The 144,179-nt window shown below is 35.1% G+C and overlaps 10 protein-coding genes and 2 non-coding genes across 22 annotated transcripts; 3 read left to right on the forward strand and 9 right to left on the reverse strand.

The window, feature by feature from the left end:
* Window positions 1-13,926: 13,926 nt before the first annotated feature.
* On the reverse strand, window positions 13,927-38,494 carry LOC122295126 (phosphatidylinositol-3-phosphatase myotubularin-1-like). 4 transcript variants are annotated; one of them, XM_043104184.1, is made up of 19 exons: window positions 38,233-38,493; window positions 38,040-38,108; window positions 35,961-36,035; window positions 35,080-35,151; window positions 33,677-33,746; window positions 22,196-22,245; window positions 21,477-21,766; window positions 21,302-21,375; window positions 21,155-21,218; window positions 21,002-21,067; window positions 20,434-20,533; window positions 20,208-20,321; window positions 19,348-19,517; window positions 19,133-19,217; window positions 17,503-17,730; window positions 16,678-16,737; window positions 16,461-16,525; window positions 15,235-15,514; window positions 13,927-15,080 (listed from the first exon to the last, which is right to left on the reverse strand). In XM_043104184.1, exons 1-19 carry the CDS (start codon window positions 38,347-38,349, stop codon window positions 14,559-14,561), a joined length of 2,571 nt encoding a protein of 856 aa, XP_042960118.1. In that variant the 5' UTR covers window positions 38,350-38,493; the 3' UTR covers window positions 13,927-14,558. The 4 variants fall into 4 exon arrangements, with proteins under 4 accessions (XP_042960118.1, XP_042960119.1, XP_042960120.1 ...); XM_043104185.1 differs by lacking the exon at window positions 35,961-36,035 and having other exon boundaries at window positions 38,233-38,494; XM_043104186.1 differs by lacking the exon at window positions 38,233-38,493 and having other exon boundaries at window positions 35,080-35,144; window positions 38,040-38,091.
* A 1,589-nt stretch (window positions 38,495-40,083) lies between these two features.
* On the reverse strand, window positions 40,084-43,280 carry LOC122295127 (protein PSK SIMULATOR 1-like). Of its 3 annotated transcripts, none has more exons than XM_043104188.1 (2): window positions 43,122-43,280; window positions 40,084-42,483 (listed from the first exon to the last, which is right to left on the reverse strand). In XM_043104188.1, the coding sequence occupies exon 2, from the start codon at window positions 42,418-42,420 to the stop codon at window positions 40,612-40,614; it is 1,809 nt and encodes a 602-aa protein (XP_042960122.1). In that variant the 5' UTR covers window positions 42,421-42,483; window positions 43,122-43,280; the 3' UTR covers window positions 40,084-40,611. The 3 variants fall into 3 exon arrangements, with proteins under 3 accessions (XP_042960122.1, XP_042960123.1, XP_042960124.1); XM_043104189.1 differs by having other exon boundaries at window positions 40,084-42,501; window positions 43,122-43,273; XM_043104190.1 differs by having other exon boundaries at window positions 43,126-43,267.
* Window positions 43,281-45,951: 2,671 nt separating this feature from the next.
* On the reverse strand, window positions 45,952-48,969 carry LOC122295105 (GABA transporter 1-like). Its single transcript, XM_043104152.1, has 7 exons — window positions 48,707-48,969; window positions 47,947-48,177; window positions 47,558-47,655; window positions 47,128-47,314; window positions 46,913-47,043; window positions 46,590-46,829; window positions 45,952-46,366 (listed from the first exon to the last, which is right to left on the reverse strand). The coding sequence occupies exons 1-7, from the start codon at window positions 48,822-48,824 to the stop codon at window positions 45,986-45,988; spliced, it is 1,386 nt and encodes a 461-aa protein (XP_042960086.1). The 5' UTR covers window positions 48,825-48,969; the 3' UTR covers window positions 45,952-45,985.
* A 2,693-nt stretch (window positions 48,970-51,662) lies between these two features.
* Window positions 51,663-51,745, reverse strand: TRNAL-UAA. The gene has a single exon. It is a non-coding gene; the product is annotated as a tRNA-Leu (tRNA).
* A 1,705-nt stretch (window positions 51,746-53,450) lies between these two features.
* LOC122294853 lies at window positions 53,451-56,257 on the reverse strand. 3 transcript variants are annotated; one of them, XR_006237762.1, is made up of 6 exons: window positions 55,506-56,257; window positions 55,215-55,336; window positions 55,097-55,137; window positions 54,913-55,011; window positions 54,042-54,380; window positions 53,451-53,798 (listed from the first exon to the last, which is right to left on the reverse strand). XR_006237762.1 is itself a non-coding variant. In XM_043103842.1 (5 exons), exons 1-5 carry the CDS (start codon window positions 56,068-56,070, stop codon window positions 54,224-54,226), a joined length of 984 nt encoding a protein of 327 aa, XP_042959776.1. In that variant the 5' UTR covers window positions 56,071-56,257; the 3' UTR covers window positions 53,938-54,223. The 3 variants fall into 3 exon arrangements, 1 of the variants encoding a protein (XP_042959776.1); XR_006237763.1 differs by having other exon boundaries at window positions 53,451-53,805; XM_043103842.1 differs by lacking the exon at window positions 53,451-53,798 and having other exon boundaries at window positions 53,938-54,380.
* Window positions 56,258-58,972: 2,715 nt separating this feature from the next.
* Window positions 58,973-59,044, reverse strand: TRNAH-GUG. Its single transcript has one exon. It is a non-coding gene; the product is annotated as a tRNA-His (tRNA).
* Window positions 59,045-76,368: 17,324 nt separating this feature from the next.
* Window positions 76,369-87,739, forward strand: LOC122294746 (transcriptional activator DEMETER-like). Of its 2 annotated transcripts, XM_043103679.1 has the most exons (20): window positions 76,369-76,507; window positions 76,967-77,912; window positions 78,640-80,478; window positions 80,574-80,939; window positions 81,475-81,565; window positions 81,672-83,106; window positions 83,284-83,363; window positions 83,519-83,603; window positions 83,686-83,777; window positions 83,850-83,918; window positions 84,039-84,075; window positions 84,180-84,262; window positions 84,510-84,947; window positions 85,303-85,339; window positions 85,441-85,498; window positions 85,739-85,878; window positions 85,990-86,055; window positions 86,204-86,318; window positions 86,405-86,443; window positions 87,335-87,739. In XM_043103679.1, the coding sequence occupies exons 2-20, from the start codon at window positions 77,135-77,137 to the stop codon at window positions 87,448-87,450; spliced, it is 5,964 nt and encodes a 1,987-aa protein (XP_042959613.1). In that variant the 5' UTR covers window positions 76,369-76,507; window positions 76,967-77,134; the 3' UTR covers window positions 87,451-87,739. The 2 variants fall into 2 exon arrangements, with proteins under 2 accessions (XP_042959613.1, XP_042959612.1); XM_043103678.1 differs by having other exon boundaries at window positions 76,372-77,912.
* A 16,436-nt stretch (window positions 87,740-104,175) lies between these two features.
* LOC122294199 (eEF1A lysine and N-terminal methyltransferase) lies at window positions 104,176-106,954 on the forward strand. Its single transcript, XM_043102713.1, has 2 exons — window positions 104,176-106,199; window positions 106,326-106,954. Exon 1 carries the CDS (start codon window positions 104,309-104,311, stop codon window positions 105,713-105,715), a length of 1,407 nt encoding a protein of 468 aa, XP_042958647.1. The 5' UTR covers window positions 104,176-104,308; the 3' UTR covers window positions 105,716-106,199; window positions 106,326-106,954.
* Window positions 106,955-108,462: 1,508 nt separating this feature from the next.
* On the reverse strand, window positions 108,463-109,084 carry LOC122294200. The gene has a single exon (XM_043102714.1). The coding sequence runs from the start codon at window positions 108,995-108,997 to the stop codon at window positions 108,506-108,508; it is 492 nt and encodes a 163-aa protein (XP_042958648.1). The 5' UTR covers window positions 108,998-109,084; the 3' UTR covers window positions 108,463-108,505.
* Window positions 109,085-114,591: 5,507 nt separating this feature from the next.
* Window positions 114,592-118,061, forward strand: LOC122294201 (trihelix transcription factor PTL-like). Of its 3 annotated transcripts, none has more exons than XR_006237561.1 (3): window positions 114,592-115,233; window positions 116,045-117,433; window positions 117,635-118,061. XR_006237561.1 is itself a non-coding variant. In XM_043102715.1 (2 exons), the coding sequence occupies exons 1-2, from the start codon at window positions 114,806-114,808 to the stop codon at window positions 117,366-117,368; spliced, it is 1,752 nt and encodes a 583-aa protein (XP_042958649.1). In that variant the 5' UTR covers window positions 114,592-114,805; the 3' UTR covers window positions 117,369-117,627. The 3 variants fall into 3 exon arrangements, 1 of the variants encoding a protein (XP_042958649.1); XR_006237562.1 differs by having other exon boundaries at window positions 117,643-118,061; XM_043102715.1 differs by lacking the exon at window positions 117,635-118,061 and having other exon boundaries at window positions 116,045-117,627.
* Window positions 118,062-122,075: 4,014 nt separating this feature from the next.
* Window positions 122,076-126,703, reverse strand: LOC122294950 (RING-H2 finger protein ATL38-like). The gene is made up of 3 exons (XM_043103940.1): window positions 126,090-126,703; window positions 124,955-125,052; window positions 122,076-122,774 (listed from the first exon to the last, which is right to left on the reverse strand). Exons 1-3 carry the CDS (start codon window positions 126,246-126,248, stop codon window positions 122,345-122,347), a joined length of 687 nt encoding a protein of 228 aa, XP_042959874.1. The 5' UTR covers window positions 126,249-126,703; the 3' UTR covers window positions 122,076-122,344.
* An 11,246-nt stretch (window positions 126,704-137,949) lies between these two features.
* Window positions 137,950-142,327, reverse strand: LOC122295001. The gene is made up of 3 exons (XM_043104005.1): window positions 142,046-142,327; window positions 138,743-139,784; window positions 137,950-138,655 (listed from the first exon to the last, which is right to left on the reverse strand). Exons 2-3 carry the CDS (start codon window positions 139,178-139,180, stop codon window positions 137,981-137,983), a joined length of 1,113 nt encoding a protein of 370 aa, XP_042959939.1. The 5' UTR covers window positions 139,181-139,784; window positions 142,046-142,327; the 3' UTR covers window positions 137,950-137,980.
* Window positions 142,328-144,179: the final 1,852 nt, after the last annotated feature.

Below are 144,179 nucleotides of genomic sequence, written 5' to 3' on the forward strand. Positions count from 1 at the left end.
GATTAAATCGATGGTTTTTTATAGGAAATATGGCTTGAAATGATTGTTTGTATCTATGAGGTATTGAATATTGGATCTTAAAGGGCGTGATACACAAGTTCAAGACCTTCACCACTTGGATCAACCACATGGGATTATAAGCATAATCTATGGCCTTCATCTTCCTTAATATTTACTCATTCGATTAAAAATTGAAATCATTGTGAATATGTAAACGATTTTTCTGTTTTTTGACAACAATAAAATACAAAATTTAGCCTAAATTAATCTTTAAGAGAAGTATAGAAAAGGATTTATAATTAAATTTCAAAACGGAACCGCCACATGTTTGAGGGAATCCGTTACGTAATTTCACACCGTCACCACCCAAACTGCAACATCGTTTCCCACTGCACAAATCCTAAACATGGGTTCCGACGACAATGACTTCCCTCTGATTGACTCCACCTCTTCCTCCCACCCCCACCACCACGCTCATACGCGCCAAACCCCAACCGACCAAACCTTCATCAACGACAGCAACATCAACCGCCACGACGACGACTACTACCCCCACCACTAAGCCCCCTTTGAAGACGAAGATAAATCTAACTTGAATAAATCCGTACTAGGAGCCCTGACCCCCGCTAAACGAACCATGCCTTACTACCACAAGAACCTTAGATCTGATCCCGTTTTCAACAACAAGATGTTGAAAGCCACCCAAGTGGCCTGCTGCACCGAACGCACATGCACCGTTCGGTGCTTTGTTTTTATTAGGCGCCTCCCATATTTTCAGCAGCAAATTGCTGCACCGAAACTGATCAGCAAATTTTTGAAGAGAACTTTTCCTATAAATAGGAGAGTTCTAATCTGCAGAGAATGCAGTGGGTGAAGAGAGAAAGAGGGACGTGAGAGAGAAATAGAATTTTGTAGAGTGTTTTGTAAATTTCGTACAAATTCTATAAAAAAGACTCCAGTGGACGTAAGCAATTTGTTGAACCACTTTAAAATTATTTTGTGTGATTTTTTGACAGGCTGGAGGCGCAATAATTGGTATCAGAGCTCTAGTTCGAGTTGTCTGAAAATTCAAGTTACTCAAAATCAATTTTTGACAACTCCAGGGTGTTCCTCACGTCGAGACGAATCCGTTGCCACAAACGAAATTGAAAACGGAGGTCGGAGGAGCCCACACGCGCCCTTAGAAGATTGGCGTGTGCATCTGCTGCAACTCATGCGCCCCACGAGCTCCAGAGGAAGAAGATGCATGACGGACATGCGCCCACGCGCCCTACACTGCTTCAGCTCGTGATTGACACGCGCTCCCCACGCACACACAGCTACTGCAGCGCGTGTTGTCCACACGCCCCCAGACGCCCTACCCGGCGCGTACATCCCACGCGCCAGACAAATCAGAACCGTCCGTTTTCCAGATCCATTTTGGTGATCTAAGCCATCTGGAGTCCGATTTCAACGATCAAATAGTGCTTTCCAACTATTTGGATCATTCCAGACTCATCCGTACGGTTAGAATTTTGAAATTTTGAGTGTAAAATTTCTAAATTCAAATGGAAAGATCTGGAAGAGATAGGAGCTCTGAAAATGCCAGTAGCTCCGGGCGTCGATCCACTGTGTCAAATGACAAGTTTGAAGTTGAAAAATTTGATGGAACAAGCAACTTCGGCATGTGGCAATGTGAAGTCATGGACGTTTTGATCCAACAAGAGTTGGATATTGCGTTGGGAGGAAAACCAGATGATATGACTGATCAGGATTGGAAGAAACTTAATACTCAAGCTTGTAGTACAATCTGATTATGCCTTACCAAAGAATAAAAGTATTTTGTCATGAGAGAGACAAATGCTAGGGTACTTTGGCAGAAATTGAAGGATAAGTTCATGAAGAAGAGCATTGAGAATCGTTTGCACTTGAAGAAGAAGCTCTTCAGATTCCAATTTCGTGAATGTATTTCTATGTCTGAACATCTGAATAGTTATAACCAAATTCTTGCTGATTTGTTAAACTTGGATGTTGAAATCGAAGATGAAGATAAAGCTTTACTTTTGTTAAATTCCTTGCCCGATACATATGAGCATTTAATTACTACTCTACTATATGGGAAGGAAAGTATTAGTTTTGACGATGTATCTAGTTCTTTAATTAGCAATGAGTATCGTAGAAAAGATAAGCAGGTACAACAAGATACATCAAGTGAAGCTCTAACAGCAAGAGGGAGACCACAGTCAAGGTATCCCAGAAAGAAGAACGGTTTTCAATCGAAAACCCGAGCCACATCACGTTGTTCATCAGTCGGCAGAAAACTTGCCAGAGATGAATGTTCCTTTTGTCGCAACAAATGACACTGGAAGAAGGATTTTCCCAAGTTGAAGGGACAACAGCAGAATCAACCCTGTACAACCAATGTAGTGGACAGAGATGATGATTCAGATTTTTCCTTAATAAGTTCATCATCCATTTGTCATTCTGATGAATGGACTATGGATTCCAGATGTACCTATCACATGTGTCCCAATCGAGACTGGTTTACTGACTTCACAAAGATCGAGGGTGGAGCAGTACTTATGGGCAATGACAGTGCCTATAAGACTCAGGGAATAGGTAGCATTCGGTTAAAGCTGCACGATGGCAGTGTCAAGACTCTGACAGAAGTTCGGTATGTTCCGGACGTGCGGAAGAATCTCATCTCATTGGGATCTCTGGATTCAAAGGGATTCAGAATCGCCATTGAAGACGGAACTCTCAAAGTACTAATGGGAGTTCAGGTGGCAATGAAGGGCTTGGGGCGAGGAAACTTATACTTCTTGCAAGGAAGTACTGTTGATGGAAGAGTTTCCACAGGCTGTGAGAAGTTAGATGAGACTGATGCCGACACCACCAGTCTTTGTCATATGCGTATGGTACACGCAGGAGAAAAAACTTTGCACACACTGGTGAAGCAAGGCTTACTCAAAGGTGCCAAGACTGGTAAACTATCTTTCTGTGAGCACTGTGTATTGGAGAAGCAGAGACGGATCAAGTTTGGAACCGCAGTACACAATACATAGGGAATACTTGACTATGTGCACTCCGATGTTTTGGGACTTACTCAAAATGTATCTTTGGGAGGTAAGCATTGGTTTGTAACTTTTATTGATGATTATTCTCGTCGTGTGTGGGTGTATACGATGAAGAATAAAGATGAAGTGCTGAAAATCTTCCTTGATTGGAAGAAAATGGTTGAGACTCAGACCGGCAGAAAGATCAAGCGGCTCAGATCTGATAATGGAGGTGAGTACACTTCAGACCCCTTCATGGAAGTATGTCGGAGAGAGGAAATTGTCAGACACTTCACAGTATGAGGTACACCACAGCAGAACGGTGTGGCAGAACGAATGAATCTTACTTTATTAGAGAAAGTGCGATGTATGTAGCTGAATGCTAGACTCAGTAAGAAATTTTGGGCTGAAGCTGTGACATATGCCTGCCACCTCATCAACCGATTACCTGCAGCTGCCAATGACGGAAAGACACCCAATGAAATGTGGAGAGGTAAACATGCTACTGATTATGACTTTTTACACATTTTCGGATGTCCTGTTTACTATCATGCTAAAGAAAGTAAGTTTGATCCTAGAGTCAAGAAAGCAAAATTCTTGGGCTTTAGTATTGGTGTAAAAGAGTATAGACTCTGGTGTATAGAGTCCAAAAAGGTAATCATCAGTAGAGATGTTACATTCAACGAATCTGAGATGCTTAAGTCACATAAGCATAAAGATTCCAGTGAAGGCAGCAATGATGGCGAAACATCAGATGATTCGTAGAATGTGGAGTTTATTACTTCAAAGAAGTTGGGAAAGCATGGACAAGATGAGACTAATAATCCAGTCACAGTACCTCCATGTCAACCCGAATCAATAGCAACCAACAGACCGAGACGAGAGAAACGCGTACCGACACGTTATGCAGACTATGTGACATATGCATTACCAGCTGAAGGGGGTGAGATCCCAACCACTTACAGAGAAGCCGTACAGTCCAGTGAACAAGTTGAATGGACAAAGGCGATGAATGAAGAGATGCAGTCTCTTCACCATAAGCAGACTTGGGAGCTTGTGCCGCTTCCAAAAGGAAAGAAGATAATTGGCTGTAAGTGGATCTTCAATCAGAAAGATGATCAAGCTGCTAAAAATGGAGTGCGATGTAAAGCTAGGTTAGTAGCCAAGGGCTACGCTCAAACATAGGGAATTGACTACAGTGAAGTATTCTCTCCTATTGTGAAGCATTCATCCATTCGAATATTGCTAACTTTGGTTGCATAATATGATCTTGAGTTAGCACAGCTTGATGTAAAGACAGCTTTTTTACATGGTGATCTGGAAAAGGAGATTTATCTGTCTCAACCAGAAGGATTCAAAGAAGCTGGTAAAGAAAATTGGGTATGCAGTCTGAAGAAGTCTCTCTATGGCTTGAAGCAGTCACCTCGGCAATGGTATAAGCAGTTTAACCGCTTTATGATGGATCTGAAATACACTCATTGCCAATACGATCATTGTGTATATTTCAGAAAACTTGAAGATGGATCTTTCATTTATTTGCTTTTATATGTAGATGATATGTTAATTTCATGTAAAAGCGAGGGGGAGATAGATCGCTTAAAAACTCAGTTAAGTAATGAGTTTGAAATGAAAGATCTGGGAGAAGCACGAAGAATACTGGGGATGGAGATCAGCAGAGATGGGGTGAAAGGTACAGTTCACCTTACTCAGAAGCAGTATCTGAAGAGAATACTGCAACGCTTCAACATCGACTCGAAGACGAAGCCAGTGAGTACTCCTATGGTCTCATATTTCAAGTTCAGTGCATTGCAGTCTCCTAAAACCGATGAAGAGCGGGACTACATGAGGAATGTCCCATATGCAAGTGTTGTTGGAAGCTTAATGTATGCCATGGTGTGTACACGACCTGATATCTCCCAGGTCGTTAGCTTAGTTAGTCGCTATATGCATAATCCTGGAAAGGTTCATTGGCATGCGGCTAAGTGGATTCTACGGTATATTGTTGGTACCGTAGATGTTGGTTTGAAGTTTGAAAAGAGTGAAGATAGTCTAGTAACTGGATACGTTGACTCAGACTATGCAGGTGATCTTGACAAACGCCGATCAACAACTGGATATGTGTTCACTATGGCTGGAGGACCAGTTAGTTGGCGATCAACTCTGCAGTCGACACTTGCACTATCATCAACTGAGGCTGAATACATGGCTGTAATAGAAGCCGTGAAAGAAGCCATTTGGTTACAGGGATTGGTAACAGATTTGGGCTTTGAGCAGCAAGAGGTTACCGTTTACTGTGATAGTCAAAGTGCAATCCATTTGGCCAAGAATCAGGTTTATCACTCTCGAACAAAACATATAGATGCCTGATTTCACTTTATACGTGAAATATTAGAAGAAGATGACATCAAACTTCAGAAGATTGGCACTGAAGATAATCTAGCAGATATGTTGACGAAAGTCGTCACAGGGATCAAGTTCCAACATTGTTTGGACTTGATCAGTATTGTACACTGCTGAGCACCGTCGGATGCATTGGAGCGTATTCGATAACAGAAATCTCTCATGTCAAAGAAAGATGTGCATTCATTTGAAAAATGAATCAATTTGCAAGCAGCATGGTATGGCACACTTGGGTGGAGGGGGTGATTGTTGAAAGCCATCCAAGTGGCCTGCTGCACCGAACGCACATGCACCGTTCGGTGCTTTGTTTTTATTAGGCGCCTCCCATATTTTCAGCAGCAAATTGCTGCACCAAAACTGATCAGCAAATTGTTGAAGAGAACTTCTCCTATAAATAGGAGAGTTCTGATCTGCAGAGAATGCAGTGGGTGAAGAGAAAAAGATGGACGTGAGAGAGAAATAGAATTTTGTAGAGTGTTTTGTAAATCTCCTACAAATTCTATAAAAGAGGCTCCAGTGGACGTAAGCAATTTGCTGAACCACTTTAAAATTATTTTGTGTGATTTTTGGACAGGCCGGAGGCGCAACACACAAGAACGAATCTGAGTCCGAAAACGGATTGTACTAGGTCGACTACCAGAAGGACTAGGAGGAATGGGTGGACACAACGATCGCGTGTCTTCTCGACACTTTCACAGAGAAGTAAAACCAACTGAACTGAGGGAATCTCCGGGGAAGGGACTGGGAGGAGGTGGCAGAGAACATAAGCGATCGACGCGGTGGGGAGAGGACGAACGTAACGTACGAGAGCGTTGAGCAGTGCAAGAACAAGATCGACAATCTCAAGAAGAGGTACAAGGTGGAGCAGCAGAGGATCAGGGCTGCTGGCGGCATGGGTACGGGGAACAACCACTGGCCCTGGTTCAAGAAGATCGAGGCCATCGCTGGTAACTCCTCGTTCGCCAAATCCAGTTCGGACGAGGATCGAGCCAGTTTGCCCACGCCTTGCCCATCTAAGAGGTATTACTATAACTGGTGCTGTTGTTTATCTGTGTTAATGTGCTGTGGTCTGATTGAATCAGTCCAGGATATAGTTTCGGGGTTCCATGTTGGATTGTAATTTTTGTGCTTGGATGAGGAAGCAATGTGAGTTATATAGAATAGTAGGCGAATTAAGGAAATGCATATGTGTAACAGCCCGCTAGAAATTCAATTGTGGAATTTTCATTGACTTTAGGAACCTCGTGAAGACTCTATAAGCTTTCACGAATCCACTAATCGCATAAGTTTTAGCCTGTCAACATAGTTAGTGTTATCACTCACTATGATGCCAGAAATGCAATTTTAATTATTTGAGATAGTTAGAAGTGTCAGAATACATTATAGTCTACACCACTAGGCTTAATTGAATATTTAGGATTTTTCAGTACTAAGTTTATTACGTTTATTTTTGGAGTGAATAGTAACCTCGGTAAACAACTAAGCGCAGTGTTTTCAAAATCACAGTATGAAATGTCCAAATTAGGTTAGCGAAATTTTATTTGGACACTTGGCAAGATCTTAACCACACATAATGAATAGTATTAGATACTTGACACAAAGAGAAAGCATTAGATGGAATTGTGAAGGAAATCAATGTGTGAGATCATGACACCTAAGCAAAATACACATTTGAAAAATATCTTAAGAATAGAGATTTAAAATACACATGGAAAGATTTTAGCCACCTTACTCTTCCAAGTCTACTCCACATTTGGAAAATATCTTAAACTGATTTTTGTAGATATTATTGGATAGAATATTTTGAGATAATCTTTTATAGATATTTTGGGTAGGAGAAAACTACACTCAACTCTCAACTCCAGCCTTATCATCTTCCTTATCTCGTCCATAAGCATCTCCAGCCATCACCCATGAACTTATCTTCATTTACACGTTCCTTTAAAAGAATATCAAACACTTTCTCTCAGACAGTTTTTAGGAGTTCTTTTGCACGCTCATTTCGAAGCTTTTGTAAGTGTTTTATCATAAAATCTCCTTCATATAAGTTGTTTCTTTTTTAGTCTAGTTTACATGGATATCTTATTTGCCCCATTTGAAAATCATTTGGTCAGTCAAATATTATATAAACTATAGAAAGGTCATTCTGGGAGATAAACTGGAGAATATGTTATAGTTTGGAGTTTTTGACCAAGCTAATGGATAGATATTGGTCCGAAATTTTTATGGAGTATTTTTAACATGTATATGTGACTATTGGTTGAGTATTTTTGCATGATTAAAGGTTTTGATGAAAAATTTTCTTAGATTTAGAAACTTAGAAACTGGAAGAAGAAAAACAGTTTCTGTTTTAAGAAAGTTTAAGTCTTTGGTGATCTAAACCTATTCCAATGACTTTGATAATTTTATTGGAGGATCCTAAGCATTTTATATACATGTTATATTATTATTTTGAATATATTTGATGTTAGTTTCAAAGATATGAAATTTTATGTAAAGAGATATTCAAATAAGCCAAAGTGTGGATGTTCTTGGCTAAATTTATGTTTTGGTTAATTTTTAACCATGTGATCTTGAATTAGAAGCTTATATATGTTTTAGGACATCTTTTTAAACCATGTGATGGTTTGGTTTAAGATCACATATTTATAAGTCATAGATCAAAAGGTTGATCAAAACAAGTTGGAAACAAAAATCAATAGAAATAGCATATGAGAATTTCGGCTCTATGGAGTTTTAATAGTTGTGATTAGTTTTAAATTTTTCTAAATTGATATATGAATTGAGGATAAAATTTACATGAGGCATGTAAATTTGGTGACTTTTGGAGTTAGTATGTAAAATCCTTAAGTTATGGGTAAAACGGTCATTTTCCTACATGCAGAGAGTAAAATAGAAATTTTACTCTTTAAGTTAGTATTTTCCATATTTCAATTTATTAGTAATTTAGTGCTAACTTTTAGAATCACTAATTACAGTTCCTCGTGATCGCGCTTAAGGTTTTATAAGAAACCCGGAGATCGAGGTAAGTTAGCTTTTAACTTACTAGCAGTCTACTGTGTATGTGTGCTAAGTAAAGGAACTACAGTGTATGTATGTGTGTTATCATATATGTTATGCCATGCCAAATCATTACGTAATTGTCTATTATACAGAATTTATTCTGTCATCAATTTTTATCTGTTACATAATATATTCTGTTATGTATTACTGTACATTACAAATACGTCATGCTAATTATGTCATCTATTACATGTATGTCAAGTCATGTAATATTCACTGTTGCAAGTATGTCATGTTAAATATGTTGTCTATTATATGTTATGGCATGTTACGAAATGTTTCTATCTCAAGTTGGTCATGTATTTCAAGTTATGTTCAAGTCACGTTATGTTACGTCAGGGCTTCAGTCCTTTCGTATTCCAGTCACGTTTCATCTTGATTACTTATGTATGGGGTCACAGCAATTGTGACGCATACACTACGTGAGACACAACAATTGTGACACGTAGAATACATGGGGTTACAACAACTGTGAAGTATGTATTTAAACAGTTAAAGAATAAGTTTCCGTATAATACATGGGGCCACAACAACTGTGGAGTATGTATTTACACGTAGAATACATGGGGCTACAACAACTGTGGAGTATGTATTTTTCATGTTAAGTCAAGCTTGTGTAAAATACATAAGGCCACAACAACTGTGGAGTATGTATTTTTCATGTTAAGTCAAATTTCAAAACAAGTTCATGATAGATAAGTCAAGTTTCAGATCAAGTTCATGTCAAGTCAAGTTCAGTTCATGTTTCAATTTAAGTTATGTCAATTATGTTATGTTGTATGCCAAGTTATGCTTTAATTACTTATGAATTTGATTATGCATTTATACTTTTACTATCATCCATGCATCATTAGCCTGTGTGGAAGTTTTTTTGTTAACTTGCTGAAATTTGTAATCAAATCTCACTGTGGTAGTCCCAACTACCATTCTCCCCGAATGGTAGATCTTGTTACAGGATCTGAAGGAGAATCAGGAGCTGACCAACTAGACACAGTTGACTGAGCGACGATGCAACGTCAATGTTAATATAGTAGTTAACGTAAATTACTACTTGTACGATGGAGTTGCATCTCCAGTACTTTTTGAATCATAATCATTTTGGACTAGTGTTATGATCTTAGTTGTTCAATGAGTCTTTATATATCAAGTATGTTTTAAGCATTTGGGATATTTTCAATTTGGTGCATAGTATTGCTAAAGAAATAATTTATCCGCTGCGAATATTACATAATGTTAGATGCATGTTAAGAACATTGCATCTTATATGTCATGAACGGGGGCAGGTAACCTTGTGTTACATGTCTCGACGCTTCAAATGTCCGTCCAATCCCAAACGAAATTTGGGGGCGTCACAATATGTCTATGGTTTATGCGTGGCATTTGGAGAATCAATGCTTGATGGGGTTGTTTTAACGTTCAGGTTTCCGAGAGGAAGTTTGTGAGGTTAAAGCTAAAGAATTTAAAGTACGTAGCAAGTTTGGGAACTTTTCAATTCTGAAACAATTTTAGGGATATTTCATCCCGAATGTTTTCCTTAATGCAACGGCTGCTGTTCATTGCGATGATTGCAGGTCCTGGGTTTTCAATGGACGAAATTTCATAAATGAGCTTACTAACTTGGGAACAGATGGCTATTAATTCCCAAGTTAGTCAGTTCACAACTTAATATAAAAGACAACACAATTGTCTGATCAAATGTCTGATTTCTTCATGGACAGATATATGCCTAGCAATACTTCATTGGTCAACAACATCAAATCCAAACCGATATCAAATCTAAAATGGCGTAGAGTAGTGTTTAAAATCAGTGGTACTGCACTAGCTGGGAACTAAACATCAAAATGTAAAGAATAAAAAGTAAGTGATTAAATGGGTGAGGTTCAAATGAAATATCAGTGTCGTGCACTCAAAGAACTCACTGTATCAAGCCCTTGACATGCCAAACATTATGCTTTAAAACCACAGTTTTTGAGTCATATGGGTGCGCAGAGTACATCTCCTTTCCCACATATTCAATTGCCACATTATTAGGGCTGTAAATGAACCAGTCTGTTCGATAGCTCGCTCGGTACTCGCTCGGTTAAACTCGAATTGAACTCGACTCGTGAAAAAAAAAAGCTCGTTCATTAAAGCAGATACTCGCTCGATTTGTAAATGATACATACTCGATAAAAGTCGACTCGACTCGACTAAGGCTCGTTTAGGCTCGCTTGTTTATGCTCGAGTCGACTCGTTAGCTCGACTCGATTAAAACTCATTCATATATTAATAAATATATACATACACCTATACATGTATATATGTATTAGCTAATAATATAAACATATCATTTTTATAATTAAATATATAATATGTATTCTAATTACTTATGTCTATATAGTAAATATACTTCATAGGTATATTTTATATTGTATAATAATTAGTTGATAAAATTTAATAATTTCATATACTAGTATGGGGAAACCATATATGAAATAGATATATTCTATCATATTAAGTGTATGTATTAATAATATATGTAGGCATATAATATATTGTTATTTTGGATAAATATCAACTAGTTAGATATTAATTATTTATAAATTTTTTGAAATTTTATAATTTAATAGAGGTTCTACTTGTTATTTGTATAAATTCAATATTAATTCTTATTTATTTATTTATTTAATTTATTAATTATTAAATCTTATTAAAAAAAACAATTCGAGCTCGAGCTCGAGCGCGACTCGACTCGACTCGAATTCATTTGTGGGACGAGCTCGAACTCGAGTTGAGATTTTAACTTATCGAGTCGAGCTCGAACAAAGAATTAAAAAAAACCTCGAGCTCGAGCTCGAGTATTTTGAGTCAAGCTCGAGCCTGGCAAGCCAAAACTCAGCTCGACTCGGCTCGATTACAGTTCTACACATTATGCTCTGATGATAGCTAGATGGCAAGGACCTCCCCACTTGACTTGACAAGCCTCCCCAGCACAGCACGTGAATCACCAACGTTGGCAATGTAGAGGGTGCCACCGCATATTACACCAACCAGGCAGCATTGACCCCAAGGTGCAAGTTTTCTCTCCATGATGTAATTTTTATGTGCAATTGGATATGCTGTGACTTCTGAAACACTCAATGAATTATTTATTTTATCTTGTTCGGAACGGTTTTTGAGTGGAAAATTCAAGCTGAACTGCTTTCTTCCGTCATTAGGTGGCAATGCAGGTTGCTAAGGAAGTAACGTCAGCTTGCCGCCTTTACCGGTGGAGGTGTTTCAAACTTCTCAATTGCTCGCCCCCCCCCCCTCCCCCCCCCCCAAAAAAAAAAAATTTACCAATTTCTCAAGCTTTGTCATTCCTTATATTATCCAAATTGTTTAATAATATACTGGGAGGAAATTGTGACATTGTGCCCTTCTATTATGTCTCAGTTAATGCAGATGCAGTTCTTAAAGGAACCAGTGTGATTGGTGTTTATGACTTCCATTCTGGTGACAACGTTACACTTGATAACGTTTGACGTTATTTCTAGCGGCATAACCTCTATGGACCTGATGGCTCTCACATATTGTGAAGAGAATGGAATTCCTGGTTGGTCTTGTTTCATTGTTCTAAACTGTTGATGCTGTATTTTATCCCTCTTTTTCCTAAAAGGTATACGTACTTTCTCTGTAGTGGTTGTCTTTAATTTGCTGGAGCCCGGGAATATCTCTAGAGCATTATGCGGAGACCAAGTTGGCACTTTGATTGAACAGGCAGGTAGGATTAGTTAGGTCTCATTTGCATACGCAGTTTAGATAATATGAGATGAGATATTTTAAATAATAATAAAAATTTTTGAATTAAAATGAAATAAAATAATTTATAAAAAAATAGATATATTTTGATAGTAAGATGAGATGAAATAATTTTTAATTTTTAAGATTTGAAAAATATACGAGTCTTGCTATTTTATATAGTGCCTATTTATGTATTATTTATGCACTGTTTATGTCAGGTTGACACTATTTATGTACTGTTTTCACTGTTTATTTACTGTTTGTTGAAGTTGATATTTTCAAAACTTAAAAATGAGATATTGTGTTTGAATAGCTGAAATTATTGTACGGGATAACTCCGGATGAAATATTTTCATCATATTGGCTAACCAATCCGGGCCTTAATGTTTTATAAAGCCATGTGTAATCCAAATATTTTAAATTGTAGTGTAAATTACTCTGTAAGTATATATCTTAGCATGATTAGTCCTATATATTGTCTTCTTGGTTTTTCTCATAATAAATCATTAGTTCTTTTTAAGAGATGAATTGGACGTTGTAGAAAACCATCTCCTTTTGTGCTTCGCACAGTATTCAAGATGCTACAATTCTTATCACATGTTTTACTCAACATAAAGTCCAGTTTGTGGGTTTTGGATGTCGGGGAGGGTGGAGCAGCCTGGAGCTTGAATGCTGTTGATGCCAACCTTTTGTTTTCTAATGCATTGTTAGTTTCAAATATTCAATGATAATTATTTATCCTTTCCTGGCTGAAAAACTTGTTTCAATGCTGCCCACCCTCATGTACCGGCCTTGAACACCTGACCTTGATGGGAGCAACATGTGCTTTGTTGTTTGTCTTTCAATTAAGCTGAATTTGAGTTTAACCTTGTGGATTTTGAGCAACTTATGTTCGGTTTGGTCATTGGAATTTTTTAACTCAAATACAAAATTCTCATCTCTTCATTACAATTTTCCTAAATTTTCATATAAAATATAATAAATAATTTAATTTTTTCTTAATTTTTTAAAATCTCAAAATAATAATAATATTAAAATATAATATTTTAATATTTAATTTTAAAACTTAAAATTTTCATATAAAAAATTTTAATAGCTAAGCAGAACTATATTGAGTAGTCTCGTTTATTTACAGTCGCGCGCGTGAGAGAGAGAGAGAGAGAGAGTTGTAACTTTCATCAAGGTGAATTTTTCAGAGTTACATCAGAAAGCCTTCAATTGTGAAATTGACTTGTTCTATTGATATAATGCAGATATACGGCTGGTGTTTCTCTGGGTGGGACATCAGATTTTATTGGGTAAGATTGTGGTACCTGAATCACCGATAGGTCAGACATCAGAATGTTCTTTTTAAGACATCAGATTTTACGTTAACAGATTATAAAATGTGGTAAATCAATTTAAAAAGCATTGCATGAGTATTAAATCCACAAGGCCATGACCACATTGACCCAAATATACAGCGTACTTTGCTTCAGGAGGTCATGACGTTAACCCTCTTAACTCAAGGGCTAATGCTACCATGGAATACTTGGAAAGGGGTAGAAAAACATTCTGCAAATTCCAATCTTAAGCTCCTGCAAAGATGAAATTTCGATGCACTGCAATCCTGTTACTACCATATAGAAGCATCCTAATCAGCAGCAATCTGACAAAGTTCAGGGAATGAAGACCCAATCTGAACATATTACAAATCCAGAGAGACAAAAAGAAGGCGTGCCTCAATTTCTAATGGTTCTATCTTTTGGGAAAACCATAGTACAGGGCTGTCACCAAAAAATACAGCTAGCTGCAATACAATACAGCTTCATTAATAATAAAATTTATTCATTTACACTCCTGGTATATAAAATACTGCTAGTTAAAAAAGAAGGTTCACAACTAATAACTAGTCCAACAGCTTGTACAAGAGCTGCTTATTCAGTAAATAAATGGCAATTCAATTAACTTACCTTCCCAACATCTCGACAAAACCTATGGACCTCCATCCATACCTTAGCTCTCGCATGTACAGTTTCAAGCCAGCCTATTATGTTCCTCCAATACTAAGATGGTTCTCAGCTAAACTCTATACTCGGTACGATGAGTCCCTGGGATCCATCCCCAATGCCCAGGTCCATTTTAATGCATCTCCTTCTCAGTCCATGGTGAGGTAAAAAAAATCGTTTATCTATTCTGACAGCTTTAAATCTAAATCTACTTGAATCCTTGCCCAAAGCGAGAAGTTAATCCAAGTACTGCAACTGAATTGGTACTAGCAAGTTAGCAACCCGTGCTTGGCTCACAAATCTACAGTTTTTACTCGGATTGGAAATAACTATCATAAATGGAAAGCTTATCAAATGCATCAAAATTTGCCTTTAGTCCAACAAACTGGCTGCCCAGCTGTGCACAACCAGCATCTGGCCACCTGCAGACTCCATCTCGAGTGCGTAAAGGGCATAAAGTTTCACACACTTGTCCAATTGGATTTTTAGGAATAACGTCCTCGGCCATTACTGTAATGGAAACACAGAGATCTGATTTCTCATCATGATGTACAGTACCATCGAATTCTCTTTTCAAAGGGGTACTGATGAATTTCTGTGGAGCATCTGCTGGGTTGCCCTCAATGCCAACAGTAAAATCACCAGTGCTTGAGAAGTGTACCTTGCACCCCATAGACTCTACTGCTCGCTTTATGGCCTCACTTTCCTTGCTGGCCCTCTTTGCCAGGTTCATAGTTGAGCTGTTCAGCTGCTTTTCATTTCGTAACTCTGCATTCAATGATTCCATGGCAACTGCAACTTCTTTAGCTTTCCTCTCTGCTACCTCTTTCGCCTGTTCACAAATCCAACAAAGTTTTAATATGGATATCAATATTAGATCAACATAAAAACCCATCCAAAAGAAAATCTCTTTTTTTAATTTTTTTGGGGGGAAGGGAGGGAGAGGGGGGAGATTTAGTAGCCATAGGACATAAGTAATTTATCACCTTCTGCAGCTCAGAAAATTTTATAGCCATCTTTTGACATTGGGATTCAAGCTCCCCAGCTTGGGCTACTGAAGGACAAGCCCAACGAAGATGAAATTGGGGCCACAGAGTTGGGGCTAAGGCTGCTGCACGAGGTAATAGTGGACCATCGTGTTTTGATGGATCATAAAATAGGTTGAAATGCACATGAGAGCTTCCCCCTGAAGCACGCAAATCACCCAAGTATGCCCACAAACATCCACAAGCTTCAGAAACACCACTTTGCTGCCTCTCCTTTTCACTGAAATCAAAATATATAACGAGAAAAATGGTACCTATTAGCTCCTGCAATATTCAGCATCAGAAGACTTTGCTTCATTATTGTGCATTGCACTATATATCTCTTCCTGCCTGATAAAACCTTATATAATTGGATGATCAATCAATCATTGAGATGATTTAGTGCATGTTTGGGTTTGAGTTTGGAGACTTAAAAAGTGCTTTTAATAGCCTGATAAAGTAACTTTTTTCTTTGAAATAAAAATTTTGTATTGTAAGTGCAGAATAATTACAACACCATTGGAAAGGGAGTTGAATGAGTGATCAGTGCACACAAAAATATAAGCAGACGTTAAAAACTAATCAGATTTGGATGTTTAGTAGTTATATGTATATATGATATAATGATATTCCACAATGAGTTTTCAATTACACAATGTGATGGGAAGAGAGGAGATATATCACTCAAGATAGAAATATATATATAAGTGAAGGAAATAGAAATTCCGTAGATGAAATTTAGCCCTGCCCACCAATTTCCGACCTTTCTATTTAGCATTGTTACATCAGTCAAAAATTCCATTCATTTTAAGTTTCCTTTTTCTAATAAAATTTCGATGCATTATCTACAAGTTTCACCACTTTTAGTATGATGCTACATGAAAACTCACAGGAAGCACCAAATGTTGACAAACCATTTTGTGTGTTGGTATGACAATGATTGTGGTAAACCCCTGATGTTTTAGCATTATGAACCAATACAATTGCACCCCAAAAGAGAAATAAAAATGGGTTTCCCCCAGAATCATTAACTATTTATCAGTTGGCATGCCACATCCTGCGTTCAACTACAAAATAGCTAGGCTACATAAAGCAAATGCATGCCAGAGATCACACTTCGAATTTTAATGCATGCTCGAGACCCAAGACTTCAATTTATTGTATTCAGGCCAATGCAAGAAAATTACCTATTACCAAAGAAATTTCCAAAACGACAGGAAAGCATACAGTCCAAGAAATCCACCAGAAAAGCCTAAATCACCAGAAAGTATAAATATCAGCGAGCAATTGTTTTCTGATATAAGTATAAAATAGAAAGGGAAGAAAATAAGATGCTCATCAACACAATTAAGTGATTCGCGAGAACCATGAACTTAGTGTCACATATGGAAGAAGGCCGCTCACCGAGGAGAATTCAAAAGCAAAAGGATAAATCCGCAACAATTGTGAAACACAATCAATCCACTGCAAAATAGACATAAATACAAGATTATTAACTATAACCAAATCATCAAGTAAAAATGGGGGGCCGTGCAACATGTTCTCAGTTTAAATTTGATTCATGCCATGCTTGACATCAACTCTTTACATAATCTCAAGTGGAGAAATCGCACGTACTTCAATGGAACAAGAGAGTTTGACAATGAGCTATAGGAAAGACAAAAATCATAATAACGACCAATTAAAGACACATTGACAACCATTAGTCTGAAAAACTTAAGTTGGCAAGGAGTGCCATTTAAGTGGACCTCACCCTTCGCTCCATTATTATCAGTTTGGCTTGTCTCTTTTGGAAAGTCCAGGCTTGCTCCATTCCTTTGAAAAAGAACAGGGACCCCATTTGCCACTCCTCACATTCTTAGCTCATCTGTGGTCCATCTGAACCTTTTGATCCTGACTCAAGGATCAACAGGTTCTGTTCAGGGCTTGCAGTTCCTTTTGAAACTTATAAATAATTTTGGCCGTGGGAAGATTCTATTGGGGCATGAACAAAGCTTCTTCCCATCGAATAAATATATAAGTTCATTCAAAGAAATAAGAAAGAAAGAAAACATCAAGGCCATGGCCCCCTTTTAGTTTCGCCTAGATCCTTTAGGCTCAGACTGGGCCTGTTAGGGTTCAGTAGCATGTCTAAATCTTGCCCTAGCATTTTGGGTTTGATTATTCTAGTGACTTTGTCTTGTGAAAGGATAAGTTTTGTATCCCTAAATTTAGTATCAAGGTACACACCTGCAAAAAAATGGGAGAACAGTTATTTGAATTCTGTGCATGAGATGAACTTGGAGCTTGAGATGTAAATGATCCTGATGACTGCCGCACAGGAGATGATGATAAACTCCCTGCAGAAGACTGTCTTGATAACTCAAAAGGAGAGCTGCCACTACCAGATACTGTTGGCATTCCTGTTCTTTCCGAAAATGGATGTCCAAATGCCAGCCAGTCTTTCTCAACAAGTGCCTGTATAAAGATAAAAGATCCAAAATTTCAGAATCGGTAAAAATCCAAAGTAACTTAGGCATTCATGCAGGTATCAGCATCAGGCATAGATATTGTCAAATTAAACAATGCAACCCCAAAAGACATAAGTAAAACTTGAAACGCAAGATGCATTTCAGTTCCAAAATATTGCTGAAAATGTAATTAGATGAGGGAAAAAGAATAACAAAATAAAACCTAAAATGTGAGAGTCCTACACAAAACATTGCATGCAAAAATAGGTCTTAAATCAAAATGCCTCTCACAAAAAGATAAAACACAGTCCAAATGAGCTTCTTTCTTTACGATGTATCTCAATCTTTTCTAGCCTTGAAACTAAACTTCAAAAAGAGTGAATTGGTTCCAGTTAGGTATGTAGAAGATGCAAAGCGAATAGCACGAGAACTTGGGAGCGGTAAGCAGTCCTCAAACAACCTACCTTGGTTTGTCATTAAGGCTATATCAGTTTGAGATGTAATTGTGGAAAGAATGGAAGGGATATATGCAGGATTGCGGGAACATCATGTCAGTCTTCTATATGTAGGAAGAGATATTGATAAGAAATTATGTGATGTTATAGGGATGGAGGGAAGTACCACTTGGTGAGTTGGGATAGATCCTGCTACCATAAGTAGTGGCGCTCGGAGATGTTTTTGATATAGCAGATTCATTGTTGTGGATGGGGATGCTTGGCAAGAGTTAAAGCATGGATAGGAGCTCTTGAAACTCCTTTTCCTAAATTGTTTGTCTCTGCAGTGGATAGAGGTGCAACTATAGTGGGGTATGCACATAGGATAAGGGTGAACTTCACTGGTGTCATGAATTTCATTGGCATTGTGGGAGTAAGACCCTGAATTGTTGATCATTTCCATCACTTACTTTATGCATAGAATTAATGAGAGGAGAATAGATTGGGAGAGATAGCATCTAAATCAGAATTTCAATGCCAAATACTCTTCGAAGATTGAAGGCTGATTTTCTATGATGAGCCATTTGGAAGGAAAAGGGTCTGTAAAGAAGTGACTTTTTCACTCGGACAGTGATATAAGATAAAGTCTTCAAGCATGATCACATCAGGAAGTATGAGAAAATAACTCTTTATTGTGTTTCTATTGGCAGACCAAGTGGGGAGACAATTAACCGAGATCACTTTTCAATTGGATAGGGTGGGGGGGGAGGGGGTTAGCTTGTTTCTTTCTCCTGCTTGGATCTTTCTAGATTTCCATAATTTTATATTAGGATTTTTCACTTATTTCTACTCTCTTGTTCTACAGCTACTAGCTTTTGCTTTTTTAACCTTATCAAAATAATAATAATAACAAAATAATAATAATAATAATAATAATAATAATAATAACATAATCCAGAAATTTCCAGTTAGCACCTGAAACCCTGTGAATGTCCGATAGTATGGATCGAGCAGCAGACTAGCAAGTGAAACCAACTGAGTTGTTCTATCCCATCCATCACTAAACAATATGAAAGTGGGTCAACAGAATAGTGTTATAATCCTTTCTGTCCCAAATTTTTGAGCTCAAAATGGTGAGATTATTTATAGAGTTAACAAATAAGACATTTAAATTGTGACAGGACGGTAACCTGCAATGTATAAGAACTGATGCTGATTCCAAAGCAACACGTGCAGCAATCCAAGCCGAACCAGCCAAGACATTCTGAATATGTATTAACCAACCACTGTCACCAAGGCTTGATACTGAAGCAGACATACTGCTAAGGTTACCTCCACCCCAACTCCATCCACCATGTCTCTGTCAACAAACTTAGCATCAGGCAATCTCACCATTGCAAACAAGACACTGTCAACAAATATTGTTATAAATGCAAAGATAATATTAATTACAGTCGAATGAAAATGACTTGTGAGATTATCCTTGCCTCAGAGGTCTTAAAAAGGCTTTAAGAATTTTTCAGGCATCATAAACCCATGCAAATTTGGCTCACACGCATGAATTCATAAGCAAGCTGTGCTTAAGCTTACTGGGCACTATGCATAGAGACAAAAGGAATACTAGACTATCATCCAATACTTTATCCCACTAGATGGTTACAATCCTCATCACTATATCCTTGAGTCAACCGTACTTGCAGAGAGGGAATCAACAGCGGATCATAAAAATACATAAAACTTATTTTCTACCGTCTTTCACTGAAAGGCTATATAGACAACTGTGTTAGTTTTAATGATATATACAACCATGACTTGTTTATACACAATGAATAGGTCCAAGGTGCAAGCTCAAAGGTCAAATTTCAAGCTTTAATCACACCATTGCTTCAATGGTAACATCCATAGACTAACTAGAATAGCTTCCATCAATAAATTTCAATAATACAATTCCATATCTCGTGAAATGGACTTTTCTCCCCATCAAATGAATTAATTATCATAGTCCAGCACTGGTAAAGCAGCCAGATCTACATAAGATTCTGAGACCAACCAGGAATGATGACATTCCATCTGATGAATTGGCGCCATGAGTATCCAAGTAGTCTCTTAGTCGAGCAAGACTATCCCTCATTGTGTGTATGTTGTCTATCCCAAAGAATACTATCTGATAAAAGAAAAAAAAAAAAAGAATAATAAGGAACATGAAACCGTAATGTAATATGAATTCGAAGTTCACCAAGAGATTGATAATCTAACAGCACAAGCCGTCGAGAGACCTCAGACTGAAAATAATTTGATGATGATTCTGAGCCACCTCCCATTGCCCCATTTGCCAAAGCATTTTTCCTAGGTCTTGCATCAGCAATATATAGCTTCCTTGGGGAAAAAATGGAGAGAGAGAGAGAGAGAGACGAAGAAGAAGAAGAAATCAATCAATGTTAACCCATAACAACAGAAGTAAAAAAGCCTTCAAAAAGAAAAATAAATGCCTTATAGAAGAGATTAGCAACACGTAAACTATTATGACTAATACAATACATATAATAATTTGCGTATAAGTACATATCACAGAAAGATGTAATTACAATTTCTTACAAACATGGCCACCTGGAAATAATAAAATAAGACCTGTTTCTTCTCAGCATGAAAATAAATTGTTTCTCAAGCGTAAATACCAAACCCACATATCTTTTTCGCTTCTACACTCACATATACAGATAATGACGCACACGTGTCAGTTTAATATTTAACTGGTACATACAAGCTTCATCATTGAAATTATTTGGTAGAATTTGCATGATATAGAAGAGAGAAAAAGGAAAAGAAGAAATTTTATACACCTACCTCTGTGGCCCACTCACACCAAAGAGTTGAGTGCAAAGACCGCTAACAAGCTTTTCATCAGTGTTGCTGCAGAAAAATGCAGAGAAGTGAATCCATGTAATTTCAACAGATAAGGATAAAAGATCAAACTTAACACTTCAAATCTCCAATTACCTCCTCATATTCATCATGAGACCAACCAAGGGTTGGGATGAACGTGCAAGGACAGCTCCAGTTCCTGCAACTCACCACATATGCAAAAACTTAAGTCATTCATTATAGGCAAGCATTTAAAAAAAAAGGGGGGGGTCTGTTGCATACCTGGATCACACCATGAAACTACAGGCAATCGACATCTTGCCCGAAATGTTGAAGCCTGAATCACCTCTTCATCACTACATCAACAGTCATACAAAATTATTACATGTACAATTCCAGAATCAAAATGTATATCAGCCAAAATAAGATAGTTATAGTACAGATCTCAGCATCTTACCTGATCCCTTTTGGCACAATCAAAGCAAATGGATAACTTTGGCACATTGTATAGTTGGAGTTTAGGCTAGTTATTCTCCACAAGTCATTGTATAATAGGAACGACCCCTTCTCAATCATACTCATTGATGCACGGTAGGATCCTTTTCCAAGAAGCCGGAAATACTCATTTAGTAACCGCACCTTTGGGTTAGTATTGGTGAATTTGGAAGGTCCAGAAGCAAAAGCATAAAGATCCCATAAGCTTGCTGGTTTAGTGCACCTTAATAATGCATCAAATACCGCACGTCTCTGTAAAATTACCAAACCATACAGCATGCAATAAGCAGCTTGTGGAATTGAACAAGAATGATTAATAATATTATTGAAAAAACTTATTTGCAATCCTTTTGACACATCCAACCCACCACTAAAGTGGGTCCCACAATAATGAAAAGGTATTAGTTTGACTTTTTTTATAACTATAATCGGTCCCACAACAAGTGGTGCATTGACACACCAGGCTTGCAAGTAGCAAAACTCAATGCCAAATTGTTGCTTGACACCTTTTCGAAATATTAATCATTTTAAACTCCAAAGTTAAAAACCAATTATTACAATTAAGGGCAAAAAAGAGTGCAATATTGAATATAGTAACAACATAAAGTGCAATTTGTGTTTAATCCTTTGGAACGTTAAACATGGGAAGTGAATACAGTAACAGCTGAAAATGAAATTTACCTGATTCGTTGTGGGGCAGAAACCAAAGACAATAATTCTCATATCTTTGCCTGCAAAAGAATAGAGGAACCATTATTTCTCCTACAATCTCCACAAAGAAGCACCAAGAAAATAACTAGATAACTGGTTATATCATATGGAATACAACACAAACTAGGCCAAAGAATAACATAGCCAACCATCAATATATGTAGACACTATTCCACAACTAACTAGCGATGATGAAAAAGATGATTACCTGGAATAAAATCACTGGAAGAATATATCTTATTTGTGAAATCACTACTTGTTCCAAAAGTTTAAACTGGTGGAAAGATATAGATTTAATTATTTGTATTATATTCGTAACACTCCCCCTCACATGTGGGCTAGACTCCCTCTTAATGGGTGATCCAACACGTAAAATATTTAATTAAATGGGCTAGAGTGTAAAGTCAGGGTTTGAACTCAGGATCTGTGCTCTGATACCATTCGGTTACCATAATCCATAGCCCGGGCCCCCATAAACCATTGGGGAGTGTTTTGGCTAGCGCTTTTTTGGCTAGGCAGTCCGAAGGTATCATCAGCTAGCACACTTGCTTTTGTTAGCTGGGTCCACGGCGGAAAGCCTCACTTCCTGCTTTACATGAGTGAGAGTTCAGGGACAATTTAGATGCTCTGATGGGAAAAGATAGATTTAATTATTTGTATTATATTTTTAACATTATCAAAAAAGAATCTAAACGATATTAAATTGGAGATCTCTTGGAAAAGTAAAGTATTACAATGGGTTAGGAGAGATTTTCGGACTACAAGTTTGTGATTGCAGATTACAAAATGTTTATGTACATTCTTGTTTGGATTTCAAGACGGATGAGGGATCCATTCCTGGAACCTTACTCATGCCTTTCATGAGTGGGAACTTGAGTCAATGAACTCACCTTTTCTTTCACAATGTTCTAATATGCTGAAAAGTGAAGTGGCTATAGGATGTATTAGAAGCTAAAGCATGGGGATCAACTCAGTCTTCATAATTATTATGAGCCATTAAAAGGTCATAACACCATGCAATTTACCTTGGAGGAGTATTTGGGGCAGTAAAGTTCCTAGAAAGGCTACCTTCTTTCCTAAACAACTGCATAGAGAAGAATTCTAATTTGTGATATCATTGTGATGGATTAGTGTTGTATATGCAAATGTAGTGAAAATCTGACGCCCAATTGCTACTTCATTGAACAGTTTCTAAAGACATTTGGTGTTTTCTCTACACAATAATTGGGCTGAACATTACACTCTCCTACTCTCTCCGTACAACTACCGTTTACATGGTCACCCGCAACCTTACCACCAGCGTTCTCGCTGGTGGTGATTAACCTCGTATTTCTCGACGCTCCTCGTCGGGAATCCTTTCCCCTTTTTTTATTCTTAGTTTTAGTCTGGCGAGTTGGTGTATTAGTGATGGGGAGGCACAGACAGGTATACATCAACCAGAAAATTTTTACATTCACGAAGGATGATGGATGGTGGTGGAGTATAACAGAAAGCAGCCATCTTATGATGAATTATATTTCTGTGGACCATGAAGCTTTGTGGTGGCTGTCTTCAACGGTGAAGGACTGCGTGGCTTCACAGGGATCACCGGAGTTCTTAAGAACACGCAAAACAGGTCTCCAAGTATTAGTAGTGCAGAGGGACTGTAACCTTAAAGGGAGCTTCCTCTTCATTTCGGTGCTAGGCAATACGAAGAGAAAAGGTTTGTTAATTGTGCCGGAAGGAAGAAAAGGGGTGGGATGGAGAAACTTTAGAGATACACTAAAAGAGATCATTCCTTCTTCCCCTTTCCCGAAAGAAAGAAATAGCATGGCGTTGGGTGGTGGAGATGGTGGCTCATCCTGGGCTCTCCCTTCCCAGCAAACGGCAAATGAACCTACAGTGAGGTGACCCAAGCTCAGAGAGTTCAGCCTCGAGCCGCATAGCATGAAGGGGTGCTAGGTTCCATTTCGGTGGAAATGCAGAAAGGGGACGAAGATGGTAGAAACTGGTCTAGTGCAAATGAGGAATCAATACTTAAAAAGTGTTGGATTTTATGAAGGAAAGGGTGGGGGCATTATTGGAAGAAATAGATGAGATTAAACGCAGCGTTAAGGGGAAACAAATTATGGGAAATGAAGCGGGCTATAAAGGAAACTTAAATGGGCCAAGCCCCAACAGGAAATGGCCTAAGGTGCAGGCCATGGGTCATGGGCCATGGGCCTAGAGGGAACCCAGGCCTAAAGCTACGGGCCAAGGGCCCGGAGGCAAACCAAGGGAAACCAATTTGGAAAATGCGTAGCCAGACGGTGTGCGGCCCAGCGGGAATTGACCAGGCCCCAACAGTGCTATCGGCACCGTCGGTGATGGCGAAGCCTCCAACGGTGGGGGAAGACCAATCGCCGATGGCAGTGGCCTATTTTTCACCCTCCGTAGAGAAGGTTACAAATGAACTAGGCCTAATCTCTACAGGCAGGGGCCTGACGGGAGTGCAATCCCCACAGACAACGACAACGACGCCACAAAAGGCTTCGGCAGGAAAGGAAAAGGTGCCGGCGATGCCACAGAAGACAGCAACGGTGATATAGGTGTGGGAACCAACTACAGTAGAGAAAAAAAGTGAAAATCTATGCTGCCACACTGTCAGTATTGATTCTACGGGGGTGCCACCTCCACAGAAAGCGATAGTAGTCGCCGGCGACGCTCCTCTAGAGGTGGCTTTGGTTGTCTTTGAAGAGAAAAGTCTGGACCTTACAGCAACAGTAGTTCTGCCCCGAACCTTACAAAGTGTTGGTGACCTGGCTTCTGAAACATTGATGGAAGAGTTAGAGGAGGGGAGATGGGTCAGATGGTGCCGAGGGTTGTGTTTGAGGAGGAGGAGAATGTTGAGGTACAAGTGGAAGTTTATGACGAAGCTAGTATGAAGGAGAAGGGAGAGGAAAAGGGGGAGGCCGAAGGAGAAGAAGATTTGCTCTTATGTGAGCCCTCTAGAGCAACAGAAGAAGGAGAGGGACGCCCAGAAGATGGACCCACACCTTTAAGGAGTATACCTCCCGACACCCCACTAGATTGGATTCTAAAAAAAATGGAGGAGCTTCAAGATTGGATAGGGATATCCTGTAAAGGATATGAAGAACAGTTCAAGGCACTCCTTATTGCCATTGAGACGGGACACCAAAAGGGGGGAACAGGGGTCAAGGAAAATAGGGAGTTAAAGAGGCTAACTTGGTCTCTTAATTATGAAGGCAGAGAGGGGAGCATGAGTCGGGGGCGTCATAGAGGAAGGGCTGGATTAGTTGATTAATGTTGCCTACAATCTTGACATGGAATGTAAGAGGGTTGAATGAGATCAATAAACGCCTTCGAATAAGATCGTTACTTAGGCAATAGAAGGTAGACATCGTATGTTTGCAGGAAACTAACTGAAACAAATCACAAGAAGAACCATTCGGAGTATTTGGGGCTGCCAATATGTAGGTTGGGCATATTTACCTTCGGAGGGGGCGTCGGAAGAGTGGTAGAGAACACTGATGAGTTTGTGGGAGAATATTTTGTGGGTTGCTTGTTTAAAAATTTAGAAGATGGTTTTGAGTGGGCTTTCGCTAGGGTATATGGTCCTAATTTGGAGGGTGAACGGCGGTTACTTTGGGATGAGCTTGCAGGTTTATGTTCATGGTGGGATAGGCCATGGTGTATAGGGGGGACTTTAATGTGACAAGATTTCCAAGTGAAAGGTCGGGAGAGGGTTGGCAAAATCATGCTATGGGGAAATTGTCCGATTTCATTTCAGAGTTGGGACTCATGGACATACCTCTCTTGGGAGGTGGTTATACTTGGTCTAACCACCACACCTGGTCAAGACTAGATAGATTCCTCATATCTCCTTCATGGGAGATACAATATCCAGACTCTTGTCAGAAAAGACTCACTCGGTTGTGCTCGGACCATTTTCCTATTATGTTAGATTGTGGGGGAATACCGGGGGGCAGACGGCCCTTTAGGTTTGAGAATATGTGGTTAAAATCCGAGGGATTTGTGGAACTGGTCAAGCAATGGTGGAGTTTTTATCAAATGCAAGGCACTCCGAGCAAGGTATTGGTGGGAAAGTTCAAGGCCTTAAAGAGGGACTTGAAGATTTGGAATAGACAGGTTTTCGGTAATGTAGAAGCACGGAAGAAATCCTTATTTCAAGAGCTACAAAGTTTGGAGGGTGTGGATGATGAGGAAGGTCGAAAAGGGCAAGTAGTTGCAGAACTAGAAAGGTTGATCTTAATGGAGGAGATTTCTTGGAGGCAAAAGCAGTTCGCTTATGGAGGGAGATAGATCTACAAAGTTTTTTCACCGAGTGGCAAACTCCCATAGAAGGTTTGACACAATCGAGTCCATGAACATCGATGGCGAGGTAGTTTCTGATCAAGCAAAAATCAAAGACTATGTAGCTGGACATTTTGAGCATTTGTTGGAAGAACCGTTCGCATGAAGGCCTACAGTTGATGGGTTAGCTTTTGATGCCATTGATCGTAATAGTATGGCTTGGTTGGAGAGACCATTTGAAGAAGTAGAGGTACACCAAGTCATCAGGAAATTGAACAAAGATAAAACTCCGGGGCTGGGTGGTTTTACTATGGCATTTTTTCAGACTTGTTGGGAGGTGGTAAGAGAGGATATTATCCTGGTTTTCCAGGAGTTCTTTACTTTTGGTAAATTTGAAAAGAGTCTAAATACTACCTTCATTGCACTTATCCCCAAAAATCCAAGGGCAAGAAAAGCACAAGATTTCAGGCCTATTAGTCTCATGGGCAGTGTGTATAAGATTCTTGCAAAAGTCTTGGCCAACAAAATGAGTATGGTATTGGATAAGATTATTTTGAAATCTCAAAATGCATTTGTACGAGAAAGGCAAATACTGGATTCGGTTCTTGTAGCCAATGAATGTTTGGACAGCAGGCTTAAGTCAAAGATCCTGGGTATTTTGTGTAAATTGGATATGGAGAAGGCCTATGATCATGTCAATTGGAACTTTTTGCTCTATCTATTGGGTAGGTGTGGTTTTGGGGAAAAATGGAAAGGATGGATGCGTCATTGTATATCTACAGCTTGGTTTTCAGTTTTGGGAAATGGTGAACCTGTGGGTTTCTTTAATAGCTTGCGGGGGTTACGACTAGGAGATCCACTATCCCCTCTACTATTCGTGATCGTGATAGAGGCTCTGAGTTGGATGGTGTCGACCGCTCTAGTAGGTGGCTTCTTTTTAGGATTCTCAATGGGAAATCTTCATGGGCCCATTACTATTTCTCATCTTTTATTTGCAGATGATACGCTGCTGTTTTGTGATGATAATGTAGTGCATATACAATCCTTGAATACCCTTTTACGATGTTTCGAAGCGGCTTCCAATTTAAAGATAAATCTAGCAAAGACAGAAATGGTGGTGGTGGTGAATGTAAGTTGTTGGAATACATAGTTGTAATTAAATGTATAGTATGAGGGTATAATGGTCACTACACTAGGTATATGTATAGTTGGATATTGATTAATAAAATTACAACACAGAATTCTCTCTCTTGTTTATCGACAACATGGTATCAGAGCAGTGAGTAGTCGGTTGTGGTTGTGCGACGGAGTTAGTGGTGTTTTCCGGCGGGTGCTGGTGATTGTCATTGGTTGTTGGTGGTGCTGTGAAGTTTTGGTTGAAGTTTCGGCCGGCAGCTCCTTTCGAAGTGCTTTTCCGGTGACATAAGGAGTTATCTCCGGTAATGGACACCGGAATCGAGGTCACCGGCATCCTCTGTCCACTCCGGTGAGTTTTCGTCTCCATCAGCTACCGGAAGGACGGTGTATCGCCGGCCGGAGGAAGAGTCCAAGTGTGTTTGGCTGCAAGTTTTTGGCTATTCTTGGTGTGTTCTGTTATCCGATCCGTAGTTGTGCATGCCCCCAATCTGGAATAAGAACCTATTCCTATTTGGAATAACACTTGTTTGGCATCAGGTATACTGTAATCCTGCTTTCCTTATTCCGGGTTAGGAATAACTTATTCGCATTTTTTATTTATTCTTGAATCTAATACGCCCGAATCCGGTACCGGTCGATACAGGCCGGTTCCGACGAAACAAAATCGGTTCAGACTGATACAGGCCGAAACAGACCAAAACAGGGCCGATACAGGCCGGTTCAGACCCGATACAGGCCGGTTCAGGCCCTAAAATTGGCTGTTCTGACTAGTATAGACTGTTTTTGACCCATACAGATCCGAGATTTGGGTTGTTAAGCTGGTTTCTATTTTTCCAGCGTGTATTTGTTCGTTTTTTATCCATATCCTCGTATTTTTCTCCATGGAAGCTAAGTTTGAATCATTATCTATTGCACCAAACGTTAACATGCCTATGACTACGGTGAAATTGAATGGAAAGAACTACATACTATGGTCAAAATCTGTTGAAATGTTCTTGAAAGGTAAGGGTCTTCGTCATACCCACTTGGTTGATTCAATGCCTAATTCAAATAGTTCTACCTTTGCTCAATGGGAGCAAGAAGATGCTCAAATCTGCTCCTTGATATTGACTAGTATTGAGCCTAATATTTGTGCTAGTTTAGTACAGTTTGACACTGCTCAGGAGATATGGAGGCATCTCAAACATATGTACTCGGGTGTTAGAAACACAACTCGTATTTATGAGTTGTGTCAACAATTTTTTGGATTGAAACAGGGTGCTTTGGGCCTAGAAGAGTATTACTCTAAAGTGATGGGTATATGTGAAGAACTCAAAATTTATCAACCTATCACTTTTGATGTTTCAATTATGCTAAAACAACGTGAAGAGTTCAACGTTGTTCGGTTTCTAGTTGGCCTAAAACCTGAGTATGAGTCGGTACGCTATCAAATTCTAGCAAGCCCACAGCTCCCCTCATTTCCTGATGTGTTCTCCCGACTCCAGCGAGCCACACTATCTGGACCTAGATCTCTGTTATCTTCTGACCAGAGTAATGAGAGATCCGCTTTAGTTGCCTCTTATGTTGCTCCTGGTGGGCGTGGAGGCCGAAGTGGTAGAGGTGCATGTGGAGGACGTGATGCCAGAGGTAACCGTACTCGAGGTCGTGAATCTCGTAAGTGCACCCATTGTGGTCGCACTAACCACTCGGTGGACTATTGTTGGGATCTACATGGGAGACCATCTAGGTCCGCTAATCAGGCCATTTGCCAAGACTCTACATCACAGGCAACGAGTTCCAACTTGCCTCCAGAGATGATCAGCTTATCGAAGGATGAGTATGATCAGTTTTTAGTTACACGAGCGGCTTCATCTTCCAGAGCTACTCTTAACCAATCAGGTACAGCATCCACATGTCTTGTCTCGTCTACCCAAAATCCATGGATCATCGATTCAGGAGCTAATGAACATCTAACTGGTTTGTCTCATTCCTTATCTGAGTTAGGTAACATGTCATTTCCCACGAGTGTTACTCTTGCTAATGGTTCTCTTGCTAAAGTTACAGACATTGGATCTACCAAGCTCACTGATTCTATATCCTTGTCATTTGTTCTATATGCTCCCAGTTTGCCCTTTAGCTTGTTGTCCATTAGTAAAATTACTCAAAATCTTCAATGTTCTGTGACCTTTTTTCTTTCTGTATGTATCTTTCAGGATCTCAAGACGGGAAAGAAGATTGGTACGGGGCATGAAACTGGTGGTCTGTATTACCTCGACGTCGAGCAGTCACCCACTCGAGCCCTCACTTCCTCCTCCGCTTTTGAATGGCATTGCCTCCTTAGACACCCATCCCTCTCTCTTCTGAAACGTCAAGTTAGGGATCTTAAAAATGTGTCTCCCTTTTCTTGTGAAGCATGTCAACTTAGTAAACATTATCGTGTGTCTTTTGTACCTCGAGTTGATAATCGAGCATCTTCTTCTTTTGCCTTGGTTCATTATGATATATGGGGATCATTCAACATTGTATCAAACAAGTTTCAATATTTTGTTACATTTGTTGATGACTATTCTCGTATGACATGGTTATTTCTGATGAAAGCAAGATCTAAACTCCTTTCCATATTCAAAGTCTTTCGAAAAGAAATTAAAACTCAGTTTGGACAAAAAGTTCAAGTTTTGCGTTCTGACAATGCTAATGAATATCTAACTATACATATACCTAGAGTAGTGACCATTATACCCTCATACTATACATTTAATTACAACTATGTATTCCAACAATCTCCTCGAGCATTATATGGTTTGAAACAATCTCCTCGAGCATGGTTTGGGAGGTTCTCTGATAGTGTATTGGCATTTGGTCTTCATAGATACCAAATAGACCACTCGGTATTTAATCTGCATAGTGATGCAGGTCATATCTTATTGATTGTATATGTAGATGATATTGTAATTACTGGGAGTGATTCAGCTGGAATCGCCAGGCTGAAACAATTTTTACATTATCAGTTTTAGACAAAAGACTTGGGTAAAACTTAGATACTTTCTCGGAATCAAAGTTAGTAGATCTAAAAAGGGTATCAACCTATCTCAGAGAAAGTATGTGCTTGATCTTTTGGAAGAAACTGGCATGTTGGGTGCACGACCTATTGACACTCCTATAGATCCAAATCGTAAACTCTTGAAAGAGGAAGGTGAGTTGTTTGGAGATCCAGGTCGGTATCAAAGACTTGTTGAAAAATTAAATTATCTGACTATCACTAGACTTGATATTTCTTATGCATTAAGTGTACTGAGCCAATTTCTACAAACGCCTAGAGTCTCACATTGGGATGCTGTAATCCATATTCTTCGGTATCTTAAGCGAGCTCCTGGCCTTGGGTTGTTGTATAGACCAAATGGGCATCTTAGAATTGAAGCTTTTTCAAATGCTGATTGGGCAAGATCTCCTTTTGATAGAAAATCGACTACTGGATATTGTACCTTTGTAGGAGGTAATTTGGTTACATGGAAGAGTAAGAAGCAAACAGTAGTAGCTCGATCTAGTGCAAAGGCCGAATACAGAGCAATGGCTCACATTGCTAGTGAGCTGACATGGTTGCAACACTTTCTTCATGAGATTGGGTTTCCAGCTCCTGTCTTCCTTCAGTTATTTTGTGATAATCAAGCTGCAGTACATATTGCGTCTAATCCTGTATTCCATGAGAGGACTAAACACATTGAGATTGATTGTCACTTCATTCGAGATAAGATATTCAGTGGTGACATTTCTACACCCCTTGTGAAGTCTGCTGATCAACTTGCAGATATATTTACCAAACCACTTTGTCATAGTCGGCTAAAGTTGATTTGTTCCAAACTAGGTTTATATGATATATATGCCCCAGTTTGAGAGGGAGTGTTGGAATACATAGTTGTAATTAAATATATAGTATGAGGGTATAATGGTCACTACTCTAGGTATATGTATAGTTGGATATTCATTTATAAAATTACAACACAGAATTCTCTCTCTCTTGGTTATCGACTACATAAGTAATATTCGGGGGTTGGCCAACATTTTGGGGTGTGGGATGTCCTCATTGCCAATGAAGTATCTTGGCCTCCCTTTGGGGGCATCTTTCAAAACCAAGACAATTTGGGCGGAGGTGCTAGAAAAACTAGAACGCAGGTTGGCTAGGTGGAAAAGATTCTATTTATCCAAGGGGGAAAGGCTCATACTTATTAAAAGCACGTTATCTAACCTTCCCACTTATTTCTTGTCTCTATTCCCCCTTTCAGCTAGTATTGCTTCTAAGATTGAAAAATTACAACATGACTTTTTGTGGAGTGGCATAGGAGATGAGTTTAAATTTCATTTAGTTGGATGGGACAAGGTGTGCACACCTTTACGTGTGGGTGGTTTGGGGGTCCATGATGTGAGGCTTTTTAATCAAGCCTTACTCGAGAAATGGCTGTGGCGTTATAATTATGAGAAGGAAGCACTATGGAAAGGGGTGATTGATGCAAAGTATGGGAGTGCAAGGGTAGGTTGGTACTCTAATGAGGGAAGGGGGGCTTATGGTGTGGGGTTATGGAAGCATATAAGAAAAGGTTGGGGGGTATTTTCTCGCAATACCAGGCTATGTATGGGGAATGGCCAGAGAATTAGCTTTTGGAATGATGTATGGGTGGGTGATACGGCTTTTAAGGTGGCTTACCCTGCTATTTTCAGCATTGCAAGGGAAAAAGATGCAAAGGTCACAGACTTGTGGGGTACTACACATGATGCTCAAGTGTGGAACATAAATCTCACTAGGGAGGCTCATGACTGGGAAGTGAGTATGGTGGTGGAGTTTTTTAACCTACTACATAACATCTCCCCTAATGCTTCAACTGAAGATAAGTCGGTTTGGTGTCCATCTCGGAAAGGGAAATTCCCGGTAAGTTCTTATTATGGGACTATTACAGCCCCACCTTTGCCTAATTTTCCGTGGAAGAGCATATGGAGGAATAAAGCACCTCCTAAGGCGGCATTCTTTGTATAGACAGCAACCCTCGGGAAGATCCTAACCATTGACAATTTAAGAAGACGCGGTCTTATAATGATGGATTGGTGCTGTATGTGCAAAAAGAGTGGGGAAACAGTGGATCATTTACTCCTACATTGTGAATTTGCTAGGGACACTTGGAATCATTTCTTTAGCAGGATGGGGTTAGCATGGACTATGCCGAGAAGGGTAGCTGAGTTATTGGCAAGTTGGAGAGGGATCTCAGGGACAGCACAGATTGCAGCAATATGGAAATTGACCTCCATCTGTATCTTATGGTGCATCTGGAGTGAAAGAAACAACAGGCATTTTCAGGACGAGGAAAGATTTGTAGAAGAATTTAGGGGTTTTTTATGGAAGACTCTGTTTTTGTGGGCCATGGCTTTAGAGTTCAATGGTCTCAGCTTCCATGATTTCCTTGTATCTTTTTCTAGCTCTTAAAGCAGTGTATTCACATGTATACCCCCAGTATACCTGGCTATACTGGCTTACGCCTTCTTTATATTAATACATTTTAATATTACTTATAAAAAAAATTAATAATAATTGTGCTGAATCGTGTGATGTCACAAAAGTGGCTAATCAGTGAAGTTTCAATTGCATAGAGATAGTTCAATCTAGATGGAGTCCCCCTCTTTGTTTTCTGTGAACGGTTTTGACAGAAATGACTGCACCTTCACAGCACTGGGTCATCCATTATTGGGTGAAAGCCTAATTCTGACAATCACCACCATCACTTGCTTGCACCACCACCACCAAGGCAACATCTAGAGCATATCACCTAGAGCAATAACATCCACTGCCAACACATCCAACCACCTATTGTTGAACGTTTAAACATCATCTTGTCAAATGCAATTGCCGTTCAAATTGAATTCAAACTAGCCCTCAAAGAAATAACAACTTCTTGAAACACAGGCTTAAATGATAGATAGAAATCGTAAGGATAATTACAAGATCGGACGTAGAAATGCCAACAAAAATAAAAAGAAGGAAACTATTAGAAAGCATACCTAAAACCTGAAGAAGTCTTTGTGACGGCATCTTGTCGTGTTGACGAGGGGCTGATTGAAGCCTAACAGCCTACATTAACTTAAAAGTATTAAATTAAACATACAACTACCTCAAACTAAAAGAGTCCCAAAGTAAAGGGTGGAACCAACATCCAAAGGTCAAACAATGTGACTAATGCACATCAAATAATCTAAATAAAGGAAAAAAAATAAAACCAAGGGAATTAATGTTGTCGGATAGTTAAGTGTCACATCTCCTGGTAAAACTTTGGGATCAAGATGATGATAGTGAAACAGAAATTTGCATGAAGTTAATAAATGATTACAGCACCTCTCATAATTTCTTATCAAGCCATTCTTTTACTAGGTCTGTAAATTGCATTTCATTCCTGGCCTAGAAGAGAGAGAAAGAGCGAGAGAGAGAGAGAGAGAGAGAGAGAGAGAGAGAGAGAGAGCTAAGCTAACTACAAGTGTAGAAACTAAACCTCAAAAGCCTCAAGATTCATTATAACTTGAAGCAAGACTCAGCTAGACTAATGCATATCAAGCCAAGGTAAAAGTAGCAGACAATAACCACTTATTGGCACAAAGAAGAAATGTGTGGTCTGTGCATAAGCAGAGTTGGCAAAACCAGATAAAAAATGTCATCCCCAACTTCACCCTTGTTTCTTATATCCTACCTCTTCCATTCATGTTATCTTCAATCGCCCAAAACCCCTGGCTTTCCATCTTCAACCTTACCATCAATAGAAAACATTCCTAAATGATGGTAGATCAACTCGATAAACCCAGCTTACAAGAATAAATGCATGGTCTGGGCATAATCTCCCTCCCTCAATACCTTGATGTCATAGCTAGGGTAGTTTGCTGTGGTACGGCCCATGACTTGGCGCAACTCAAGTCCTGCTCTTTTGGCTGAGATTATCTTTGATACCACTTGTAATGACCCAAGAAAAGTGTTTGCCACCTTTGCGCTAAGATTCCAAAAGGACTAATTATTGTTACAATTGGAGCCCCTTGGAATTATTATAAAGTCCAAATACTTCTCTCTCAAGTAATTTGAGATCTCATTCACCATTTTCTCATAGATGTGATGTGCTACATGGAAACTCAAGTTGCATTGTTCAAATCTATGCATTTGAATGTGGCTAAATATACATAATAGCACATCATCTCACCCTTATAAGAAAAATATATCAATAAATAGAATAATCAAAAATGAATCTCCATAAGCTACATTAAAATTTAATCATATCCTTGTATCGAGAAAAAACATCATAATGAAGCTACACATACATATACTCCAAGCTGAACAACTAAGTCAAATTTCCAAGTTAAAGTTACCACAACATGAACACAAACAAAGAAATGCAAAACAAGAAACTAAATAAATGACAACTTGCCATCTTGTTGAACTTCTCTATGGTGGCCAGTGGCACTGTGCCAAGCGCAATGATTTTCCTTGTACCTTCACTCTTACAAAGGAATGCAAGAATATTAGAAAACTACGGAAGTTATGACAAATACTCAAGGTAAGCACCAAACCACAAAAATACAAAGACAGAAGTGTGTGGGTGTAGATACATTCATGCATCCATCAAAGAGCACTCAGAAGCATAAAATCATACACCCACATCAACACATGCGTGCATACATGTACCGGACCACATAACCATTGCCGCATGCATACGAAGATACTTGTATAGAGCATCAATTGAAAATTCTTTTTTCTGTTTTTGATAAGTAAGATAAATCTTTATTGAATTAAGTAATAAGGCGTAGCCCAAGTACACAAGAAGTGTACAAAGATAACACCTATTTACAAGTTAAGAGCTAGAAAATGATACAAGAAAGTCATGAAAGCTGGATCCATTGAATACACCGACAGAAGCCCAAAGAAATAATGTGTGGAAAAAGAAACTTCTAAGCTCATCTAAAGAGTTCCTGATCTTCAAAATCCGACCATTCCTTTTTGGGCCAAATACACCGCATGAGACAAAGGAATCATTCTCCATACAGTAGCATTTTGGGGATTGCCCTAATGGCCCTCCCAGCAAGCAAACAGATCCACCACCCTCCTAAGCATCACCCATACAAATCCGGTCCTGCTAAAGATCTAATCCCATAACACCCTTACAGCCTCACAGTGAAGTAATAAACATCCACAGATTCATATACCAGATTCGAAAAATCAATTTTAAAATGCAATGCACATTGAGGCACTTATATTTTCATCTAAAGAAAATTACATTAACAAGCAGAGAGTATTTAATTCATAACTTACAAGAAAAATAAGACGAAAATTGGTTACTATCAAGGTGCCCACTTCATCAGTATTAACCAAAACGACACCATATTCCTGAAAGCAAAGTACATAATTATTTATACGTTTAGATAGCAAACAACCACAAAACAAGTAGCAAAAAAAGGAACTATTAGTTTCAATTTAAGTACTGAAATACCATTACCCATTACCCTTTTTCAATTATTAGATGTCAAACACATCCATCACAACTTTTGAATTCTTGAAAGATTGACCAGTTTTACGTATTACCATAAACAATCATAGAAAAGGAAGATAAGTCCAGATTTGTCTAGTTTTACCTATCCACATACAAGACCAAAATTTTGCTTATTTTTTATTTTCCACTAAGAAGTCCCACTCTCATAGAACTTTGAACATTCAACAAATTTCTGCATCCGACATATCTTGCAATTGTTTGCATGACTTTTAATTTAGAATTGCTCAAACTTCACCTTCAAATTAATAAAATTTTTATATCTCATTTTTTTATAAGAGTAATTAAATAAAATAACCAATACAACTGCCAATGTTTTATAGCTCAAATGCCACTTCGTCCACTCCATAAGAACAGAGTGGAGGGTGGAAGCATGGGTTCAAGACCTACTGAGTCTGTGTAACTTACCTATAAAAAAAATATATATAAAAATAAAACAATAAAACAACCAAACAAGTCTGCCTAAAGAGAAACCTAATCCATTGTCTACAAGTCGACATGGTAATAGAGACCATCCCAGCTATTGTCTCAATGCTTTCCAGAAGAGTACATACATCCAAGGAACTTAAGAAGCCTTACAGTTACTGGCCATCCTATGAAAATAAACCATAAATATTGATCAAGAATAATAAACCCCCCTACCTAGGGCTATCAATAGAAGCATCAATTCCAGTACCTTATTCTGAGTGGTAAGGCAACAGAAACTTAAGCAATCTACTCAGAATAGACCAGCACTACCCAATTCCTTTAATTTTTATTTTTTTTTAAAGCACACTGATGTATTTAAAAAAAAAAAAAAAAAAAAAAAACAGCAGCAGAGCTGCAGATGTAATATTATATTATCATTGTACATTAACCATTGCCAGCATGGTACATAATGCATCCTACACGAGCATCTTAGTGTCCAGTAATTCAGCGAAAGCACCAAAATCAAAGTACTCATAGCAATAGTGTTTTATGAAATGCAACTAGGTGACTTATTAAGCATAGTAAATACACAATGCCTCTATGGCTTCAGCCAAGAGCCAATCTCTCCTCTTGTGAAACCATTACCAAGCTTGCTCTCTCCCCAATATGCGTACACATCTACAAGTCAAACCCTTACACTATAAACCTCCAATATTTTATATTCTAAATGTTAACAATTACGACCATCTCAAAATTTCCTGAGGAAACAACTTCACTCCATGAGTTGGCAGATTCTCTGATATTAATTAATTCACCACTTTCTAAATCATGGATATCCTGAATTTGCCAATCTTATTTAATTGGGGTTTAGAATTCTGGATATAGATATCCCCCTTAGTAAAAGGATTACAAATTCAAGGATGAGTTGAGTTGATTCATAAATAACTCTTCATAATAATGGACTTTTTTTTTTTTGCACTTTCCGTAGGATTCATTAGGGAGCCAACTGTGCCCCACTGCCTCATTCTTAGTTTCCATTTTTATTTTTAATAACGTATTCATGAGTTTATTTACACATAGCACTTCCTAATACTTGAGTTTTTCTGTTTTTGTATTCACTGCACATAGGATTCATTAAGGAGCAGACTGTAACTCTTTGCCTCATTCTTACTTTCCATTTCTATTTATAAACAATCAATTAATGATCCTAACAACAATTACGAATCATGGTTAAAAAACTAATCAAGAAAACGTAAAAAAGACCAAATCTTGTTAAACAACCCATCAAAAAACAAAATGACCAATTTTGCTTGCCATTGCATCATGGGAATGAAATAAATGACCAATTTTGCTTGCCATTGCATCATGGGAATGAAATAATGGAAATCGTGGAAATAATTAGAGAACTCAGCAGTTCAAGCAATCAGAGGACGCACCTCGACCACGACTTCTTCAGCTTCAAGCAGGAAGTCCAAATTCATATGCAAAACGGACCGCGAAACGGGCTGCGAAAGATATAAATTTAAAAAGAGAAGTAGAAAAGTAGCAAATGAATCAATGATCAACAACAGAAGGCCAATTTGAAAAGAGTAAAAAAGAACAGAAGAAGAAGGGAACAATATTATAAACCTCGATTTTGGTCCATTCAAGGGCGTCCCAGCTAGAGCTGACCTCCAACTTCTCCGACTCGGAGGCGTCTCGAAGCGACGTCGTCCGAGCACTGCTGCGTGGATTTGGCGAGGCCATGCGGCGAACCGACTCTGTACGTTTCCTCAATCCCTTCTGAGAGAGAGAGAGAGAGAGAGAGAGAGAGGTGTTGTGTTGTGTTACCTTACCTACCGTTCAAACTTGAAAGAAGACTTTAGCGGTTGGCACTTGGCAACCGATGTCATCGCATCTACATATCTCTATTATTCCATGTATCCTCTTAGCTTTTGCATTTCTGTACTCTAATTATGTATATTAATCAGTAATCTATACTATAAAACGTACTCTCATTCTAATTTCATCTTATTAAATAAAATGACACATTCAGTACTATTAAATAATAAATAAATATTAAATAAATGATCATTAAATGGATCACATCTTATTTAATGAAATGATAATATAGTGTACGTATAGAATTTTCATAATATATTTATAATTTAGATTCAATAAAAATAAATTAATAAATTGATATGATACGTTAGATTATAAAATTATTTTTATTATAAAATATATTTAATGCATCATATTATAAACTGATGTAATTGATGTGATATTTTATATTATAAAGTTACTTTTATTATAAATAAAATAGATTTAACAAATCATATAATTTCGACATTTTTATAAAATAACTTTAAACCTAATATAAAATATCCCTATTTTAAAATATAATTATAAAAAAAATGTTATATGTATATCTTTATTAAGTATTATTTTAGATATTGATATTATTTATAACTGCCATACTGTTACTTCCCAAAAAAATAAAAAATAAAGATAAGGATCAGCAAAACTACATTCATTCTCATCTTCTTTGATTTTCCCCTTATTTTTCTGTTCGCTTAACTATTTTGGGTATTCATGTGTTAATGTGATTAAGATTACACTCCGAGCTAATTGCAAGATATTTTCCATTATTTTGTGAGATTTTTTTATGGGTAGGAAAAGAAGAAGAAGAGGTATATATTGGCTGAATTGAAATAGTAGCACACCTAGATATTATAGAAGAAAACAAAGTAACAAACACTAGCCTCCAAACTATGGTCGTTGGGAAATTATTGAGCTGGCCCACTCTTGGCTGTTTATGGTGATTGGCAAGTCTTTAGGCTTTCCTTGCAATCCTGCATTAACTCAACAGCATCAATGGACTAAGAGTCCTGATTTGACTCTTTTATGGATTCGGTGAGATTGTAAAAGTTACTTTTATCCTAAAATAAATATAACGAATTACATAAAATTAAAAGTTTGTAATTTTACTTTTGTATAACTCATTTTATGTTTGTAGCATTTCTTTTGTGGTCACGTCTGGATAGGTAATACCAACATCAGATATCTCGTCCCTCTTTTCAATTAGAAACTATTTTCTTGCCCTATAAACACACCCATGAAGGGCAACGAACACAAGAAAGCAGAAGTAATAATCGTTTCTCTTTTGCCTAGTATTTAAGTGGCTAATGCCTAAAACTCCGGACAATAATAATTGCAGCCAAGGTGTTTTTTTTTTTTTATCATGCAATTTGAATCATCTTGTTTTCAAGAGGAAAGATTCCTCACTAATGCCGAACATGAAAATTATGACAAATCATGCATAAAAAGAATCTGTAGGTACGTATTGGCTGTGCTGGACACATTGCAAGCCTGAGTTTCTTATGATACTTAAGACAGCTTGCAACTTTGCAAGAACAATAAATACCTTAAGAGCCTAAGAGAGGATTTGAAAATAGTTTACAATGGTCTTTCTACATAACAGTCATGACAATATAAGATCAGTAAGCCAAAATTAGAATCTGATACTGCATAAATACCTTTCATTTGCTATGTGGGATAAAGACTAAAGCTTACCGTCACTACATCATATACGTATCGCCACTCAAAATGAAACAGTACCAGAAGAGATTTTTCTAAGGAGGACAGCTTTTATATGTACTTGTACAATTACTACAAACAACAGGTACTGCTAATAAATACACCATTCAAGCTTGACCAATAACAAATTGTACTCTACTGGGAAGAGGAGCCAAGTTTAGGCCGACTAGGAATTCTCAAGCTAAAAAGGAAAGAATGTTTGCATGCTCAAACAATACCTTTTACGCACCAAGAATTTCGGTATTGATATATGTATACGGTGGGTGGTGTTTTGTTTTCTCTCTTCTGCACCAAGCACGTGATTAATGTTTTTCAAGAAGAATTGAGAAGCCTAAAGAACCAACGAGTCAGTTCCAGCCGTTTTCCAAGGCCAGTCAGTCGCAAGGGACCTACAGTTGTTTCAGTTGGTAGTTTCCATGAGCTGAAATTATGTCAGTTATCCAAATATTCGCCATTTATTCTACTGCCAGCACACTCCATTAAAGCTTTTGCATTGAGTTCTCTACCAAATCTCCAGACATAATTCAGACCAACAAGAAGCTCAGTGATTGTTGCTTCTGTCTTCTCTTGATTTGCAAAATAAAGGGTTTGCACCAGAACAACATTTGTCCGGGAAATCATGCTCTGCTGCTCGAAACTCCTCTCAGACTGCCATCTTATCATGTTATGAGCAAGTGGTGCCAACCAATCTAATATCCCTGCCATTGCCTCGCTCCACTCTCCTGCAAGAACTGTATCATAAACAGATGAAGCCAGGCTCTTGGTACATGGTTTTAGCTTTTCCCGGAGCGCAGCTCTCACACTCATGGGTAACATATTGTATAAATCATCTCTTGCATCAAGACCAATCAAGTGAGGAGAAGCCACAAGTCTCTCAATTACGATAATGACATTTGCATAGTGCAGCGCTAAAGCAGCAGCACCAAGGGTTTCGGGTGGAGCATCCAACAACTTGCGCTTGGATTTGAATATTGATATATTAGAATGATCAGTTTTTCCCGGAGCAAGAAGGTCCGCATTGACATCTTTGGCTCCATTGAGATTCCTAGAACGAACAACTTCCAGACTTAAATAACAATTGGCAACAGGAGAATTATTTCCAGCCAGCATGCATCCTTTAAAAGGTCCAACTTGGGTAAGTCGGTTGGGTTTCAAAGGTGGCTTTTTCCCATTAATCCCAGGTGACTGGCCATGGTTCTGCCACTTCTTCTGCCTAATTACCTCCGATCCAGAAATTGGTCCAGATTTTGTCATTACCCTTGAAAGAGAGCCTAAAAAGAAGTTGAGATTTTTATTCTTTCCAGAAATAGGGCCTGATTTTGTGGTTGAGCCACCGATAGGACCTGAATAGAAATTGTTAGGATTATTTTTTCTCGAAATTGGTCCTGATTTAGCAGTAAAACCCCCAAGGGGCCCTGAAGCAAATTTATCGAGACCATTCTTGGATGGATAATCCGAAGTTTGCAACAAAGCAGAAACTGAGTGGCTGCGAGGCATATAATCAGAATTCATCTCTCGTGAATCTCTGATATCAGCATCTACCATCTGTTGAATTCCAAAGACATGTTTCATCCTACTCGATATTGTCATCAGAGATCCTGCCAAAAGACGAACTGTGTAATCATAAGACCTGCTCCACAGTGAGATCCGTTGTAGGTTTTTCACCTCCTGCCGCTTACATGAAACCTTTTTTTGATATTCAAGCAAACTTACACCATCATATTCATCATTACCCTTCATTCTCCTCAGAGTCAGTTCTAGATCTGAAAGAATTTCCATCTCCTGATACAAGTTTGCATTGGCTGCAATGAATCTTTCCATCTTCTTGACTTTCTTTTCCATCTTTCTCCAAGTAAATCCCCACCCATATGGGTCAATACCGATTTTGATTGAATCACTAAAAGCATTCTCAAAACTCTTCAAACTAGGATCACTGCACTTTGCCACAAGCCTGCCCACAGATTTTGCCACATGTCCCATATTCTCAAACATCTCTGCACATATCAAAGCAACAATGACATCCTCATTATCCGAGACAAGCTTCTTTATACCAACTGAATTCATGATCTCCTCTCTCAACCTAGCAATTTGCCTGTCACTTAGAGACTGCCATAGATGAATCACCTTGGACATCAAACTTACAACTTCAAATGCTAACACCCCAATCAACACTTTCCCGGGACCGGCTTCATGCTTTCGTGGAATCTTCCACAGACTGCGAAACCACGACTCTGCAACCATCTCTTACCCCAGAAAATCTGATACAATATCTCTATACCAAACTTGCCATCATATATTTCGATCCTACAGTAAATATTGAAACTATAGTAAATGTCAAACAAATCACAACAAACGACTGGTAAAATAAGATATCAACTTCTTGTGCCAAAAACTTAGAAAATCAGATACTCTTTGAAATTATCCTAATTCTTTTAACAAACCCTCGGCTCTAAATGAATGTAGTAGGGCACAAATCGACGGTTCCAGAGTCGGTACAGATATCAAATATAAAACTCGTTGTATTCCAACTCTTTAACTGAATTAAATTAAAGTATTGTTTTTTTTTTTTTTTTTACATGAAGCATGGAATCGAAACTTTTCTTCTTTATTTTTTCCTTCTTTTCTACAATTTTCTCACAATAATATAATATTTAGCGGTAACAAGTTCACCACAATAAATGCCAAAACAAGAAAGCGAAAATGACATGAACCTATAGTTTACAGCCGAATCAAAATCTCAAGTAAAGTTCATCCAGAGATGGAAATTCACAACCCTTTACTCTGCACAAAAATTTTGTGCTTTTACTTCAACCGTAAAGCTGCTTAATCGAACAAATTTACAAACCCAAAATCTAAACCATACTATCTATCAGATTTACATAACACGACGAAGCAAATAAAAAGCAAAATGGTATCAATCAAAAGAAAACAGAAGAACTCACCGACCGCTGACCAAATTCCGAAGCAAAGCTGGGTAAGCCAGAGAGAGCGTTACGGATGTGCACCGGGAACTAGAGGCACGCGGACGAAAGCAAGACTTGTAGAAACTGTAAAAGAAGAGTCAGAACGAGTGAAATTAAAGATAGACAGGTGATTTTTTAGTGCTCGTTTTGCATTTTGGACCCTCCTACGTTTCTTTATATGCCAATTTGTCCCACTTTTTGTTTTTTGTCATCTTTGTATCCTGGTTATTTTTATTTTTTTTCCTTATTGGAAAAAAAATGATTTTTTACTTGAAAAAAATCTTATATTTTTCAATTAAATGCAATTATCGATGATATTTTAGTAAAATACGAATTTATTCACATATTATGTAAAAATGATTTATATTCATTCCTAGACAAAAAACTTATATGATTAAAATGTAAATATCGATCACACAATTATCTATCAAAGTCTTATATTTTATTTAATTCAGAAAAAATTTGGTTATGAAATTAAACTCATGATATCTAAATTTATATTTCATTAAAAGCTACCACTTGATCACTAGGTTGCACTCTATGAAATTATAACAATTTAATTTCTTAAACAAAGCTCACTCTAGTACCTATAATCATATTTGGAAGCATTTTATACACATGAATCAAGAAGACAAAAATAAGGTGTTTAGACAGTGAGTCGAGATGAAAATTAAAAGTTGAATAAAATATTATTAAAATATTATTTTTTAATATTAGTATTATTTTAAAATTTTAAAAAATTAAATTATTTATTATATTTTATATAAAAATTATAATAATGAGATGAGATATATGAGGTGAAATATTTCTTACATCCAAACAGGACCTAAAGGGACTTATTAATGTTTTATTTTCAAATTGTCTTTAATTTCAGCTGTTCAAATCTGTATTTTTTTTTTTTAGATTTGTTTGGTTAAGAATATTAATACGAGTGGAAAGGTTGTCATTAAGAAGAAATTCTTGAATTCGGCAGACACACGTACAAATAGAACCAAATCTAAGGGCACAATTGCAAAACCCCACAAGTAGGGGGACACCCGTCATCATCATTAATGGCAATCACGCGCAAATGCGTCGTTTTACAGATCAGACCTCAAGTCTCAGATAACATCCGAATCGGCCGGACCAAGTGTACGGACGGTCCAACAAGTCGGCCCGGGCCTGTAATATAAATAAAAGTTTATTATTATTTTTTCATTCTTGGCCCGACATTCGAATCGACATCTTCTTCGTAAAGGAGATCCAGACAATTTATAATTTTGAAATTTATTTTTTAAATTAAATTACATTATATAAATATTTTATTTTTTATCTATATAAATATTACCGTACCTATAGTTTTTTTTATAACTTCTTTATAACCTATTTGATAATGAGAAATAATATTTGAAATCGTAAGTATTCGAGTACCACGTAATTATTTAAAAAAATAAATAAATACAAGACTCATGAAAAAATATTAATTTTTTAATAATGAATCACTCTTTTTTAAAATGATTATACGACATTTACACACTTTATAATTATATATAACATTACTCTTTGATAATTAAATAATACTAATCTTAGACTATGCAAGTGTGCACTTTTTTTAAAAAAATAGATCTATTATTTAAAACTAAAAAAAATATTCATATCAATTTTATATTTTTTTATTTTTTTATCATATCTACATATTCTAGAATTGTAAATATTATTTATCTTGATAATTAGTCAATGCAAAATGTCACATTATTAAAAAAAAAAATTGAGAATTGAAAAAGAGTTATAAGTTAATTATTTTTTGAATAAATATTCATTTATATGAATCTAATGATTAATTTGATTCGAGGACAAAACATTGGATTAGTGTGACGCACGTGTTACATAGTTGTTGTTTATTTCTCGAGAAATAATTTATTAATGATCGTTTGATGTATTTTGACCAAACGGTCAGCCTAATTTTGTGGAGCTACCAAGTCCCAAGATACACATCATCCTAGGAATTGTATCTCAGCGTTGCGTGCACGGCTAGCTAGGACAATTAAAGCCATCTTTCGTCAATGGTTGAAATTTAATACCTTTTATTTTTTTCTTTTTTTCCTTTATTTTGACCGGGTCAGTTTGATGCAACCGTGTGCGAGAGAAAGATCAGACGAAAATTCTGTATACAATGATGATATAATTTCTTAATAAAAAATTTTACGTGCAAGTAACTTTTACCCTTTTTTTTATTTATTTTTTTTTTTTTTATGTTTTATTGATATGATTAGTTATATATTAAAAAAATTAATATAATTAATCACATCAATAAAATATATAAAATATGTAAAAATAACTGTATGTAATATTATTTAAAATTAAAATATAATTTTTATTTTAAAATTTAAAAATATTGTATTATATTTTGTATTTTGTTTGAAAGTTTTAAAAAATTATAATGATTAAATGAAAAAATTATAAAATTAAAAAGTGTTCGTGTGATGTTTGGAAAAAGAATTATGAGAAGAATTGAGATTAGATGAGATCATTTTATTTTCTAAAATAGCCGTAATTTTTTAAGAAACGACACAATTATTTTAATAAAAAAATTATTTCTTTTAAATTTATGTAAATTATGTATTATTTTAATGAATTTAAAATAAATAACAATAATGATTTATTGAAGAACTGTGTAAAAATTATATAAAAAAGTTATACAACTACATAAATTTCTTGGTATTAAGATATAAATTAAATAATAAAATTTAGATATTTCTATTAGTTTTAAACTTCTTAGATAATTGATAATTTCATATGGTATCAAAATAGAGATCTCAATTCTTCAGGGTTCTAGCATTTGTTCTACTTCATATACTCAATAATCATATGTTAGCAAACAAACGATATTCTTTGGCATCAAGAACTGTTTGTCGAACTGATGCTATTGCACCTATTGCAGATAACACTCCTGAAACTACCGCTATCAATGTGTTCCCCCAGAAAACCAGGCCTCGCTTTGAGGGCTTGAAAGTCACATTGTATACAACCATTGGGAAAATAAAATCCAGAGGAATGAATCCAAATGCCCCCATAATAGCCATGATGTCTCCGAAGAAAGGCAGCATTGCCGCAAAAGCTGTTGCTACGATCACTGATAAGGACCGGAGAATAATCCTTGGCACAACGTTACGAATGGAGAATTGGTCCATTTTCGGGTCTGCAAACTTTTTCTCAAGTACTTCATTTGTTGGTTGCAAGTAAACCTGTAGGGTAACCAATGTATAATAGGATATGAGAAATGATATTTGAAGTCATAGAGTATAGAGCAGTGAGTGTGCAAGTGTCTAGCATATAGGACCCGACCCACATGAAAAAACCATTCTTCTTATAAAGGACCTACTCTTTTTCAAAATGAGTACACAATGCTCGCAAAACTTTATATTTTCGGTAATTGTTAGATTAAAATAGACTTGAGTTTAGACTTACCACCGTGACGGCTGCTGTTTGCAGAAGAGTGAAAACATTGATGATCAAGAGAAACCAAGTTGGCAGCAAAGGCTTTTCCTTGCCCATTAAATTTGAAATAATTGTACTACTCTCCAGAGCGTGATTGCCGAATGCCCAATACCCAGAGATTGCAACGCTGAAAAAAGTCGAGGCTATAACAGCGTAACAAACGCATAAACCTTTGAACATCTTCCCCTGCACTGGAGGAGCTATAGTTGCCTGCACATGGAAGAAATCCAGTGAATATTGCTATTTGACTAAAATATGGACAAGAATGAAAGCACTGGCTCAACCATATATACCTGTATTTCAGGGATAATTCCACAGGCATATGTGGTAGCAATGATTGAGACAGCATTAACTGCCCCAAAAACACGATTTTCTGCAGAGCCATTCACAGAATAGTCCCTGGTATCACCATTCTTGGAGTATCCTGGAAAAGAAGCGTTTGTATGTATGTGACATAGATACCTGCATAGAAATGCTTTTCATAATTTCATGGATTTTACAGTCCTACCGATGTATACAGAACCGACTGTAACGCCAGCGCTGTAAGCAAGACAAAGGGTAAGGGAGACAAGATTGATATGCCTCAGGGAGTGGAAGGATGGAATTTGGGCCAAGATCAGCAGCAAGACTCCAAAAATGATGATAAATTGGTAAAGTTTCATTGTCCCGTTTGGAACTGAGAGCAAGTAAATGAACTGACAAAATGAAAAATTAACCAATTAGTAGTGAACTGTGGAATCTATTCTTTGAAAGCTTCACTGTGATGCATCTTTTTTGTAGCGAAGATCATAGTCCAAAAGGAGTATTTTGATTAGATGTTCATTTCCTCCCTGTTTCTTATTGATCCATCCAGGGGGCTGTTATTTTCCAAAACAAGTTTGAAAGATTATTGTCACAATGGATTGGAAAGATCTCAAATTACTTAGAACACAACTAACCTTGAGGCTCTGTCCTCCTAGAAGAGCACCAGCAATAACTGCGGCATAGCATATCCCAATTTGAAGTGGGCCTACCGCATATTTGCCCCATCTCGGTCCTGCCAATGAATTTACCTCGGACATGTTATCATTCAGTTGCAGAAGTGCTGTTCATTTGGCCTACTTTCATCCCATTAAAAGGGGAACAAGAAGAAGAAGAAAGAGGAAGGCATCATCCCAATTCCCCATTAAAGAATCAATTCTGTTTCAAATCAAATATCTCTTGCCTGAGACCTCAAGGGTTCACTTTTTTCTTAATTCCTTTGATTAATATCTCAGAACATGAAAATAGTTAGTACAAAATTTATGATAAAAAAGAAATGGAATGAGTGAAGGGATGGATTACTCACCTAGAATATCTCTAGCCACATCCCGAAACCGAAGCTGGCGCTGACCGAGTTGTGCATGGTGATCCAAAACCATAGATAGAAGATTATAGGAATAGAAAGTCACCAAACCTAGAAGGATGAGGCACAGAACTCCTGCAACCCAGCCTAACAAGGCCAGCGCATAGGGAAGACTCAGAAGCGATGGAGCCACAATGGATGTGGACAAATGATATCCACAGTGCAGCCATGAGCCTGAAAATACCTCAAAACATCTGAGAGAGAGAGAGAGAGGCAGAATGTACAACTAAACACCAACAATATCTTGAACATTAATTACAACATGAAGCTAGAAATTAAGCATTCCTTTGCTCCATGCCAGAATCAACCAGAAGATCAGCTCACTGATTCTACCCTTTGATACTCAATTCAAGCAGTCAAGAACTTGTTTAGCATGATTATGTATGCCAGCTCTTTCTTTCCATAATGTACATAAAGTGGTTCTTTTGCTGTAATCTCTCGTAAATATTGTACTCTAACTGTACATTTTTCCATTCTTCTATCTTTCTTACAATCATATTACTTAGCTAAAAGAAAGAGGAAAAGTTGCCCTCAGTTATTTGTCCACTAATACAACATGAAAATATATATCCTCGGGTAGGAAGTTTTCCTACAGTGTTGGTGAAGTACCGCTACAGCATCTCATGAAATGATGGGACCAGAAACATATTGATGGGAATTGAAACTGAAATATTTAAAGGGGAAAAAAAAAATTTCTAATTACCTCTGGATTTGAGGACGAACAAAGCTCCAGCATCGAGCTGTTTTGGAGGGTCAAGAACTTCACTTTCCTTGACAACTGTGGTTGCCTTAACGGTGGAGTTTGGACTCAAAGCTGCCATGATCACTTTCCTTTCCTCTCCCACAGCAAGCGAGGTGATTGAAAACAATAATGGCCGAATATTTGATGGATCCTATCTCCCCTCGACCTCTTTTCAGTGCTCGTACAGTCACTGGTTGTTCTAACTTCCAAGCCCCTATATACACAGTGAAGATTCCCAGTAACCATAGATATTAAAAAAATAAAATAAAATAAAATCCGTCTGCTGAATATGAGAAATATTTTTTGCAGCCGGTAAATACAGTCAGCGTGTAATTGTAGAGAAAAAAATAAATTAATACGAAATTTACATAAAAAAAATTATTTTTATAATTTTTTTTATTCACGTAAGTCTCCTAAATATAAAATAATTTTTTTGTAATTTTTTTTTATTTACCTCGACTGTAAATCAACTACATTTATCAACTCTATCTAGCAAAGCCCGTTGAAATATATGGCCATTGCATAGACAATTGGGTCATTGACATCCACGTTCTTAAATCTGGGAAGGATACGGACAAAGCATGATAGCAACTTCGACAGCTGTAGACTATTACAGTCAAATATTGATTGATTTGGCAGCCTTAATGGTAAATAAGTTCAAATATTATATAAAACCCTCACCCAAGGATAAAAAAAAAAAAAAAATACAAGAGAACAGAAGAGAAGAAAAGAGAGAATGAGAGATACATGAAGACAGAAAAAGAAAAGAAAAGAAGACAGAGATATGGACAATGCAAGAAAGCAGCTTCGACCTGCGAGACAAATAGATTCAATATGGACTTGGGCTGATTTTATTGTTTATATTTTGCAAGATTAATGGTCCCTCGTTATTTTAATTTTTATCATTTTATGATATAATATTAAATAATTAAATATTATTTATTATATTTTATTTATTAATCTATTATCTAATATTATATCATGAAATAATAAAAAATTAATAAAAAAATAGATGATAAATAATTTTTTTTCATTTTACAATTATTGTGAAATTTTTTCAATTAGCCCAAATAATCTTTATTCAAGCCTTTTAACATTATTTTAGAGGTCGTTATAATGAATTTTTTTTAGTAAGTTGGTGGATAAAACACATTTAACAAGTTATTTATATGATATAATTTAATTTAAAAAATAAATTTTAAAAGTGAATTTAATCTTACAAATTAAATTTTACCATTTCAATGGTATAAATGGTGTGCTCCACGTATATGACGAGTAGTATGCTCGAAAAGTAACCACTCATACCAAAAACTTTCATTTCAAAACTAGAATTATGGGGCATCTTATATAATGTCCCAAATTAGTAAAATCAATGCCATTATCAAATTAAAGACAGGAGAGTGATGTAAGAACTATGTGGTCTCCCATGGTGTGAAGATTTAGTAGTGGAGAGGGTGTTGTTTTAAATAAGAGAAATAATATTTACAATCATGATTGTGTAAGGGTGTCATGTAATCATGTTGAAAAAAGTGAATAAATATGAAACTTGTATGAAAAAAAATTAATTTTTTAATAGATAGACCTTACTCTTTTTTAAAATAACTGTACGACGCTGGCATAATTCACGATTGTATATAATATTATTTAACAAATAGACACGACCAATATAAGTAGTCAAGATGGTTTGCCTTGGGGTGGTAAGACTGAGCTGCCTACAAATGGGCAACCCTAATACAATACAATACATACCCAATACAGGTGAGTTGTTAAATCCCATTTTAATTTGTCACTTAGTTTAGCCAGTTTTTCTGTTAATTAGTTAGTCAACATGATTTGTTTTTAATATATTATATATTTGTCACATTTGTCTTTTATTGTGTCGTTTTTCCGGCAACAGTTGTCTTGGTTCCTCAAATGGAAGATACTCTCTAGACAAAACTAGGAGACAAAGCTCCCAGAAACCATGCTTCAGGGTTGGAGAAAGGTATTATATTATTCCTTGTGTTTAGAATCCAAGTTAACAATAGTCACATGCATCTGATACCATGTCAAATAATCTTCACCATAAGCATGGTATAATTTACCTAGACATGATAAGCCAACATTTTATTCTTACAGCTCCTGAGAAAACTAACAATATGAAATTTCTATCTGTACCTTGAATCTTGATTGCACATAAACAGGTTGCATTTGCCAGAACATGGCGTCAGGGCCGGGGACGGGATCAGGGTCGGGGCCTATCTCTTCTTCTGTGGGTGCTATGATGTTGCCTTTAGAGGGAAAAACCACTACTTCATATACTTCTTTCACCAATCCATTGCCTTCTTTATCGCAGGGGTTGGTTATGTTGACACCTTTGTCTCCAACTATGGACCCATTTAGATATCAAGATGATTTCATCTCTTTTTAACATCTAAACACTACAAATACAAAAACAAATTTCAATTTCAAATATTCAATGTTTTATCTAATAATTAATTAATCATTACAACTTTTCTAAACTTCTAAACATAGCATAAAAAGTAATTCAAACTTTTTCAAATCCTAAAATAAAAATTATATTCTAATAATATTTTAACTGTATAATATTTTTTCCTCTCATTTATCAAAATTTTCATAAAACATCATAACTCAAACTATTTCACTAATATTCATAAACCATTTTATTACTATTTACAAATTTCTTATTTTTTCTCATTATCCGAACGAGACTTAGTGTAACATTGATTGACAAAGAATAATCTCATAAGATTGATTATGCATACATTCTAGATAGGGTAATTGCTTATTACTTGTAATAGTAGGTAGAGAATTTGTTCGGGATGAAGACTATGAAGTTGGGATTTAAAAAATCATAATGTCATAATCCCTACCTAGTATATATTTGAGTTTTAAGAGAGACGCATGAGAACAAAAATGCTGGCTATGGGGTTCGAACCCATGCGCACTTGTGTGCAGAAGATCTTAAGTCTTCCCCCTTAACCTCTCGGGCAAACCAGCTACATTCTTCTAGAAAATTAAGATTTGTAATATAACTCAATGTTTGTATATAAATGGATTGTGATAACCTATACTAGAAAGAAGTGTATTTAATTATTGTGCTTTTGCTTTAGTAAAGAATTACTTGATTTAGCCACACAAAATTATATTCATAAGCCAATGTGTCATATACACATTGCATTTTACTGATATGATAATATTTAATTTATAAAAAAAATTATAAATTTGAATCTGGTAAATCAAAGTATATTGAATGGTGTATTCTCTACACTAACTTATAATCAGAATTGTTCATGTTGATTCATGCCACTCTGGCATATGTTAAAGTTCTTTATAGACAGTAATTTTCCATTTAATTAGTAGTTGGGCCATGCTTGATTTTTGTTACTCCAAAATGCAAATGTCCATAAGATGTGTTGTTCTATGATGCCACGACACCTACCTCTACAACCTTAAGTTATTAGCCATTCTATCGCATATGTTACTTTCATGCATGTGAATGATGTCTCTTTGTTCTAGATCCTACATAATTTTTCATTAAAATTCCATAATATAGAATTAATGCCGGAAAACTTTATATATATATATATATATATATAAAGGATAGATATAGCTTTTTTGTTATTATTTTGTTTTAAATAGAAATATTTTTTTGTAAAATACTGATTTTTCCATAATTATTTTACAAGTTAGTTTATAAAAATACCTTCTATTTAAACCAAGGATAATCCTTTCAGATAAGCAAAAATTATTTGAGTAATGATACACGTATGATTTTTATTATAATTTTGTATATAATTATATTTTAAAACAAATAATTTTTTATAAAATAATATTACTTTTATAAATAATTTTAAACAATTATATTCTATATTTAAAATATAATTACATAAAAATTATAAAAAAATATTGTGTATTCATTATTTTCTATTTCAGAAAACCGTGCAAGAAACCGCCGCTCAAGAAATTGGGAGCCACTCTCTATTTTAATGTCCTTTGTCTTTTGTTATAAAAAGGTTATCTCCATACATTGTAACAACACATACACAAAAGTATATCAATAAAGAGAATGAAATTCTGATACGGCAAGATTTTTTATAATTTTATGACTCATGTTTTAAAAAATAGCACAAATGTATGTAAATTTTGTTATATTATATGTTGTCCACTATGAACTTCAACACTTAAACTCGCTTGAATTTAAAGAATATTTCATCTCATCATTATAATTATAATTTTTTTCTTTTAAAGATCTTTGCTATTTTTTCTTTGAGTTTATAGGCTAAGATCTTTATAAGGAATGATGATAATGTAGTGAATCTATTTCTATCGTAGTTTCATGCTTTCTAGTATGTAGTAAGTATTTCCTTCGTATACTTCTTATATACTTTGACTATGTCTATGCTTAGTATTAAAATTCTTATTAACTATAAAAAAAAAAATTATTACAATTTTTTTAAATTTTTATATAAAATATAATTAACAATTTAACTTTTTCAAATATCAAAATAATAATAATAATATTAAAAAATAATATTTTAATAATATTTTATTCAACTTTTTATTTTTATTTAAAACTATCTCATCTTATCTTTGAATTCAAAGAGCAAAACTTACAAACCGTGTCTATATCTATTAGATTATAAAAAATATTTGAGTAAGCAAATTAGACAAAAAAATCTTTGTAAATGGTACACCCTAGAGGTAGACTTGAACCTTTTTCTTTTCTTCAACATGAGCTTAGAAAATTCAATCCGGAACTAGCACTATATACATGACAAATAATATATACACGTATGGGGCAAAAGTAGAAAGTACGAACTCAAAATCAGCACCACAACATAAGAAACTTCTGGGTGGCTAAAGGGTCCAAAGAATTCAAAAGTGATGATTACGAAAGGCATTGTGACTTTCCAACGCTGATTTCAATTTCAAAGAATAATATGGGGTTGAAAGTACTGCACGCCATTGAAAGAAAGAAAGATGTGTGATTTCCTTCAAGACACGTGTATAAAGCAGACTTGGCCAAGCAGCTTCATCGTCAACAATTCGCCTGCCCACTCAAATATTTACAAGACGGAGATAACTCAAGTAAGATATTTTGATATTTTTTCACCTACTGCCACAGAACTGGATTGCAAAGACAAAGTATAAAGGACCCAAGAAGCATAGGAAGAACAAAAGAAACCCAGTTTTCATGAACAGAAAAGGATCATCAGCACCAGGATTAACATCATCAATTTGATATGTATAATGGGGTTTGAATTTCCCAAGGAAAAAACAAAGTATGTAGTACCTACAAAATTGAACAAGCCCTAAAGCAATAGTTAGCTTATTGCAGGGCATTATATAACTTTGATGCGGTATTTTGACCGTCTGAAAGACTTCCTCCTGGGAAAAGTAAGCTCTTTCTAAGATGCTTTCGCTTTATTCGAAAAACTTCTAAAAAACATACTCAACTTCTTGATGTTTAGCTCTTTATTCTGAGAAGGACTCCAATAGATCGTAGTGACCATACCCATGAAACAGCACATTGATGGGGTTCTCTTCCTCCTTTCGATACTCTTCACCATACTTTGCTATGTTTACCAAACGACCCGAGCTTCTACTTTTCATGAAGACTGATATTGGTGTCCTGAAGTGAAAATAGAGTGAATCAGATGCAGGGCTTGATATAAGTAGATTGATAAGATCACTTGAACGTGGAATATGAAGTTGAAGCTCTGTTTTAATGATGGTGCACTTGTTGAGACAAAGAGACTCCATCTTGTTCACATAATATCAAGTTGTGCATCCTTCTATTCTATGAACTCTTAATCCAACAATTGTTACATATAATCATAAATAAATTGAATGGCTTAAAATGGAGATGATAGCAATTCAACTGTCCCAAGGGTTATGTAACAGTGCATTTGTTTTGGGGAGAGGGGGGGATCGCCACAATGATGAACATTTTGTGTTTGAAATGAACTGTGAAAAAATGGAACCACAACCATCAAAATTAGGAGTCAGGCAGCTGAATTGTTTTGCAAACAACGAATTATTAGACTACATGCAAGTGAATCTTAGATACTAGTAGGAAGATTGCTTGAACTACCAATGAAGTTGGCCACAGGAGAGTCTCAAAACACTTCTGGCCAAAAAATAAAAAACATTCAAAAACTCACTTCAAAACATGAGAAGCCATCAGCAATTCAGGTTCTCCACCCCATACATAAGGTTGTTGAATTCTCTCCACATACGCATCAAAATCTCCTTCAATGAACCTAAAAATATCACCCAAAGAAAATTAATCACAAGTTGGCACAAGAACCAATTAAAGGAATATTCAGAAATTATCCCATAGATTACCATTCTGTTTCCTTCCGCCTCTTTAAAAGTTCATCTACAACCTACAAAACCATAACGGGTTAGATGTAATGGTGGGCAATTCATGTTCAGCGAACAAAAGGGTTCTTCTCAGTCATACTTGAGCTCTTAATTCATCAGCAAGTTCTCTCTGACGATTCTCATCGGGAGCTTCTTCCCCACTCCTCGAGCAAGCCCCATGTGCTAATGCTCTAAATAGACATCGACCATCCGCCAGCACCCCTGTAATGATATCATCAACATGAATTTAACAAGCACCAGGAAATTATTAATGCAGTTTCAAAGATTCCATGGAATTTCATGCTTTCTTTTTTCACTTGAAAAAAAAAAAACCAATAATGATAGAGCATTTAAGCAAATATAAAGGTAGATAGTCTGGAATGCAAGTGACCTGTGACCCTGTAATCAGCAGAGCCCTCATTATTCTTGCTGGTGTTCGAATAATTTACATCCAAACCGTCGATTTCATCGTTTTTGTTATCGTTCGAGTCAATGGAATCGCAAGCTTCGATTTTCGTATCCACAACGATAGCCTCGGGACTGTCATCGACCGCAAAATCCAGCGGCGCAAGGCAGGCGCAGACGCCGAAAAGTAGCCAAGCCGAGTCAGGCCGGTGAAGCCAGCGGGCGGGGCGTGCGTCCCAGGCGACGTTCCACGACCCCTCCCCCCTCCGCTCACGCCGGAGCATCGCCTTACGACGGAGCAGGAGATCGCTCGGATGCCTGGCGGCTCCGCACGGCATGATCGCGTGCCATATGGAGGCCGCACCGCCACCGAAGGAGCCATCGAGCCGACAAGCACTGGAGTGGTGGCGCCGAGGCTTCAGGTCGCCATTGAAGCCGGGGCTCTGGCGTAGCCCGGTGATATGATGGTGAGCCGCTGAACCGTGGACGAAGGAGGAGGACAGGGAATTAAGGATCCAAGGCTTGGGACGAACGCACAGTACACCAAGCATCACAGAAAAGGAAAAGAGTAGAAGTTTGAAGCTATCCTGCGCTTGACACGACGTATCCCCGCTTAACCTACGCACCCATCCTCTCTCCCAAATTACAACCGCATATATATAGCTCGCTCGAGTCTTCTCCAAGGTGCAGAGATATGTTTCGTGGTAGCTGAGATTTTACTGTGAAGGAGGAGCAAAGCATTTTAGGAATAAAAACGTTATTGCTCGTCTTATATTTTTGTAAAATATATCTTTAAATTATTAAATTTACTAAATATAAATATCACATTAAAGAAATAACAAAATATAAAATAAAAATTAATGGTACCATTTTGGAATCACGAAAACGAACCATTCCTACCAATAATAATAATGTAGTAAATATACAATAAATACATTTTAATTAAGAGTGTCAAATCGTATTAATGGATTATGTTTATATCATATCAAAGCACTACATAAGTCAACCATAACTCGACCAGTTAAGTTTATCGTGTTAAAATCTCAAATTCTAACGCAAACCATTAACCTAACGGGTTATGTCATGTTAACCCGTTTTGACCCATTAATGAATATTACGAAATAAGTTAAACAGGATACAATACGACTCGTTTCAAATTGTTTATGTAAATAGGTTGAATAGGTCCAAAATTAACCAGTTTAATCTAATTAAATTTAACATAATTTTATATAAATGTTAAAATCATAATATCTATAAAAATTATAAAACTAACTACAAGTCTAAAATTACAATCCAAATAATAAAAATATCGAAATTGAAATTCTAACAATTTTACTTTTAGGTATAAGGGTATAATTGTAATTTTAACTTTCTTAACGTATCATAACAGATTGATCCGTTATGAACCCGTTAAGCAATCGTGTCTTAACAAGTTAAGCCGTTTTAAGCCGAACTCGTTAAGACTAAATCTTAACCTACTATTATCGTGTCGTGTTCATATTGAATTAACGGGTTGTGTAATATATTAACACTTCTAATTTTAATACTGTATAAAATAATTTATTAAGTCTTAAAATATATAAATTCGACAAACTATTTAAAAAAAATTAGATAAATTTAAAGCTAACATATCTTTTTAATGACGGGATTTTTTTTTATTTATAAAAACAACAAATATTTAAATGAAAATTTGAATATTTCATACAAATTATATCCATTATTATAAGTTTTGCATAATATAGTTATCTCTCTGAAATTATTTTTGAACATACTACTATAATATATGACCACATTTTTTTTCTTTTTTATTCATTTAAATATGTAATATTTTAGTTAATTTGTTGTTGGCCCTTTTAAGGAGTATATGCTATATTCTATTAGAGGATTCGAGATATTGGTATGTGGTGGAGACCGCTTGGAGTGTTAGACGATAATAGGCTTGTGGGTACGGCACATTTGAGTTGAGAAACGAGGTTAAAATCGTAAGAGCGGTGAAAACTTGTGTTGAGAAAATTGAGATTGATTCCCGATGGTAGGTGGGATTCACGACGTGCTTGTTTAATTAAAGGAAAATGTTCGGTCACGTGTTTAGTAAAACAAAAGACTTTTTTGGTTGGAGCCTGCCACGACAGATGACACCGAAATCCTCTGCCGATCAGTTGCAATTTTATTATTTTTTTACTTTTTCTTTTACTATTTTTTAAAACTATTTAAATATTTTTTAAAAATTAAAAAAAAATCACATATTCATTTAAAAATATTTACTTAATCACTAAATAAAAAATAAAATAAAATAAATTTTCGGTAAAAATTTTCTGTGAGAATAGTATTCCCCTTTTTGGATTTATTTTTTTAAAAAAATAAAAAAAATATCAGTGATAATAATTAGATGAGATGATGAGATTTACATTTTCCTTTAAAGAAATTTGATATAAAAAAATCTTATGTATATTCATTTATTTAATTAATATGTAATTTATTATTTTATTTAAATAATAAGATAGAAGAATAAAGATGAGAAATCATATATTAATTAAATAAAGTTACGTAGTTTAACACTTCTATGTAAAAAATTTCTTTTATTTGAGTTTGATATCTCTCTCTCTCTCTCTCTCCATGGACCCCTTCATATTATAACTATGGTAGGTGGAGAGGCTCGGTTTGGATTGAGAGAAGCTCTCATCTAATCATACATTATCATTCTAATTTTTACAAATTTTTACATAAAATATAATAAACAATTTAATTTTTTTAAAATTTTAAAATAATAATAATAGTAAAAAAATAATATTTTATTCAATTTTCACCTTAACTCATTTTATCTCGACTCGTTATCCAAACCTAACCTAAATTATAGTTCAATTGATCTTGAAGAAGCATTAGAAAATGCGCCGTACACGAAGGGACTCGAAAGTGGCAAAGAAGAGTTTGAGAAGAAAGAAATATGAATAGAAAAGGACAGAATAAAACTGAAATTTGGCTGATACTCGTTCAAAGTTTGGTCTAACTAGAATTAGATAGACAATACTGAATAGAGACCACAATCTTGCTAACATCCCTTGTTACATTCATTTTGATACAATATATTAGATTATAAAATTATTTTTATTATAAAATAAATATAATAAATTATATAAAAATATTTCAATTTATTTTTATGTAATCTCTTTATATTATTTGCGGTAATAAATCTGTTTGTAATGTTGAAATGTTCAATCAACTATTTAATGGGTTTTGCTGTTTGGGCCGAGGCCCGAGAGGGCTCTAGGCTAGAGGTTTACTTTTCCACTGGCATATTAGGTTTGGGCCTGCATTCTCGTGAATATTCTCCCATGTTGTTGTCCTTTTTTGGAACCTGTCCGAACCTTTCTACGATTTGAGCAAGAAAAACTGGATGCCGGCCCAAAAGTACAATAGGTAGGAAAAAAAAATAAAGAAAAATAGAACAAAATGTGTGGCTGCTGGGATTCGAGCCCAGGTCTCCACGGCCACAACGTGGAATTCTTACCACTAAACTACAGCCACTTCGTGATTTTTATTGGTGCAGTGTTTATATTTAAAAGTAATCTCTGTAAGAAACAACATATATTCTTCAACCACAAATGAATTATACAAAATCAATCATACAAATTAACGTGACTTCATTTAATTCATTTGATTATAAAATTATTTTTATTATAAAATAAATTTAATAGATCAAATAAAATTACATCAATTTGTGAAATTTCTTTGCTCTTGACATCTTCTTATTCTTCGTCCCCAATTAGTAACTAAAATTGGTACAAGACAAAAACTAATACAATAACAAATAATGCTATTATGTTTCTTAATTTATGCTAATTACTTTGTCTTCCTGACATGGCATCACATTAATGAGTAATGTTATTATATACTTTCAAACTTATATCACTCATTTTGTCAATTTGACGTGGCACCGCATTGTAAATGCATACCACGTCAATAGGGGCAAGGTAAATAGTATAAATTAGAAAACTTAGTAGCATTTCTCTACAATAATTACAATAGCCAGCAATGAGCCAGGGATCAACAAATTCTCTCAAAGATTTATTCAAACTTGAAGATTTTAAATGAGGGAGCTCATAGTCATAGACACACGAATTACGATTTAATATTTAGTACTATCCGAAAAAATCATACTGTACATGCCCTGGCTCGTCTACTTCGGCTGTAATTTGTAAACTTGAGGGTCGCCTTAAGATAGTTGGGCCATATTTAATGAAACAATATGTTAATAGAGACTTTAGTCCTAAGCCGGCCTGTAACTAAGGCAGGCTAGGAGATGATACGAAATAAGAATTTTGTGAATAGTAATATAATAATTTGAGTTGAGTAATTTTTAAATTTAGAAAAACGAGAGAGAAAAAGTTGAATAAAAAATGTTATAAAGTTAAAATATTGTAAGAATATAATTTTATAATATAATTTTTGTTTAGTAATTTGAGAATGTTGTAATTGTTTTTAATTTTTTATTTGAAAGTTTGAAAAATTTATAATGATTAGTTTAAAATTTTATATTTGAATTATATTTTAAAATAAAATAAAATAAAATAAAATGAGATCAGATGAGAATTTTATCTCATATGAAGCCCAAACCTACTAAGTCCATCCAATGTCTCAAATGATATGGGAATTGAAAGGTTTCTTCAAAGCATTATGTTTTGGTCTTGGGGCCCAAACCTTACAGCAGTAAGAATGCATGTATTCATGTTTCTGCTAATTGCAATAAAAGCATATATAGTTGAACATACAAAAATGGGTATACGACACGAAAGCACGTGATATTTATACCCACAAAGTATCTCATTTTTCGATGGGCATCATTGACGATTTTCTTCTCTCCATTGCTTTTAGGGTTTGTAAAAGGATGCAGACCACCTCGTGAGAATCAAATCTATGCTTTTGGGATGGGTGGATGGTGGAATATCTGAGATGCATGCACTGTGCTGGTTGGGTGCTAAGTTTCTAGGGGATTTGGATTTCCTACAATTTTTAGTTGAACTCTTAAGTTCTAAAGTGGAAATGAAATACACACATAAAATAAGTTTTGTAGCATTTAATAGTTGTTCAAGTGAATTTCTTGATGAATATGATTAAAAGTTTAATAAATATTGTAAAAGTCGATCGGTTTATGTGTCTATCTCTTTCCTATTTAAAAGATCTAAATTCATGCTTGAAAATCCATGCACATATATATATATATATATATATATATATATATATATATATATAAATATGAAAAGAAAAGTTAAAGACTAACCCTTTGTTTAAATATTTCTCCATGAGACATAGATGTAAGGACATTGGCAGTAGCTCACCCAACTCCATAAAAAAGTGAGGTTTCTTATGCGCGGCTTTTGTCTTCCCACGTTCTAATATTAAGTATACGTACATGGATTAGAGGTCCCCCATAGATTGAGAAAGAGTAGTGCAAAGAAAAGGACCGTTCCCTTCTTTGTCGACACATGATGTACGTTTAAGAACATCGGTTATAGCTCCCGCATAGTCCTCTAATTCTGTGTGTTTATGTGTAACCACGTCGCTCGCTCTTTAATTGTCCTTTCTTGTGGGCATGATGATCACGAGTACTCTGCTGCAATTCAATGAAAGCTAGGTTTCCAATCGATGCTTTTGTGAATGCGTTTCTTTGCATTTTCTTATGAGATAAACAAATAAATACTACTTATCATCTCTTTTACCACATACCAACGTAAGATTTATCATTTTTGTCATTCTATTTGTATTTTCTTAGATAACATAGAAAATAATAAATAGAATTTTTCAAAAAGGTTACAGGGATGGCAAAGAAATAGTTAGGGTATACACCCACTCACCCTCCAAGAGTCCCAATACTTAGGGCAACGTCGATCTTACACAACTCGTCTAATATTTGTGTTCTATATTAGTGTGAAGATATACTGATCTTTCGAGAAATGGTGTTCCTCGTCTTAATTCTTGTCATCTTTAATCATATATATTAGTGTGAGATATTTTAAGAAGTTGTTTGTACAAGACATGCAAAATCATTTAAATTACTCCATCTTTTCTCCCTTGTCATCCTTTCCTTGTCCCACAGTTTCTCTTTCTTTTCTAACAAATCTGACGCAAATTAGAGGGCGTGGTTCTTTCCCTTTTCACAAGTTTCGTGTTTCTAATTCTCTAAATCCGCACGAAATATATATGATCATGCATGGCAATTTAATGGGGAACCTCAAGTATTTTCTTCGGTTTTTAACAAATCTTGTAATTCACTTTCTAGGGAATATAACATTGGTGTAAATTATCGAGTCATTATATTTCTTCCGAAACCGACAAAGTACATATATACGTAGAGCTAGCTCACTCAGAAAACCAACAAATTGCCTCATGTGTGTGGATTTGTAGTTGAGCCTATATATATATATATATATATATATATATATATATATATAAATATATCAAAGGGCACTTTTGGAGTTTCATATATATATATATATATAGAGTAATGTTACATACATTCGTAAAGTGTGCAAATAACGTACAGTCATTTTGAAAAAGAATGAGATTCATTATTAAAAAATTAATTTATTTTCATATGAATCTTATATTTATTTATTTTTTTTTAAATGATTGTACAATATTTATGCATGCACAAATATTCCGCGATATTTGTTGCGATCTAGACATTGTATCATCAAGAAGATTAAATATCATGAGTACAGTCTTACAGATAGAGTTCTATCAATCTTACATGGTAGCTAGTCTCAACTTTATTTTAAAAAATAAAAATCACCAGAGTTGCACACTCTAAATTTATATAAATAATTTTACTTATATATTGATATTCATGGTCATAAGTCACTGTTTTATAAGTTTTTTGTTTTTTGTTTTGTATTTTTTCCATTAGATCAGTCATTCGTTTGCAATATATATATATATATATATATAAGTGCTACAACTATAATAAGATTTTACAAAAGTAAACATACAAACTGATATAGCTTTATATGATAATTAAATTTACTTTATAATAAAAATAATTTTACAATCTAACATACGAAATCAAACCACGTCAATTTATATATTTACTTTTATAAAATATTTGTGTATAAAGTATTTTTATTAAGTGGGATAATTTTGTAACTCTAAGCCTATGTTTGGATATTAAGGTAATCTTAGATGATCTATGAATAGTAGTAAAAAGTAATGAATAGTAATAAAAAATTAATAAATAGTTTGTAAATAATAGTGAGGTAATTTTAAATGATTTGAGAGCATCTCAGAGCATTGACATTGGTATCTGCATATGCAAATGCAAAGACATAATTGTATTATGACCCATAATTTGACTACAATGGATTATGCATCTCTATAATTTTATATACCTATAAATAGTATTTCTATAAGTTTGGAGATCTATATATTCACTCTAAAAATGTCATTTTACTAATTATTTCTCTCTTATCCGACTCTCTCTCTATCTCGACACTAACGGGATTCATTTTCCCGAGACCTCTCTCTTCTCTCTCACATAGTTCCTTTTCTCCCTCCCTCCCTCGACTCGAACAGAGTCTCAACGGAAGAAAAAACCCACATAGCTCTCTCTCATGATGGCTCTGGACTCTTCTCGTCACGGTTAGGTATGATTTTCTCCCTCTATTCTCTATTTCTTCATTCCCTCTCTGGTTGAGTGAACATTTTCTATTTCTCCCTCCCAAAATTCTTAACCATGGAGTTTTTTTCCAGGGATTTAGTCTCCCACGAGGACTGTGCACTTCCTCCATTGCCACTAGCTTAGAAATCACCACTGCCACTACACCATTTTGTGTTTTTTGTATCAATTGCCTAGGGTAAATTAAACATTGATCTCTCTATTTTGCCTAGAGATTTTTATTATATAGAGTTCAATTTTCTAATTTTTGTTTGGATGCTTTGTTTATTCTAGATTAGGGTTTTGATTTCTGAACTGAGTTTAGGGATGAATTTAGGGTTTCAATTTTCTGGTTTTTGCAAATGGGTCCTTTGATTTTTGTAAACATGTAGGAGCATAACATAATATTTTATTGCTTGGTCTTTTGATTTTGCTTAATCTAGATTACTTTTCAATTTTCTGTTCTTGGTTTTAAATTAGGGTTTTGATTATACTACTATTATGTATTTGTACTATGATGTTTAGATTAATAAGTATAATTAAATTCTAACTTGTCAGAAATAATCAAAGATCATATAGCTATTTTGACCACTCTTGGTGTGTTTGTGCACCTATATAAATATCTTTAACTTACTTATGGGACTCTCTGGAAATCATGTATGGCTATAATTTCATATGAAGGTCTTAAAAGAGAAATTTGGTACACTTGTAGTCATCTAATTAGTATGTGGTTCCTTTAGAAATGTTTAGTGTATCATCACAATGCTTAAGATCACAATGTTTGGCTTGTTTTAATTGGCTTGGAGTTGCTATTAGGAAACTGCTTTTAATCTTAAGGTTTTTCAATTGCTGTTTTGAAGATATTTGATTGTAATTTGCTAATCCTTTGTTATAAAATGCTTTTTTAATTGCTAATATGACTATGAGTACATTCTTGATACTGTTGAAGGATGAACACGCTGTCCTTCAATACAATGGTACTATTTAACATATTGTTTTATTAACATTTTGTCCTTCAATACTTTGTTAAAAGATGAACACTTTAATTGATGAGAATCTATTTTTCATCAGACTGTTGGAAAGTGGTGATCGTGATATTAACAACCCCTTATGGATACTGCAAATGTTAATGTCTAAGTGACACAACCCCAACGGAAAAAAGGGCACCTAAATAAAAACCCCAGTGAGGTGTATCATTTACTGTAGTGGATGATACTCTTTTCATTTCAGTTTGACCTAATATTAGTATAGACTTTATATGGTGGACTGAACAAATTGCCACACAATTGTGGAGTAAAATTTATTATTACAACTCCATCTATAAAAAACCTAGCGGTTAAGAATGGTCTGTACCCTTTTTGACCGATCAATGGTCAACCATTTAAAAATACATCAATAACTTTTGTGGTTTCATGGCTCAAGTTGAAGGAATACATTCAAGTGGTGTGATTGAGCTAGATAAGGTATAATGATCTTTTCAATATTTGATTCTTCTAATTATTAAGTATTTGTAATGACAGAGTATATTGATTGTTCCACTATTTTGTAAATTGATAAGGGAAAAATTTTGTGCTGAGAGACTCAAAAAATAAACTTCAACATGGATCATTGTTAGAATCTTTTGAGACACTAACTGAAATGACAAGCATACATGGAACTCATAAGAAGAAAAAATAATGTCTCACGTTCAGATATTACTCTAAACTCAATACAATTAGGAAAAGACATGAAAAATGTGCATATAGATTGTGAAAAACCTACGAGCAAGAAGGTAGGAAAAAAAGGAGAGAGAAACAAATAAAAGGTAAGGAAAGACAATATAAAAGGTAAGGAAAGACAATTCTTAAAAGAAGGAAAGACAATATAAAAGGTAAGGAAAGACAATTCTTAAAAGAGATAATTTTGTATACACATTTAGAGAAACCAAAGCTTATCTCACTAACTAAATATAGCCAGACAACCTTTTTATAAGATATTATTGTTTAAATTTTATTTGACTTTAATAAATTTTAATATAAAATATTTAATAGACCTTTAAATAATAATTATATAATAGTTGTGTAAGTATCATTTCTCGTTATTTTGAAAGTGACGTGTTCATATTATGTCTGAGTCATGCATAATAATAAAGCTTGCGTCCCTCGATTCATGCTAATTATACTCCTCAACCAATCAAATCAGTTGGACACAAAAATTCATGCAAATGAGTGGGCTCAAAATTAATTAATGAGAAATACTCGGATCATGAAATGATTATATAAAAGGAATCATATATATATTAATTATTAATATATTTTAATGTAGTTTATTAAATTATTAATCCATTATTTTTTAAAAATAGATTTAATCAATTATATAAAATTACGTTAATTTTTATAATTATTTTTATATAATTTTTTTTTATAACTATAGCACTCATCTTAATTAATATATTACTCCAAAGCCGACTGCACTAAACAACACGTTTCTACTTTTTGTTACATCAAAAAAAATTTATTTATCTATTTGATTTTGTGCCAAAAAAAAAAAAATTTAAGAAAACTGTTTTAGTTATAGAGAAATTTGATAAAAATAAATTTATAAATTAACGTAACTTAATGTAATAGATCATATTGTAAATTTGTTTTACTGTAAAGTAGAGGATGATAAGTAGAATTTTTTTATTAAATGTACTCAAAGTGCAATAATTACAAAAAAAAAATTCAATAAAATCACAAGGTGGCATTGTCTCATATGATATATTAAATCTATTTTACAATAAAAATAATTTTACAATCTGACGTATCACGTCAATTTGTAAGAATATTTTAATAAGAATATCTTTTTAATTAAAACATTTTTCTAAATATATTAAAGTATAGACATTTTAGGCTACATTTGGATATTAAATTGAGTTGAGTTCTTTATGAATAGTAGTGAGTTGAGAAGGTAGAGTAAGTTTTGTGAGTTCCACGTAAGATGAGTTTAGATGTATTTGGATATTAAGATAAATTTAGAAATATTTATAAGAAGTTAAAAAATGTTGTGTATCCCATATATAAAGAAATGTTTGGTTGAAAATGGTTGTGAATACCACATATAAATAGATTTTAAGTTGAGATGAGTTTAGTAATTTGAGAGTTGAGTATTTAGATGTTAGACTCAATTTAAAATTAGACTGATTTAAGTTGATCTCAGTTGAGTCTAACAACCAAACGAAACCTTAGTGTGTCATTTTTATTTTTATTTCAATTTAGAAAAAAGAAACGATTGTAAGGATGCTTTTGCATTTTGGACTCTTTGCGATAGATCAGAATCAAGTAATTATTTCTTACAGTCATAGTGTGACACTTTATATTAAAATTCCTATTAATAAAAAATTATTAGATATTTTTAGGATACAAATAACGTGATAATGATCTTATTTTATCAAAATATGTAATGAAATTAAAATTGTTTATGTAAGTATCAATTTTAATTGATATGATATATTATAATAGAATAGAAATACTGTATATCTGTATATTTTGAGAGTATATTGGTTGTGCATGGCATTGGATGTTTGCAGGTTGGGACCTTGTTAGGTAAGGAATTGTTGGTGAGGGGCAGGGCAGATTGTCAAGGAGTACACAGGCTTCCTAACAATAAGGACCGCATAATTATCTTCACCTTCAACGATGGGGTTTCTAAGTTTCCAACTTCCTATTACCAAACTATCCTCCTTTTGAGGGTTATGGGTTAAATTACCATTTATTCTTTACAAAAATAATATTTACGATCTTGAATGTATAAGTATTGCACAATTAATTTGAAAAAAATAAATAAATATGGGATTCCATGAAAAGAAATTAATTTTTTAACAGTGAAATTCTCTCTTTTTTCAAAACGGCTGCACGACGCTTATACATTTCATGATTGTATATAACATTACTCTATATTTTATAACTTAAAATAATTGGTTATATTCCTCTTTAATAAGTTGTTCAAACACAAAATATTTAATTATATAGTCCAAAGTATGTAATTACAGTTTAAATTTAGGATGTTTGCTCTTTTTCTGTATCAAATCATCACTTATCCCAATAGTTTAAATTAACAAAAATGTTTTGCACGGGATTTTTCACGGCCTTCACACCGAACAAGGCAAAAAAAAGTTTTTAAAAAATCCATATGTTTTTATCACCTCTATTAAATTAATAAAGAGAAGTAAATTTAATCATATAATTTATATTTTAACACTTATGACAGGTTTGAGGCATGGGATGAGACACAAAATTCTCATCTAATTTCATTTTATCTCATCTCATCTTATTCCCAAACATAATTCAAATATAAAATTTTCAAACTATTCATTACAACTTTTTCAAACTTTCAGATAAAAAATAATTCCAACATTTTTAAATTTCCAAACAAAAATAATATTATAAAACTATAATCTTATAATATTTTAATTTTATAATAATTTTTATTCAATTTTTTCTCTTTCATTCCTCAAAACTCAAAAAATATTCAACTCAAACTATTTCACTATAATTCACAAACTATCTTACTACTATTTACAAAATTTTCATTTCATCTGACTTTTCAAACCTGTCCTTATTAGTTATTATATTGGAGTGGACAACATCTCCGCCAAGTTCTTCAAATCAATCTTATATTCTTTTTCCACTTTCTCTCTCTCTCTTTCTCACACTTATCATTCTTTCTCCCACTTTACCTTCTCTTTTTTGTTCTTATATTTCCTTTTTTGGAAGATTAGTGTGTTGATTAAAAGACATGAAAGGTCTTGCATCCGCTCATGTTGTTTGTGACAAATTTGGACCAATGGTGCATGTTTTGCTTTGGGAAAAATATCAATATGCGCATGGTGTGATTAATTGTTTCTGGCTCGCTATAATGACAAATGGGTGTACGTCAAAAGGACCATCCACTCAGAAGGTTTAAGAAAAATGTTTAATGAAAATTAATGCACGAAAAATAATTAAGTAGGAAGAATAACATCAAATCACCTAAGATATTGATTGGTATGTTTTCCCTAACGCTTCACTCCTCCATGATTAGGTTCAATTTCCCAAGGATCTCCTGATATATGACAGAAGATGATAAATCTTAAATTCGAAGAGAGACATACACACATTAAATATGAGTCATCCATGAATTATTGATCATTTCCAAAATATTACCATATTTTCCTTAACGAGTGGTATTTCTCATTAAGAAGAGTTGAGAAGATGGAATTTTCATAAACAACTTGATTCACTTCACTAAAATACATCTAAAAAGGGTATAAAATCATTCCCAACCTAACATTAATTTTTTTTTTTCCCTTCTTCAAACAAGAAGATTGATCATTTTGACTATTTAGAAAGTCAATAAAATACTTAAATTTTGTGATAAATATTTATAAAGATATTAAATAAAGATAACAAAATAAATTAGTTCCTTACTTTTATCCAATAAATTATTAGGAATTATTTTCAATAGAATCTAATGCAATCACGGTTCCAATGCCTCCTCTATTAAGACTCCAATAATATAATCTTTTTCTTTAAAAAAAATACATTTTATTCCGTCAAGTTATCCAACGATCTAACTATCAATTGACCACTAAAATCTCCTAATTTGCAATTTGTTCCTCCTTGAAGACTAGATTGTTAACATTATATAGTATTACTTATTCTTTATATCGCGACAATAACAATTTAGGCTCTGTTTAGATTCGGATATTATCTCATCTCATCATTACAATTTTTTCAAATTTTTATATAAAATATAATAAATAATTCAAAATTTTTTAATCCCAAAATATTAAAAAAATCAAATTTTATTTTACTTCCGTTTTCTATCTAAAACCATCTCATCTCATCTCTGAATCTACACAAGCCCTAATGAAAAGATAAATCACATATTATATTTATAATTGAGGGTTAAGTAATGGCTTTATAGTTTAGTAACAAAATTATTGTTTTTGGGATGAATTTTTATTTATTTAAATATTATTAGAAGTCAAGTTCTTCTTGTTTATCATAATTATTTCTTGTCATAACGCGCGAAATTTACATGTCAACTAATCGTGGAGAATAGTATACCCATTAAAATATAAGCAACATGACCCAATTCAAATTATTGGATTCATTACCTTTTTGTTTATAATATTTTATTTATATATATATATTTTAATACTCAATCTCTTATGATATTTTTTTATTTATTATATTAAATTGAGAAGAAAAATCTAAGCCAGCCGCCCTCAACACACACGGATTTGCCGTCCCTAGCTACCACTTAAAAAAAGATACATTTGGGGTAAAGAAAGTTTTAAAAAAAGGTTAGAAAAGTAGTGGAGAATAAATACAAATGATTGGGATTGGAAATTTCAAAGAGGATTGTTGGGTCTAGTCACTCTATCCATCAATCAATCCAAGATACAATGCTTACATTTGGCATCTACCTTTTCTGAATAGTTTCATGTTTTAAGTTGCTTTTCATGCCGTACATTTTTTTTAAAGTACTTTTTAAAACATTTATTGTGAACATGATAGTGACAGGTGCTCGTGTCTTTAATACTTTTAATTTTATTTATAATTATAGGTATTGTACATGACTTTCAAAATAATTAGAAGGTTCTATAATATTTTTAAGAATAATTTTTAATAATTGTTATTGACGCTTTAAAGGAATTTTGTCATCAACAATAATGGTAGGATTCTCTTCCATAGCATGTAGCAAAACTCATTCATGTGTCACAAAATATTTTCTACTACTCATGCATGGTTGAAGGGATCTCTTTAATCTCCTCACTATCATATTATGCTTGATGATTCAAGCCTTTCTCAATCGTGTTTCAAAGTGGTCAAATATAAATAGGAAGATATTCTACTACCCTCTTGCATCCTGACTAGGATTGCTATCCACATCCTTGGACAGGTGGTCGCTGGCCCTTCCCTACCCCTATTTGGATGTTGGGAGACGGATTGACCTTGCAAACAGGCCGAAATCTTCCAAACAACCCAGATTTCTCACCAAACCCATAAATTTATCGCTAAAATTCACAAATCTATCATCCAACAAAAGAGATACAAACGCTAATCCAAAAAAATATCATCTTAAAAAGAGGTCACAATGATGCTAACAGCAAGACCATGACATGGCCATAGGTCTCTTCACAAACTCACGACTATTATTAGGCTTAGATCCACAACCACGCCGTGGCCCTGACCGTGTGGCCTGTGGGTGTCTCACAACCTTCAAGAAGAAAGATTGGAGGGGGATAAGAGAAGAGGAAAAAGAAAATGAGGAAGAGGAGAAGATGGCTTTTGCCTATTGTGAGGTTGGTGTGGCAATGAAGGAAGAGGTGAAGAGCAGAATAAGAGAGAATGGGAGATAAAACCCAAACGATGGAGGGAGAGAGAGAAGAGAAGAGAGAAAGTGATTTAGGGTTTTGTGATTTTCCTTAATTGTATACTACTCAAGTAAAACTCAAAAATGACTTTATTTTATTAAAAAAAATTGTTTTTATATATGTAAGGGTCAGGCCAAACAGGGAAAACCGCAAGCAAGCTTGGGCTAGCCCGAGCCTCGTCCACCTACAACCCTAGGCATTAAGCCTGCAACTCAACCAATCTGGTCTGTGTTTGGGCCCGACCCTGCTTGACCCGACTCCCAGGATACCAAAAACCAACTCGGCCCGACTGAAGTCGGGTCAACTAGGGGTGTAAACTGATGCGTCGACGTCGGTTTCGGCGCCAAACGGAAACTCCACTGACGTGGAAAAACATTGCTTACAACCGACCGAAATCGATCGACTGGAGGAGAGAGAACCGATTCCATCGGTCTCGACTAGCGTCGATGCGGTCTTCGATCTACCGTCGACGTTGTCTGGGACGAAGGAGTAGCGTCTGCGACTTTGCTATGGGAGTGCGACGAAGCTCTGGTAGACAAAACCCTAGAACTTGACGAAGAAGACGATGAAGAAGGAAGGGGGACGAGTTGGTTTAATGCCATTTTGGAACGGTGCCATTTGGCTTAAGCCAAATGGTGTCGTTCCACTAAATTTTGTTCCCATCCAAGGGTATTAAACGACGACATTTCACTTTAATGAGTGAAATGACGTCGTTTCTTTATAGGTAGAAAAAAAAAAAAGGTTACCGCTGACATCGGTCGGTTCATCGATTTTCCCTAGGGTCAAACCGCAAACCGAACCGGCCGACGTCGGTTCCTATATATTTAACTCGACCACCAACTGGTTCTTCACCGATTCCGGCCTCCTGCGGTCGGTCTCCGTCGATTTAGGTAGGTTTATCAGTTTGGTGTACAGCCCTAGGGTCAACCTAATTTCACTTAGAGTAACAAAATAGCTATAGAACTCGCCGAATCATAGAGGCCCCGTCTTAGCCCTATTCTTTTGGAACCCAAGGCCTGCAATCAACATTGACAAGAGGAGCCATGAAGCCACCCCTCCTCCCTTCCATTTCTCTTTGTTTATCCCTAATAAGCAAACATGGCAGAGAACAAGCCTGCAGAGATCACAGACTTACAAATCATGATCTCAAACAAAGGATGATAGCAAGAAACAATTAGCTCCGAAGAGAAGCTCCACCAATGATAGACATAAAAAAGTGGATGGTCGTGGGAGAAGAATAAGGATGCCAACTCTATGCGCAGTAGGGGTTTTCTAGTTGGCAAAAGAGTTGGGAAAAAGTGGATGATAACATGAGTTGCATGAATCCAAAAACACGAACTTGCATGGGAAATAGAACAATCGATGGTGAGGACACGAGTGAGGCCACCGACATAGCGAAGGTTGCCATTGGTAGAGCGAGGGAGGATCTTTCCGCCATAGCTACATATAAACTTGATAGTCTCTGATTTCGGTTTCCAAATATTCTCTTTTAATGGATTCAAGGAACAGGTTGAACAACCGATATGGGAAGAAATACCCACGACAATAAGGGTGGCAAAAAGACCATAACTCGTGATGACGACGGGGTCAAGAGGTGGATAGAAATTTGGGAAAAACTCGATTGATGCCCACAAAATTTCTAAATTTTCCTCCATTTTAGCTTATGTTTCTTCTCCCAAAGATAGTTTCTCCATTTTCATGCACGTCTGTAGCCAACAACCTTTGCACAATTCGAGGAACGAAGAGAAATAAACAAGTTAGGGTTTTCATTTGTAGAGTAAAGCATGGGCATAAGTTTTAAGAGGCGGGTTGGCCATGTTTAGCGGGTTGTACGGGTCGAACCCAAGCACTAGCCACAACTGCCTTTTTTCAATTCGGGTCAAGTTAGGTCACTTGCTTTCCTACACAAGGCTACTAGGCATGCTAGTATCCATCCGCATACAATTTGTTTGTAAACAGGGGCCTTTGCCTTGGTTAGGAAGGTGTTGGCAGATGGGCTAGATGCGGTGACTCACTGCCCAACTCTTAATTCTGACAATGACTAGTAAGTTAAGGAGATCTCCCTTCCTTTGCACGATGAGGGATGGAAGATCTCCACTTATGCACCCTTTGTATAAATGGGAGCTCTCCCTCTTAGAAATTTTGTGGATGAATAAAAAGTTAAATGCCAAACAAAGCTTTGTAATCAAAAAGTAACATCGGAGAGAGAAGTATTTTGTTTTTTTGTTCATCTTACCTTAGGTACATAGCCTTTTTTTTAAAATAAAAAATTGCCATAATGAGTGATTGAACCAATCACAATCTAATGAAGGAGCCGTCCTACACGGCTATACCTATACATTCTCCTAATGTTCCAGCAACAAGAGGGAAAGGTTAACTCAACAGTATCTATCATTCTTAAATTTTTCTGGTCTGTGAAAGGTTGTGGTTTCGCTGACAATCCAGCCTTCCCAATGGTCGATCCACGCGCTTTTGTATTTGTTTTGCACGAGGAAAATCTGGCGTAACGACAAGTCGTTGTAGTAGCTATATATTTTCCTAACGTTCCAACAACGAAAGGAAAAGGTTAATTCAACAGTATCATTCTCAATATTTTTGTTCTGTTTAAAGTTTGCGGTTTCATTGACAATTCAGCCTTCCCACTTGATGATCCACGCGCTTTTGTATTTGTTTTGCATGAAGAAAATCTGTCGTGACGACAAGTCGTTTTAATAAGTGACTCAGACCGTTGATCATCTGGTGTTTCTAGTATTTGATGGTGGACTTTGACTAGTCACATATGAAGAAACTAAAAATAAGCAATTATTTTTTTTATTACAATATTTAATAGAACTCAGCTATATATTTAAAAATCACATAAATTTTTTTTCTTTTAAAAAAAAAAAAGATAAATGGAAACATCCGACAGCCTCTTTCCTAGACCCCTCTTTCCCTTTGAATCCAAAAGGTAAGGAGATTCCTCGTATGTGGTGTCATAATTGTAATTATATCATAAAATAATTGTCAAAGTGAAAAATAATAATATATTAATACAGTTGATCTTTTAAATATATACGACTCATATCCAATATACATTTTAATTCGGTTCTACTGATCAATATTTCACTTTAAGTATTGGGACGGAGTATTTTGATGTGTTCCGGTGTATCGTTTTTTAATTAAGTATATATATTATATGTATATATAAATTGATAATTAATAAAATAAATATACGTATATGTAAGTATGTATGTGTGTATATATATATTTATATATATATATATATATATATATATATAGAAGAATTGACAATTTATAAAAATGCATATACGTTGAAGCATTAGAAAAAATGTAGAGATATTGATGTTACAAGATAACATTAAAAAAATCATAAGCTTGAATTGGGACAAAAAGATCATAGAAGAAAAATAAAAGAGAAGGAAATTATAAACTTGCTATTAAAACGGCATGAAATGAAATAAAATTTGAAATATAAATTTTGGTCGGAATGGTTAAAATTGACTAAAATGTCTTGAATAAATCAGAACGTACCAAAATTTAAAATAAAATAAATATAATATATCAGATATTATATTAAAATTTTAAATTTAAAATAAAACGACTAAACAGAACGGTATTCAAAACTATGATCATGCAACCCCATGCAGGGAGACAAAAACCACGTAAGTTAATTTCATGCGCACGAAGAGAAATATACCCTAAAGAATTATTATTTTTTGTTTTGCTCACATTTGTCATTGGTGGGTCCCCTATCAGTATTGGGAAAGAATAAGTTCGAAATGTCTGCATGTTTTTTTTTTTTTTTATTTGTTGGTCGCATCACGTGTTTAGGTCATGTAAAGATGGCTCCACTCACTCTTTTTTACGTGCTGACGAATTATATTCGTGTAAGTATTTTATTATTTTTTAAAAATTTAATATTAAATTTTAAAATTTTTATCATTTAAATAATTACCACGTGTATATATAATTATGTACGTAAAATTATAAATATATATAATATTTTCTATAATAAATATGCAAAGGCAAAAACAAGAGATGTTAATGTTATTTGCATCAATTTATTTATGGGGCACCTCCTTTTAAGGTTTTTTTTTTTTTTTTTAAGAAATTCCAAATTAACAGAACATAGCTGAATGAAAACTTGGTAGATTAATGAGAGGAATGGTATGTCAGTTAAATGCAGCACATTGATTCATCAGATCTCAAATTTACTCATTTTATATAGGGAAAAGATTTACTCAAATTTACTTTTTAAAACTATTACCACAAGTGACAAAGATGCACAAGTTTCAATAAAATCATAATTAGTCAGCTGAATCTTACACTATTGTCTGTCCATCATGATAGAATTATTAGATAAGTAATGCAATCCCCACATTAAAATTAAAATTAGATAAGTAAAATTTTGTTTTATATTTATTATTTAAAAAAAAAAAATGTAGCGTTTGTGTATTCTATGACTGTAAAGATTCTTTTATTTTATTAAATATCTGTGGTCACCTACATAACATATTAAATATGAAAATATTGAGTATATACATATATTGTGAGAATATCTATGGTTAACATATGTTTTGACTAAAATTATATAAATATTCTTAATTTTGGTAAAATAATTCAAATGGTGCCTTTAGATTCAAATGAGAGAAGGGGGCAGATACCATTAGGCTGAAAAGTTTCACATGATACAAACACATGCAATTCAAGTCCTCTAGCACTTATGCTAAGCTAAAACACCTGTAACAAACACTAGTGCATAATCTGCTTTTATTAAGCCTCCTCAATTGTAACCTATTTTTTCAGAAGTTTTTCTTTGTACCTTTTGATCCAAATCTCTTCACTTGAGTGGAGGGAGGAAAGGTGTGTGAGCCTTTTTCTTCCTTCTCCATCACGCCTATCTTGTTTATGGAACTCATTTTTTTGTTTTTAGTTATGATGAAAGTCACTCTATCGCATTTGTAACGCTTTCAACTTAAAGACGCACTCTGGAATCATAGATCGCTAATCTACAAAACCAGACAACTAGTGACGACCCCAATGACCCATGATAACAAGCGTTGGAGCTTCAGATGTTGCCCAAGTCACACATGAGTCTTACAAGCAGCCGTGTTGCCATGCTTAAGTTACCGACACACACTACTCAATTCAATTTTCTTGCCTTAGATATCTGAGATCAACCATCTAGACTCCTCTCCTATCAACACGTGTGTCACACGCGTTAGTACCAACACTCGCTCAATCCCTAATGCCACCAAGCGTCAGATATGCATGATTCTACCTATTTAACTATCTTATCACTTTCCTTCAAAGTTAGACTCGATGCATTCCTCTATTTACAGCAAAAAACGTAGATCTGCTCAACAAAATCTCTAAAATAATTTGTAAAAGCGTGCTCATTTTTGCAACGATATCCCATCATTATAGGTAACTCAAAAGAGTCCATTATTTTCTAGATTGTTGAATTAATTGCCTTCATAGCAATCCTTTCCTTTACTTGATCAGACAAGTAAACACAGGATTGGAACATTGTCTATATTTTCTATTTTGATTATATAATAATCTTGATTAAGTTCTTGTTCTAGCCTTTCACCTCCACTTGCGTGAATATTGCTTGGAAATCATGAAATGTGGCAGATTTAGTAACGAGGTTAGTAAAAGAAAGGTAATCTCTGAGTTTTTTGTGTTTTTAATTTTTGTGAGTATGGTAATTTCTAAATATTATTGTGAAAGACGTTGATTAAGATGGTGTGCCCAGCTTATAAAAACAAGACGTGCCCAAACTGGTGACTTTCTTAATATATATAGAATGGTCCATGGCTGTTGGCGTTTCTTTCCTACCCTTCTCCTCTCTACAGTTTCTCTTTCCTGGTTTAACCCTGGAGACTGACGGCATATCTTCCGGCATTGACTTTCCCACTCCGGCGATCTGACTCACCGTCAGATCTGTGAGCTCAATGTATTTTTTTTTTCTTACCATTTTTATTTTTCAGATTTTAATTCATTCAGGTTTATCAAACCCCATTAAAGTTGTTACACTCCTTCCGTATAGCGAAAAGATTCCCTATAGAATTTGTCAATTTTTCGGCCCAAAATCTTAGCCATTTAAAACGGATTAAATCGGCCAATTCACTTCTCGCTCTTTTATCTCTCAGATGCAAGATAGTTGCTACTGTTTTGATTTTGTTTCCTTAAGTTTCTCATGCTTCCTTCAATGCTTTCCCTCGAGTAAAAGATAAAGCTGGCTTTTCCTGTTGAAAACTATCTGGGAAATGATTTTCCTTCATTTATATAACAAAGAAAAAAAAGATGTTTTTTTTGTGGGTTGTTTTCTTTCTTTAACCTCCCGTAGTCTTGATAAATGCCAATGTTTGGTGAAGGTTGTATGAGGGAGAAATGTGTTTGGGTGTTTTGGCAGGGTGGGTTCAGGCAAATGGGTTAAAAGTAAAGAAGGGCTTTCAGAAGCCTCTCCTATTTGTCTGTTAGCTGATAAATCCAGCTGCTACAAGAAAATCGAGAGGGTTGAAGCTCTGGGATTATTTGGGTGGAAGAATTGTCTTGTAATTGCTGGGTGAGTGAGAAAGAAATGATTAACTTCGGAGGGGGAGTTTCAATTCCACAGGATAAAGAGTTTCAAATCATGGGTTCTTGGATGCCCGTCACACCAGAGAAGCCAGTTCCGACAAGATCTAATCCGATCCCGGTCGACTGCCATGGAAACCAACTGGGGAGAGGAAATTGGCAGGAACTGAATGGATTCTCAAATGGGTATGCAGAAGAGATGCCAAATTGCAATGGGTTGAGGCTAAATTCGAACCCAATCGGACAAATGGTCCAGAATGGAGGGTTCAATGGCTATGACGAGGGAGGTTTGGCCGAGAGAAACAGGACGATGATCAATCACATTGCAGGCTCCTACACACAGACCTTCCATAATAACGACAGCTCCGGTTGTAAAAGGGATCCATTGGCAAAACTGCTGCTGATGCAGAATGCGGCTTTCATTGCCTCTGCAAACAGGAATCCGAACAGAAGCTTGAGCATGGCAGCAAATAGACCTCTAATTCCGGATTCGCATTCTCAGTCTCAGCCTCAGTCTCTGTCTCAGCCTCAAGTTGATTGTAATCAGAAAGGTTCCATCTTGGGTAACATGCGTAACATGTGGTTCGAAAACCAGAATCACATGTCTGGTTCTAACCCGTTGAGCAATTTTGGAACTCTGTTTCAGGATATTCATTCTGAAGTTGACAACAATCAAGGAGATTCAGATTTTGCAAGTTGGTTTTATGGCAACCAAAATCACTTCTCAGGTTCGAACTCATTAAACGACAGCGATATCACATCCCAGATATCCAACTCCAAGCGTAAGTGATCTACTGTCTTTTTTTTTTCTCAAAAAAAAAAAAAAAAAACAAAAAAACAAAATTAATGCCAATTCATGCAACTAGGAATGCCTACTAATTATTCAAAGAGGATCATCGTTATGATTTTTCCCATGTTTTATTATTATTTTCTTGCTCATTTCCCGTCAATGAAACATGTAATTGCCACCATGTGAATGAAACATTCGAAATAGATTATTGATTCTTCATGAAAATCACATATGCCCCATGGAAATTGGATCGTTTGCACAAAAAATATTTTAGCATTTGCCCTCTTTTCATAAGATTTAAGGGGGGGTGTGAAATTGTAATACCCCTTGGCCATCAAGAGAGGCTTGAAGCACTTGAAAGAAACAAAATTTTACATTTCCAGTGTCATGAAAAATGAACAAAAATTAGCTGTTGTTGTAATCAAACAGCAATTAGGAAACCGTGGAGTGTTTTAATACTTAAAAGAGGAAAAACGCAGAAGCCAAAGGAGCTCTTGCAAATAGAATTTTAGTACCACATTATGTATGTGATTGTCAAACAGCTATTAGACAGGCATATGTTATTTTAATCTTGCCAATCATGTTCTTTCTAATATGCTAGAAAGGCTGACATGAAATTCCATTTCTTTGGAGCTGTGAATTTATTTTCATTGTCAAATTTTCTTTCATCTTTTACAAGAAAATGAATGAAGACAATGAAAACTGTTTTTCCCTACCAGATGGATTCTCTACGCCTTACTGGCAACAATGTGACCTAAACTACCCACCGGCAGAAATAGATGCTTCCTCAAGTGTGACCAACACCCTCCAGTTTGCACCAATAACACCGGATCAGGTCAATAAGTTGGAGAACAACCAACTTCCTGCAACATTGCAAACAAGAAATGAAAGCTCAAGTGGGGCAAAAGAAAATGATACTTCACCCGCATCATTCGGAAATAAGGCACCTCAGCAACATGGTGAAGAACTCTTACAAAGCATAGTGGACTCCTCTTCTGCTGCCATTTGTACACCATACAAGGAAAATAAAGATTCTGAGAGTGGAATGAATCCAGGCATTGATCTGAACAAGACACCCGAGCAGAAACCACCCAGACGAAGAAAACACAGGCCCAAGGTAATCAGGGAAGGCAAGCCCAAAAGGAGTCCAAAGCCTACTGCTCCAAAGAATACTAAGGAGACCCCAACAGGAAAGAGGAAGTATGTACGCAAGAATGTTCAAAAAGTATCAGCACCTGAACTGGCAGATGCTACAAGGAAGGTGGCAAATCTTAATGGTGGAACTGCTGCAAAATCCTGTAGGAGAGCTCTAAATTTCGACTTGGAAAAGACCGTAGATGAAAGCCAGATCAAAGTAGTTGGTCAGCAGGAGTTGCAGCAAAGGAATGAAAGGACCTTTCATTTGAGTTCAGATCCTCAAGCCACAGAATTGTGCCCTGGAACATACAGTGTGCCTGGAACAAAGTCAGCTGTGCAGGTCGACCAATGGAAAACGGTAGGATACCAGCAACATGGGATGATGAGTAATCTAACCCTTTCCACTTTTCAATTACAAACTGACCGCGGACCACTGCAAAAAAAGCAAGCAGCTGCAGCCTCAATAGTTCCAGCAAAAGACCTGCCAATAGAAGATTCACATCTGATTCGAAGAAATGCAGATGGCGGATTCACTGATCCTTGCCAGAACAGCAGCAGAAATAGATGCACTCCCATATGGCAAATTCATGCGGAAGGAATAGACAAAAGTGTCTTTCAAGAAAAAGTTCATCATGAAAGAATTGAGAAAGAGATGTCTCAAAGTACTCACCAATCAGTTCCTAAGTCTCCATCCAATTCCAGTGCAATGAGAGGATCCAAGAGAGAACATTTTCGTACCATCGAGCAGACGAATTCCAATATCCAAAATCCAGTGATTTCATCATTGTACCAACAGATCCAAGTGGATGAATACCACAGAAATGTCCAGGTTCTGGGCGCAGGTCTTTCAGAAACCTGCAAAAAGAAGAAAATCAAGAGTGGACTCCATACAAACACCCATGGAATGCCTTGTGTTACAGAAGTTGAAGCAGGTTGGGGAAATGATGAAACAAAAAAGATGAGTGATAACAGTGCAAATGAATTTGCACCAACAGCGAACAATGAAATATTGAACTCTTACTTTGAAACTCGTATAATCACAGAGAGGCAAGGTGAGGTCAACAATTTTACTGCTGAGAGGTGCAATCACTCAACAACAGCCAAAAAGTATTTGATGATGCAACGTATTTCTTCCGGGCTGCATTCAAATGCAGAACGAACGGAAGAGACCAACAGATTAACTTCAGCCCAAAGCTTTCCCTCCTTAGCTGCAACTGAGGATTGTCACTTGCTCCGACCATCTCCTCCCAAACAAACTCACGAATTGGAGAACCAGGCACAAACTTCCCATGTTCAAACATTAGCAACTAAGCAGACCTTGGGATGTACACCATCAAGATTAGTTTCAGCTCGAAGAAATAAAGTCCTGAAAAACCAGGATGCCTCTCAAGATTATCAGAAATCCTCACCAAAACCACGAGGTACTTTCCATATCAGATAACTTTTAGAAAATGCAAACTCACAGAATATCTAGTATGTTATACTCACTATGTTGATAGCAATCAACTTGATGTAGGTCGTCCACCAGCAAAACGGATATATCCCATTACCATAGATGAGATCATATATCGATTGATGAGTCTTAATCTCAATGCGGGGAGCAATGAATTAGCAAGGGATGAGAAAAATGCACTTGTTATCTATAAAGGAGATGGTACACTTGTTCCATATGCAGGGTTTGAGTTTTTGAAAAAACGAAAACCACGGCCTAAGGTAGACCTTGACCCAGAAACAAATAGAATATGGAATCTTTTGATGGGTAAGGAAGCAAACAAAGACTTTGAAGGAACTGACACAGAAAAGGAGAAGTGGTGGGAAGAGGAAAGGAAAGTTTTTCGTGGTCGAACCGATTCATTTATTGCAAGAATGCACCTTATCCAAGGTAGAGTCCCTTATAGTTTTAGCCTCTCACATTCAGATCATTATTAAGTATTCTGTTATTTATCAAGATACTTGGATCTACATTTATTTAAAGTATTCCTTTTGAATTTGCCATTATGGCATGCTCTTAAAATTATTTAATTTGACAGCTATCAAACTAGAATCAAACCAGAGAAAGGGGTGAAGAGAGATGCAAACACAAACACAGTATTAAGGAACTAGTGGGTCATATTGACACAAGTTCAGAGAGATCAATATGAAGAAAAATATAATACCGTGGGACAATTGAAATTGAAACAAGCCATCAGTCAATTGCATGACATGCTAGTCTGAGTCTTTTAGCATTAATTTTCTGGATAAAATATCTTACCCAACGACAAGTCTGCAAGCTGACAAATATTTGTAGGTGTTATGTAGAATATGCAAACAGAAAATCAGGGAAGAAAGTGTACATTGCATGGAAAACCAACTAGTCACATACAAAGTTAATTAACTTGTTCCATATTAACTATACATACAAATTACACTCTTCATAGGTGATAGACGCTTCTCACGGTGGAAAGGATCTGTTGTTGACTCGGTGATAGGAGTCTTCCTTACCCAAAATGTCTCGGACCATCTTTCAAGGTAATTCATAATTTTTCACAGAATTCTATGCCCACATTGAACATAAGTAAAAACTTGGAAGTTCAAATAATAATATTTATCATTTTTTTTTTTAATTTCTTTGCAGCTCTGCCTTCATGTCTTTGGCAGCACGATTTCCTCTCAAATCAACAAGCAACTGCAATGCATGTGACAACACTGGAACAAGCATACTGTTTAAAGAGTCAGAAGTCAGCATAGTAAATCCGAATGACACCATCGGATGGCATGGAAAGGGTTCAAGCCAGCCCATCTTCAATATTAGCTCCATGGCACCCCTTGGATCAGCAGAGTATCAGAGGGGCAGTGAAACTACAAGAACAGAAAGGAGCATAGTGCAGGGACACAGCCAGAGTATAGAAGAAGAAGTCATATCATCACAAGAATCTTTTGATTCTTTAATTATTCAAGGCACTGGAGGACCGAGATCGAGCTCAGGCTCCAATTCAGAAGAGGAAGATCTTATAACCGGCTGCAGACCTATTGAGGTTCACTTTCCAACTTTAACAAATCTTCTACAGATGGAGAAAACCACATTCCAGGAATTTTACAGCCAAAATAGTTCGATTATGGATGAGGGATCCAGGCATGTGCACAAGCAATCTGAATATATTGCTCACGCCCACAAAAAGTCAAGATTAGATAGAGCGGATGATGCCAATGGTCCTGCATTTAGTTATCCAATCAATCCTGACAATCCACAAAGCCAAGTACGAGTGGCTCCTTCAAGTGACTACCATTTGCATGTGACCCTAGACTCAACAGTACCTGAAGTAGAAAATTTTGAAGCATTAAGTGACGAAAGCATATCCCCTTTGTCTTCAATTGATTTTGGATTCACCAAGACAAAAGATGCAAATAGGAAGGGCTTCAGGACCAAAAGATGGGAAGGAAGTGAAGGTAAAAGCAGAGTACAGCAGAACGGACTACTGCACCCTCAAGAAACACAAAGAATGGGGCCACATGTACCATCAAGCAACCACTCAGTACACCAGGAAATCATTTCTCAACGAGGACCACATGTTGTGTATAATCAACCATCCTACCGCAATCATCAACAGGATGTGAACAAATCCCTCCAATTGCAAAGCCCATATATTGCAGAACCTGCTGAAGCGCTGGCTAACAGAGAGAATGATGCCATGCAGCAAACATCAAGTGCACGTAAACTTGCAGAAAATTCTGGAGAGAGAATCTCAGTAGAAAATGAGCAAATACACTTCGAAAATAGATTTCTCAATCCAAATTCAAATAAGCAAGTCGATCCCTCTGATCAGGCAAATAGCAAGACAACTTCAAAAATCTCAAAACTGAAAAAAGGAAAGACAGATAAAGAGAAGAATAGTGCAGTTGACTGGGATAGTTTAAGAAAGCAAGTGCAGGCCAATGGTTTGAATGGAGAAAGAAGCAAAGATGCACAGGACTCGCTTGACTATGAAGCAGTAAGGCTTGCACATGTTGATGAGATTTCTAACGCCATTAGAGAACGGGGGATGAATAACATGCTAGCAGAACGAATCAAGGTATATTTACTAGACTACAAAAGCCTTCACATTTGCAACTACTAACTTCAAATTTGCAACTACCACCTTCAAATGGCTCCACAAATGAATCGTCATTCAACACAAAAGTATTCTTCACCAAATTCTTTTTATATAAAAATAACATAGAAAAGTGGCCATGGTTTCATAATGTTACAGGAATTTCTGAACCGTCTGGTTAGAGAACATGGAAGCATCGATCTGGAATGGTTAAGAAATGTTCCCCCTGATAAAGCAAAGTAAGCAATTCCATAAACATGTTACTGAAATTGTCAAACGACTGCCACTAGGCCATAATAATGTACTGCATCTATATTGTAAATGAAAATGGCCCAGATTAATGTCAAAATGCCGAACTGCATCTATATCCTTGAAAAATGTCATTTTGCTGCAGGGATTATCTGTTAAGCGTTCGTGGACTTGGGTTGAAAAGTGTGGAGTGTGTGCGGCTGCTAACACTCCATCATCTAGCTTTTCCAGTAAGAAACTACTTCCTTGACAGATTATAAGGGGCGAAGAAAACCAGATAATCAAATATATTACCTCTTTTTTTTTGTAAAGGTTGATACAAATGTTGGAAGAATAGCAGTTCGTCTTGGATGGGTCCCTCTCCAACCCTTGCCTGAGTCACTTCAGTTACACCTCCTAGAATTGTAAGTACATACTCCAACTAATGAATGCTAATCTTTTCAATGATAAACAATGCTAATCAAAATCCTATACAGATACCCAGTGCTGGAATCAATACAAAAATATCTTTGGCCAAGATTATGCAAACTCGATCAACGAACACTGTAACCCCAGAGCACTTTCTCATTAAATATTTTATTGAACAGTATTTTTTCATACAAAAAATTAGGATAAACAAATAACTAAGTAAAGCTATTACTGACAATAAAGTATTGCTACCACAGGTACGAGCTGCACTACCAATTGATCACATTTGGCAAGGTTCGTAGCAACAAAGATTTACATATGCTGCTTTATTCAGCAGAATATAGTTCATTAGCATATTAAGAGAGACAAATTTTCCACATGCTTCAATATCTATGCAGGTTTTCTGCACAAAAAGTAAACCAAACTGCAATGCATGTCCAATGAGAGGAGAGTGCAGACACTTTGCAAGTGCTTTTGCAAGGTTTGCATTCTAATTTGTCTTGTTGCTATGTCTACCTCTGTCATTGCCAAGGCATAAAAGCATGAGAAACAATTTAAATGATCACTTGTTTCAAAAAATCAATTCTTAAACTGTCCAATTCGTCTTCCCATAAACGGGAGGCATATATCCTCAAGTTATTTCTTCTCAAAACCTACAGCTTATCTTACCCTATGCATGAGTTCAATATTCTCTGGACGAAACTCACCTAAAACCGTATTTGCTGCAGCGCGAGGCTTGCGCTGCCAGGTCCAGAAGAAAAGGGCATTGTGAGCTCTACTATTCCCATTGCACATGAAGTAAACCCAGCCATAGTTATCAACCCAATGCCACTACCTCCACTTGAGAACAACTCACTTAAAGAAACAGCTTATATAAGTCGCAACTGTGAACCAATCATTGAAGAACCAGCAACCCCAGAACATGAATGTACAGAGATCTCGGAAAGCGACATTGAGGACTCTTTATATGAGGATCCTGATGAGATTCCTATCATCAAACTCAACATTGAAGAGTTTACCGTGAATCTTCAGAATTACATGCAAGAGAAGATGGAACTCCAAGAAGCTGACATGTCCAAGGCTTTGGTTGCCTTAAAACCAGAAGCTGCTTCTATCCCTACACCCAAACTGAAGAATGTTAGTCGGCTACGAACAGAGCACCAAGTGTAAGTAGACATCCCCTCAAAATCTAAAATCAAAGTATCTGCAAAGTACCACTGCAGCTAAACTGGGCTTGCGCTAGAGTGGGTATGGTTTATATAAGCAGAAATATTTTCTGACTAGACCAAATAATAGTCCAATATAGCATAAATTATCTTCCATCCTGAAACAAAACTCATTGAACTTTCTAATATTCTAATCATTCAATATTGCTTGCAGAAAATTGTAGCTTCTGATCAAATATTAAAAAACTCTAGCCCTAACCGGATAGACTGTTGATGTTTCAAATAAAGAAAAAGTAACAAACAAATACAACTCTGCTTGATGCGCTCTGACAGCTTCCATCCTGAAATGATGCAGGTATGAACTTCCAGATTCACATCCGCTCTTGGAAGGGGTTAGTAAATTTTGACACTGAATTATAAAGTGGCCTTTAACTAGGAAACTGTAATTAATCATTACCTTACTAATTTTTTTTACGGATAAAAAAAATTACAGATGGACAGCCGAGAAACAGATGATCCAAGCCCATACCTTCTTGCCATATGGACACCAGGTAAGAAATAAACATAAGATAGCTTGAGCTGCTATACTTGTACATAGAAAAATCAAGATATCTTCTCGTGATCACTCGGTGCAATTTATATGCATATAAGTATTAACACATCAACATAGCCAGAATTTGAGACAAAGTGCAGGGTGGTCCAGGGTATTCAATATTCCCACAACAGTTTAGGAGAAATAGTTTTACAAGTTTGACATCTGATTACAATCATATTTACAAAACTTGTTCCAGGTGAAACTGCAAATTCAATCCAACCACCAGAGGTGAGCTGTGGATCACAAGAAGCTAACAAACTGTGCAATGAGAAGACATGCTACTCGTGCAATAGTGTCCGTGAAGCCAATGCACAAACAGTCAGAGGAACACTACTGGTGAGTGAATTATTCAATGATACAATAATTATCAAAAAAAAAAAAAAAAAATATTCAATGATACAAAGAAAACACTCTTTTAGTTGCTAACAGTTACCTCACAAAATACAGATACCCTGTAGAACAGCGATGAGAGGGAGTTTTCCTCTTAATGGTACATACTTTCAAGTTAACGAGGTAAGTTTATCATAGCTATATGCTTATTCTCTTAATTTGGGAGTCCAAAGTGGATACAAGAACTACCAGGATGGCATTCCAATTCATGTAAGTGAATACTTAGAGCCACTGATTCCATTATTGTCAAACGAATAATACCATTTTGCAGGTATTTGCGGATCATGAATCTAGCCTGAACCCAATTGATGTACCAAGATCGTGGATATGGAATCTACGAAGACGGACTGTATACTTTGGAACCTCTGTATCGACAATCTTCAAAGGTGAGAGAATTATAAACAAGCATTTACTGCATAGCTGTCCCAATTTAATTAAAAAGGAAGCTAACGGAGAAAAACCTGTCTATCAGGCCTAACGACAGAGGGAATTCAATTCTGCTTTTGGAGAGGTATGGAATATTAACTTCAATTATCTGGCTTACTCTATCTGATTGGTAGGGGACATCTATGTCAGGTGCACTTTACTAGAAAGAAGAAGGAACAATACATAGCCACATTTTTAACTTCAAAATGAATGGGGTTAGATTTTCTCAAAGCATGAATTTTAGAGAACTGGATCATTTGAAGTCCCATAAGTTACATATAACATTTTGTAAGCTTGTAGATCTGTAGGCATTTGCATTCGTATGTGTGTGCTTGCATGTCCATGTGCACAGACGAGATATTTTACTGCTAAATTAAACATCTGATAACAACGCAATATATAGTGGTATTTCCACAGCACTATACGTAGATTGCTATTAAAGTTTGATGACAAAACATACTGGGCATGCATAAACTTACATCACATATGTGAGACATGAGGACATGCGCTTGAAATTTAGACTCATTCAGCATGCCAGTTTACCAATATTATGCATATCCACACTGTGATAAATCAAACCTAACATAAAGGAATAAGAGAGAACATTAACCACCCAATGGAAGCCAAATGTGTCTAATACAAGATTTGAAGGTAAGATCCCAAACTTTACCAATGCTAAAATGTATAATTAGACTTTTCTGTTTGCAACATATGGTAATGCTTTGCCCAGTTGATTTCTAAATTATCATTAAAAACATGAAATAATCTGAACCACATTTCTTATTATCAATCATTGAGTGCTTCTAATTTACTAAACATAACTTTGCAAACTCTAAAGGAACAAATTTATGTATGATTTCTCTACAATAAATGTGTGCAGTTGCTTAGTGGCTAACAACCGCACCCCAAAATATCTTTATAATATACCAATATTTTAAAATGCCATGCTCGCTAACATGTATTTATTTATTTGCAGGATTTGTCTGTGTGAGGGGATTCGACCAGAAAACACGAGCACCCCGACCTTTAATGGCCAGGTTGCACTTCCCTGCAAGTAAGTTGGTAAAGTCAAAATCTGAAAACAAAAAATAAGCAGGATATGTTGCAGAGATGATTACTAGCAGAAGTTACAAAACCAGTCTGCTGGTACTAAACAAAAATGTTGCTGACCACCCAGTGAGATGGAAGATCATTTACTAACATGTTGTAGGTTCAATTATAATTCTTCTAACATGGTACGCATTCACCACCTGTTATCGGAGGAATAGAAATTCCCAAAGTTGAAATGTGAGATCCTATGGCGAGAGGAATGTAGTTTGTAAACAAATGAAATTATGATCATTATTTAATTCTTGCTCGTAAAAGAGCCATTCTTCAAAAACTGGCCAGCGCCACTCCAGAGAGATAAACGTTATGTAACGCTCCACTTTTCGTAATCAATAAAATGATACATCACTGGATGTACAAATGGACATATAAAGCATGTATTGCAACACAACAAATGAATCAAATAAAAGGTATTTCAGCGAATTCTCAAGCCCACTTTGAAGAGGCCACCGAAGATGACGATAATCATTTAGTAAACATACGCACATCAGCGTGAATGGAAGCCGGGGGGATACTAACCTTTTTAGCCTAATAAAAGAAGTGGTACAACCCTACGTGAAAGGTATTCCAGTGACTCAACATACCCTACTCACATGTGATGATCGATACAAAGTTAATGGCATTATCAATCTCAAAATCTGTAGAGATTGTTTCCACGGAATTTGAACCTAGAGATAGTTTGCATTCACAGCTAAATCTCTCAGTCCGATAGTCCTTAAAATTGTTTGCACTCAAAAAAATTGAGCCTTAGACTTAGTGAGCGTACCGTATACCTAAAAATCTGTAGATATATCTGTGCATCATCCTTTCCATAGTGTTAAAGACGAATATTTGAAAAGGATGAAGAAGTCAAAAGTATCTAAAGCCTTCCTATTAAAATCCTGCTCGTATTTAGCATCCATTTCTTGAATGCAAGTACCCAAATTATCCACCGAAAGAAAAAAGTAAAAATTATGATAAAAATTAATCACATTTGTATCTAAATAGAACTTGATCGCAATGTACTCTCGTAGTAGGTTACTGATTATGTAATTAACACCACACAAACATACAAAATCACGCCATGAGAAGTCAAAAAGAAGCATAGTCCATGATACTCTGTTTGGTTGTTAAGAAAAAGCGGGAAACTAGATAGTACCATTACCTTTAAAACTCAGATTCTTTTCGTCATTTTGGGGCCAAATAAGATTGATCCTCTAGTCAAACAGGTCAAGCACGAAGCAAGAGCATCTAGTCGAAGTTTCCTAACTCTATAGCGATTTTTTTTTCTCATGATTTGCAAACTTTTGGCGAAAATGACGCCAGACGCGAATTCGTAATTACCTTTGCTGTTCTATTTTACTTCGTTTTCTGAGCAACCAAGCGACGATAAAGCAAACGCAATGAAAAGAAACAAAATCAGCATCGTGAAAACACCTACGCTAGGTCTTGAGAATTCGACTTCGGATCAAAGCCTGAAACTATAAATTAAAAAAAAAAAAAAAAAAAAAAAAAAAAAAAAAAAACGTACCTGTTTGCTTACATTTGGATTGCAGATGAAGCGAAGCCTGTTCTCGGATCTGCAAAAAGTACAAAAAATCTGACGCCGGGACAGAATAAGAATTATCGACGGCTGAGCAACTTAACTCCATGGCTCTCGATCCAGCCACCTTCGAAACCTTAATTCCATCTCGCTTCCTCGCTTTCACCTTCCCCCACCCCTCACAGCCTGACTCCCTCCTTTGAATGGCTGTCCTAGACGCACCGATCCAATCTGAATCGAGAATCTGCATCTTTTTATTTGCGCTGATCTGATTTTTCGAAGTAGTCCAGTGCTATTAACGAGCTCGGCATCATCAAACTCGGATCGCCCTGCATCAGAATCGTTGTTTTTATATCTAAGAAGAAGCAGATTGCCGACGAGAGAAAGTGTGATGGTGCGCGTCTCGGCGATTTTACATACTTCTATAGAGGTTTGCAGTTTGGCGCCTCTTCCTCTTCCCTCCACATTGAATTTTTTGCTTTGTTGACTGGGTAGTGCACGGAATTTTGGTGAAACTCTTCCTTGTATTGACGCGTGGGAGGTTGGGAGAATAGCATATAAAAACTTTAACAGTGTTTAAAAGGAAAATTCTATATACCATACTAACATCCCACAATTATATTATTAAATAAGATGTGACACATTTACCATAATTAGATGATTATTTATCATATATTTCTTTATAATCTAATAATAATAAATATGCCACATCCTATTAAATAAAATAAAATAAAATAAGAATACGGTATATATCATTATTCATATATATAAAGTTTTAAGGTTATCCTTTTAATTATTTCATTTATAAAAAAAAGTCAACGAGAAAAATAAACTTATAAATAGCAAAATCAAGTAAAGTTACGTAAGAATAAAAACATTAGAAGACAATGGCAGGAAAGGTGCTAAAACCCATTGGAGTATTTATAAATTAAAAAAGTGTAATTAATGGTAAAATCATATAAAATCTTTCAAGTTTTAATCAAAGAATTATAAATTTAAAAATTTTCAAGAGCATAAGAGTATTCTCTATAAATTTAAAATCTATTTTTATGTAAAATTTGATGAAAAGTAGCCCAAAAGTGCATCCAACAGATGATTTATTTCATGTCTATTTTCAATTTTCCTACAATGTTGCTGCTACATGTAGCGTGGATTGTGCACAAATGTAAATATTTATTTTATTTATTTTTCTCTTTTCTTGTACTTTTTCTCACATAATAATTTCTCTTGAATTTTGCTACTCATCGTCTTCGCATACCATATATTACATTTTTTTTTTCTTACCAAATGTGTAGTATATGAATGATGAGTAAAAGAATTCTATTAGTTTAAGAAAAATAAAATCAAAAAATAATAATATATATTTTTAAATATAGTGTGTGGTGTATAGAAATTTGAGTAGCAAATGTCTTATTATTAAGTTTAGAAAAATGCTAAATGCACCCAGTTGGGGAAACTAATGCGTAATTGCATCCTACATGGCTTAATGAAATGGTGATTTTTCATCTAGTATGAAATTATAAGTTTTACATAGCCCCAGCTCACCTCCCCTCCACTTTGCCAATTCTCATTCTCTTCTTCCATGATTCTTTCATTTCCCATTCTCTTTCGTCTGGTTTCCTTCTCCCCTGCTCCTTCTCCTTCTTCACATCGCCTCAACCCCTCTCCTTCTCCTCTCCTATGATCTTCAAAAGATCTGGTTCCGTGCTCGATCAATAGCTTCATCTTCTTATCCTTTAGCGACGCTCAATTTGCTTCCTTCCTCCATCGCAAGATCTAGTTCCATGCTCCATCAATAGCTTTGCCTTCTCATCCTTCAGCCACAAACTCGATCTACTTCCTTCCTCCATGATATATCTCCTATAGTTCTTCCAGGTACAACCAGTATTGCAAATCAATTTTGCACCAAAAGATGATATGGAAAGGGGCATTTGTGTAATTGTAAAAAAAATGATTTCTTGGGAGTTGTGAATAAAAACTCAAGTGCCATTTTCTTGTTTGTCTTCAAGCTTGGCATTCTCTTGTTTCTTCATTTTCTTCAATTCCTCTGCCGCTCTCAGATGTTGTAGTTTGAATAAACCATAATAAGATCAAATAAGAAGCCACAAAGAAGTTTTAGAATGTTGTCTCATAGGATCATATATTCGTTTATTACGCGGCCCCAAAAAAATAGATAAAAAGATTGCGACAAACTAGAGAGAAAAAAAAGGCTATGGACAACCTCTAGATAACCATGCCGCAGCCTCGTGTCCTATGTGGCATAAAAATAATATGGCGTTGTTTTCTCTTTTGTTCAAATTCCCTCTCTATTCTCTTATTCTTGTGATTTCGTGCTTCCCTCACACCTCTCTCTCCCTTTCGATTTCTCTCCTCGTTCTCATCCCTCTCTAGACCTCGAGAAGTAGAAACCCTAACCCTCTTTGATTTTCCCTCCTCGTTCTCATCGCTTTCTGGACCTCGAGAAGTAGAAACCCTAACCCTCTTCGATTTCCCTCAGACTTCTCTCTCTGATTCTCGTGACTTCGATTTCCCTCAAGCCTCTCTCTCTCCTTCGATTTCCTTTTGATTTTGGTGTCCCTTTATGTTCTCTCTTGTCCACGAAATCTACGAAGCCCCTGTCTTCATCTCTCTTCTTCATGAAACGAGCAAAGCTCCATCCATGTCGTTCTCTCTCTCCCCCAAACCTCCATCCCAGTCATCTTCACCCCCCGAACCAGAGCCAACAAGGCCACGAACCCGCAGTTACCCATTTCCCACACAAACCCCTTCCCACAAAACCCTAAAACCCTAACCCTAATCTACCCAAAGAGTGTCTTCTTCTCAAGCTCGGATCTTGTTCCCTGCTCCACAACCCGGTGGTCACTTCTCTCTGCTAAAAAACCTAGGTCTTTTTTGGATTATTGCTTTTAGTTTTATGAAACAAATTTGTGTTTGTGATTCTTGAAGTGTTGATCAGTTGGATTTTTAGTTTATGAAACACGTGTAATTTTGTTGTGTAAGATATGTTGGAAAGGATTTGGTCTTTTTTGGATTGTTGATTTTAGTATTATGAAACAAATTTGTGCTTGTAATTTTTGAAGTGTTGATCAGTTGGATTTTTAGTTTATGAAACACATGTAATTTCATTACTTAAGATCTGTTGGAAATGATTACTCGGGGACTTTATTATATTTTTTTTATATTGTCATCTTGCATAAATGTATTTTTCCCATTGTCATCATGGCATTTGAAGCTACTTCATCTTTTCCTTTTAGTACTTTCATGCAATCCCATTTAGACACAATCTTTATTCATTGTCTGAGTTGAGCTTAGTATATTGTCATGTGAATTTAGTTGATGTGGATCAATTACATGTTGGGACAAGTTGGTTGGTGCATATTGGGACAAGTTGGCTTTCCTAATCATTCGTTCGTTTGGATTTTTATTGGGACAAGTTGGTTGGTGCATATTCTTTTTGTACTCCCTATTCTCAAGATTATCAATTTCTATAATGGAATGTAGCATTCTCTGTTCATGAAAAATAATGATTGATATTTCAATTCTCAGATAACGACATAATTAGAAAACGTTTTCAAATATATCACTTTATCATCATTACTAATATATTAAGAATATTGGAAAATATATGTACTGGATCCTTTAAAATATATTTCAACTGAAAATATATATGTTGCATTCTAGTGTAGTGCTATCAAAATTTGTAGTGAGTTGAGATGCAAAATAACTTCTTTGTTAATTCAAACTTGCTGCTATTTAATTTTATTACATCATTATTCAACTGTTTTTATAGGAGTTCACCTTAGAATGTCATCATCATCATTTTCATTATTATCTTCTTCATCTTTTGCCAAACATACTTTGAGTCAACTATTGTGCTTCTGCGAGCTCAAAACCACACTGAAATAGTCAACTACTGCAAAAAATCCTAGACGACCCTTTTTAGGGTATTCAAAGTACAACACCCAAGTAACTACATTATTTGTTGTCAAAAATGTATTTATATATATAATGATTAATATGATGTACATTTCTAACATATGCATTGATATGGGCAGGGCTTACCATACTGTAAGTTTTTCAAATGGGTAGATAGTAATGAAGTGACTGATATATAACTTTGAGAAAAGATGAATGAACTGTTCAAGAAAGAGAAAGGGGTCAAGAAGATACTCGAGCTTCTCAAAAAGAGGGTGTCGAAGCTACATAAGATAGTGGATCAGATTGAGAGGGAACAAATGGTGCTATCCAATAAAAGCGATGAGGTTATGTAAAAGGAGTTGGTGCTTAACGTACAAGAAGCTCAACTCGGGCGTTTAGGCAAGATATTTCAGATTTATTGTTGTTTTGCATTTGTACATGCGTTTTACGTACTGTTACATAAGTAATTTTGGATTATTGTTAGTAGTAGGTAAATTGTTGAGGTAATCTGTTAGTAGTACTGTTATATAAGTAATCTGTGTTTAGGCATTGGACTTGTACATTTGTATTAGCCATTGAATAGTTTGAACTTATTGTGGAAAATTGTGGAGTTTGAAGTTATTGTGGAAAATTGAACAGTTTGAAGTTATTGTAGAAAAGAGGTTCCTGGAAAATTGTGAAAAATTGTTGTACATTTATATAAAAGGAGTTGTTGTTTGCAGTAGGTAAATTGTGGAGAAAAAATTTCAAATGTTAGGCCATGAGATTTGTTGCAAAATTCACAACAAATGTGTCTCCAAATGAACACCAAAGGTTTTAGATGGCACATCTCTTACCAAATATTTCAGAAACCTATTTTTTCTTAAAACAAAAATACTCTTTTTAGACACCTAAATGAATTGAAACCAGGTCTTAATACAACCTGAGAACCAAAAATAAGAGATATGATTGCACTTTATCTGATTTAGTTCCAACTACGCCTCGCATAGACTTCCTAACATGATCTGATCCAGAAATTGATGTTGAGTTCTCCTAGCAAAAAAAAAACATGTACTTTGAAGCTGCACCCAATTTTTGTGCCTCCGCCTAAAGAATTCCTGATGCTGCTCTTGTTAATTTCAACCAATGCAAAAAAATTACTAGTTCACATTCAACCAACTAAAAATACATTAAATCAAGCAAAATTAAATCTGGATTGTATCAACCTGGAGAAATACATTAAATCCACTAAAAAATTACTCTTTTACATTTAAGCTGGAAAAATACATTAGAGGCACTAAATAATTACTGTATTACATTCAACCTGGAAAAATACATTAAATCCAAAAAATGCATTAAATCCATCCATATCAATCAAGCGATTGTGATTCATCCAACTCAAAGTGTATCTGTAAAGAATAAAACCCAATTATTAACATGGTGTCAATAAATACATTAAAATCTCAAGAAAACATTAAATCCACTTGCAATTTCTTGACTCTGAATCACTATTTCTCGGACCTGGGATTCTGTAATTTCAAAAGCTGCACTTCCCGGCACACCCTAGTGATAAATACTTTTCACATAAACACACAACTAAATCGAAAGTCAAATATAAATACATACATATTAATATACATGCACGTGTTCAACATTGTGCATATCCATGTAAGGATTGCCAAATAAATTCCTACGAAGGTTCACGACCGGTGTATCTTCTCCTCTCGCTTTAAATCGAGTAACAAGTAAGAGCACATTAAACCATGCTTGTAGGGAAGCAAATATAAATAAAAATGCCAGGCTACGAATCTGCACCTCTTTTCGTTTCCCATTTGCTGGAGCTTTTTTCATCTTCGCCTTAACTTTCTGCATATCTATCTCCATCCTGGATGCTCTCCGCAAAGATGGAAGTTTGCCTTTCCCTCGCACAACATGTGGACTGCGTACTTGCCTAGAACCTCATATCATAGTTGTGTCATTTACTGTGCAACCAATATTAGAACATGTTTGGGTCATCGATGGGGGTTCTTGGTTGGCATTATACAACTCAATCATTACATATAACTTTTTTTTGCATCCTCAATATGCTCTTTCGAACTCGTTGCATGAGTAATCATCTGATAACATATATTTAAAAGATTTGAATATTTATTAGAATCTGTCTGTTGTCCCCCTGCATCATAGTTAATGTGGATTAACGTGTATTGCCCTTTAATATCCTTCCTCCATCGATCTAAAATATATTTATCTGACAAAATTTTAATCTTGTTATATTTGAATACGGCAAAAATGTGCCGACACAATATCCCTCTCATATCAAATAATCCACAAGAACACTTTGTAATTGCATCTACCTCAGTAAAGTCCACATAATGTGTAACCGACTCAGTGAAGTCTTCCAAACGAACTTCATCCTAAACCAGATAGGTCTTTACTACACCATCACTCTTATGTAACTTTGGATTCATATCGATCATGCCGGTCACTTGCTATTGAACTTTCTTGAATTTAGTATTCGTGTACAGTTCTTGGAACCTCTTTTCAATCGGAGATCTCGAGATGTAAAGAATTGTGACACTAAATGAATGAAAGTCCGCTGCATTTTTATTCTCAATTTTTTTTCAATGTGTTATCAAACTGGTTGACAAACTCTTTTAAGTTTGTCTTAGCATGAACATAACAGTAAAAAAATGCATTCATGCTCTCGCTCCGTTACATTGTACTCACTCCAGACCAAAAAAGCTCTTTTAAAAATGCTAGTACCCAATGCTCACGGTCAACCTATAGGCTTTGCAACCATACATTCTCATGAAAGTTGTAAGTGGTAATTAATTGATTCTAATATTTCTCAAACTTTTCAATACATTGGGTGTCATACACACATTTCATCAATGTATTCTTCATCCTAGCTTTGTATGAACCATATGAGCCAATCGTCTCAGGGACTTTTTTTAGTATATGCCACAGGCAAAATCTATGTCTAATTTATAGGAAAACAATAGTAATTACATTTTTCATCGCTCTATCCTAATCAGTGATAACAACTTTCAAAGCTATACCATCAATACACTGCAACCAGGTCTGGAATAACCATACAAAAGTCTCTGTATCCTCACTGGAAATCAAGTCTGCTTCCAACAAAATTGACTGCCCATGGTGGTTTACACCTACAAATGGTGCAAATGGCATCTCATATCTATTCGTCAGGTAAGTGATGTTGAATGTGACCACATCTCCGAAATATAGATAGGCTGCTCTACTACGGGGTTTATCCAGAAGACATTCTTTAACCTCATGTCATCATCTAAATCCATCAATGCAGAGAACCCAAGATTTTTGTACTGCATTCATAAAAAATACTCTCTAAGTGCTCCAGCACTACTTGCGCCAAGTCAGAGATATCTTGCCTTGTCGATGTAATTGTGACAATCATTTTTAAAAAATGGAAGGTTCTTGAATCCACCTGCGCTAACAATAAGAGATCCAAAGCTCTTATTCATTCGGATGCCAGCCGCGTCATTTGTATCTAGGATCTTTTTTATTGAGTCACTCACTTCTCTATTACATCTAAAAAAGTTGGATTTCTTTGGACTGAGGTCGTGGTTATGAATATTATGTACTGTAGTCAAGCGAAGCTTTCCATCACATCTTAAGGCATTATTCTTTGCCTTACATTTTGTCTTTCCTATCGAACATGGGTTGGCAACATTAAAAGTTCTATTCTGGGCCTTTCCACCCCGGGCACAAGAAGAGTGACATATCGAACAGCTTCATCTTCTCCCTTCTCAGTCCTTTTTGTCATAATCCCAAAGCTGCATTTCTTATCATATTGCTTATAATAACTCATTAAATCTTCAAAGGAATTAAACTCCGTCTCCGACTTTGGCTCCTCAACCATATCATCATCATCCATTACCACATTTTGAGATGTCCCAGCACTGCCATCCTTGGTTTCCCATGGATTTGGTCTATCCTCAGTACTTTCTTCAACTCTAAGAGACGTACATGACACTTCAGTTTCTCCACCACCGAGTCTATTATCCTCTGAACCTTTGTAGTTGCTTGTAGCGAAGCTTGTACTGATGTGAGGAGTCAGAGGTTCAATGCCATGCTGAAATGGGTATTGATTGCCAACTAGAAATGACAAAAAACCCGATGACCATGCATGCACTGGTCCATAGTAACCTGGCATGTAATTTGGAATGTTTGGACTAGTTGATGGTATGCCCTAACATGTTATTAGATAACTCATTATCGATGTATTTTGAAAAATAAATATCAACTCAACAAATTCTAATGTTATTGATATATACCGCAGATGGAGTGTTTGAGCTGCCTGGTGTTAGCGTAGATGATTGTTCTTTCCCATTTCTTATGCTAAAAAGAAGACAAATGCATTGTCAATATATCTCTTACGATAGAATAAAACTATCATGTTATTCGTATTCAAATATAAAGTAATTATTTTTTATTTCTATTCATTTACTAGCCAACTACTTAACTTAACCCATTACTATATTGACAATTTCTAAAAAACACAAACCAATTAGTTACACCAAAGGTTTTCAAAACCCAAGTTTGAAACTCCTTTACAATCTCAAAATTAACATCCAACAACTTTGAGTCATCATCAACTATTAATAGCATGCTAACCAAACATAAACCCAATACCAAACTTTGAGTTTCTGGCTTTGTTTGATATAATCTAGAGCAGTTCTAGCCTATTGGATCTAAATAGAACATTTAGTTTTACTAAGTTTACAGTCCTCTTAACTGTGCATGTTTCTAGCTGCATTTGAAGCTGTTGAGTTGAGAAACATTTTATGAGAACGAGGATTGAAACATCGGGCATGAACCACCGAGGTGAATGCACTAGCTGTTTGGATCATGAATTATGATGAAGGCATAGGCTGCCAAAATTAGCAAGGAGGGTGATAATTCTTTTTGTATATGAATCTGAGGTTGATATGGGAGTTCTTCTCTACGCAATTATCAGATGCAACAGTATTTGCATTTTAGTCTTGTGGTGATACTTTTGAAAATCACCCTCAAATGCATTTTTGGATACCCTTTTGCATTGTTATTATATAGGTGAAGGTGTTATTTTGTAACAAATACTGAAAAAAAAAAAAAAAAAAAATCTTCCTTTGTTTTTTCTTTTTAGTTTTGTAGAGCTTCTCTTCAATTTTCATATAATTGATTCTTCATTTCGAGCAAAGAATTAGAGAATATCTCTGTTTGGACGATGCACAAAACAATCAAACAAAGTAAGAAGGTGGTCATACAATTGACCATGATAAGAACTTGTTGATTCAAGAGGTGGAAATTTTAAGGAAGCTACAGTTGGCTGTTGGCAGCAAAAATCAACTACTTTAGAAGTTACAACTTTGAGTTTTCATTAGACAATTTTGAGATGTAAAAACTTGATAAAAGGAATCACGTTAGAATGAAAGAAAAAATGTAAGAATGGTTTGGTTTATAAAGATATCTTATAAACCAAATTAACATTCAACAACTTTGAGTCATCATCAACTATTAATAGCCTGCTAACCAAACATACACCCAATACCAACACACAAACCAACCATTTATTTCTAGAAAAAACACTTCCAACACAAGCTAACATGTTCTACATCTAAGTACTAAAAATAAGAATGGAGCTTTTGCACTTACCAAAGCTTGAAAGTTGGGATAGACACTCACCACTCTCTCTCACTTTCACTAAAAATTTTTGTAACTTCACTTTTGGTTGTGCGCAAGCGATTGAATGTCTTTGCGTGAAGAAGAGGGAGAGCAGGTGAAGTGTGGGTTTCAGTGAAAATAAGGGAATTAGAGAAAAAAAGTACTTGATAAATAAGGGAACTAGTGTCTGTAAATCCACTAACTCAAGTTTCTCAATACCAAATACATTAAATCCACCAATTGAACTAAACCTTAAAGTGAAGATACTTTCGGTGTGCTAAATAATTTGGAAAACTCTTACTTCACCTAATAACTCACTCACGAAGCCACGACTCACTGATCTAGAAGCTGGGATGGCGACTGGAAGGAACGGCGATGACCAAAAACACGCACGATGGGTTCAAATCTTCCTCTTTTGCTTTAGATCTCCCTCTATGGCTTCTTTTTCACAACATAGATTCCTCTTCAAAACCAAATATTTTGAAATTGTGCTTTCCCTCTTTCTTTTTATTTTTATTTTTTAATAATATGGCTGACGCGGCTGTAGAAGAACTGAAAAAAAGAGAGTACAATTTATGTTCTCAAACCTCTGTGATTATTCCTTTAGGATGTCTAAAAAAGACGTGGAAATTCACTGGGCAACCTAGTGGAAACAACATAGTTCCACGCCATCTAAATAAGTAAATATAATCATATTTCAAATAATTTTCCAAGTCAAATACTAATTAGCAAACCACTGTTGCAGACACTTAAAGGACTTAGAACTTCTGATCTGGGTATTGATATAGAAATGCAAGAATCCCAACGACCAAATGACCCATAAAAATTAGTTCCTACATATATTTATAAAAAAGAACGTTAAAAAAACTAATAATAGAATTCCAAAATGTAGAAAATGTTAAAAAAACACTAATAATAGAATTCCAAGATGCAGAAAATGTTACAAATCACCAAACAAATGCATGTTTTCACTTTTCAGTACCTTATAAGCAAACCATTTCATAGTCTTTTCTTCTAGGCGGCGTGAGAGATGTGATGTTTTCTTGAATCCAATTATTCGATTCACCATTGAAAGCTAACTTTCTGGAGAAATATGTAGAATTTGGATATGAGGGATTTGGGCTGTTGTTTCTTTGGAGTAATTGGGGTTCCGTATTTGGAGTTCAATCTGAGGATCATTAGAAAGATAGAGCATTGATGGAACTCTCATGTGGGTAAGATACTTGTTGCTTTGAGTTTGAAACGGAACTTATTGGCCTTTGCATGATTGCAAAATTTCCATGGCCACTGCCGCTACGTTTCTTCAGATCATCTAGATATTATTTGTGGAAAAAATCTAGTTGTAAGCACAACTGCGCATTAATATGTGTACAAATCTAATTTGATTGGTCAAAAAGTAAATTTTATTGAAAACAGTGTCAATTAAAATTTTGAATATAAAGGAATCAGTATTAATACGCAGATTAGTACGTAACTTTACTTGTACATAACAAAACTCTTATTTGTGTGATTCTTCAGTTCAATGAAACGTTGGGTTCATTTAATAAAACAAAATGAATCGTTTTAATTAATGTCCAGATGGACGTTTGGTGCGTGGTTGGTCCCCACAGGCCACACTACACCTGCCTGTATTCAGAGTTTTCCTTTTAACAATAACAAATAGCTCTAAGACTCGGAGGTTTATCACAAATCTACCAAATGTGCATGTAGAAGGTGTATGCCAAATCAAGTCTTAGATCTACCAAATGTGGATGCCAAAAATAGATCTAAGAATCAAAGGTTTATCACAGATCTAGTGTAGCAACTCAGCATTCAGCGAGCTATGGAAGATAGTATGATGACACCCATGAAGATGAATGTGCAGTTCTGATTTCTCTTTCTTTTCAACCATGGAAGATGAAGATGAAGAAGCTACCAAATGTGCCGTTGCGTTTCTTTCCTCTTTCAACTAGTTCTGAATCTGGTTTTCTTTTCAGTTATATAAGATGCAAACGAAGAAGCTTAACATCCACGAACGTTTCTTTTCTCTTTCATCTTCTAATATATTTAGGTTTTCTTTTTAATTTCATCTGGTTTCATCTTTTTTTTTTTTTTACTCGACTGAAGCGGCCTTCCCCATTCTCCCAGGGTTTTGCCACTCGGTTGCCTGTAGCAGAAGTGTTAGGCTTATATTTTTACGAACTTGTTACGTACAAATGAACTTGCATACAAATCTACGTATTAATGTTGATGATTTTATATTCAAAATTTAAATTGGTACAATTTTTAATAAAGTTTACTTTCTAATCAAAATAAGTGCACGTATTGATACGCAAAATTGCTTACAACTACATTTTTTCAAAATATATTATCTAGGGATGTTCATCCAGGCCGGAAAAAATCCGGCCTGGACCGAAATCTGGTATAACCGAATTTTGGTTCCGGTTTAAAAGCCCAGGTCAAATCCGGGCCGATATCCAGATTTAAAAAATCGGATTAATCCGGTTCGGGTATTAGATTTTAAATCCGGGATCCGGGTTTAAAACCCAGTACCCAGATTTTATAAACTAAAAAAAAAAAAACCCCTAATTCTACCCGCCACCCCCCCAAGACCCATTTTAGATCTCTCTCTCTCTCTCTGCAAAGTGCTTCGCCTCTCTCTCTCTCTCTCTCTCTCTCTCTCTCTCTCTCTCTCTCTCTCTCTCTCTCTCTCTCTCTCTCATCCCTTCAAGCGTTTTCATTTTTTCTGGAACCCGACGCGCGACTTACCGATCATCTCCTTTTGTCCTCAATCCATCGTCTCGCAGATGACCTTTCGGTAAATCTCTCTCCCGATCTGTGAACAATGAATGTAAATGTGGTAGATCTAGTGATTTGGTGAACTGGGTCTCTCTGTGCTTGGATAGAACTGGATCTTTCGGCTTTGAAGCATTTTTTTAGGGTTTTTTTTTCTTTTATTATTTTGTAAATTGAGGAGTATTTGGGTATATATTTGGGAATATATACGACAATCTTGTCGTTATTTTTCACTACTGATCTGCCTAGATCTTGGGTTCCTTTAGTCAAATATCATGCCCCGAAGATCATTTTTGAGTTATGACTTTTGCTGGCTGGTTGGCCAGTTGTGACTATTTATTTTAGGCCAAAGGGGAAGGGCTCGGCCCCTCTTCTTCAAATGGGATAGCACAAGTCAGTTCTGTATCAACATAAATGGGTAGTTTCTTATACCATAACACAGTTGCATTATTCTCAATCTTCGTTACCCTCTATCTTCTCTATCTACTACAGAAATATATATATACACATAATACAACGGGAAAATAGTGGATATGGTTGGGGAATTTTAGTGGACAACCACAACTTTAGCTCTTGTCCCCTTCCTTCAAAAGGTTTTCTCAAAAGTTGAGATTGAGAGTATTATACACTCTCTTTGAAAACCCAAGTGAGGTGTAGTTGACATCTATGCTTAATTCTACCTACTTTCCAATAATATTATAAAATATAGAGTAGTTTAATGTGGGTGTTCCTTGCGTATACCATGTAGGTAGCACCCTTCTGCTGGTAAATTTATTGATTTAAACTTATACATTTTTGGCGCAGGGTTCGATTGTTGGGGCCACATCCTACAGAAAAGGCATATATATAGGAGTTTCAGGAGTGTCCAAATTGGAATATTGTGCTTCTTTATAATAATAATGTGTAGACCATTTACTTTGAGAGATTAAGCTCTTTAAGATTTGGGGAAATTCCTTTACTCGCAAGTCTATATTTCAACACATCACTTACCCATTACATGAATTAAGATTTAAATTTGACATGTACCAATCCTTCTTGTCAAAGCAGAGAAGTCCCTCATCCTATCACTTAGTTTTTCATTTTTTTCATTTGTAAGTCTTATCCTAACACATACAATAATTTAGAAAAAGTTTCTGGATCAGGATCTCCTTAGAATTATGAAAGTGAAGTCAGAGATTTATTTGTTTATCCTATTCTTAAACTTACTATGAGTGCTTACCCTGTTCTTCAACTTACTCTTATGCTTAATTGTCCAACCTTTTATCCTGATCAATAATGGTAGCCACTATTCTAGAGTGCTATTGTGTATTTAATTCTCTAATATCAACACAACTGTTGACCACAAATATGCTTTAGAATTTCTTTCTTGGCAGCTGGATGAGATTTGTTCAAGAAATCACCTTCAACAATCATGGGAATATACTAGGAATTCAATGTGGCGGTTGTCTTCAATTTGGGTGGCTACAGAGAATAGACTAGAAGTTGTTATTTGGAGTGATTAAACCACTGATGGAGGACTATGTTATTTATATGTAACTCATATCTTGTAATTTTGTAATGTAATGTATATAATACAAAATAATATAATATGTGGAGTGTGCATTGTGTGTTGCATGCATATCATGATCAATATTGGATTTTTTTATTTTTTATTTTTTGCGCATACATATTTAATTAAAAAGGTAACTAGTTGTTTCTAGATTTATATGTTTTTTACATGAAATTTTGGTTTTCATTTTTAGTATATTTGTATTATTATAAACAATCTTCAATGTATTAGTATTATGGGTTTCAAGATGACTTCTAGAAAAAAAATTTTAATAAAATATATAGGCTTTGTAAGAAAACAATTTAGTAGAATATAGGCTTCTACATTAAAAAAAAAAAGGTTTTTCACTATTATCCTTTTCTTACAAAAATTTAATAATATAACCTTTGTTTAAAAAAAAAAAAAAGGGTGAAACCTAGAATCCGGATTTTTGGATTGTAAAAACCCGTATATATCTGGGTTCCGGCCCAAGTTACAATTCGGGTGTGTCCGGACTGAAATCCCTACCAGGTTTGAGATCCAGGTTTCAATTTGGGTATATCCGAACATCCAGTCCGAAATCCGAATAAACAGTCCTATAATAAAAAGGAAAAGTATTTGGAGCAGCCACTGTTTGGGAGCAGCCCCTGCACACCTTAGGTGTCATAGTGTAAAATGACCAAAAACACCCCCACAACAAAACCTCTCCCTCTCTCTACCCCGTGTGTTGCCCAAGCCCCCCTGCCCCTGCCCCTCCTCTACCCCCACCCCCACCACTCGGCGTCGGCTTCCTCTCCCCCACCCCAACCCGGTGTTGGCATCCTCTCCCTCACCCCCACCCGGCGTCGGCATCCTCTCCCCCACCCCCACCCGGCGTCCATCTAGGCCAAATGAGAGATGCGATGGAGAGACCCATTTCGGGTTGTGAGATGCGATGGAGAGGGAGAAGAGGGTTACTGTGACTTGGTTTCGACGGTGGGGGTTGTTGGGAGGTCGTGGGGCTCGGTGGTGGTGGCTGGGCTGGCGTACGGCGGCGGCATGGTGGCTAAATTCATGTAAGACCCATTTCGGAAGAGGAGAGGGAGGGGTTGCGCGTGGGGGCTGCCGTGGATGGTCGAAGGTGATTGGAGGGTCGTCGGTGTGAGGGAGAGCCAGTGAGGTGGTCGGTGGCGCTGCAGATGTCGCACGGTAGACTTGGGTGAGTTGAGAGAGGGAATCAGATAGGGAGAAGGATAAACGATGTCGGCTATATTTAAAATATATATATATATATATATATATATATATATATATATATTTTGAAGGTAAGGTGTGTAAGTGTGCAGCTCCTACCGATGCTTGTTCCGTAGAACAACTCTAATAAAAATTAGCCCTTTTCCATTCCGTTCTGACGTGCGGCGTGCCTTCGAAACATCTGATCGGAAGCAAGGACGAACTCCATGGCTCTCGATCCAGCCACTTTCGAAACCTTAACTCCATCTCGCTTCATCGCCTTCACCTTCCCCCACCCCTCACAGCCTGACTCCCTCCTCCGAGTGGCTGTCCTAGACGCACCAATCCAACCCGCCGATGCACCCCGAGTCGCCGCCATGTTCGTCCCCGAGCACCGCGAATCTGACTGGATCTTCTCCACAGAGTCCGGTCACCTCCAGCTACTCCTTGGCTCTTCCGGAATTTCCCGCTTAATCCTCATCGGAAACTGGCCCATCAACGGTCATTGTTCGCCGATTATTTACCACCGTGCGATCAATCACGATTCCAACGGCCTCGAGGTGAGCTTGAAACCTCTTTTGCTCGCGTTGTCTCCTAAATCTTTGTTTGAAAATGGGATTCCTGAGATTCCCATTTTGAGCTATGAAGATAACGTGATTTGTCGCGTGGTAGTGGAACGTTGTGTTGGGTCTTTTGCTGGAGAAATGTTGGTCGAGGATGTGGAAATTGAGAGTGGTAGTGACGTGGGCGAGTGTGTAAAGAGGGAATTTCGGAGACGATTGAGGTTCAAAAGGATGCCGAATTTGGTTCAAACGGAGATACGTCTTGTTCCCTGGGCGGGTACTGATTCAGGTCGTTTGGGGATTGGGGAGGTTGAGTTCAGGCCTGATATTGAGGTTTTGGTGCATCCTTACCTGGCTCCAATGGTGGCGAGCATTTCCTTGATCAGTTCTTGTATTGAGGAACGGAATCAAAATGGGTTTAGGCCGAAAGCTTTGTGCGTTGGTGTGGGCGGTGGGGCTCTGCTTGCTTTCCTCAAAACTCAATTGGGTTTTGATGTCGTCGGGGTGGAGGCTGATGCAGAGGTTTTGAGGGTTGCACGGCAGTATTTTGGTTTGGATGATACCGAGTCTATCCAGCTTATTGTTGGAGATGCAACAAATGTTATGGAGAAGATTGCATATAATGCAAACGGGCACAATTTGGGTTATCTTGGCGTTCATGAGGCTGAGAATGGTAGTTATTTGCGGGATGGCAATGATCTCAACAACAAATTCGATATCATTATGGTTGATTTGGATTCTAGTGATGCTAACGATGGTACAATATCTCCACCTTTGGAATTTGTTCAGAATCATGCTCTTTTGGCTGCTAAAATGCTTCTCTGTGATTTTGGGATTCTCGCCATAAATGTCATTGCTCCAAGTCGGTCATTCTATGAGAAGTTGATAGATGAATTTCGTGAGGTTTTTCACGAGCTGTACGAAATAGACGTAGGAAATGAAGAGAATTTTGTTCTAGTTGCCACAAAGTCACCTACCATCTCTTGCATTAGCAATTGTGAGAATTCATTTCTCAACAGACTGCGGTTGGTTACCTTGGGAGCATACATGGATTCCATAAGGAAGATTTGAGGCCCAAAGGTCTAAGGAAGTTGAAGAATATAATTATCAGAGATCATAAGTCAAAGCATGTTCCGAAGAATGGTTTTGGGAGAGAATGATTCCAAAGCATGTTTCAAAGCATGAGTTCAAAGGGATTTCAACTCGAGGCAAAAGCTTAAAATCAGTGAAGAGCTCATACCCTCCTGATGGGAACCAGCTCGGTTTGAAGGGGAGGATGAAGAACTATAATCTCCAGGCTATAGTTTTATGCCTTGCAAATCCTAAGGGGATTTGATGACAAATTTCAAATCAGGCATTTGCCCCCTAACGTTGATTTACCACGTTAGTAAGCCTTCGTAGGACTGGTGGAATGATAATGAGTATATACAATAAAACCAAAAGGGAAGAAAAGATAGAAAGTTTTAGAATTCTGGTTTTTGATTGAATGAATATAATGTAGAACCACAAAGGCAACTGCTATGTGGGGGCCAAATGATCTTCCAATGTTTTTCAGGTAACTGAAGTTCCTTACATCTCATTTTGAGTTTTTCATGTTGAAAAGATTGAGTTTTTGAAAATTGAGTGGGACTCATGTCTCTGGAACCCTGGTCCTATAATGATTTTCTTGATGGTACTGCAGTGAGCCTTGGAAAGTTGGAAACGCCCCTCATTCTTGCAAGCCATGAAATTTTTGCAGCAGTACCTCATTAATTCCAAACCTCAGCGAGTTTGTGGACGCATTCCATGATTTATCTAAAGGGGTTGCCATCCTTTTGATGCTGTGAATTATAGTAGCCAGAGTTCTCATTGTGAATCATTCAGAGCTCGTGCCCTTAGAAGCTCTGAGAGGAAAATATATTATAGATCTACTACTGATGTTGCTCTGGATTCCATAACGACAATGTCTACTTCAAAAAGGAGAAAAACAATCCTGCTTTCTACCTTGCATGTATTGGTTACCCTCAGGTGATTTACACATGATACTCCATGAGACAGATGGTCAACCTCGGCAAATGCAATTAGACACTTAAGAATGTTCATTCAGGAGATCTAGACTCCCACCCATGGCTCTGATAAAATGTGTTCTTTACCTCTATGACTGAGTTCTGTAGTTTCTGGTGCAAGTAAAACCTAGCTCTGCTCATGGTTTTGAACAAGATTGTTGGAAACATCGGACTGCCACAACAGTTTCCAACATTTATGTCCACTTCTGTTGTCAAATTTTAATGCTTAAAAATCTCATTTGCCATGCGTCGTACTTTACTATCCCTTTGATTTTTAAATCTTTTGCTGACTCATTAGATTTTTAAACCTTATGAAACTGTTGATTTTTTGAGACGGGAGTAATTTGTACAGGAGAAACTATTGAATTTCACCTGTAGTTTGAATCTATACAGAGCTGGTAAGTTTGGGTGTCAGTAATCTGAACAGGCTTCTGAAATCAGATTCCTTTTTTGAAACCGTACTTCTTCATCTTCATGATTATAGCCATCCACTTCCATCATCCTAGAAATTTACCCTCGGGAAATAATTGAAGAGAATGCAGAAGGCATTAAATGAAAAGACAAGAGACAGCTGAACTGACCTTCCTTCCGAACACTGCCCTTTGTCTCTGTTTGGTGGGAACAGACCTCTATTATATTGCAAGAGGCAAACACACGTATATTGGAAGAAAAATTCTTCTTATCATCCTCACACTTCACACACTATATTTATTTTAATTTATTTTATTTTTTTTATAATAAATATATAGTGTGTAAATGATAAATAGAATAATTTAATTAGTTTAATAAGAATAAAATGAAATAAAAAATAAAAAAATAAAAAATATTATTTTAATATATAAAATGTGTGGTGTGGGATGATGTGTAACATTTCCCTATTTGGAATAATGACCATATGTATGAATAAATTATTTGTATATTTTTAAGTATGTAATTTTCGGACCTTTTTTTTAAAAAATTAGCAAATCTATGACTCATTTTAAATGGTGGGCCTTATTATTTTTCAAAACAACTATTAAAATTAGTGTTTTGCTATATACAGTCGGCGTGCAGTCGGCTGTACAGAATGAATAAAAAAAAATTATAAAAAAATTATTTTATATTCAGGGAGACCTACATGAATAAAAAAAATTATAAAAAGTATTTTTTTTTCATATAGGTCCCGTATTAATTCACTTTTTTCTCCACGACTGCACGCCGATTGCATTTCCCGATTTCAAAAAATATTTCTCTTAAAATTATTCCTCTTAACCCTCTGGACATTCGACCAATGCGATAGTGCCTCTTAATTTACTTCTATTTTTCCGTTTGGATAGTGGAGTATTCTTAAAATGTTTTGACAACATTTAACTGCTATTTATTATTTTATTATTATTTTTTTATTCATTTTCATCGCTATTTATAAAATATTTGAGATCATGAAATTATTTAAACGCAGCTGCATCTTTTTTTTCTTTTCTTTTCTTTTTGATATAATTAGAGAGAATGAATTTCAACTTTTGAACCCAAGATCTCTATTTGGAGGCTCGGGATTTATGTCAATGGAGCCTTTGGCAATGCAAGAGATTACTTGGACGTAATTTAATTAAATTTTTTTTTTTTTTGAAACTTATGAGAAAAGTATTAAAAATGGAAATTATATAAGATGTTTTGGTGATTGATCATAATGTTTTGGCGTCAAAAGTTTTAATTGGATGGGAAGTTTTTATTCCCAGTTATAATAAAAAAAACACTACGATTGGGAATTAAATCAAATTAACATACACGAGAGAAAGTAGAAAGTAGAGAGAATTATAATTCCCCAACCAAAAACGACTCACAGAAGGGCAATAAGAATGAAAAGGAGAAGAGCAGCAATGAAGGAGTACTTGAGAGCAGCCAGAAGAATAGCCAAAGAGATAAAGAAGAGTTGCCAAAGCACTTGAACACTTGCCCACGCGAGCAGACCCGTCAATGCTAATGCCAAGAGGTTATCTGGATCTGGGTTTAGCAGATCACCCCACTTGATATCGAATATGGGCCGTTGATCTTTCCCCAAATTATCGCCGCCGCCGCCGGACCCAATTTGTTGCTCTTGTTTTTCTTCACTTTCCTTGGGATCTTTGTTCAACAACCCATTGTTGTTCTCTGCAAACAATATTGGGAATCTTGGGAGTTTTCTAGAGATTCGGGATTGGATTCTGGGAAGCAAGGAGATGAAGCTGAGATTGTTTTGTGAGGAAAGTCGGAGGGGTCTGAGAGTTGAGCGAATTGGAGGCGCTGGGTATATCAATGGCGGTGGGTGTGAGGTAGAGGTTGGGCCTAACATGTCGAGGAAATGGATGGTGTCAAAACTTTCGAAATGGGGCAGAACGCGAACCTCTACTATTGGAGGCAAATTTACATATTTGCCTACGATTCACAATTTAGTTGGCAAGTTATTAAATTTGTACAATTATTTAAAAAGTAATGCTAAGGATGACATTCTCATCTTTCATTCAACTATGTAAGATGATAATAATGTATAGAATTTTTTTTATTTAAAATATATCATATTCACAAATAGACTATTGCTACTAGGCCAGGAAGCTTACCGCTCAAATATTATTTTTAATGAATAGATCTGATCACAATTTCGAATATAAAATTGATAAGAATCAAATAAGAAATGATATTCTTAATCATAGAATTATAGTGAAATATATGATCAATTTTTTTTAATTCATTAATTTAATTTCATCTATTGGTTAAAGGAAAGTTACATAAAAACTCTCAATTTTTTTTTTTTTTTAAAATATCATTAACAATTCTAGTAGGTTGAACACCCTTTTTAAGGAAGCTACCGATCATCGCCTTGGTAAGCTATAATCTTACCAACTAGCTAATCAGACGTGAGCCCATCCTCAAACGAATTCCTCCTTTTGCTCCTCAGCCTAGGGTATTAGCAATTGTTTCCAATTATCATTCCTGCCCCAAGGGCAAGTTCTAATTATTGGGCCAAGCTGGATTTGAACCAGCATAGACATATTGTCAATGAATTTATAATTTACCCTTTTGACCTGGGACCACCATGTTGTGTCATATAATTTATTTAAAAAATAATATTTAAAATAAAAATTGTGTCTAAAAATACAAAAATGTGAAAACTAAAATCCTAAGTTTCCTTACTACTTTTGTGTTTGTTTTTTTTAATAAACTAGGTGGCATCATATGGTGGTGCGACGCCGAATGTCATTTGAACACTTCAAACGTCAAGTAGTATTATTATAAAAAATTTAATTAGAAAATTTCATTTAAAATAAAAAGTAATATTATTTTTTCAAAATAATTAAGAGACAAATTGCTTATTGCTAATCATGGTAATCAAAATATTAGAGACCATAAGATTAAGAAAATTTTTTCAAACTAAATGAATAGGGATTGTTTTTTTTTATTAGAAGGGAGTGAGAAATTGTTCAATAGGAAAGAGACAACATGTTAACAATTTTTACCACTAGAATAAATATTAATTTTATGGGTAGATAACCAATGATTTTTAAATAATAGGGGAGAGAAATTTCCAACTGTCATGGTGTCATAGATGTACTATTCCACTCATTACAGCCTTTTAGTCCTCCAACAAATGGATTTCTGTCAGGCCCATATGGGCTTCATTCCCTCTCTGTAAAGTTGGTGGCCCAGTCCTTTTTCTAAATAACTACTGAGGTCCTTTTTTTTTAAATAAAAATCACCGACATCGTTGAATCGTTCCCCAGCCAATAGAAGTTGCATGGAGTAAATTGTGTTCGTAAATGTAATAGATTTTTATTAAAATCAGTGCTTTATTTTTTTTACTCATTTTTTTTGGGTAAGCAAATGTGAGATAAAATTAAAAAAAAAAAAAAAGATAATAACTGCGTATAGTTGTGGAGTGCATAAGCATCATACAGTTATTTTTAAAAAAAGTGAAATTTATTATTAAAAAATTAATTTTTTTAATATAAACATCACATTTATTTATTTTTTAAAATAATTATATGATATTTATACAGTCACGATTATAATTATCATTTCTTATTAAAAAATACCGTTAAAAAATGTTTAACTCTCCATTGAAAATAATTTTTGTTTATAAAATATCCAAAAATTTGAAACGTGACATTTTCTAGAGGTATGAACTTCCCACGCATGCATACCAATTGTCAAAGGGGTAAAAAAAGATTAAAAAAAATAAATAAATAAAAAAGGCTTTACAGTAGTACTAATTTCATTACTGTCGGCAAAGGAATGTACAAAGTCCTGCATATAGGTTCAAATTCAAAGAATGTTAGCAAATGAGACTGACAATTTCAAATAGATTATTCATTCGGAAAATTATAAGGGACCGGGAGACAATTTTGTCAAAAAACAATGCCTTTTTCAACAGAAGATTATGGAATCATGGCTTCAAAAGAAATCCTAATAGCTTTCTCTCTTTCACTGTTTGTCAATTAAGAAAAGTGAAATGATTACTATAAATAATAATCTTAAATAAAATTATAAAAATAAATTTATATAATTAAATATATATAATATATTATATTATAAAATAGATATAACGTATTGAAACCATATCAATTTATAAATTTATTTTTATAAAATTTATAATAGAATGTATATAAAACTTCTTTCATATGAAATTAAATCAATTTATATCTTTTACCGACATAAAATCATCTTCGTATTTCAAATTTCTCAACCCATATGGTCCATGATCTCCGATCAGGGTCCCGAACTCCATCAAGCCGTCCGTACAAAAAGAAAAGAGATTGAAAAGAAAGGGCGTTGTGATATACAGCTGGTGTCAAAGGGTCCACTCTTTCCCTTTTAGGCAAAGACAAAGCCTCACAACCTTTCTTCCATAGTTTTGTCTTCGATTCCCCACTGTCTCATCATTTCAGCCCTTTTCGTTTTTCCAGTTTTTAAGAAACATACAACAATAATTTGTTTGTAATAGCTCGAGGAAAATGTCACGATCCTCTAAATTATTTTATAATCTACAATCATATTAATCACCACAAAATACGTAGGTTTAATTGGTTGTTTTAGTTAGGGTTGGGTTGGGTAGGGTAGGGCGATGGATGGAGACCCGTGAGTGGGCTGAGATGCAACGTCAGGTAGATAGATTGGGGGAGCAACGTCTGATGTAAGTAATCAGAACTGAGTTTGTCTCAGCTGCGGGGGGGAAGAGTCGATCGATGGGACTGAGATTCTTTCCCTTCAATCTTGCCGGGATGGGTGCATGCATGGGGATTTAATTAATTATATGTTCATCTGCACAAGAAATAATGTACATACGTACCTACACACATGCATGCAGGGACCACGCTGATCTCAGCTTTCTGATGATCTGCAGGAAGCTAGCTAGCTTGCTGCATGGCTTTTGAGAGCATCAGTTAATTTGTTTTCAACCTTCAACTGTAGTGTGTGTGTATATATATATATATATTATATGAGAAAAAGTTCTTATAAGCCTCTCGTGATAATTGGCAGATGCATGGATACATACGAGGTCGTGAGTTTCAATTTTATGGACGACAACGTACGTTATACGTAATGATCTTGGATGAAAATGTTGTCTCGATTCTAGCATTATTCATATGAGAAGTAATAGGTATAAAAAGAGATTATATAAAAATAAATTTATAAACTAATTATATAATTTTATATAATTTATTGAATTTATTTTATAATAAAAATAATTTTATAATCGAACGTATTACATCATGTCACATTATTTTATAAATTTACTTTTATATAGTCTCTTTATAGTTAAATATTTCTCTATTCATATATATTTCAAAAGAGAAAAACTATTGCTAATTAATTATCTTTCTTCCTTTAAAAAAATATCTACAAATGAATCACTAACAAGTTTAGAGAAAAAGGGTTACTACATTAATATTCAATTAATTAAACAAAGTGTGTGTATATATATACAGTGATATTTAATTACACAAGGTTTGGTTTAATAATCCCTTTAATTTATAGTGATCTTTAAAGGCTCACTAAAGTAGTGGGACATGAGTGAAAATTAGACCTTTTTCCTTATCCCTCCATTTAAGAATAGGGAACTCATAATCACAAGTCAATATGCTTTAACTTGTCTTGCTCATATTGTCAACTTATGGATAATTGCACTACTTTACCAACCTAGCTCTAGACCTAATTGTACTTATTTATTTTTAATTCATGAATTTAATATGCATACATACATACATATATATATATATATATATATATATATATATATATATATATATATATATATGACCAGATGACAAGAGGATTAGATAATTGAAATTTAGAATATAGTGAATTCTAAAATATTATGAATGATATCTTCAATTCATTTACCCATTTTACCATTATTTAATTGATGATATTATTATATTTTTAAATCTATTGATGAACATTGAAAATATTTATCTTTGTTTCTAGATATCATTAGAAAAAATAGTCTTGTCGTTTCTCCCAATAAGATTAAATTATTCCAAACCTATATATATATATGTGTGTGTGTGTGTCGTGGTAGTGTGCCGCCCAACTTTGACCCCTGGGCATGACCAATAATACAAATTTCATTTTCTATTTTTTTCTTCTTTTGTTTTTTACATTTTCTTAACAATTTAAATATTAAAAAAATGCACCAATGCACTAAAAGTTAATTTCTTAACTATTAAGTAAAAAAAAATTAAATTAAATATATGAATAATCAAAATAAATAGACAAACTCATAAGACATCCTAGCATTTTCTTATATATACACACACATGAGAGGATAGTAAATCCTGATTATAATCATTAATGCACCATTTTAGAAAGTAACATTTTATAATTTGGACATTTTCAATCTAAGTTGGCTAATGATTAAAACTTTAATTACATGGATGATGACTACATTATTTCAACCATATGTATCACAATCGAATAAAATACGTACGATCGAGCCTCTTCCAATGAAAAAAAAAAAAATATTACCTTGTAAATATTCTCATATAATTCATAATAGATATTAATATATTATTAGGAGACGAGCCATTGCTAGTGGCCTAGTACGCAGATAGTTGATAATTGCCGGTCAAATCATCCACAGTCCACGCGTCATCTAAAGAAAGCTGAAATGGGATCAATATCGTCATCCTCGTATATGTATATTAATACATATATATGATCGAATTACTTTATATGTGTAGACATTTTATTAAATAAAAAAATTATTTTAAGAGAGATATTTTTATAATTTTAAAAAATTTTAAAGATAAAATTGACTAAATTTCTATTGTAATCTCCAAATGAATACTGTACGTAACATTGCTCTTATCTATATGTGTTTAGTAGGAAATCTACTTCAACCTATCTCAAGTCATTTATTGATGAAATTCATTAGGTAACTATTATAAAAAGTTAAATTTACCTCAATTACTTCATATATTCAAACACAAATCTAAATATATTTATATTCAAATACATCTAATTAATAAAATCTATAAAACATTATTATTCACAAATAAACTCAAATCATTAAAATTACCTCATCATACAAACGAAGTCTTTTTTTTTTTTTGAAAAGAACAAACGAAGTCTTAAGTCTGTCTTAGATCAATCTTACACAATGGAAAGAGAGGACTGCATATTGTGTGTATATGTGTGTGTATATATATATATATATATTATGAATTTTAGATGTGTCTACTCATATTTTTTTCTTAATAATTAAATAAATGAATATTAATAAATTTTTATTTTTTTAATAATTAATAATTTTTAAAAAATATTTAAAAAAACCATTTACACTTATATATATATATATATATATTTTTTAGAGAATATGCATATATATTTAATGGCACCCTAGCATTGTCTTATATCATGTATGTTTGCCTGTATTTTGCCTTTTTTTTTTTTTTGGCACAACAGATACGCAGAGCTGGGGAATGAGTTTGTGGTACATACAGTGATTAATTAGTGACGAAAGAGAGATGAATGAAGCGGTAGACTCGGATCCTGTCCCCCCGCCCCTCCACCCAAGAAAAAGCTCGCCTTTGTGCAGCGTAGGACTGGACTGGACTCAGAGAACTCTCTCTCTCTCTCTCTCTCAAACCCAAGAAAATTAGAAATGGATGACCAGTATCATGGCCTGCTTGATTTCCGGCATTTCATGGCCGGAAGAAATCGTTTTCCCGCCGTTACACAACCAACCGGCGAGCCATTCTTTCTCCAGAAGAATGTGGCGCCGACACAACTCCAGTACGAGGCCATCATGGTTGGTACTGAGGCTTTCCCTCGTGGGCTGGTTGGGTTTAGTCACGATTCCATGACTAGTACTACTGTCTCTCCCACAACAGCCTCCACTGCCAGTTTAGCTGCTACACTATCTGGTTCAGTACAGATGGAGAGTTCTGGATGGATGGGATCATATGATGCTGGAAATAGTACTAGATGGCCAAGGCAAGAAACTCTCACCCTTCTTGAAATCAGATCTCGTCTTGATTCCAAGTTCAAAGAGACTAATCAGAAAGGACCATTGTGGGATGAAGTTTCTAGGTATATTTCCTCAAACTGCACCATAAATAATTCATTTTCCCCCTTTCTTTCCTTATTTTTTCTTCTCAGTTTGATTTATGCGTCACTTTTTTTTTCTTTTTCTTTTTTTCTCCTCGATCGAACTGGGTACTGAAGCTTGATTAAGAAACCCTATCTACTTTTCGTGACAGTGAAGATAACTGCTTTTCCCCTTTATCGACATGATCTTTCTGTTCCTTGGTCTATGATCTTGCAAAAAGGTGACAAGCTTTGGAACCGATTATTGTATCGATTCTATAGTTTTGTACCTGAAAATGACAGTAACTGAGAGATCATTCGAGCGTTCTTTTTCTCTTTAACTTTTCTGGTTTTGTTCAAGCAATTCGGCCGCCGACTCATGGTATGCCCAAGTCATACTCGTGCTAGCCCAACAATCTCTCTCTCTCTCTCTCTCTCTCTCTCTCTCTCTCTCTCAGCGCCCATTTTCCCTTCATTTGTTAGTGCAGGAACCTCTTTGCTCAATTAGGGCAATGGAATTAATCTACGTAATCTGAAAGAAACATAATATATTAAGATTTAGAGGAATGTTTTGATTATTTTAATGCTACTCGATTATTGACTAAGTAATTCTCTTCTCTAAAAAAAAATAATGCTCAATGAGGAAACGTGGGCAAACCTATTATAAAACAATAAGATGTTAGTTTGTTTTTGGATGAGTTAATAATTTTATTCATGGTATCTTAATTCTTCAGGGAAAAAGAAAAAAAAAAGGAAAAAACATCATGCGTTAAAATCTTCCCCATATTCGTTGTGGTGTTTTGTTTTGTTGCAGGCTAATGGCTGAGGAAGGATACCTGCAGAGAAGTGGGAAGAAATGTAAAGAGAAATTCGAGAACTTGTACAAGTACTATAAGAAAACTAAGGAAGGTAAAGCTGGAAGGCAAGGTGGGAAGCATTACAGGTTCTTCCGGCAGCTAGAAGCAATATATGGAGAAGGAAGCAAGTGCAATAATCATGCCTCAATTTCAGATCATACCCATCTTGCTAGGAATAGCAGCCTGCCTTGTCATGATCAGAACCCAAATAACGTAACCAACCGAGAAATTCTTCAGAACCAAATGCTATGCAAGAGCCTTAGTTTCTCTAACTCGTCTGAATTCGAGACTTCATCCTCAGAAAATAATGATGATGATCTTTCCGCCATTGCATTCATGATGAATCAGTCCAAGGAGGAGAAGAAAGTGATAAATGAGAGACAAGGTTTCACAAGGAACAAGAGGAGCTGGAAAGCAAAGCTTGAGGAGTTTGTGGACGCACAAATGAGGAAGATGATGGATGCACAAGAGGCTTGGATGGTCAGGATGTTGGAGAATATAGAGCGTAGAGAGCAGGAGAGTTTGTCTAAAGAGGAAGAATGGAGAAAGCAGGAGGCAATCCAGTTTGATCAGGAAGTACATGATATCTGTACACAGAATAGAGCGTGGATTGAAGCTCGAGATGCAGCAATAATGGAAGCTTTAAAGAAATGCATAGGAAAAGAACTCCAAGTATCGCTATCGGCTGACTTAATGGCGGATGTAGAAACTCAAAGTCACAAGGAAACCCAGGATGAAAGAAGGAAGGAAATTCCCTTTAGAACTGTAAACAATAGCAGATGGACTGAAATGGAAGTTTCAAGTTTAATACAGCTGAGAACAAGTCTGGAACTGAGATTCCAAGAGGGTGGCAGGTATTTGGAGGAAAGTCTTTGGGAGGAGATAGCAGCAAGAATGGGTTCCTTAGACTTTGACCGAAGTGCTGTCGACTGTAAAGAAAAATGGGAAAACATCAGCATCTTTTATAACAAGACGATGGACTACTGTAACGAGAAGCGTGAAGATCATCAGGATTTAAATTGGAGAACCAGAGCTGGAGGTTATTTTGATCAGCAGCAACCTAGTTCATTTCTTGACCAAGAAACTTGCAGACAAAGGCCGCCTGAGAGCATGGGAGTACTTCAACTGATGAACGAGTCCGGTACTGATCTTCCAGCTTCAAGTTCTTCCAGTGTAGGGCCCGATGTCCATCCTCACGGCTTTTACCATGGAGGAGAAAAAGTGTGGCAGAAATATGGTGTAAGAAGCATTAATAGCAAGGGGAAAAGGCAGCAAGTTTAGCTCAAGCAAGAAAGAACTAATTCAGCTCTTCTCAAAAGTACACCTCGTTGTAACTTTTTCAGAAGGTAAAGATCAATTATATGTGGAATTCTGTGGTTTGACAGATAGGAATTTGCTTTCCATTTAGTGAAAGTTTTGTGAATTTGGAACTAATACCTGATTGTCTGATTGCTTTCAACTTCCTTTCCATTATTTGGAAGGGATAAGTTTAATTAAACCTTTTACAATTATTCTAATGAATTTCAATTTTAACTTTGAATATTTAGTCTTATAGGTATTAAGTTGTTAAACCTTTTGGGTAAGCAAGAAGACACGAGTTTGGAGTTTCAGCTTTCTTAGTCATTACAAATGGTATCAGAGCCAATTTCAACTAGACTTGCAACCAGCCATGTCACCTATGATATTATTTGGCCCGGCGAGGACATCGGGATTTAAAATGGGAGATTGTAATACTCTGAAAATGTAATTGTCCACGAGAATGTCGTGAGTGAGATCTCCTAATATTATTTGGGATATTGGAGAATTACTTTTAAGTCTTTATAATGATTTCAGGAGACTCTAATTGTGACATTTTTTATGCTTTCTGGAATATTTGAGTATAAACATATATATGTGTGTGTGTGGGGTTGACATTGGATGTGTATAAACTGGCTAATGTGTATCATATAATAGGAGTTTGAAATGTTGTTTTTATCCCAAGTGTTTTATTTACATGTGTGACTAAAAAAAGAATGAATATCAGCAATTCTTAGAGGAGTTGTGCACCTATTTAATCACTAAAAGTGGAGCTTCATTTCAAGTTCTTGTTATTCCTCCCTTATTTTTTTGTTTGTATTTCTCTGATATCTTTTGTTTGAATTATCACGATGATCATCGATCTCCTCCAAATCTTCCTCGTTTAAATATGATAACAGCCCTTCGATATTGGTTGGCTTATCATATTCGAATAACTTTATGGATTTAGCCCATTTTCTGAAAGATAAAAAGAAAAAAAAAATAATACTAGATATAACTATGGAGTATGCAAACGTTGTTAAGTCATTTTAGAAAAAATAAACAGTGCCAAAATGAGGAGGATGAAAAAATAAATAAAACTAAGGTTTGAGGGTTAGAATTATAATTTTAAAATAAGACTATTAGTATGGAAGATGCGTGAGTATAAAATAGATAGATCTTATTTAAAATTTATCTAATTCGTTTCACTTAAAATTTTAAAAGAATTCACCCGTCCCATTTAAATTAATGGACGAATTCCCAACCGTTACCTAAGAGACGGGTGAAAATTCGAACAAGTTGGGTATAAGTGTTACTAAAGTTATGTTTGAAACTTTATTTGATTGGTTTGAATAATATTATACATCATACTATTATCTTACTTTCTTCTATTATATAAAATGTAATATATTTATCATTATTAATAGATAATAATAAATTATTTAATAAAAAATTATCTAATAATAACAAATATTTTAAAATGAGATGATGATGTAATATTAGAATTTTTCTTTTCTGTTACATCTTTTCTGCTGCTTCTCGTGCTTCAAGACTTCTCTCATCAAGTGAGCTCGTCCTGCGTACGAACATTACTATGACGTCTTGGGAAGGTGCTTGTTTCTCTGTGCAAAAAGGGAATATGTATTATATATATAATTAATTAATGCTCGAAAATATATTTAAATAACAGTGAAATTATTTATAAATGATAATAAAATTATTTGAACTAAAATATGATATTAAATTAAAAAAATAAAATACCATAAAATTGAAATATTGTTAATAATTTCATATTATTTTTTCACGACTAACTTTAGTAGGTCAGTTTGACGTGGCCATCACATTAATCAAAATCAATGGCCAATCACATGCATATCGATTTTTATTTCAATGGTTTTGGATCATTATAAGAATTATTAACACATTTATAAAGAAATTTTATAAAAATAAATTTATAAATTAATATAATTTCATATGATATGTTAAATATACTTCATAAAAAAATTATTTTAAAATCTAACATACTACATCGAGTCACGTTAATTTATTACTTTACTTTTGTAGAATTTCTTTATAATGATTAAAACATTTCTTCTCCTAATATATAGGGATGGCAATTCGTGAACTTAATACTATAGGTAGTTAAACTCAACAAAATCTTTATTCCTTAGGTACGATAACTTTAATGTCTCTATTTAATATGAGTTTATCTTAAAATGGGATTCGATAACTTTGGGCGTTTTACACCCCTCTAATGGGAGGGTGCCATGTCATGATTTCATGATACTTACCGTGGGTTGCCTCACACTCCATTCCTCCCTCTCTCTCTTTGACTTTGTTCTCTTCCTCACTTCACTCTCTCTTCCTCAGTTCATTCCTTCATCTCAAACCCTAGATTCATCTATTTGTTTCTCATCGTCGATTCCTCTATCCTACTGCATAGTCGTATTTTTTTCTACGCAACCAAACCACTCTTTGAGCTCTGTATAGACTTTGATTCTTCATATATTCATTTTGAGTTTTACTATGTATAAGTGAACTTGTGTATCAATACTAATAGCTTCATATTCAAAATTTAAATTGATACTGTTTTTAATAAAACCTATGTTCTGACCAATTACATTGGATGGATATATATTGGTGCGCATAATTGCTTACAACTAAATTTTTCCATACGCTTAAAGCGTATCAAATATTGCTCATTCCGATTTTATGTGCATGAAGAATAAGGTACAAGATCGAAGACATTAGTGTTTGAAAATAAAATCAAAGTTTGCTATTGTTGCCAGCTTACACAGTTAAGAATTTATTATCAAGTCAGTGATCCATTTATCCTATAAAAAAAAAAAGTAGGTTTGGAGTCTCTGTCTTCAACTTTAAAACCTGATTTCCTCAAGGGTTTTTGTTTTTTTGAATTCTGTTCGTTGAGATATTTTCCTCTATTTTTCTATGTTTTCCTCTTAAATTCTTTGCCCATGGCACCTCCCAACATCTCGTTAATTCAATCTCTAGCGTTCAAATTGGAGAAATAATTCATGACCTTGTCTAATAGCAAGTTTTGTATCAAAGGTGTGCCTTTGCTCACTGATATATGTTCCTAATAATGTCTCTTTTAGTCCTGATTGAGTGAATATCGGCAGAACGAGAGAGAGTTTCTGGGAAGGCCACGACACTACGGAGAGAGAGAGAGAGAGCGAACTGAGTGAAATTATGGGATAAGTTTATGTGTTTTCCTTATACTGTAAATTCACTACACTGGACACGTGTTACCCTCTAATTTGAGGGTGGAAATCCTCCAAAGACACCTCATCCGGTCTGGAGGGGCTCCCATCTGTTCAAAACTAATCAATTAACAACTTGTACTAGACAGTCATGTGTAGCAATTAATCGTACCGTTATGAGTGAATACTATTGATGAGTAATACTAAATGCGTATCTAACCGAGTTGTGGATTAAGAGTGTTGCTACTAATCAAATACTGTTCATCCTACATCACACAATACAGTTGATGTTTTTTTAATATTGTTTAATTTTTTAATGATTCTATACATGTTGTCTCGCAGCAACAGACTATCCCAACTAGTTCCCATTAATGTTTCCATGATCTCTTGTTCTTTCTGGCTTCTTTTGCCCTCGAAAATCTTGAAGATATTAGAGTTTTGACAATGTTCTTGGTTTGAATTTAAATGTCTGGATCTTCACGCTGGTGCGGTGAAAATACTGTGGGTTTAATTGGGAGTTTGGAAGCTTTGGTGCTTTTGTAGTGATAATTAGGTTTCACTATTCGTGAATTCAGAGAGAGAAGTCACGAGCAGAGGATAAACTAAATGAGGAGAAGATGTTTGGGACCGGTTCAAGTGTTTTTATTTTGAAAAATTCTAAACATAAGTCCATACATCACACACTATATATTTTTTTAATTTTTTTCTTTGATCAAATGTTTGGTACATGAAATAATGAATAGAAAAATTGAATTAGTTTAAAAAGAATAAATCTAAAAAAAATTTTAAAAAATAAAAAAAGTGAAGTGTATGGTGTATGAGACCTATGAGTAGCAATACTCTTTTATTTTGCTTTCGTGAACCCGGATTGCCTAATCAGGTGTGTGGTGTAGAATATTTGAATGTGCTGAAGAGTAGATTTTTTCCTATAACTAAAATCAAGTATGCATTTGCAAACTGGACGCAGGAGATTTGAGTACAACAACCAACAATGGAGTCTCTTCTTTTTGGGTTATTCCTATCAATGAAAGACGTGTTTTGATCATTATCAATAATAAAAAGCAAATCTCAGGCCGATTCACGAGCTTTCGGTGATATTTTAAGCTGTCAAGAGTGGTTGGACCACCCATGTGAGCTATCCAGCAACAAGAGCCCATGATAGAGATGGCAATGCTAACTTGCATAATTATTTCCATACTCAATGCCAACATGAGAGAGAGAGAGATGGGTTCTCTCGGAAGAGAAGAGCCGTGATGGTCCCCCTGGGACCGCCCGGATCCCACGAGTGAATAGAAAGTTAGATCTATATTAGATCTCATCTGAATCATCCCGTCTATCATTCTTAGCAGAAGTCTGGTTTCAAACCCCAATTCGAACAGGAGAAATACACCATGCTAATGTGCATTAGATGATCAACATCTCAAGGTCAGGCGTTGATGAGCACATTGAACTATCCATGTGGTTGAGAGCCCTCACAGCCCAAGCACAACGATGCAATTATCAAGGGTGCGATTCACATTAACCTATCCATTCTAGTTATACAACCGAACTTACAAAACTGCCATTGCTAGCCACTGTCAAAGGGAGAAGTGAGAAAGGAGAAGCAAATCATCTTTGCAATATACACATTAAGCCACGAGAAAATAATCTACTTATTACAGTTCCAGTGGATTCAATTCCGATTATTTGGGCATTTTCTGAATCTCTGAATAATTCGTCCTGCTAATGAGTGCAGCTTAGATTCCCAGAAATAGACACAGTTTAGTGATTTGATGGGCTTTCGACATGCTTGGTTTTTGAGTCTTTCATTGCCTGATTATCATCGCTGAACGGGGAGACATGCACCCCAGCTTCTGCACTAACAACCTCCGGCGTACAATGATCCTCTTGAATGGGGTCCATCCCATGGTTGCCATGGGTGCTCAGTGGAAATCTGTTACCACTCGCCATACAGTGATATGAATCAGAGTTCAAGGACTCCACACTGTAAGGAGATCGAAAAACTGAACTGAACAAGGGTTGCATTATGCGTTTTCTCTCAGGAAACTCACGCAATGATATCCGACAAACAGGACAGGTTGAATGTTGCTGTAGCCATATGTCTATGCAAGTCACATGGAAGGAGTGCCCACAGTAGGGAAGGATCCGCAAAATATCTTCACCACGGAATTCTGCAAGGCAAACTGTGCATCTGCCACATTTTCGGATTTCATTAGGATATATTACAGGAAATCAGAGGAAAAGATAAAAATGCATGACCATGGTGACAGGAAAACTAACTCCAAAAGCGTTCACTCCTACAACTTTTTCTCTTTCTTTTTCTTTCTTTCTTTTTTTATTTTGGATAGGTATAACACTCCTACAATTAAGCAGCTTATGAGAACATCGCAACAAATGTCTTCGTGAAAATTACCAAAAAATTCACCTTCAACCATTTTCCATTTTGTTAATTTAAAACTGAGAGAGAAAAGAAAGAACAGAACAATTACAAAGGAAAAAAAAAAAATAGGAAAATTTAAAAAATAACTGGTTACAATAGTACTATGAGATCTTTCATAACCAGTTGATGAGTTCACAAAGGGATTGCCTTCAGACCAAGAAAGGGTTTCAAGGTTGGACTGACAAGAGGAAAAACAAGATAAAGAGGGTCTTCACAGAAAGCCATGTTCCTAATAGCTAATCTCATCTGGTAGTTCTTAAGCTTCCCCATTCAGGCAAACAGGCTATTGAACGTGAATAAAGTTCAAGGAGCACAGTTCTCTAACATTCGTCTTTGCAACTTGGATTTCACGTTCACTGTAGGTCCAGATTTATTGAATCAAAACTAGAAGCAGACCCCTGATGCTCTGATATACCATAGAATATTTGACGACCAATACCAATTAATAATAGCAATGGGATATACTCTGACCATCGATGACCAGAAGACATTTTTTATCAATAAAATAGCACAAAAGATAGGAGAGGAAGAGTTGAAGTATTGATCTACATGGTTAAATTATCTATAGTGCTCCACCAGCATACAGTGATGTAGCTTTCGATAATGTCATATAGATCCCAATCATGGTGATAAAAACAAAGATGCCTAAACAGTCTCCATCAATGCTACTAACTCTCATCTTTATGAGCTAAAAGGAGAATTTCCATAGACCCCCCCTTAAAAAATGATACACTTTCACACAAAAATTCCATCCATATCTTACTCGCCTAACCTAACCATTCATTCAAACACTCATCATTGAATATCCAGTGACCCTCCACACCGAGGAAATAGGATCCCAATTTTTTTTTTTTTTTGATAAGTGGGAAATAGGATCCCAAATGAAACAGAATATTTTCCGTATACAAAAAAAAAAAAAAAAAGATCGGTTATCAATATAAAGAAACTCAATGAAGCCAACAAATCATTATGAGAACAGACTTGTATACAGAAACTCAATGAAATCAACAAATTGTTGTAACTTGTAAGAACAGAACCACAAGTCCGAATCATCAACTTTTGCAAAAGGTCTCTTATTCGTAACCCAAGGGAAATTCCTTACATTTGACAGCTTCACTACATCCACAAGTTGATACAAAATGATCGTGCAAATGTCATTAAACCAAAACCAGTATACTTTTTATTATTTTATTTTTTATTTTTTTATTTATCAAAAGCCAGTGACAAAAAATGCACGCAAGGGACAGTTCTTGCAATTGGAATAGCCATCCTCCTGTAAAATGTGTGGTTTTTATCAAATCAAATTCTTTCAAAAATAGATATGTAATTAATTTTACACCAAAAACCAATATATACACATCCATTCACCCTCATATTACATGCACTTTACTGCAACAACTGCTTGTCATTTTCCTCAATTTAGTATCATCTTCTAAATCATACTTCTAATTGATTGCTCTGTCCCCTATCTCTGAGACTTCATCTCACCTTCCATCTCCTTAATTTACAATATTGATAAAATAATGCACTTTTGAAGCCACCCTAGCTTACAAGAAACTTTTTTTTTTTTTTTTTTTTCCCATGAGCATTTTCCAACATTTGGCAAATAGCTACAAATTAATACTGACATATGCATACGATCGGCAAAGACTATTATCTCAGCAGTAACCCACTCAAACTCCACATGACTCTCCATAAAGCAACATTGAACCAGAAAAGCTAATAATGCCTACACTACGTTGTCTATTGTTCACACTCAAAGTGTTATGTGCTTTGAAGTAGGAACAATAGCAAAAAATTCATAGACTCTGCAAGTCTTAGGCACGCAAACATCATATTGAATGCAGAATAATGACCTATTTAGAATGGGATTTAAGAAAAAACAAAAAACCAGTACAAGAAGGAATTCAACAATGAGATAAAGAGCATACTGAGCATCTTCTGCAACGGAGAGAAATTCATCACTATATTTCTTTGTAGGAAAATTCGCTACAACTACAGGTTCAAGACCATGTAAGCCTCGCTCTAGCTGTACCATGGGAAAAAAATTAAAAATGGTAAGTGCGTGGACAAAGCAGAGCATCATGTTGAACATAATTGCACTGCTATAAATGAAATGAATCGTACAAGACACAAACTGCAGTTGCGATTGATTTATCTAAAATAAAGAAACTCTTTTATTTTTCTCTTTTGTATAAGTCACATATAGAAACTCAATAATCCAAACCTTCTCGTTTGGTTATACAGTTAAAATGAGATAAAAGTTGAAAGTTGAATAAAATATTATTATAATATAATTTTTTATATTATTTTTGTTTTAGAATTTGAAAAAGTTGAATTGTTGATTATATTTTGTGTTGGAGCTTGAAAAAATTGTAATGATTATATAAGATGATAAGATCTCATCTAATAAACCAAACCATAAAATTTTCAAAATTTGCCGAGTTTGTATAAAGTGGGGTAGTCACGACTGTCAATGAAGGTTGTGTTTAATTGTACAACCAAATTGAACTCATCTCAATTCATCTTAAACTAATCATTGATGGAACCACTACTTTTTATAACTTCCTATAAAAAATTTAAACTCATCTCAACATACTTCATACATGTTAACCTAAAAACTTAAACTCATCACAACCTAAGAAAGTTAATCCCATCTCAATGGACCAACAAAATACTACCATTCATAACTCAATGAACTTGTCTTAACATCCAAACGAAGCCTAAACACACAAATATGAGACATGTATGAATTCAAAACACCAAGAGATCAAAGGATATAAGATTGACTACGAAATTTCTATGAAGTCTAAAGAAAACTAGACCCAGAACCCCGGTGGTTCCGGGGAAACCACATCAACCGTCTCTCAAAGTACAGAAGCAAATGATAGGAGAGGAAATGTATAATAGATTATAGATTTTTCTTAAACTAATTGATTTGGATTTCACCAACATGGGAAATATGCCTAATAAGCTCCTAACTTGTGCAACCAAAGAAAGCCGAAATTTTTAATTCACAAAATCTACATATACATATAAACAAACAAGACAAAAGAGATGACTTACAATACTGAGATCGGATCTGGAAGCGATAAGAAAGGAGCGCCTGGAAACATTCAAGTGAATCCGAGCGCAAACAAGGCGCGTGCACACAAACACGATGAACATGGTGCTCACCGCGAACCCAATCACCGTCATCACCAAATTTATCCCCGAAGATATCATATTTTCGCCAAGAAAGAAAAAAAAATCAAATCTTCAAACTAATTTTCACAATTACAGAGCTATCACGATCTCAATTCTCTTCCACATAGAGAAATGTAATTCCAGTCTAAGAAAGACTAGAAGGAGTACAGAATTTCGCACCGTGACGATGGAGCTTCTGTCACACACAAACCCAGATCAGGCTTCTACAAAGCACCATCGCTGACCAACAATGACCAATCAGAGCTATCATTGGTCAAAATTTTCTATTGAAGCTTGTATTTGGGAAGGAAGGCTAAGGAAGTGACTGTTTCATTGTGGCAGAGAGTATAGAAACCAAGGAGAAGATGGAAACCTCGGTGGGACTGGGCAGAGCCAGTGAGTATGGAAGCCCATATGGAGGACTTTGCGAGCGGGAGAGACGCAGAGAAAGAGAGAGAGACTTCAACCAGATCCAAATCCACTGTAATATAGAAAGGACAAAACATTTGTTTATATAGTTATTTAATTTATTTTATGATTTTCCTGGTTAATCACACCTTTTTGCACATTACTTTTTCTAAGGAGCTAGTTCACAACTTCACATTTGTAGTGTACTTTCTCAATAAACCAAAAAAAAAAAAAAACTAGTTTAAAATAAGTTTTTTATAAATTATTTGATTATATTGAAAGCTTTCCACACCATTTGAAATTTTGAAAAGATGATAATAAAAAAAATGATAAATAAATTTTTTGATCAAATTTAAAACGACATGGAGCGAATAAAATTATAGTGTTTTCAAGCAAAACAAACTCAAACTAAAAAGTGATAAAATAAAATAAAAGGGTCAAAGGAGGAGTTTTCGGATCAAAATTCCTCTGATATCTATAATGGAAGAGATAGAAATGAAGAGTAAATTATCAATAATTGAGAAATTTGCACAATTGGCTATAAATATACCTTTATCCATCCTCTCAATTTTTATTTTTATTTTCATAATTCTTATTTCAATCCATCCATCTATTTTCAGTTCTTCTCATGTTATTTGTTTATGATAGGTTAACATTTTCAAGAACAAATACTTATAGACTAAATTAAGGCCAAAATAAAGCTATATACACAAGAAGTTCAATATTTATGTAACAAAAATTATATGTGTAATTACTTTTATATATTATTTATGTCATTTATTAATGTGATTGGTTGTATTATTTTTTTAATATAAATAATTATTTTAACTAATTATATCAATAAAATATGTAAAAAATATATAAAAATAACTATACGTAATAAAACTCGTAATTTCATATAAAAGTAAAGGCATCAAAATAGGAAACTCAATCATCCTGAATCACTACTTAGTACTATATTTCCTTTTCAAGCCCAACAATGTTTCAACATTTTTAGGGCTGCAAATCTGCATGGAGCTCTCCTACATATTTATGAGTGGGAAAAAGTGAGTTTTGAATGATGGAAAAAAGTGAGTGACATTTGAGATGGAAGCTGGTAACTTAAGAAAGCCCTGTGTCATTCTCCCAACACACGGGAAAGAGTCCAAAAGCCAAAAATACAAGAGACAAATTATATTGATGATAAATGATATTTGTAATCGTAATTAACAAATATTATGTAGTTTTTTTAAAAAAAATAAATTAATATAAGATTTGCATGAAAAGAAATTAATTTTTTAATTGTAAACTTTACTCTTTTTTAAAATGATTGCGCGATATTTACATACTTTACGATTATATATAATATTACTCAATAATTAATTTACTGCCTTATGCATGCTGAGTGTTACAAACATTATCTTATTAAAAAAATGTTAGAAACATTAGCCACAGCTTTAATACTATATAAAAGTATTAGTAGTGGATTCAACAATGTTATATTTGGATAAAAATTTAACTAGATTGTATAAAAATCTTATGTAGTGAACTCAACAAAACTACAGTATTTTTAATTTTTATCAATTTTATTGGTCAAATTTGTTGAGTCCAAAATATTATTTTGACATAAATAATTCCCTCTTCCTCGCGCTATTTGTTTCACTCGTTCCACTTGAAGGTTTTCTTTGATATCTAAAAGGTTTTGCTACTGAATTTGGGATGAAATAGGTCTCGTCGAGTCCCTCTAGTTTCTTCGGTAAGCGTTAATGAGACTTGATCATCACTGTGTGATTAGAAATAGATTTTTCTTCTTTTTTCCTCTTTTATTTATTTATTTTTTCTTGTTGGGTTTGTGCCGGAAGATTTAGAAAATGATTTGATTATGGTATCCTACTCACTGCGATAACGAATAAATATTAATGTATACTTTTTTAATAATGAATAAATATTCAAATTATAATTAGAATTAAAATAAATAAAAATGTCAAAATCAATATTTTAATAAAATAATGATATATTTGATGAGTCTATTATTTGGTATAGTTGAAAAGCGGCCAGCTAAATTTGTAAAAGGAGTGCTACAAGCATTCACACTTATCTAATCAAATTTTAGTCAAACTTTATTGAGTCTACCACTAGTGTTCTAATGGTAAGATGAGTGTTATAAGCATTTACAACTTTACACGTACTTATATGTATTGAGTGGCAACCCTATTTTATCAATGTTTTTTTCCTTAATTTCAATCTCGAATTTCAAAATTTTCACCATTTTAATAGTTGACACATCAGCACGCATGGCTAGCTATGTGCATAAAATTTTAAGTATTTATAGCATTTTCTTAATAGTAAACACTTGCCTTTTTATTTAATTTTTAAAGTCATTTATGCTCCAAATACATGACTAAGAAATACTACATATTCTTGCAAAATAAACAGCAATACAAAATGAGTTTTGCTATATAAGTAAAGTCGTATACTAATCTGCATATCAATATTGATTTTTTCATACTTAAAATTTAAATTAATATTATTTTTAATAAAATTTATTTTTTTATTAATCATAATAAATTAATATATATATTAATACATAATTATACTTACAATTAAATTTTTTTCATACCAAATAAATATAGACTTAAAAGAGAGAGAGAGAGAGAAAAAATCTATAACCAAAAGAGATGCATTAATATTTATGTGGTCGAAGTGAATTAATAGGTATATAGCAAGATCAAAGTCAATCATCCGCATGAAGTACAATGCGCCCTTTTCTAGCCTCAAAATCTATCATAATTATTAAGGCTGCAGATGGAGATTGAGGTCCCCCTCCTTCATGATTTTAATTAGTTTTGTCAATTTTATCAGGGCGATAGATAAGTGTGGATGCGACGTGTGATAATTAAAGTGGGTTTGAGTGCTAGAAAAAAAGTGAGTGGCCATGGCGTTTGAGATGGAAGCGAATTATCCATAACTACGTCATTCCCCAACAAAGAGGAAAAGGCCCAAAATCCTTAAACAACAAAAAATTTGTACTTTTTAATAATAATAATAATAATAATAATAATAATTAATTTGCTGCTTTTTACATTGTGAGTGATAGAAGCATTAGCCTCTACTTGATACTATATAATATCAAAGTTTTTTCACAAGATCGATCAAGTACCATATATATATTGTGATATCTATATAAAAATATTAATGATAAATAGTATATAGGATTTCACGTTACATTTTGAGAAGCATTAGCCACTACTTGATAATAAATAATACCAACGTTTTTCACATGATCCATCAAGTACTATATACACATATATATATTGTAATCTCCGATAAGATTAATGGTGACTATTAGAACGTTACGAATAGTATCAGAACTTATTTTAACTAGAAATATGAGATTTGAGCCGTGTCAATTATGAAAGACAGGCTTGACTAGGACGTTGAAAATTTAAGAGGAAAAATTAGGATACCTCTTATGATAAGGATAATAATAGATGGTATATGAGATTCTACATTATTTAAAAATGAGAAGTTATTACTCTTTATAAGGTTTTAATATGGTTCTAATTGTATCATTGACTAATTCTTTTAAAATATAAGTTATATGATTTGGGTATTCCATTAGAGCATTATATATATATAATGTATGTTTTGAGTTTAGTAATACCAATCACTTATAAGTTGTGTAAATCATTATATATATTACAGTTGAGTTTTGGTACTCATCATTTTACACATCAAATTTATTTTAATTTTTTTATTTTTAAACTAATTAAATTATTTTACTTATCATTTATATACCACACATTACATTTTATATATATATATATATATATATAAAGCCAACCATAGGTACCGATGATTTTTTGTATTAACTAAGTGACACACTTTCATATCAGTAACGTGTTGGGAGGGTTTAATAAAAAGATTTACAAATAAATTTCTTTGAAATCAATTGGCAATTAAATCAAATCATTAATCGAGCAATGTACCCCAACAACTTAATTAATCAATTATTTAAATTCACCATTTATAATTAATGTCAACTTCGTTAGGTTCCCTTTCCCTCTCATTGATCCGATAGCAGCGCACTTTTACAAGGGATATATTGGGTTGCAAGTGGAGGTTAAATGGCATAGACATCCTTAAAGTTCCCATTATTCTTCTTGCATTGGCTTCTTTTCATGATAATTATAAATTAATTATATATATATGAATACAATTAAATTTTATATGTACTTTGACCCAAAAAGAAGCCAGCCAGCCAGGGTTTGTTAGTAGTCTACCATATACTAATGCTAATGGGTGAGGACGTCACCATCCAATTCAACATGTACTGCGCGCTTATGACAAATTACCCAAAAGTTTGTAAAAGTACTTAAAAATGTTACCACCTAGCTACATCATTTGATGCTTTTACATTAAAGAAATCTAAAGTCACAATCGGAGATCCTGACTGAAGATTCTGATAGTGGTATTTTATTTTATTTTTTAGTAATTAAGATAATTTTTTTTAATAATGTTATGATTTTTTTTTTTTAAATATATAATTTTTTTTTGCACTGTAGGATCCCAACGTGTGGCTGTTGAGCTCCTCTCTACATTATCATTAACTTCAACTTTAGTAGTATGCCTTATCCAGTACGAACGTATCCATACCAGCTTGTTCGGGATCATGAACACCGCCTGCATCTAGATCAGACTGCTGCATGCAGCATGCGAGCGTGCGCGTGCGTACCTTGAAGCGTACTTGGAGCTAGTCTTGATCGATGCGCGCATGGCATGCAGTCCTTGATCTCCTCCTCCCTTGTTATACAGACGTACGTAGGGTACTGTTCGTGGCGACCCAACGCTAGCTCAGAGCTCTTAACTTGCATGCATGGCTTCGAGCTGCTCGTCACCCTCTAATCTCTTTATTATACAGTTATTTATATATATATATTTTATCAATATAATTAACTGTATTAATTTTTTAATATATAATTAATCATATTAATAACATGTAAAAAAAATTACTTAAAATATTATAAATAAAATTTTTATTAAATAACTGATCTGTCATAGTAGTACTTTTTTTTTTAATTCGAGATCCTGTCATAGTAGCACCTCCATGCACGATTACCATCACCTTTCTCCTAAAATAGGACATGGCAGACATAATAATAAGGATAGTGATATTCTTACTACGGCCTACTACCATCCCTTTTCTACACATGCGCACACGTGGCTTTATTTCTCATATAGTGGAACAGAGACCTAAACTGACCAGAGTTCTCAATGGCTGGCTGTTTGAAAATGGAACAGCTTCATCACCTAGAGTTTCTTTAACTTCATGATCTAAGCTTTTCTTTCGTTAAATGTCAGCAACAGCTGTCCAACACTTTGTTGATCTCATGGAGAATCTTAAACTCATTTTCAGACATCTGGCCTGATACAAGTGGGGGCATGGAATTGAAGCTGAACCAACATATCTAAACAGATTTGCGCATTAAGTCTAATGAAAAATTGCATGGAATTGAAGCTGAACCAACATATCCAAACAGATTTGCGCATTAAGTCTAATGAAAAATTGAATGGTAATGTCAACGTGTGTTTCGAATGATTTTGGGTCGAGCTTTTAGTAACTCGAATATCCAATTTGGGTCTTGTGAATACAAAAAAAATATCGTGTGATCGGAGAGATGCCAAAATTAGTAACATCTATTATGTTTGAATAATAAAGTGATCTTAGATATTCTGTACATAATAATAAAAAAAATTAAATAGTAATTAACAGTAATACAAAATAATAAAAATTAATAATAAAATAATAAATAGTAATGAAAATACTTCACTACCCAAATCTAACCGAGTTTTGTGCTAAAGAATAGAGAGTTTAAAGAGTCTTCTTCATACTTGAGACTTGCATTTTATACTAAATTCTCAGGAGTCAATTGCCCATGCCTTGTGTCATGTGATGTGTCAACTCAACAGTTCTTTCAGTCAGATTTTTTTAATGTGGCTTGGCTCACTGTCTCATTTATCTTGTGGGTGTACACTATCAGACTCTTTCTTCCCTATCATTCAAGGATCAAGGGCTCCCCACGTTTTTTGCCCATTTGCTTGTTCAATGCTATCTAGACCAGGTGTTGTAAAGGAATGTCGGGGTGAGGTATTCTCTCCTTTTGTGTATTTTGGGGGGCTTTCCTGATTAATTATGGCCATGGGTTGAGCTCTGATGGGCTGAGAGGTCACCCAGCTGGACCAGGCTCCCATCATTTGGGCTCGACTTTTGGACTTTTGGCCCATGGGGGAAAATTCCCTTATGGGCAACTTAAGTAAAGAAAAAGGAACCAAACTCCCATGAATGCTTTTTGCAATTTTCACCAACACCATCAAAATCAAATATATCTTAGAGTAAAAAGTGCTATTCAGATCGTACTGAAACAGATGCGATAACTCATAGTTTTCTTAATAACTACTAGAATCATATTGGAAATATTAAATTAAATTCTCCTCATCACTTACTATTTTTAAGTGCAAAATGACAAATTCTACAAAAGATGCTGCTCGGATCTTAAGATACACAGTCTCAAGTTAGTTTAGAGTTCTTAATTTTATCGTGCCACCAATTTTCCTACTTCAACCTCTCTGTCTTGGGTAGCCACCATTTAACGGTGGTTAGCCATTGCAAGAGGCGAGCAACAAAGGAGGTTTTTGAGAGAGAGAGAGAGAGAGTAGACCGATACCCTTTCTGGCACCATTTGGGTGGCTTTTGATCTAAGGGGAGGGCTTTTATTGGAGGAAAGAGCGGTTTGGTCAAGCTGAGCTTCTGAGAGGGAGACATGAATTTGGGCGAGTGAATGAGAGACTTCTCGCAAAAGCCTCTAATAGTTTTTGGATCTCGGGTAGATGAAATGCAGAAGGGAGGGGGCAGAAGTAGGGTTGAAAACGGTCTGATCCGGTCGAGTTCGGTTAGGTTCGATTCGGTCCATTATTTTTTCCGGACCGATCCATTTGGTCCAATCCTGTTATGTCGGTCCAATCTAATTATTATTATTTTTATTATTTTTTCAAATAAATCAATTAAAAGTTTTATTTAAATTACTAAATTATAATTAAGTGAATTATTAATGTAGATTAAATAACTAACTCATTAAAAAAAATATTTTATATGGTCAATGATATATATTATAAATTATATATACATACATAATACATATTATAAATTATAAATTGTATTTATATATAAATTATAATATATATACTATATACATATATACATAATGGGGAATTGGTATTAGGTTAGTTTTAATTTATAATTTACCAATTGCTTTATATTTACTTACAACTTAAGTATTTTACAAAAAAAATTATCTAATAACTTTAATTAGATATAGATGTAGATGTTAGTAATTAATTAATGGTGAATTGGTTATAAGTTAATTGATAATATACACTCCTTAATTAATAGAATATTATTTTGTAATTACATATTTGAAATTTTATATTATAAATGGGAATATGTTAGATAAAAATTATATAATTAATTATATAATTATTATATAAAATAATATATATATAAAATAAAAAATATATATTTTTTGAATTCGGTTGGGCTGGTCCAATTTGGTTCGAGGAATTGTGGACCAGACCAAACTAGTTCTGTCTGAGGAATCGTGGACCGAAACCAAACCTCATGTTTCTCAATCCGGTCCGGTCCGGGGTTTCTCCAATCCAGCCCGACCGTTTTATAACCCTGAGCAGAAGGTAGAGGAGGAGAAAAATAAATAAATAAAGCTACATGGACACTTGAGTAGTAAAAGAGTAGTAGTGGATAGCAAGTATATGAGTACTCTAATAATAATAATAATAAATAAAATAGAATAAAATAAAAATAGACTATTCATTTAAAATTTACAAACATATAATATATATATTTTTTAAATAAAAATAGTATCAGTTTAAAAAATGTTATTCAATATGATTCATTATTATGAAAAATAATATGAATTTTGAAACGATATCCTATAATAATAAAATATTATTCTTTAAATTTAAAGATAATATTTTCATTTTTGAACTTAAATATAATATTATTATTCTTTTCAAATTTAAAATTGCAATATCGATCTTAGAAAATAAAAGTATGTTTTTACCAAAATAATTTTTTTAAAGTATAAAGAGTGTTATTAATTATTTTAATAATAATTTAAAAAAACATTAGATTAATGGGTGTCCCTCCAAGTCGGATGCGGTGTAATTGGAGAATTTTCACCCTTCAATAAGAGGGTGACACGTAGCAGTTGTAGTAAATTTACAATAGATGCAACATACAAAAACACATCTAAAAAATATCTCACAGTTCCATTCTCTCTTTCCCCAGTACTCTCTCTCTGTCTCACTCTCTCGACAGTTGACACAATGCCCTTGCCCAATCACAAATACGGATAAATGATTCCGCTAGGAACGAAGGAATTAATCAAACAAAGCAAGCTCTTGACCCACTGATTTTCGAAAACCTTGGAGTAACATCAAAATCAAGATCGCTATCTCGTAGGCTTACTGAGGAAAACACTTTTCTCAAAGAAGTATTTCCAAGGAAAAATCTTCCCGGACAAACAGAAAGGAAGAACAAACTATAAGATAGAAAATAAATTTGAGAAAAGTCCCTAATATGAAATTTTGATAAAAATGACTAAACAACCTCCAAAATATAAGCAAATGCATTCAAACCCTAAATCTAGAAAATTACATATAAAAAATCCAAAGAAAATCGGAAAAAGACATTTAAAAAAAGAAAACAAAAAACCTTCTAAAGAGTTCAAGGCCTGCTGAGAGCATTTGAGGTTGGGGATAAAAGAAGAGGAAGAAGAAGCAGTAGCAATCATCGTTGTGTTGTACCTTTTTTTTTTCTCTTTCTTGGAAGTTATAAGAGAGTGTGAAGTGGAAGAGCATCCCATCTGGTTTTCCATTCCCATCTCTATAATTTAACTCAAAATCACATTTCTTTAAATTTATCCCTAAATTTTATTTATCTTCTAAAAACCTTCTACATCCCATTCCTCATCTCTATCTCTATTCTATTAAATAATATTTCTCTTTTCTTTTTTTATTACTTTATTCACTCTCTTCCATTTACAATCCTAACTACTAACTCTTTTGTCTTATTATCTTTTTTTCAAATATCACTTTCTACTAAATATTTATATGATTTTGACTACCCAATACAGTATTTTTTCAAATCATTAATCGTATTATAAAAATAGTAAATTTTATTAATAAATTAATACATTTTCTAACGTGATGGAAATTTTATTTAGAAGAGTACTCTTTATCAATTAAAGATTAATGAGGATCCGTAGTCACGTATTGATGTTTTATTTTTTTAAATTGGTTGTAACGGTAATATTACCTGTCCTTTCTCCAACGGTCATATTTTTTGTCATTTTTACAACGGTAACATTTTTTGTCATTTTTTCAACGGTAATATTTTTTTTCTTTTCTCTAACGGTAACTTTTTTTGTCTTCTCTCAAACGGTAACATTTTTTATTTGTAGTGTAACGGTAACTTTTTCCTCTATAAATTAACATATTGCTAACATTCACATTCTCACAAACTCAAGTCTCATTTCCTTTATAGAGCAGAGATTCTATTCTATCCTTTCATCTCCCACTCCCTTCATCAAATGGCTCGTACATTCTTTCGCAAATTATTGACATACGTATCCTCTGAAGATGATAGCGATGTTCATACTGAGGAGGTCGATGGACAGTCATCGAGGCAGCGTGACAATAGGCACCCACGTAAGTTTATTCGGCGTGATCATGCCCAGGGGCACGAGCGCCTATTTCGTGATTATTTTGCAGAAAGTCCAATATATCCCTCGAATCTATTTCGAATGAGATTTCGAATGAGCCGTCCCCTATTTCTTCGTATTCTAAATGAGGTAGAGTCTTACGAGCCGTATTTCGTCCAGAGAAGAGATAATCCTGGAAGACTCGGTTTATCTTCTATGCAAAAAATAACCGCAGCACTTAGAATGCTGGCGTATGGGGTTACTGGAGATTTTATGGATGAATACATACGTATCGGTGAAAGCATCGCAATGGAGAGCCTAGAAAGATTCTCTGAGACAATAGTAAATGTTTTTTCAGATGAATATTTGCGGTCTCCAAATGCTAATGATATAGCCCGATTGCTGTTGGTTGGTGAACAACGAGGATTCCCAGGAATGCTCGGAAGCATTGATTGCATGCATTGAAAGTGTAAAAATTGTCCAGCAGCCTGGAAAGGTATGTACTCTGGCCACATCCATGAACCAATTATTATTTTAGAAGCAGTTGCTTCATATGATCTTTGGATATGGCATGCATTTTTCGGTATGTCCGGTTCACATAACGATATTAATGTACTAGAAAGATCTTTTATTTTTAAGGAACTTACTCAAGGGCGTGCTCCTGTTGTCAATTACACTATCAATGGCAACGACTACACTATGGGGTATTACCTTGCGGATGGTATTTATCCCAAGTGGCGAACTTTTGTGAAGACGATTCCATCACCACGAGGGAATAAGAAGAAAAATTTTGTGAAAGCACAAGAATCCGCAAGAAAAGATGTCGAGCGTGCATTCGGGGTACTTCAACAACGATTTGCTATCATTCGTGGACCTTCCCGAATGTTCAAAGTGAAGGACCTAACAAATATTATGAAAGCATGTGTTATTTTACATAATATGATCATTGAAGACGAACGTGATGATAGTGAGAGTCTGAACATTGAGTATGATCAACTTGATGATGATCTCCCAGAATTGTCACGCAATCATACAATTGAGCTTACGGACTTCATCCAGTGTCATCATCATATTAGAGATAGCTCGGCACATCATCAGCTCCAAGAAGATCTAATTGAACATCAATGGTTATTATATTCCCAACATTAGCCCTGTTGCATTCAAACTATGACCTCTTTTCCTTCGTGTTCTTTACTTTTATTGTTTGAGTTGATATGGCATGCATTTGTATTTCCTTCATGTTATTTAAGATTTATGTTTAACTTAATTTGCTTTGAGTTTGTATTTCCTTCGTGTTATTTACTTTTATATTTGAATTGATTTGCTTTGCATTTGTATTTCTTTCGTGTCATTGGTAACTATGTTAATGGTAAAACCCTTTTAGTAATGCCTTTCCTTCAGTATAAGCTTTGCAATCTATATGATGATGAAAACAAAATTTTTAATAAAAATTAAAATTATTATAACATATTACTTGCACAAGCATATTGAGGCTACAATACTAAAATTGTTAAAAAATACAATCAAATGCTTTTTATACATTTATCATTGTTCAAAACAAAAAATAAGATGGCCAACTGAAAATGGTAATATTAAAAAACAAGAAGTTCAATCTTGAGAAGTACTGCGTCTCGCCATGATTTCTCTCTGGAGTTGCTGGAAATATAACCGCTGCATTTCAGGCATGCCACTCACGTCCATCATCATAATGCGCTGATCACTTTCTTTCGTGGCGAGCTCCACTTTCTGCGCCTCCAACCTTAACCTCTCGTCCTCTTGACGAATTTTGGCGAGCTCCTTTTCCTTCTCAATTACCATCTTCTCGGCCTCCAACCTCAGTTGTTCATCCTCAAGGCGTATTTTTTTTTCCTCTTTTTCCTTGTCATACTCCATCTTCTCGGCCTTCATTCGATAAAACTCTTTCTCCTGAACGCGTGACTCCTCCAAAAGAGTATATTTCAATTTCCTGAGTTGGAAATTTTCCTCTGCTTGCTTGCTTTGGGCCTTTCGTTTGCCTTTCTCAGCTTTCCTTCCAATTGGTCGGTCCAACTCGATAACTTCATTCTCCATGACTTCATCCGCCTCCATATCAAAAGCTGAATCAATTGTAGCGCTAGAATATCGAGTTGGGATTGGGGATAGAGACATCGTCTTTCTTCGTTTTGGATCCTCCTTTGTGGCGCGCCAAATCCACTTAGGTTGGTCCTTCAACAGGTGCCAACAATGCTCAAATTGGAAGGAGCATTTTTCTAGCGCTTGGTACATAACCTTGGCCTTGTCGAACTTGCATGGAAAAAAAAAAACTAATGTTAAACCAATATAGAAGATAAGAAATTTTAGAGTAAAACAAGAAGGATTTCGAATTTTTACCTTGTCTTGGTCGGTCATGCCACTCTGATTTAACCCTTCAACTTGGGCTAGTTTCGCACAAAATTTGTTTGTGGCCTTTTGGATAACCGACCACCGATGAATTAGAGATTTTATTGTCCGCTCATTTGTAGTTTCTTTAAATTGCTGGAAGTACTCAAAAATTTTTTCCCATAGTTGGGAGTGTTTTTGATCTGTTCCCTGAACGGCATCAAGGCTACAATTTAGCCAAGCGGAGACAAGTAACTTGTCTTCTTCGGGGGTGAAATTCGCACCCCTGACTGATTTCCTAACGCCGATGGGCTCGTTAGGAGGTAGGGTTGGAGAGTCATCAAGGGTCAACGGAGAAGTTCCACTTTGCCCACCATAAGTGGAGTCGAGTTGAGGATCTTGACTAAGGAGGTTGGTGAAGTACATACTAGTCAAGTCTTGTGAATCCATCTCTAAAAAAACATTTAGAGATTAGAAAAGATATTTGAATTGATGTATGGTTTTTCTCAGGGCTCAGGAACCGAATGACAATACAAAAGATAAGATTGCCACCCTCTCATGGCTGCAACAACCGGTTGCCAGTACTTCATGGCCGTCCGGGTTACCTAGCCATTGAGGAGATGGCAATCAAAATCCCGTATCCCCACATGCGGTTATCATCATCACAGCCGAGGGGGTTGAGTTTATACATTTATTTCTCTATCAGAACATAATACAAAACACCAACCAAACAACATGCAAATCACGAAAATTTATACAAGAGCATCCCCATCCGATATACATTATTAATATAACATATATTAATAAGAGAAAGGGCTCAGAATGGTGTAAATATGCTCAGCATGCGTAAGTAAGGTGGCGAACATTGAATGGCTGCAAAACCCCGCTCGAACCCCGATTGCCTTTTGTGGAAAGTACCATAAACTGCAATATGGTCATCCGATTGAGGATTACCCCGCCATATCGATGGGTCCCCTAGTACACTAGTGAAATACCAGCACTATAACCATCATCATAGCCTATTAACAGCTCCCCTCCCGACATATATGAATAACTGCAAAGAATCCAAAAAGATTGCAAATATTCAAGCAAACTACAAGGAAACTGTCACAGCCACAATACTATGGAACAACAAGATTGAGTATGATCATAAGAATAAGCAAGAGCTCTAGCTATAGGATCTACACGGTGCAAAACAAAAATTGATGCATGATTTTCTCAAGTGTGTCATCAAGCAGCTTAAAAGGATTTAAAAAGACCTACTATGGAAAAAACGATGCTCATACATTTATATAACTACATTTATGTCCACCTCCTAGAGCTGAAAATTAAATCTTTTCCAAGTCTGAAAAGGGGCATATCAAGTGGGAAAAAACACAAACAAGTGAAGATCATGTTCTTCATTGGCTCAAGTCTGAAAAGGGGCATATCAAATTAAGGCAAATTTGACAGTATATATAGATATATATATATATATATATATATAGATGGCAAAGCAACAAAACAGAGATGACTACGAAAAAGAGAGCTAAGCTGTGAAATGAGAATTTTTACATCCAAGTAAACTGCTTTACACATGCACATTGAATTTAAAAAGTATAACCATTTCATTTGACAAGCAGCAAGGTCCTTTTAGTAAAGAATTCATATAATCCTCATCCGGTTCCACAAGCATGTATAATTAAAACAAGGGAAACCAATAACTACTTAGGAAACCAAGAACTACAAAGTATAACCATTTCATTTGACAAGCAGCAAATCCTTGAGTAAAGAAGAGATTTACATGAAGAGGTCCCACAAGCATGTATAATTAAAACAAAAAAAACTAAGAACTACAAAAGAAACCAAAACAAATTCATTAAATTATAGAACAGTTGAAAGAAACCAATAACTACAATAAAAACAGAACCTGGAACTACAAGGAAAAGCACAAACAATTGACCTTTGATCCTTAATTACAAAGGTGCAGCATATGGTTTCATGAACTCTTTCCACAAGCATGTGTAATTAAAACAAAAGAAACCAATAACTACAAAATAAACCAAAGCAGATTCATGAAATCAAGAACTACAAAAGAAACCAAGAACTACAATAAAAACTCGGTTTAAACTACAAGGAAAAGGTACTCAAAAAGTGTAATTAAGATCCTAAATGAAAAAGCTCCACATTATCCAAAATGAACTGTTTCCACAAGCATGTATAACTAAAACAAAAGAAACCAAGAACTACAAAATTTTCCTTTTATAAATGCATGAAATTATAGAAGTACAAAAGAAACCAAGAACTACAATAAAAATAGAACATTAAACTACAAGGAAAAGCAACCGAAATTTCAACCTTTGGAATTTATCAAAAGCTGGTCCAGAATATGGAACCAAGAACTCTTTCCACAATCTTCCTTCCAATTAAAACAAAAGATACCAAGAACTACTGATGATGCCGAATCAAATTCATGAAACCAATAACCACAAAAGAAACCAAGAACTAAAACTAAAAACATAACAAGAACTACAAGATTAATCCTCCAAAAGTGTAATTAAAAGGCTTACTCATCAAGGTCCACAATATCCAAAATGAAGAGGTTCCACCAATATGTGCTATCAATCAATGAAACCTCCATCTCAAAACATCATCACAGCAAATCAGCGCCATGTTTAGTGAATAAAAATCTATGCATTTTATTCATGACAAAGGGGCATATGAGTAACATTTTCCTCTACCACACAGCCAAGACATGATATATATAAACTAAATAATCAAACAAGTCCAAATGCAAATCCAATTCTGAAAGAGAATTTCCTTCGTATAGGATTTATTATCGGCCAACAAATTCCAACAGAATCACAAATGCATGTGATGCTCATATAGGTCCATGTTATCAAATGGATCCTCCCCTTTCCCTCGAGTTAAGGCATGAAAGAAAGCCAACAGAATCACAAAGTAACACAGAGAGAGAGAGAGAGAGAGAGAGAGAGAGAGAGAGAGAGAGAGAGAGAGAGAGAGAGAGAGAGAGAGAGAGAGAGAACTTGAAACTTATAGGCGATTTGCCCCCAACACCGAGATGAGCTGTGAGAGCTGCGAGCAAGAAATAATCAGAGATTTCCTTATCAACAAACACCTAAACTAAATGCAATAAGCCGTGTACCTTGAAGAGAAATTTAAGGTCTCACAGCTCTCCCATGGCGTCGAGAGGAAGAAAAATGGGAAGAAATAAACAGGAAAAATAGAGAGAGGAAACAACCAGAGAAGAAAAATAGTTGGGTAATCGGGGAAGACAATCAACCAAAGAATCGAAATAGGAAATTTTTCTCTTACTTTATTCGGTGATTCACTGGTGCATCGATGGTGCTGGAGGTGTGAGGGAGGAAGCAAACCGTTCACCCTAGCGAGAGGGAAGAACACGCGGGACGGAAGGGGAAAAACAGGAGCCAAATACACGATGCGGATGTACAGTAGGTCCCCAAAGATGGGGATTTTCTGTACAAACCGGAAACATAGATCGTAAAATGGGGAACGGGATGTGGGGTGTTTTTATGGCAAAACCCTAAAAAAATCCTTAAATTATAGAGAAAACACCCATATGCAGACCCGGATGGAGATGCTCGAAGAGGAAAAGAAAGAGAGAGAGGAACGGTGAGAAAACCCAAAGAGGAATAGAGTGTGATGCGGTCAACCGTAAGTTTGGGGGATTTATGAAGTGGCACCTGTCATTGGAGGGTGTAAAACGCCTAAAGACGCCACATCTTGTTTGAAGATAAACGCTAGAAATAAATGCTTTACCACAAAAAATAAAATAGTGAATATGATAAATTAAAAACCCAACTATAAACAAATGCATAAATTGAAACCTTAAAATAATAATTGTATTTTGTAAAATGAAAATATTATTAGTCCAATGACTATGATCTATTTTTATGAACTACTATGAAAAATAATACGAAGATATTTGCTATTTTTTAATCTAAGAAGGAATAAAAAAAAAAGTTGTTAATTTGTTCTATAAAATTTCAATAAATCAAAATCTTCAATTTAAATTATTTGTAAGTTCATTATTATTATTATTATTATTATATTCTAATTAATATTAGAATCTTGAATTTCGAAAGTCATTGCCCACTTGTTTAACATTGATCATTGAAACTCCATGGAATGATAATAGAAAATTTAATTGTATTTTTAATGATGAATTAGAGGACAAAAATGTAATTTTGCAAAAGAGGGCAAAAACATAGGGGTGTCAAATCGTGTTAACGGATCGTGTTCGTGTCGTGTCAAAACATGTATATTATATTATATAGTTCAATCTTAACCCAACTTGTTAAACTTATCGTGTTAAAAACTTAAACCTTAACACGACCCATTAACATAATGGGTCGTGTTGTGTCAACCCGTTTTGACCTATTAGAAAATATTATAAAATAGGTTAACACGACACTATATGATTCGTTTCAAACTGTTTATGTAAATGGGTTGAATAGGTCCAAAATTAACCAGTTTGACCTGATTAAATTCAGCATAATTTTATATAAATTTTAAAATCACAATATTTATAAAAATTATAAAACTAACTACAAGTTTAAAATTATAATTCAAACAATAAAAATATCGAAATTGAAATTCTAACAATTTTACTTTTAGGTATAAGGGTATAATTATAATTATAATTTTCTTAATGTGTCATAACGGGTTGACCCGCTATCAACCCGTTAAACAATCGGGTTTTAACGAGTCAACCTATTTTGATTCGAAATCGTTAACACTAAGCCCTAACTCGTTATTATCGTGTCGTATTCGTATTGAGTTAATGAGTTGTGTAACATATTGCTATCCTTATAAAAACATAATTGTGCAAATGGATACTGTTCATCTAACTCTCTCTCACCCCTTCTAATTCAATTTGAAACTCGATTAACTAAGTTCCAGTTACAAATTTCAATTCGAAAGAAATCTGGGATCATCAAGTTCAATTATTTTTTATATATTTTTTAGAATTTATAAAATTTATAAAGAATAAATGAGATGCAATAAGTTGAAGTAGTCAACTTTTATTTTTTTATTATTTAAAAAGAGATCATTAAGAGATTTGAGTGCAAGTTGCATGCGTTTCTTTATTGATAAACGTCACGAAAAGGAAATAATGGTTTTCTTTTAATTCGTTCTCTCTATTTATATTAATCCGTCAATTTTTTTTTCAAAAAAAAAAAAATTTAATGAACGATTTATGGAAGTAGTTGGTTTCTTATTGATTAATAAATATGATAAATAAATAATGATTTTCTGAATTCACCGATATAATAAATAAGGCCTTCAAAAATTGAGACAACGAGGTATTTATTGCACCATATATATATAATATTTCTCATATAAAATATTAAATTTTCGAGAGTATGGTGTATGAGACTGAAATTTATTCTATACAGATAGATATAAAGGATCCTATCTTGTAGAG

This window comes from Carya illinoinensis, chromosome 14, assembly GCF_018687715.1.
Source record: "Carya illinoinensis cultivar Pawnee chromosome 14, C.illinoinensisPawnee_v1, whole genome shotgun sequence".
Taxonomy (NCBI): domain Eukaryota; kingdom Viridiplantae; phylum Streptophyta; class Magnoliopsida; order Fagales; family Juglandaceae; genus Carya; species Carya illinoinensis.

What these genes read in the sequence shown, in the direction of transcription:
- LOC122295126 (XM_043104184.1), bottom strand. Translation starts at nt 38,349, where the DNA reads ATGGCCTCGCCAAATCCACGCAGCAGTGCTCGGACGACGTCGCTTCGA. An exon ending in TAGAGAAGTTCAACAAGATG is followed by an intron (nt 33,747 to 35,079) that starts GCAAGTTGTCAT and finishes AAGTTAATGTAG; the next exon opens with GCTGTTAGGCTTCAATCAGC. An exon ending in GGTGTGAGTGGGCCACAGAG is followed by an intron (nt 20,534 to 21,001) that starts GTAGGTGTATAA and finishes TTTTTCCCCAAG; the next exon opens with GAAGCTATATATTGCTGATG.
- LOC122295127 (XM_043104188.1), bottom strand. Translation starts at nt 42,420, where the DNA reads ATGGTTGCAGAGTCGTGGTTTCGCAGTCTGTGGAAGATTCCACGAAAG.
- LOC122295105 (XM_043104152.1), bottom strand. Translation starts at nt 48,824, where the DNA reads ATGGCAGCTTTGAGTCCAAACTCCACCGTTAAGGCAACCACAGTTGTC. An exon ending in TGTGGCTAGAGATATTCTAG is followed by an intron (nt 47,656 to 47,946) that starts GTGAGTAATCCA and finishes ATTCATTGGCAG; the next exon opens with GACCGAGATGGGGCAAATAT. An exon ending in AAACAGCAGCCGTCACGGTG is followed by an intron (nt 46,367 to 46,589) that starts GTAAGTCTAAAC and finishes GTTACCCTACAG; the next exon opens with GTTTACTTGCAACCAACAAA.
- LOC122294853 (XM_043103842.1), bottom strand. Translation starts at nt 56,070, where the DNA reads ATGCTTGGTGTACTGTGCGTTCGTCCCAAGCCTTGGATCCTTAATTCC. An exon ending in TGCTGATTACAGGGTCACAG is followed by an intron (nt 55,337 to 55,505) that starts GTCACTTGCATT and finishes ATATCATTACAG; the next exon opens with GGGTGCTGGCGGATGGTCGA. An exon ending in ATGGCTTCTCATGTTTTGAA is followed by an intron (nt 54,381 to 54,912) that starts GTGAGTTTTTGA and finishes TTTTCACTTCAG; the next exon opens with GACACCAATATCAGTCTTCA.
- LOC122294746 (XM_043103679.1), top strand. Translation starts at nt 77,135, where the DNA reads ATGATTAACTTCGGAGGGGGAGTTTCAATTCCACAGGATAAAGAGTTT. An exon ending in CCAGATATCCAACTCCAAGC is followed by an intron (nt 77,913 to 78,639) that starts GTAAGTGATCTA and finishes TTTCCCTACCAG; the next exon opens with ATGGATTCTCTACGCCTTAC. An exon ending in CATACTTTCAAGTTAACGAG is followed by an intron (nt 86,056 to 86,203) that starts GTAAGTTTATCA and finishes ACCATTTTGCAG; the next exon opens with GTATTTGCGGATCATGAATC.
- LOC122294199 (XM_043102713.1), top strand. Translation starts at nt 104,309, where the DNA reads ATGGCTCTCGATCCAGCCACTTTCGAAACCTTAACTCCATCTCGCTTC.
- LOC122294200 (XM_043102714.1), bottom strand. Translation starts at nt 108,997, where the DNA reads ATGTTAGGCCCAACCTCTACCTCACACCCACCGCCATTGATATACCCA.
- LOC122294201 (XM_043102715.1), top strand. Translation starts at nt 114,806, where the DNA reads ATGGATGACCAGTATCATGGCCTGCTTGATTTCCGGCATTTCATGGCC. An exon ending in TTGTGGGATGAAGTTTCTAG is followed by an intron (nt 115,234 to 116,044) that starts GTATATTTCCTC and finishes GTTTTGTTGCAG; the next exon opens with GCTAATGGCTGAGGAAGGAT.
- LOC122294950 (XM_043103940.1), bottom strand. Translation starts at nt 126,248, where the DNA reads ATGATATCTTCGGGGATAAATTTGGTGATGACGGTGATTGGGTTCGCG. An exon ending in CCAGATCCGATCTCAGTATT is followed by an intron (nt 125,053 to 126,089) that starts GTAAGTCATCTC and finishes CCCATGGTACAG; the next exon opens with CTAGAGCGAGGCTTACATGG. An exon ending in TCCGTTGCAGAAGATGCTCA is followed by an intron (nt 122,775 to 124,954) that starts GTATGCTCTTTA and finishes AAAATGTGGCAG; the next exon opens with ATGCACAGTTTGCCTTGCAG.
- LOC122295001 (XM_043104005.1), bottom strand. Translation starts at nt 139,180, where the DNA reads ATGGATTCACAAGACTTGACTAGTATGTACTTCACCAACCTCCTTAGT. An exon ending in GCATGACCGACCAAGACAAG is followed by an intron (nt 138,656 to 138,742) that starts GTAAAAATTCGA and finishes TTTCCATGCAAG; the next exon opens with TTCGACAAGGCCAAGGTTAT.